Source organism: Poeciliopsis prolifica, unplaced genomic scaffold (genome assembly GCF_027474105.1).
Source record: "Poeciliopsis prolifica strain line A6 unplaced genomic scaffold, Auburn_PproV2 SCAFFOLD077, whole genome shotgun sequence".
Classification (NCBI taxonomy): Eukaryota; Metazoa; Chordata; class Actinopteri; order Cyprinodontiformes; family Poeciliidae; genus Poeciliopsis; species Poeciliopsis prolifica.
The window spans coordinates 1,641,678-1,778,024 of record NW_026562452.1 but is presented as its reverse complement, the minus strand read 5'-3'; the positions used below and the strand labels follow the sequence as shown (position 1 = coordinate 1,778,024).

At 38.3% G+C, this 136,347-nt stretch overlaps 19 protein-coding genes and 1 pseudogene across 22 annotated transcripts in view; 13 read left to right on the top strand and 7 right to left on the bottom strand.

The window, feature by feature from the left end:
• Positions 1–1,263, top strand: part of LOC129352575 (cAMP-specific 3',5'-cyclic phosphodiesterase 4B-like) — a gene marked incomplete at its 5' end in the record, with an annotated part of 4,480 nt that extends 3,217 nt beyond the window's left edge. The window contains 1 exon segment of the mRNA XM_055021636.1: positions 1–1,263. This exon segment is cut by the window's left edge and continues 569 nt beyond it.
• Positions 1,264–4,208: 2,945 nt separating this feature from the next.
• On the top strand, positions 4,209–8,323 carry LOC129352526 (glucosidase 2 subunit beta-like). 2 transcript variants are annotated; one of them, XM_055021562.1, is made up of 17 exons: positions 4,209–4,274; positions 4,578–4,700; positions 4,807–4,923; positions 5,009–5,104; positions 5,183–5,240; positions 5,333–5,450; positions 5,796–5,925; positions 6,082–6,166; positions 6,503–6,581; positions 6,702–6,785; positions 6,866–7,033; positions 7,119–7,212; positions 7,443–7,512; positions 7,662–7,751; positions 7,834–7,908; positions 7,987–8,086; positions 8,177–8,323. In XM_055021562.1, the coding sequence occupies exons 2-17, from the start codon at positions 4,595–4,597 to the stop codon at positions 8,321–8,323; spliced, it is 1,617 nt and encodes a 538-aa protein (XP_054877537.1). In that variant the 5' UTR covers positions 4,209–4,274; positions 4,578–4,594. The 2 variants fall into 2 exon arrangements, with proteins under 2 accessions (XP_054877537.1, XP_054877536.1); XM_055021561.1 differs by having other exon boundaries at positions 4,248–4,365.
• A 6,682-nt stretch (positions 8,324–15,005) lies between these two features.
• Positions 15,006–27,601, bottom strand: LOC129352525 (ELAV-like protein 3). The gene is given in 9 exon segments (XM_055021560.1): positions 15,006–15,819; positions 16,578–16,616; positions 17,561–17,786; positions 17,883–18,005; positions 18,008–18,035; positions 20,464–20,572; positions 20,658–20,706; positions 20,709–20,871; positions 27,057–27,601. Coding segments are annotated over 9 exon segments (1,074 nt in total). The 5' UTR covers positions 27,066–27,601; the 3' UTR covers positions 15,006–15,491.
• Positions 27,602–37,820: 10,219 nt separating this feature from the next.
• On the top strand, positions 37,821–63,990 carry LOC129352524 (dedicator of cytokinesis protein 7-like; annotated as a pseudogene).
• LOC129352533 (uncharacterized) lies at positions 46,918–48,258 on the bottom strand. Its single transcript, XM_055021574.1, has 4 exons — positions 47,849–48,258; positions 47,431–47,580; positions 47,211–47,321; positions 46,918–47,121 (listed from the first exon to the last, which is right to left on the bottom strand). Exons 1-4 carry the CDS (start codon positions 48,158–48,160, stop codon positions 47,077–47,079), a joined length of 618 nt encoding a protein of 205 aa, XP_054877549.1. The 5' UTR covers positions 48,161–48,258; the 3' UTR covers positions 46,918–47,076.
• A 6,773-nt stretch (positions 63,991–70,763) lies between the features above and the next one.
• Positions 70,764–83,910, top strand: LOC129352557 (KN motif and ankyrin repeat domain-containing protein 2-like). Its single transcript, XM_055021606.1, is given in 13 exon segments — positions 70,764–70,801; positions 74,334–74,412; positions 75,468–76,772; positions 77,939–78,109; positions 78,199–78,307; positions 78,470–78,667; positions 78,669–79,022; positions 79,103–79,190; positions 80,481–80,700; positions 81,504–81,646; positions 81,790–81,990; positions 82,067–82,165; positions 82,618–83,910. Coding segments are annotated over 12 exon segments (2,982 nt in total). The 5' UTR covers positions 70,764–70,801; positions 74,334–74,375; the 3' UTR covers positions 82,675–83,910.
• Positions 83,911–85,140: 1,230 nt separating this feature from the next.
• LOC129352571 (hemoglobin embryonic subunit alpha-like) lies at positions 85,141–85,970 on the top strand. Its single transcript, XM_055021632.1, has 3 exons — positions 85,141–85,373; positions 85,458–85,665; positions 85,772–85,970. The coding sequence occupies exons 1-3, from the start codon at positions 85,156–85,158 to the stop codon at positions 85,898–85,900; spliced, it is 555 nt and encodes a 184-aa protein (XP_054877607.1). The 5' UTR covers positions 85,141–85,155; the 3' UTR covers positions 85,901–85,970.
• Positions 85,971–86,938: 968 nt separating this feature from the next.
• LOC129352523 (hemoglobin embryonic subunit alpha-like) lies at positions 86,939–87,756 on the top strand. Its single transcript, XM_055021559.1, has 3 exons — positions 86,939–87,122; positions 87,202–87,409; positions 87,610–87,756. Exons 1-3 carry the CDS (start codon positions 87,025–87,027, stop codon positions 87,754–87,756), a joined length of 453 nt encoding a protein of 150 aa, XP_054877534.1. The 5' UTR covers positions 86,939–87,024.
• Positions 87,757–90,908: 3,152 nt separating this feature from the next.
• LOC129352504 (hemoglobin subunit alpha-like) lies at positions 90,909–91,717 on the bottom strand. The gene is made up of 3 exons (XM_055021530.1): positions 91,533–91,717; positions 91,245–91,452; positions 90,909–91,137 (listed from the first exon to the last, which is right to left on the bottom strand). Exons 1-3 carry the CDS (start codon positions 91,625–91,627, stop codon positions 91,009–91,011), a joined length of 432 nt encoding a protein of 143 aa, XP_054877505.1. The 5' UTR covers positions 91,628–91,717; the 3' UTR covers positions 90,909–91,008.
• Positions 91,718–92,404: 687 nt separating this feature from the next.
• LOC129352501 (hemoglobin subunit beta-A-like) lies at positions 92,405–93,210 on the top strand. Its single transcript, XM_055021527.1, has 3 exons — positions 92,405–92,580; positions 92,671–92,893; positions 92,986–93,210. The coding sequence occupies exons 1-3, from the start codon at positions 92,489–92,491 to the stop codon at positions 93,115–93,117; spliced, it is 447 nt and encodes a 148-aa protein (XP_054877502.1). The 5' UTR covers positions 92,405–92,488; the 3' UTR covers positions 93,118–93,210.
• A 479-nt stretch (positions 93,211–93,689) lies between these two features.
• Positions 93,690–94,942, top strand: LOC129352502 (hemoglobin subunit beta-1-like). The gene is made up of 3 exons (XM_055021528.1): positions 93,690–93,910; positions 94,270–94,492; positions 94,688–94,942. The coding sequence occupies exons 1-3, from the start codon at positions 93,819–93,821 to the stop codon at positions 94,814–94,816; spliced, it is 444 nt and encodes a 147-aa protein (XP_054877503.1). The 5' UTR covers positions 93,690–93,818; the 3' UTR covers positions 94,817–94,942.
• Positions 94,943–97,110: 2,168 nt separating this feature from the next.
• Positions 97,111–98,544, top strand: LOC129352503 (hemoglobin embryonic subunit alpha-like). Its single transcript, XM_055021529.1, has 3 exons — positions 97,111–97,246; positions 97,325–97,532; positions 98,323–98,544. The coding sequence occupies exons 1-3, from the start codon at positions 97,152–97,154 to the stop codon at positions 98,449–98,451; spliced, it is 432 nt and encodes a 143-aa protein (XP_054877504.1). The 5' UTR covers positions 97,111–97,151; the 3' UTR covers positions 98,452–98,544.
• A 2,360-nt stretch (positions 98,545–100,904) lies between these two features.
• Positions 100,905–101,677, bottom strand: LOC129352542 (hemoglobin subunit beta-like). Its single transcript, XM_055021582.1, has 3 exons — positions 101,538–101,677; positions 101,224–101,446; positions 100,905–101,141 (listed from the first exon to the last, which is right to left on the bottom strand). The coding sequence occupies exons 1-3, from the start codon at positions 101,627–101,629 to the stop codon at positions 101,013–101,015; spliced, it is 444 nt and encodes a 147-aa protein (XP_054877557.1). The 5' UTR covers positions 101,630–101,677; the 3' UTR covers positions 100,905–101,012.
• A 2,085-nt stretch (positions 101,678–103,762) lies between these two features.
• Positions 103,763–104,525, top strand: LOC129352543 (hemoglobin embryonic subunit alpha-like). Its single transcript, XM_055021583.1, has 3 exons — positions 103,763–103,914; positions 103,998–104,205; positions 104,304–104,525. Exons 1-3 carry the CDS (start codon positions 103,820–103,822, stop codon positions 104,430–104,432), a joined length of 432 nt encoding a protein of 143 aa, XP_054877558.1. The 5' UTR covers positions 103,763–103,819; the 3' UTR covers positions 104,433–104,525.
• A 1,988-nt stretch (positions 104,526–106,513) lies between these two features.
• On the bottom strand, positions 106,514–107,186 carry LOC129352531 (hemoglobin subunit alpha-2-like). Its single transcript, XM_055021570.1, has 3 exons — positions 107,081–107,186; positions 106,801–107,008; positions 106,514–106,728 (listed from the first exon to the last, which is right to left on the bottom strand). The coding sequence occupies exons 1-3, from the start codon at positions 107,173–107,175 to the stop codon at positions 106,600–106,602; spliced, it is 432 nt and encodes a 143-aa protein (XP_054877545.1). The 5' UTR covers positions 107,176–107,186; the 3' UTR covers positions 106,514–106,599.
• Positions 107,187–108,090: 904 nt separating this feature from the next.
• hbbe1.1 (hemoglobin beta embryonic-1.1) lies at positions 108,091–108,812 on the top strand. Its single transcript, XM_055021569.1, has 3 exons — positions 108,091–108,228; positions 108,322–108,544; positions 108,627–108,812. The coding sequence occupies exons 1-3, from the start codon at positions 108,137–108,139 to the stop codon at positions 108,753–108,755; spliced, it is 444 nt and encodes a 147-aa protein (XP_054877544.1). The 5' UTR covers positions 108,091–108,136; the 3' UTR covers positions 108,756–108,812.
• Positions 108,813–111,259: 2,447 nt separating this feature from the next.
• LOC129352567 (hemoglobin subunit alpha-A) lies at positions 111,260–112,081 on the bottom strand. Its single transcript, XM_055021624.1, has 3 exons — positions 111,921–112,081; positions 111,606–111,813; positions 111,260–111,514 (listed from the first exon to the last, which is right to left on the bottom strand). Exons 1-3 carry the CDS (start codon positions 112,013–112,015, stop codon positions 111,386–111,388), a joined length of 432 nt encoding a protein of 143 aa, XP_054877599.1. The 5' UTR covers positions 112,016–112,081; the 3' UTR covers positions 111,260–111,385.
• Positions 112,082–113,802: 1,721 nt separating this feature from the next.
• On the top strand, positions 113,803–114,719 carry LOC129352529 (hemoglobin subunit beta-A-like). The gene is made up of 3 exons (XM_055021568.1): positions 113,803–113,975; positions 114,128–114,350; positions 114,472–114,719. The coding sequence occupies exons 1-3, from the start codon at positions 113,884–113,886 to the stop codon at positions 114,601–114,603; spliced, it is 447 nt and encodes a 148-aa protein (XP_054877543.1). The 5' UTR covers positions 113,803–113,883; the 3' UTR covers positions 114,604–114,719.
• Positions 114,720–115,740: 1,021 nt separating this feature from the next.
• On the top strand, positions 115,741–125,287 carry nprl3 (NPR3-like, GATOR1 complex subunit). 3 transcript variants are annotated; one of them, XM_055021565.1, is made up of 14 exons: positions 115,741–116,103; positions 116,709–116,778; positions 117,432–117,470; positions 118,098–118,230; positions 119,884–119,958; positions 120,576–120,729; positions 120,848–120,926; positions 121,027–121,164; positions 121,625–121,781; positions 122,187–122,293; positions 122,390–122,519; positions 123,314–123,503; positions 123,600–123,792; positions 124,475–125,287. In XM_055021565.1, the coding sequence occupies exons 1-14, from the start codon at positions 115,917–115,919 to the stop codon at positions 124,638–124,640; spliced, it is 1,818 nt and encodes a 605-aa protein (XP_054877540.1). In that variant the 5' UTR covers positions 115,741–115,916; the 3' UTR covers positions 124,641–125,287. The 3 variants fall into 3 exon arrangements, with proteins under 3 accessions (XP_054877540.1, XP_054877538.1, XP_054877541.1); XM_055021563.1 differs by having other exon boundaries at positions 120,845–120,926; XM_055021566.1 differs by lacking the exon at positions 117,432–117,470 and having other exon boundaries at positions 120,845–120,926.
• Positions 125,288–125,464: 177 nt separating this feature from the next.
• Positions 125,465–127,643, bottom strand: mpg (N-methylpurine DNA glycosylase). The gene is made up of 3 exons (XM_055021567.1): positions 127,256–127,643; positions 126,229–126,433; positions 125,465–125,976 (listed from the first exon to the last, which is right to left on the bottom strand). Exons 1-3 carry the CDS (start codon positions 127,517–127,519, stop codon positions 125,570–125,572), a joined length of 876 nt encoding a protein of 291 aa, XP_054877542.1. The 5' UTR covers positions 127,520–127,643; the 3' UTR covers positions 125,465–125,569.
• Positions 127,644–136,347: the final 8,704 nt, after the last annotated feature.

The window sequence follows — 136,347 nt, the reverse complement described above, 5'->3', positions numbered from 1 at the left end:
CACTCTGGTGACCGGAATGCACATAAATAAACACACATGAAATCACACAAAAATATCCACAAAAACCACAATCAAAAGTAAGTTGTGTAGAGTACAACAATGCAATGTGCATGCATGCATGCAGCAAGCCATGCAGTATCATTGCATTTCATATGTACACCTACTGATTTTTAAAAAGACACATAGACTTACACAGGAACCTACATACACTTGACTGTATGTTTGTATATGTGCATTTACACATGGACATTGATCAGTGATGAATCTCTTTGGAAAAAGCCATTCCTTATTGGTTTATTAACTCGTGTCAAGTCAGTATTAGTAATTTATGTCTGTTAGAATCTCAATAGAAACTGCTCTCTTCAGAGAAGCTTCAGTGACTTTTTTTTTCCATTTCTGTGGGAAATAAAACTTAAAAAATAAGTCCGCAGAGTTGGAGAAAGAGGAGAACGTAACGTGGAAGCAAAGAAAAGGAAGATGCTGCGTTGAAGGGGCCCGAGAAGCCCCGCATCCTTTTTCCCTTTACAAGGAGAGTGCTACTGGTGTGAGATGGCTCTGTGCCTTTGTGAAACATCAGCTTCCTGACTGAGGCTGTGGAGAAGCAATGCATTGTGGAACAGGAGAGTCTGATTTTTGGAATCATTTTTGATTGTCTCTTGTTCAAGGTCTCTCTTTACTGTTCATGGTATTGTGGCGTGTAACTCACACGTACAAGTTTCTGTGGTGACTTGTTTTCAGCTGTAAGTCTTCCTTTAGTTGCTCTTCTGGTGTTATGACAACTCAGAACTTTAGATGCAGAGCAATCACTAACACCACCACTACCACCACTGGACTCTTTCCAGCTTATATATTTATTTCCTATTATGCTGATTTTATTATTATTTTTCTAAACTTTCAGAGAATAAGCCATGTGATGCTTTGAAGCATATACGTTTTTGCCTATTTTATATTTGAAATTTTGCTGAATATGTTATAAAGGGAGAGAAAGTTTCATCAGCAGAACAAAAGTTCATTTGCTGTCTTCATTTTTTTGTATTTTTTTATTTTTTTTTGTCTCCTCATACATAGCGATTCTCACCAAAGTTAAGGAAGACAAACTTCAGTGGGTGAGTGGAATTGAAGGAAATCAGGGAGGCAGAATGTCAGGGAAAAGGTCTGGCAGTCCCAAATCAACCTTTCTATGTTTGATGGTTTTTTTTGCCTTAATGTCAGATGCAGGATACATACCTATAAGTATGTAGATTAAAAGACACAATACAGATATCCTAGTATATTTATCACATCTGTATACTTATTTCTGTGCTGTGAAACAATGTATTTTGCATTTTGGAGGGGAAGTGGGAAACACTGCTGCCAGTTATTTTTGTTGTGGCTGTGCTTGGATCAACTAAAAGAATGTGCTGTTTTTTTATAAAAAAAAAAACAAAGAAAAAAATGAGATTGCATCCTATAGCTTCCTGGAGACATTTGAGATGAGATTACAAGAATAATAGTAAAATACCGCAAGATGTTAAAAGATGTCTTCGCTCATGTTGTCGTCCGCTCATTGGCATCTTCGCATCAAGTGTCCAGGATTTGATCAGAACGCCAAACTGTGCCAGGTTGTTTGAGCGTTTGTTTTCTCACAGGGTAAATCGAACATTAAGTTAAAGGTGAGGGCGAGTTTCTGCAGGTCAGTAACTGAGCTCATGTGAAGTTGCCACAGATTGGTGCAACAGAAGCCTGTGTATTTGGTTGAGCTGTGAGGCCACCAACGCAGGCTTTTCATGTAGTGAAAATGGGAATTCAGGATTACTATCACAGTTACTTAAATATAAAAAAAAATATATCCCATATGCACTGGCCTTTTACTTTTAACATATTCCTTTGTTTTTGTGGCTTCTTGTTATGTCATAAGCTATAAAAACAGTAATATTTAATTGCCATACAAACACGATACTGTAGCAATTGTTTCTTATTAAGGAAATTATTCAATTGATTGATTGCTGCCATTCTTTTTAAATGATGAAAAGAAAACATGGGAAAGTGTTTTCTTTTAACAGCTTGTGTACAGTTTATTTTTATATCATTCAGGTAGATGGTCTGGAAAATGAATCACATGCTGATGATATATAGCTATAATCATTACCACTCTTGTATATAATGTAATAATGTACTGTAAAATAAAATTTTATCCGAATTATAATGATAGACAAATAACCACTGAGACACCACAAGCCACCTCGTCACATTGTCATTCTCGAATACTATATTTCCTCACATGTGGGTAACATTTTGTCATAACTTTTAATAGTGCACACTTATTGTTAAAATCAAATAAATTTGTACCAGCACTTTATTTCATCAGGTTTCAAGGTAAAACAGTCGGGTTCAGGTAATGTGCAGTCTGCATATCCATCTGGGCAAAAATCCCAAACCCACAATATCCAGCGGTTGAGATGCACTGTAAAATAAATTAGACGTCCCCTTAAAAGAGTCTATGAGATTATTATTATTATGTGTTTTTTTTTTTTTTTTTTATTTTTTATTTTTTACTGAAAGTCACAATATGTGTCCTTATTTGACTTGGTCATTTCCAGCACTTACAATCCCTTTGTTTCTTAGTAACTTTAAGCACTATCTAGCCTGATAGCCTAAATGTCCGTCCCATGGTGGCCTATTTATCTGGTTCCCATTGGTGTTGCTGTCAGGTAATGTTATCACAGACTGACTCCCTTTGAGAGAAATCCTCTGGGCTTTAATTCACGTGTTTGTCATTAGTAACAGAGCTTGTCTAAAGGGAGATAGGAAAAAAAAAAATTTAAATGATTGTAATATTTGTAAATGAACTTGCTGTAATGTGTAAAATGTGTCCAAGTTATTTTTTATTATATTATTTTTATGAAAGTTTTTTTCCTCCTGACAGAGCCGAGGTGTCATTTTTGTGAATAAATGCATTTAATAAGCGACATCTATATATATAAAATAGTACAATAGTATATCAGTATATTTTCTTTTATTTCACTGTTCGGTACTGTAAAGTGTGTTAAAATACAAATAAAGCAAAATTTTTATATTGAAACAAAAATAGTACTCACATTCTCCTTTGACGTTAATTAATGTATTGTTTAACTCTTTTACATAGTTACGCATGATGGGCCTGTTACCGGTTTCAAGAAGTACCGGTAACAGGTCAAAGTTGGTTTCGAACCTGCTTAAATATTATTCAAAAAAAAAAAAAAAAAAAAAAGAACAGAACAGATATAAAAGGCCTCCAGAGTTCTGTAGAACCAAATGCAAAACTGTTTATTTCTAGAAGCTATTTTTTGTTGGCCTTAAAAATATGAATATAATCGCAACATTGTGTTGCATTTCACAATGCAATATGCTTTTAGATATGGATCATCTTTCAGACTGACTGCTTTAGATGTTTATATAAAATTTTAAGTATGTACAAGGACAGCACGTTGTTCATTGCAAATCATTAGTTCCTAGAGATGATCTACATCTATTGGGAGAATAGATGTAATACTAAGAGAAGGACAATTTAAAGGAATAAATTAGAATATACTTCTCTGGGGCAAAATTGCTTATTTGTTGAGAAGCTATTCCCATCTGGTGTTAAATATTAGTAAATGTAAATATAATCCTTAGTAATATAACATTTGTGTGACATTATATGTAATTAAATATACCTGAATAGAACATAAATAAAATGAAATAAAAAAACAAGGATGTACATGAAAGCTTAAAACTAAATCTACAAATGAGGTTAGAGGAAACTTAAGCTCAAAACCCTTTAAAAAATGTAGTCAATATTTAAAATTGCTTTAAAGTTTACATTTAAAATTGATATGTGTTGGCTTCTCAGCATTAACTTTCCATGTAAATGTGTTAAAAACAAAAAAAGCTGAGCTGGCATGAGATGGCTGCACTTCTCCTCAAGACTAGTGTGACGTTTCTCCAGCTCTCCACCAATCACAACAGGAAACTGGAGCGTCTACTCCAGTGGCAATGGTATGACAATGATCCCGTGCAACGCACTGACATACTTTTAAAGTCTTAAGAATCTTTGATCAATCGTAAAACTGAGACCCATTGCTGTCGGAGTTTAGAATCTTCGTTACAATGAAATGTCGTCCTCTTGCTGTCCGCCAATCAAAAGAAGAATGTCGTCTTCACGTGTCACGGATTTCCTTCTCTACACCAATCACAAAAGAAGAAGAGAATTTCTTGTCCAATCAGATTGCAAAACGTCGGAACGGGGACAAGAACGGTTGTACCTCTATACGGAAGTAGGTTATTCCACCAGACAATGCTTAGGCATCGGCACCGATAAAAATACATTTTCCTCCTTTCTATTTTGCTACCTTGTTCACACTTCAGGTATTTAAGTTTATATAATTGTCACTGCATAGATTTTATTTTGAATTTGCTGTTTGCCGTTTAGCAAAGCTATTAGCACAATTTGCTAGTTAGCATTGTTTTCACTGCACTAGCTAGTAGCTACGAACCTCTAGCTTCTCCCAAGACATGGTTTTGCTCCCCAGGAGTAAAAGCTGCAAATTTCACTAATGTACAATTGTGTGTTTCTATAGGCACTGTTGGGTCATTAATGCAGAGGTTGACCATGATGATGTTCGGTCAGTTCGTGCTGTTGGTTCTGATCGGCGGAGCCATGTCTGCGGAGGTCCAACGTCCCCGCGGTGTCCCCTTGTCAAGTAAGCGTTCTTAACCTGACTTATGATGAATTAAATAGTAATTCAATTAGATCATTTGAATCTGGGGAGGTCTAAGTCATTTCCTGTCTGTTTTGATGAACAACAGAACGCCAGTTTTATGAAGAGGACAAACCTTTTACATGTCTGGATGGATCCCGAACTATTCCCTTTGACAGAGTAAATGACGACTACTGTGACTGTGTGGATGGTTCTGATGAGCCAGGTGTGTACATCCTCCTTTCTGGAGAATTATTCAGTTGTGGTTTTAAAGTACAATGATTCTAATTCAAGATGTTTATCCCTCCCAGGTACTGCTGCTTGCCCCAATGGCAACTTCCACTGTACTAATGCAGGTTTTAGACCAGCCTTCATCCCTTCCTCCCGCGTCAATGATGGAATATGTGGTATGCATTTTGTCCAGGTTCAAATACACCTTTAGAAAAATATTTGATAGCTTCTTCACACTTACATTTTCCCTTTAGATTGCTGTGACACTACTGATGAGTACAACAGTGGTGTTGACTGTCAAAACACCTGCAGGCATGTATTTTCTATTGTTACAAGAAGTTGCTCAGAAATTACAAAAGGAAATGTCTTGGTGTTATGTTTGACATTACTTGTGTGTTTTTCAGGGAGTTGGGTCGCAAAGAGAAGGAAGAACTGCAGAAGATAGCAGAAATCGCAAAAGAAGGCTTTATGTTTAAAAAACAGCTTATCCAGGAGGCCAAACAGGGACTAGAGGACAAGAAGGTCTGGAGAGAAAAAAAAAAGCTCTGAATCTAGTCCGTGCAGGATTAATATTGTAAATTCTGTTAGATAATTTTATGGCTTGTTTTTATGTAATCCATGCAACATTTGTACAAACAATAGAATACAAGGTTTATATAGAGTTTGGGAAAGTGTGGAAATGTCCTTAGTTTTCATTACTAGTCTTGTTTCTGTTCTGCTCTTAAAGTCATAAACCCAGGCCTATTTCAGAAAGGTTTTCTTAAAATGTAATTTTTTTAGGTAAAGTGAATATTTGAAGCTGTAAAATACAATTCTTGATTCAGATTTTATTTGGACTGAATTGGCTATTTAATTTTGTTCCAACAGAGTAAACTTGGAGATATACAGAACAGTAAGAAAGACCTGGAAGCAAAGGTTGAAGCACTGAGAACAGTTAAGGAGACTGCAGAGCAACCAGAGAAAGAAGCGAAAGAGCGCCATCTGAAGGCTTGGGAAGGTAAATTAAGACTAACGCCACCTGGTGTCTGTAAAGCATAAGACCCCTTTGAAACCTCTGATTTTCTTTCAATGTTCAACCTGTTCTTCCTCAACAATCAAATTGTGGCAAACACAGTCACAGATGAGACAAATGTAAATGTGGCTTTTATTTCAGATCAAAAAGCTGTCATTCGTATGGAGAAAGACATGGCTAGGATGGCCGACGTATTTCTTGAACTGGATGATGATGACGATGGCTTGTGAGTATTGCTTACATTGGAAAATACTCAGCAATTGTAAGAAATTAAAACATTATTTAGAGACTAAGATTACATCCATTTAAGTTTGGAAAAGTACCAAGTCTATTTGCTTGTATTTAGTGTTGCTTTAACTTGTTTTGCAATATTTCTCTTTACTACATATCACTTCATTTTTTTAACCAGCACATCCTTTTGGATATGACATCCAGGTTTTAATAAAATGATTAAATGTCTTACCTGTAGGCCTTGGCAGATTGTTGAATGATTTCTTTTTTTTTTTGTTTTGTAAATTAATGTTCCTTTTTCTGTTTTTTTTTTTTTTTTTTTTTTTTTAAGTGTGTCAGTGGTTGAACTTCAGTCTCATTCTGAGCTTGATCCAGATTCTGATGCATTATTCACAGAAGCAGAAGCTCAGGTACAACTCTGGCTATTACTTCTAGATCAGTGTTGCTAAACCAAACTTAAACTCAAGTATTACAAGAGCTGGTAAATATGTATTGTTTTTTTTTTTTTTGTTTTTTTTATAACTTTTTAGGTTTTGTTAGGTGGTGTGGACAAAGTGGACACAGGAGCATTTGAGACTGTCTGGAATAATATTAAAGAAAAATATGTTTCTGAGGTGAGAAAATTCAAAATTGTGGTTAATAGATATTTGTAAAACATTGTTGCTGCAGCTAAATGTTTATCTGTTGGGATCAGTCCACTGCAGACGTCCCTCCACCCGGGGAAACCACACAAGAGGAAACCCGAGACACATCCTCTGACAATGACTCTGAAAACTACCCTGATGAGGACATCCCAGAGGAAGACGACGATGATGAAGATATGGATGAAGACGATGAAGATATGGATGAAGGAGATTATAAGGTAAACATTTTGATTCTCAGTGAAACTTAAACTTGGCAAATCCCAGGTTTGTGTAATTCATCACTTCAATTTGGTTTGGTTTCAGCCCCCTCCAACGTCGCGAACCGATGACAAGAAGGAGGATGATGAAGAGGGCGCTATGCCACCCTACGACCAAGAAACACAGACTCTCATTGATGGTACGTGTTTGCAACCCAGCAGTCCTGCAATGACTAGTGATTTGTTGTGGTAAAACTTTTCTAATTATGATTTCTGCTTGGTCTTCAAGACCTTAAAACTTGGATCTCAAAAGTTCTGGAGAATTAATGTTTGGAAACTTTTACATGCATCGGTGCTCTCTCCTCACATCTGATTAATAAGACTTTTTATGTGTTGCTAAATTCAGTGTAAACATCTGTTTTAATTTCAGCTGCTCAGAAAGCCAGGGATGAGTTCAATGAGGCAGAAAAGGCTCTGCGGGAGGTGGAAGATCAGATCAGGTACGTTTGAATATGAAAAGGTCTTTTTGGCCAATGTTGTTAATTTTTCTCATCAAAATTCCTCTTCACTCACCCCTTACTGGGGCTTTTGGAGCCCCAGGAATGTGTTGGGAGTTGCAAACTAAAACCTGGAGTTGTTTTGTTTCCAGAAACCTTGAGAAGGAAATCTCTTTTGACTTTGGACCCAGTTCTGAGTTTGCTTACCTCTACAGCCAGTGTTATGAACTGACCACTGGCGAGTAAGTGAATACTTAATCTTTTTAAATGTTTTCCAAATGTAATAAATTAATCTCTGAATGACTACATATCTTTTTCTCACAGGTATGTCTACAGACTTTGTCCCTTTAACAGAGTGTCGCAGAAACCCAAATTTGGTGGATCAGAGACTAATTTAGGGTAAGGATGAAAATTTGTGGTTTGCAGTTGAAGTTGATTTACTTGTTTTATTCAATATGTTCTGTTTCTTTCACATAGAACATGGGGTAAATGGGCAGGTCCTGAGGATAACATCTACTCTGCGATGAAGTACGAACATGGAACTGGGTGTTGGCAAGGCCCCAACAGATCCACCACTGTAAGTCTGAGGCAGCATTTGACAATCTCCGTGTTTATTTATTTTTTTCAATAATCAAAACTAAAAGTAACAGCTTTTGTACAATATTAGGTTAAGTTAACATGTGGAAAGGAAACTGTTGTGACATCGACATCAGAGCCGAGTCGATGTGAATATCTCATGGAGTTCACCAGCCCTGCTATCTGCCAGGACCCCACAAGCTCTGATTCAGGACATCCTGACCATGAGGAGCTCTAGAGCTCTTTAGCTGTAAGTATTTTATATTTCCAGTGGTCGTGGATGCCTTATTGATTGGTATCTATATATAAACTTGCAAGTTGTTATAGTGGTCACATTTTTAAGTCCTAGATTATTTAAATAAGTGGATCTTAGAGCATAAGAAGATAACAATTTTATATATGGCGAGGGATTACATTAAAGCCCAAAGGAATATTATCAATTGTGATATAATGGTTTCTGTGTCCTTTACCAGCAACAATTATCTTTAGTTTTAATATCATATATCAGAGTGTATGTACTTTGACCTGGTAAAGTAATATACTGTAAGGTTGCAAGATAGCATTTACACCACAGACATTTTTTTCTTGTATCTGAATTATTATTTTTTATTTGGTTTGCTTAATTTCAAAGATGCATTCATTTAAACTTTGTTCTTCAAAGTTAAATACCAAAGGATGAAGTTGTACCTAAAAAAGTACAAAAGTTGTTGTCTTCTGTTTTGCAGAACGCTGTGAAGGGACCACAGTCATTGCAGCGAAAATGTTTCCAGTCTGCTTGCTGTTCCGCCTCTCTCTACTTTCTTTGTAATAGTTACGGAAATTCCAAGGAGAAGTGAAATTATTGTAATCGGCACGTCTTATCTTCCACTCCTGCAAGGTGTGCTCACATTAGTTTTTTAAGTCAGATGTATTGCATTCCACTTTGATCAAATAAAGTTGTTTTAGCCATATCTCACCCTGGTTGGAACTCTCTCAACCAGTAAATGTCTTCTGTCATATGATTTTCATAAACTTTACCTACATTTGATCAATTTGCCTGCTAATAAACTTAGTTCAAAATTCATGTACACCTGCTGTTATTTTGTAGCTTTATAATGAATGTGATAATGCAAGAGTGCCAGGTTTCTATGATTGGAAAAAATTAGATCAATAAATGACACCTGTGCTGAACAATTCATCTTAAAACAAATTATTGTTAGTAATGTGGTTAACATATTTGAGTATGTCCTTAAATATCTGCTGCACCTTTTATTAAAGCTTTGTCTTGAGTTCATATGTCATTTACTGAATCTGATTAATCGGAAATTAAATCCAGATATTAATTTAAGTTCTGATATACATAATTAAGGCAAAGTTTGCACATAATCGAAATAGCCTCATCAAGATCAGTGATTTTTTATTTTTATTTGACCTGCTGAATTATTAGAGGTGGTATTACTTTACTAACTTCATTAATTTACTATTGAAAATTAACATGTCACATGTTGATAAAAACAAAACTTCTGAAAGCTGCTAATTTATTGTGCCATAATCAACAATTATTTAATTTCAAAGCATATTGTGCCAATTTTTATTACAAGTAATTTCATTACTTTCAGTTATAAAAATGCTGTATATCACAAACATAACTTAGAAATGTAACATCTTTTTCTCCATGCCACCTTCAGCTTGTCATCACAAAAACGAGCTGGAGGGTACAGCTGTGGATAAATTTACAATTTAGCACTTGTCAAACTCGTGGCATGTGGCTTTTAATATGATCACATAAAGAAAACCTTAAAAAAAAGTTATTGTATCAATCAAATAAAAATAGTGTTTGTATCAAATTACATAAACGTGAAAAGATGTTTAATATTTCATTTTAAGAAGTACTTATTGACTGGAGAGACAGCTATTTATTAGTGTTTTAACAGTTTGTTATTGGGTTTTAATAATAAATTCTGGCACAACCGGCCATTTGAAAACTTTCATTATGTTGAAACGGCTCAACACCTGCTTATTAAGCAGGTGAAGAATTTTGTCTTTACCTGGAGCTAGGTTGGTTTGGACAGTTTTTTCCCCTTTTGATGAATAAAATAAATGGAAAGCTGCATTCTGCCTTCACTCAAGTCATCTGTGTTTGACATTAATATGTGTTTGTCTGAAAAACAAATCTGGAGTCTCTAAGCATACAATTAAGAACGTCACTGAAAGAACATTTGCAATGAAACATGTTTCTTTTAACCTCTTTACAAGGTAGGAGTGAGGTGTGCTGAAAAACACTGATTCAAATCCACATAATTTATTTTATCAATAGTTTGTTCATTCAGTTCTTTAAGCATATAAAATAATAATCTTCCTCTTGGTGTTCTTAGTACAGGCTGGTGTAATGAAATTCTTGCTTTTATTCTGACAATGGAAAAGAAAAACCCCTGCAACACTTTTATTTGTAACTTTCATTTTATTTTTTTTCTGGCATGTAAAGTACAAATAATTAAACAATTCCATGAAAAAGTCTTCAAGCGTCTTCAGCTGAAATCCCAGTAATAAATATCCTAGTCTAAACTGAAAGGTTTATTTTTTTATCTTTGTTTAAATTTGACATTGTTCATTTGGTCATGTTTGGAAGTATGAGATTTAGTAGATTTTTTTTTTTGTAGGTTTTTCTTTTTTTGTTTCTGCTGACCTTGCTGTCGACAGAACTATTTGATCGTTTTTACCTTTTGATTTGTTCTACCATTCCAGGAAAAGGTAAGAAAAACATCACTAAGTTACTGCGTCCCCTCTTCTAAATAAATAGACACAAAATACAGTTGAGAAACAGAAGGACCACTCATCCATTTGCAACTCTAGACCCTCCAAAGAAAACCTTCCTGTAGCTTGTTGGAGCTCTGTGATATATTGAATAGCACAAATTGATAAAAATGGCCTCAGTGATACGTTTATTTGACAGATTCAGAGGCTTTAATAGATTTTGATAAATTCAGCCCATCAGCGAAACAGGAAATCTTTTGAGCAAATCAAACAATCTCTCCCCCTGAAGAGAGCCGAAGCCTCACAAAAGAGGGGCGCCTTCATCTCTCAGGGGCTCAGAGTGGTTGGAAAAAACAAGACTGTGATTAGGTTAAATAATTAAAAGATTTTCATTTAACAAGACAAACAGAACACAGGCAGTAAAGGCATAACATCTAGCACACAGCATGTATGTTTATACACTTCAATTAGTTAAATATAGCAGTGCATTCTTTGACTATGGAGAACGTTTCCAAATCGTACTTCTAAAGCTGTTTTTTCTATTTGTCCCCCTTTTTAAGAAACAAGATGGTGTAACCACAATTTTGGCAAACTTAAAATCTTTTAAACTTGCAAATATAATGAAATAAACCATAAATATACACAAAACATACTTTATACGAGGCAATAATAATAATCATAATAAATAGTTTTTAAGTTAACAATAAGTTAAAACTACAAGCTTAAAGTCGCCCAAATAATACAAGTTTGTTGGCGCTATTTTGAATTTTTTCAGTTTAAATTATTTTTATGTTGCAACAAAAGCTACCACAGACTTTACAAACACAATTGAACACAGTTTGATTGAAATAAAAGAAATCTAACTAAGTCTAAAATCTGCATACACTGTAAAAACTGCAACTAATAAAATGGAAAAAAAATAACAAACTGTACCCAATCGATGCAACCAAAACGTAATCTTCGACCCATGTGTGTTTCTCTATGGCAACATCAACAACACAAATACACTAAGTTAACGTGAGTCCTGATATGTAAATGAAATCAAGAAATCACAGGAAAATGATATTTGAAATTGACGTGGGCTAAAACTGATGTTCTGTTAGACAATATTCCTTTCCAAGTCAGTGAGAAAAGCTCTGCTAAAGTCAGCCAAATATGCCGTTTGAGCTTGCGAGGACAGAGCACAAATTAGGGACTGAGGAAGTGATCGTGGAACAATTTGGAGATCAGAGCTCTCATTCTTTTTCTGATTTGGTAACGAGTCTGTTCGATTTAATCGCTTTCGCCTGAACAGTCGCTCCTCTTGCTATTCCTCAAACCTTTTCAGTGTGACATTTCTTTTTCTTTTTTAAAAAATTATTTTGTTCTCAGTCAATATAAAAACAAAGCACATTGCACTTACTGTTCCATAGGAAAGTTTTTTTGTCTTTTTAAAATGATTATTGTTGTTGCTCAAGCAGTGTAGTACTGTTTCCTGCCATGGTCCTCGGCTCTCTGCCGTACATCAGGTGTAGGTCTCCATGTGGACCGGGTGTGGGAGGTCATATTTGGACTTTTTCATGGCTGCAGTTCAATGTGGCCTGTTTTCTTGCTATAATGTCTGTCGGGCTCACCACATGCTCGAACTGGCTGTGCTATCACTTGCAAGAACCAAATGAGCTAGATTAGACCTTTCTGTGATTAGCTGTGGACGACAGCAATCAGCATTTGCGGGGGAGAAACGGTAAGAGTCAGATCAAAAAAATGTCAGCAAAAAGTATTGGCAATGTATTAAAAGATAAAGATAAAAACGGGTGATTTGAATGTCAGGGGAAATATGTGGATGCATTTTGTTTTTTTGCCTTGTTCACAAGGTGAGTTGAGTCATCCCTTTTTTATATAGCCTATATATGCCTTTTTTATACTGCATGATATGTGTGCAAATGTAGTTGATTTTTGCATTTGGTATGGTGTTTTTCTTTTGTTTACTGAGAAATGGAAATCGATATGCGTAACACAATATATGCTCAAAAGTAATTCTAACTCAAATTGTCGAGGGTCCTTGCTCAACAAATAACATAGATTTTTACAGCAATTATGTAGGGGGTATTATAGTTAGTTTGTCCTTCTTAGTTCTGACTTGCAAAGCAATTCTTTGGCAAAACTCAAATCTATCTCATCGTAAGGATTTTCAGTGTGAATCACCAGCACTTTTTGAATCTTTTTTTATTATCAATCTGCAAGCAGCTTCTTCGGTTTTACAGCTGGGCAGAGAGCCAGTCTCACTGCAGCTCTGTCTGGGATTTTCAGGTCAAAGAACTTCCATTGTTGAAGCAACACTGTACAAATTTCAAGACAAGAGATGCTGAGTGCGTCTGAACACTAAAATACAGATGTGTCTGTCAGGTTATGCCCTTGCTGTTGAAATGTGTCTTTGTTTGGGTTGGATTCGCATTTGCCGGGTTTGTTTTTCTCCAGATGCGGTTAAGTTTGTGTGAGATACGCGGTTCCTTCCCCCTCCCCAAATCCCCACCCGTACACCACGCTGCTTCTTCCCTCTTTCTCTGTGAAGATCAGAGGGTTTCAAACGAAGCCACGCAATGTCCCAATTTTTCCAAGCTTAAGAATCTGTAAAAATTCAGCACAAGGTCTTGTTCCTTTGTATGTATAAAAATAGATTATCTCTAATGTAATCCTTTTCAAAGAGACTGTCCTCTTTGGCTAACACAGCGTCACTTAGAAAAGCAAAAATGACTTGAATATAGCTGACCTTATTTAACGTATCATCATGCGCCTGTGTCTTGATATTAAAAGACACTCGCTCTCCACATGGTACATCAAAAATCTGGGCTGCAACAGACACTTCCACTAGACGGGTTGGGCCTTATTGTTTCATCAAGAGTGCCATAAATAATCCCTATGCTCCTGGGTTGGGGATATTTTAATCACTACTATTTTTGTTGTTGCACAAACTGATCGTGAGAAACTTGCTAAATGCTTTCTTTGTGATTAAAAAGGTAACTATGACACTTATTTGCAAGGTTGATGTTCTGCCACGTTTGAATGTTCAAAGTTACCAGGAAGATTTTTGAAGAAAACAATGGCCTTAAAGAAAAACATATAGCTTTTTCTAGACTAAAAAGGTAAAATAGAGAGTAATCTTTCTGCTTAATGGATATGTGTTCAGATATGACTGCAGTAAAATCTACACAATATTGGACATTGTAGATCCAGTTTAATCTGCAGAAAAGTAGCATTTATCTTTAAGTAACGGAGGAATAATACTAGTGAATTTCACATTTTCGCTTCTTTGCATTCCTGCCTTTACTATTAGAGATGTACTATTTCAAACATGTTCAAGTTTTTCTTCCAACTATGCTCTCTAAGAGCAGAAACATTCAGCTGTGGTGAAAAAACCTGCCTGTCAGTGACTGGTTTTGCCTTTTTTTTCTGACGGCAAAGGGCTGATAGAAAGGCATTGCGGAAATAAAACAACTTTTGATGCAATAAAGCTTCTTTTGCAAGTCAGCCAAAGAGTAAAATCACCAGTATTTTTGACGCAGCTGTGTGATGATGAAACAGTTTTTCCCCTCACACTCATCACTCTCTCGCCCAGCAGAGAATTACTAATGAACGTTGTCACCATGGGAGCGCTGCTGCTGCTCTAAGTTCACAGACGGTCTGCCTGTATTCAATCCATTGCGTGGATGAGATCAAGTGAAAAACAGAAAAGAAAAAAAAAAACAGCTTCAGAGGACTAAATATGTGTAAATCTTCCTATTACTGAACTGTGTTTTTTTGTGATACGTTAACTGTTCTATTGTGATATTTCTCGTGAGTGTGTGGATAGAAGTGATGGCCTTTGAACTGCTCTTTTCATTGACCGTTGAGCTAAATCATGTTGGGTCTGAGCTGACAAGCTCTGATATATAAGAGAAAAATGCCTTGAAGCGAGGCACCACCTAACGCAGGTCAGGAAACAGTAGTCAAAGTTTCTAGAAAATGCTTACATACTCGGCTATTATAACCACCTTAAATATTGAATATATAGTAATATTTTAATAGACGTATATAAGAGAACACTGTTTTTAGTTTCATTTTCTTTGATCTAAAAAATCACTGATTCAAAATGCCCAAGTGTAAAAAAAGTGACTACATCCCCTCCAGCAGGATAATGGGAGAGATGGTGGGGTAAGAGTTTAGGTAAATTGCACATTTTTTTTTTTTTTTTTGATAATTTTGTTCATCAGTTGTCATTATTTGCCTGAATTCAATCAAAGCACTCAGTACACATTCTCTGTCACATTCGTTAGACTGTCTCCTAAATAGAAAGCTCTTCCCCTTACCCCCCTCCCTTTCAGAAAGCCCCCACCGGCTACGCCCCCCTTTCTAATTCAATCCAGGCAAATACAGGGAAAGACTAGCAAGTTGTGTAAAGAGAAAAGAAAGAACTCCACTAGTGTGTTTGTTTGAAACTCTGACTTATCTACGCTTGAGAATGTCTGTATGCTTTGTGTGTGCATGTGTTCTGTGCATCTGCACGTGTGTATGCATGTGTTTATGAGTTTGTGTGCGAGCATGTCAGAGAGAGAAAGACAGAGAGACTCAGTCCAGGCCCATGTAGAGTGATGACGCAGGGAGGCTCAGGTAGGACTCCCTGCAGGTTCAACCAGGTGCCACCGGCGGCGTCTGCTTCAGGCCTTGTGCTGCTTGCTGGTTTTGAAAGAAACCTGCAGCACGCGATCGCCCAGGCGGTAGCCATTTAGACTGGCAATAGCCATGGCGGCTTCGTCGTAGTTGGTCATTGTAACGAAGCCGAAGCCCTTGCATTTGTTGGTGGTGAAGTCACGGATGACTTTGACATTGGTGACGGCACCGAAAGGCCCAAAGAGCTGCCACAGGACGCTCTCGTCCGCCTCGGGCGACAGGTTGTAGACGAAGATGCACCAGCCGGCTCCAGTGGGACCGGTTAGGTTGACACCGGCCAGACTGGTCATGCTGTCAATGGTGATGGGGGAGAATCTAGGAAAGAGAGGAGGAGAACTACCATGGGTGTCATTCTGAAGTTCCACATAGCATTCAGTGCTTTACATTATCTTCTAAAAGCTAGGTATCTGTCGCATTTGAGGATCCCCATCTCCATCCTCTCTCCGCTGTACAGTAAGTGGATAAATATGTGTGGGCACCACAATGGCTCCAAACTGCCTGCTTTTATACATAATGACACTGCGTGCCCTGAGACAAGACACCCACACAATGGGCATTTTTTTTTTTCTCTGCTGACCAGAGCCTCTGGAAGAATTAAAACACATGGATCACGATGGATCACGATGTTCAACTGAAATCACAGCATTGAACAAAACACAGAAACCTAGAGAGGGATGAAAAGCAAACTGGAATCAAATCATACGAAAAACTGGAGCAAACAGAAGAGACGCAAACGGAATCTGGTATGTCCATGCTGGTGAAAAAAAGGGGACATTAAAGCAACTGAAACCAACAATGTTAGTTCAGAAATAAATACATAGAAATTATTCATATTGATTCAAATTAACAAAAGGAACAAAAAGGTTAAACAAAGCCATGCCAGAATACCCCGCTGTTAGAAAGCTACAGATAGTGCTTATTCAGTAGAATGGATAAATGGGCTGTGGGCATTAAGAATTATGGCCATATAAAACTTCTTTTGAGATTAAAGCAGCATGTGGTATTCCGGGCACTTTGTTTGAAGGTTCTATTTTGGCATGAATGCTTTTGAAAGGACACCTTTTGGCATTTACCTCTTGACTCCGTAGCTGGCGTTTAGTAAATTGTCGAGTCTGCAACGCAAGAGGGAGAGTGAAGGGGATGCAGAGGTTAGTTATGAGATCTATAAGGAATGGGAGTGGTGGGCTTTTTATGGTTAATGTGTTGCGTCTTCATCAGCTGGCCTGCAGAGGGCGTCCTTCACTTCAACGCAGTCTCATATCATCTAGCAATAAATCTATGATGTGACAGTCTTGCTGGTATTTATTATTATTTATAAGTTACAAGATCTTTTATTAGCTTTAATGTATAAACATTGGGAAATTTGCATCTAGTGACAAAAGAAGGAAAGATCCCACAATGCTTTTAGTTTGAGCGATTCCTTTTGCCTTTTGTCATTTAGCACAATTAACCACATTAATACAACCTTACCCGATAGTTTTGAATTTTTTTGCAAGGTCTATGACTTATAAGCAGTATGCAAACCATAAAGTATTTAACTTGATTCTATTTGTACTTGGAAAAATCTAGTTTCTTACATTGTGTTTGAGCTGCTATTTGGATCTGGTCCCTTTCCAAGTGAAGGGATCACACTGCAGTTTAAAAGAAAGTCAGAGAAAAAGTGTGAGGAGGAGGAGGAGAGGGAGAAAGAAGAGGGAAAAATACCATGTTTCCAAATAAGAAATAGTTACCCAAAGGAGAAAATTAATTATAGCTTTAATAATCAAAATAATTTAGTTTTCTTTAAACAGTTTACATGTCTTAATTTTTGCATATTTTCACTGACGATTACAACCTCCCGCTTCATCTTAGCCATTTTGTGGTACAGATGATGCATGAAAATAAAGAAACTGTCAAGATCCTCCATCTTTTTCAACTTTACAATGACTCACTTTTAATTGAGCTCAAAAACTTGCTGTTGAAATGAATTTTTTTGAAAGCAACAATAGAACAATAAATGAGGGACTTATTTTGGGGTGGGGTAGAGTTCAGGGCAGGGTTGGTGACGGTTCAGTACCTGAAACGCTGAGTCTGGTGGTGCAGGGGTCCCGTGTAGCGGCGGGCAGCAGTTTGGTACAGCTGAGTCAGTAAGGCCTGGCCTGTTTTCTGGCTTGGGTTGTTGGCAAACTTGACTGTGATTGGCTCAGCGGCACCCAAAGGCTTCTGCCCGTTCAGTCCTTTGATGGCCTCCTCTGCTTCATTTCGCTTGTCAAACCGGATGAAGCCCACTCCCCGTGATATGCCTGCTCCGAAAACAAAATACAGAGGATTGGCGTGACTACCTTGGTGTTGGTGTGTCTGCTTGGCTTGAGGTGATCAGTTTTATTAAAAGGCCTTACCTGTAACTTGGTCCACGAGGATGCGGGACGTGATGATGCGACCATACTGGGAGAACAGCTGCTCCATGTCTTTCTGGCTCATGGTTTTGGGGAGACCGCTCACATAAAGGTTGGCATCACGATGGAGGCTGAACTTGGCCTGGCATATGATACCTAAAACAGATTGAATGATCTGCTGAATCACAGATACAGTTCCTTGTAAAAGTGTTCGCACATCTTGAATACTTTTACAGATACATTGATGTATTTAATTGGAATTTAGACCAACAGGCCGAACACAAAGTATTGAAACAATGTGAAGAGGAAGGAAAAAATACATATTACTCACAAAATCATATTATTTACAATAGACCAAATGGATTATGTAAATAAATGTAGGTTTGAACTTTAATTGAACAATTTTAACATGTGAATATGCTTTGATGTAAATCAGTCAATTGTAGTTCTGGCTGCTCCTGAAGGAAGGTGAACTTGAGTCCATCTAACCCACAGCATCATCCCCACAGTATTATGCTCCCATCACTATGCTTCAATGTTTAGAATGTTAGTTTTCCTCTACAACTACATTGTGCTTGTTGGACAAAAAGTTCAGTTTTACTCTTATCTTACAAACAGAAAATGTTGTCACACATGCTGTTATGCTCAACCTTCCTTTCACTTTCACAAAAATGCTGAACTTAGTGCCGCCATCCCATAGAAAACCTCAAGCATTTGTTGCAATTTGTTTTTATAATATTACAAAGTTCAAGGAGTGCAAATATTCATGTTAAGTACTGTAAATAACCTTTAAATTAAAATGTAAATTGCAGTTTGAAGTAAGAAACCTGCTTATTCTTTCTCTTCTCTACACACCAAGTTGTGTCTTTATTTACCTTAAAACATGACTTTCAGATTCATCACAGACACATTATTTAACAGCTGCATAACCATTACTGCAGCTGAATCCAATCATTGCTTAACAATCACATGGGACTTCTTTGCTTTGCACTGAAAAACATCGGCTTCAGTCAATATAGTTTCCCAAATTCTCCAGTGAGTTAATTAGTACAGCGTTTTGATGCATCTGTTCGTATCCCACATGGCTGTTCTTCTCAGTCTCATTTCAGTAGCCTCTTTTCTGATATGAAAAAATAATATCTTAGTGATTGGTAAGAGGCTGACTGACCTCTTGTCTCTCTTCTTTTTAAAGTTCTGTTTATGGAAACATGAACAGTTGAGTGACAGACAGTCCACTCCGGTGCTTTGTTAGGAGTGGTGTGTTTACATGTGATGGAGAGACAGTGTGAGTGGTTGGAGATAGGCTGAGCCGTTCTCCCTCTGTCCTGCCTCCTTCCTTTGTTGCTATTCTCCAGGGGGAGCGAAACGCTCCAACCGAGCAAACAGTGAGAATGCACCTAAAGGCTGGAAAGAGTTCTCCCAACTTAGAAATATACTATTCACTAAATACATTTACAGACGTCTATGAAAACCATGCAGTCATTTTGCACTCATGTTTTACTATTAAAACTATGCAGTCCCAGCTAATTGGTCAATATGTTATCTTTCAGATGAATACAGGTGCTTTGATTTTATAAATCAGCACAAAGGACCGGCATCTATTGTGTCCACAGAGGGACTGCGCGAGCAGGAGGGTTGTGCTGTGTGGTGATTAGGGTGTTCTGTACGAGGCGCGGGGGGAGCTGCTCTGTTCGGGAGCAGAGGCTGCCCTATAATTAACCCTCTCACTGTCGCTCGCACAGTACAGATGGTGCCTCTGGCCCATATGGCCTCTAATCCCGTCATTGGCATTCTGCTCTCGACCCTCCATCATTTCCCCCCTCCACCCACTTTCCCCCACACCTTGATCTTTTCTTTGAAGCTTTCTGTAAAATCAGGAGAAGATTGGAATACTGACACCAGCTACTGTGTTTTTATGTAAGAGTGGACATTTTCCTTCTTAAAAAATACTTTTATTGTCACTATGATAATAATTGGCTTTTTGCTTAGATATTTCTTTACTGTATGTTTATCTATGACTTGATCTAAAGTTCAGTGTTGAGTCAGAGCACTTGCTCTCCACTGATGTAGATCCTGCAGTTGGTCTCAGCCTTTGGGCCACTTCGATCAAGTTTGAGATTGGATGAAATTAGAGATTAATAATTTGATCCTCCTACTCCCCACCACCTCTCTGTCCGTCATCTGATTTTGCGACAAAGAAGCCCCCTAATTAACCTAGATTGAAGACAGATGGGCTAACCTGCACTGACCCATGTGTGCCACAGTCGGGCTGCCTAATTGCATTTCCATCACAAAAACCCTCCGCATGTTGTCCGCCCCTTGCTTTCTGACCTCCACTCTCACCCTCTCCTTTCACCCTTTTTCATTCTTCTTTTGTTCATGCTACCACTCCCTTCTGTCTCCTCATCCCCCCTTTTGGACCCTTGTATTTGCTCCCCTCCTGCTTTGACATCCGTTGCCACCTCTTTCACAAACCCCCTTGACAAAATCTCCACTTCCTTCCTTTTTTCTTTGTCTGGAATGTTGTCAAAAATCGAAAATTAATTTGAAGTGATTCTTTTCCCAGTGCATGGAATATGCCCACCTTGATTGTTTTAGTCTGCAATTTGAGACCATTTAGTGTGTTGATAGCCTTGTCTGCGTCATTTGGATCCACATAGTTTACAAAACCATATCCCAAACTCTGACCTGCAGGAAAAGACAGAATGACAGGGAATGTTGAGCTTTTTCAAAACCAGCTGGAGTGACTTTTTCAGCTCATGTCAATTTTGTACCTGTTATTTATCTCTGACTAGCTTGCAGGATTCGATCTCTCCAATGCTACCAACAAACTTTTGAATTCTTCCTGGGTCATGTTCTGAGGCAGATAGTTGACGATCAAGTTGGTTTTGCTGTCATCTGTGGAGCCATTTGTGCTAATGACTGGGCCGTTGGGCAGACTGGTTCCGCTTGGACCGTTGGACACCTGCGTTTCCATGGTGCTGATTATCTGCTGAGGAAGAGGGTGGAATTAGATTCATTACTCACAAAGAGACTCGACAAAAATAAACCTTTAAACATGCTTCGAATCCATTATTTAGCTTACAGTGATACGTTTGCTAATATAGGCTGTGCACAGCAGAGCACACAGAGTCGACTCACTCTCTAAGCATCAGAAGTGCAGGTCAAGAATCAGCGTTGCTAAAATGGAGGTGGACAAGGTCAGATTTATCATCCTCCCTTCCCCCTTCTGCTCCATCTTTCCAGCTCTCCTTCTCCCTGCCTCTGGTCCTGCAGATGTCACAGTCCCTTTTCTTTACTCCTCCCATCCCCCCCTACTCTTCCAGGGTCAAACATCATTACATCATTACATAGGGACGGATTGGTCAGAATGGTGGCTACCAGACTGGCACAAAACCAAGGGAGCTGTCAGATGGATTTAGCGCTCCAATAAATAATGCATATCGTGGTTAGCTACTTTTTTAAGCAGTTTTTGTCTTTGGACTCTGTGACCTTTAATTTCCCAGTTTTTAAGTGAGCACAGAGATGGTATATAGTGGAGTATTTTGTGTTGCTTTGATGCATCTAATTAGAGCCATGCAGAATACCAGAAAATGGCAACAAAACAGACTTCTTGCTCTCCAGTTCCTCCCCCTCAGTACCAAGCTCTTTGAGACCAGATCAATATTATAGCATATTATATCATAGCTAGTCACACCAAATGTTTGTGCGTGTGTGTGACTGTGTCTGTTTATTCATACCGAGTTTAATAACACTGAATTGAACTGTACTTTTTTGTTATTGAGGAAAAAGTAGACTTACAAAAAAAATGAAAAAAGGAAAAAATAAGAGAATAACAATAGAAAATGGAGAAGACATTTTTTTTGTTTGATTTTAGCTGCCTAATTTTATTATTTTTAAAAAGTTATTGATCAAGGAGTATTTTTATGACTTTGTTAGTACACCTGTTATGTCATCCAAAGATTTTTAATTTTTTTATTTTCTTGCATTTTTGTACCATTCTTCCTCGCAATTATGCAATCTGAGTAAATACTAATGCTTGTTGGGTCGTTTTGCAAACAGTCACCTCAAACTCTGTATTTGACTTGTTGCAGGTTGTTAATTTCTTATTGTTTGTTTATGGCAAAAGGGACAAATGAGCCCATGGTGAATCTCATGGGAATTAAAATATTCTTCCAAACAATAAAAGGAGTTAATTATCAACTTCCACAAATTATTCCCTAATGTTATTCTCAGAAAGACCAATGTGATGGAGAAATGCTGCCCATGCAATTTAAATGTATTTTTCACAGACGATATTATTCCGACTTATGAGTGCCTATTGACTTCATTAAAGTTATGTTAATATTCTACTCAAGTTTGTCATTTTGTTACTTTTATTGTTTCTGTTTTCACACTCTTTGTATGGAATTAATAAAGTACTAAAATTTAACAAATTTCTGTTTAGTTTTTTGTTAGGTTTGATGGGTTTTTCTAATAAACTTATTTACCTCATCTCAGCATCCATCCGCCTTGTTTTGAGACTCACCTGGACTCAGGTTGCCCTGGCTACAGCCCCTCAAAGACGACAGTGTTTCTAACGGCTGACAGACTTCCTTGCTTAACAGTTTGTTTGTCTGAGCTTGTTAGCAGCAGACATGCAGATTATATGTATGTCGTACAGATACTGATAATGCGTGCCTTTGTAGAAACAAAGAACAGCCTGGTGACAGTTCAGACAGTGTAAAAACTAAAATACATCAAATGCACCTTTATGTACAAAGGTTGAACAGCAACGAGAACAACAGCCTGTCATGTAAAGATTTTGAGATGAAGCTAAAAGATACCTAAAATTATATGGCTCCCTTTAATTATTTATAAAGAAACACACTGTTTTGTTGTTTTCATGCTAGTAGTAGTGCATTACTTTGTGGAGTAGCAGAAGTAGAATAAGCTAAATGTGTCCAAGTGATAGCAAAAGCGGAATAATACAAAGGGGGGCGAAAGACATTTTCAGGGCAAATTTGACTCTCCAACTGGAAAACCTCAGAGAGGCAGAGTAAGCATTTCCAGCAAACAGTGTAAGGTTATATAATTCATAAATCCACAGTGCCTGTCAGAGACACAAACGGCAAATAAATTGAAAAATTAAAAGGAGAATTTAACAACAACGGCTAACTGCAGCATGAACATAAAAATAAATTGAACAAATGTATGCTCTGATTGAAGATGGTACATAATTCTAAGAAAAGCTTTGGAGTAACCTGCTTCAAAGGCAAATTAAAGCACAAATTGCTAAGTTAATGTTAGTATGCATGCAGTACAATCATAAATTCTGAGAGTGAATGAGAAAAGAAACAAGATCACTAACAATTTCTTAGATACATTGCTGCTCACTTTTTATTTCTCTCTGATAAGGACAAAACATAATAAATAATTTCTGATTTTAAATCTCCAACACACCACAGCTGTTATCATCACGTTGGGAGCCCGCTGCCTGTTGTTTTTATTTCTATTTCAGGGGTTCTGTGAGACCTCCCTTAATATTTAATGGAGTGCATCAGCTTCGCCCACACACGGTCCCAGACTTGCACGCAACAAGAGCTCAGACTCCACCACTAAAACACATGAAGCCAGATTTGCACGCAAACAAGAAGCCCAGCCTCCTTTCGCCAAACACACACCACCTACACTGTGCACAATTAAATTACAAAACAAAGAAGCACTGCAAGACTTAATGTAAATGTATGTCTTGTGGTCTCTGTCCTCTGATGCATTGAAATCATTTCTGCTCCAAATGCATTGGAGCACTTGGGGCTGTATAATACAGAGGAATAGCATGTGTCTCGCAAAGTTTGCATGTTGCAGTTTAAATTGGGTGTTACAATGAAATGATGTGATTTTAGTGTTTATTTCCATAGGATCTAGATGCACATTTTCTTGTAGCATTAGCTATCTTAGGGTCATATATAATGACTGACTGAAGTCAAAATACGTATATAATATAGCATTAGGAAATAATTTAGACCAACCATTTTGTTTTATCAAAACATTACCAAAGCAGGAATCTCTTCTTCTCTGTATACAAATTATTTCAGGTGTGCAAGACATAATCTAAAACAGAATGCTAGTGTAAAGTGTAAATGAGCCTTCTAAATAACACAGATTACAGGATTATCCCAAACAAAGGGCATTAGCCACATTTTCTGCAGCTTAAGGGATCATGGTGGCAGATGTAACACAACAGGACGACCTGAGAGTCACAGCTCTTGTCAGCCACGAACAGCGACTCCACACAGTCAGATGACAAAATAAAAGATTTCTCAAAGATCGCAGAGATCCCTGGGTGTTATGGACCGCTTTGACAAGATGACAGCAGACAGCGTCAAAGGCTGCAGGACACAAATCTGTCTCACAAGTCCTTGGATCATGCGGGGCGCTATCCAGCGTGCTGAAAAGGGAGTGGCTTTCGGACAGGCTCTTTTGAAGACACAGATGGCCGTGAAACGAGCAAAAGAAAATCGACTTTGTTCGTACATATTTTGAATTTTGTTATTCATTTCAAACCTCACAGCACCGGCCCGTAAAAAAGATGATTTCCAACCTATTTAAACAATTTAAAGGATCGACTGATTTCTCTGTTTCTGCTGTGCATCGCCTGCTTTAAATCAAGAACTGGTGAGCTCTGCTGGCATTCATAAACCAGAGCGCCTATTTGCTGAATAAACGTATTGAATCGACCAAACAAAAGAGCCACCCGTTCCTCCTCTTCTCCCTCTCGCAGAGGGCTATGGCAGCACTATGAATATTAATGTAAACAGTGGCGCTTTGTGTCGAGGCCAGAGGCTGCAGGACTCTCTGGGAACAATGATCGTTACAGTTGCCATCTCCGAGTCAAAAGCCCAAAGAAATGTCAAATATCCTCAATGGGAAAAGCCTGTTTAGTCTATATAGTATTCAATGTTTGCATCTTTTTTCTTTTTTTTTAATTATTTATTATTATTTTGGAGTCTTCGATTTAATTGTGCTGCAATAAAATAGTTCTCTTCTTGTACAATGCATTAAGATGATAAATAAAAATAGATTCGCTATAGTAAAATAAATGCTGTTTATCAAAGGGTGTAAAACCCTTAAAACGAATATAGAATAAAAAAAATAATAAATGAACAAAGGTCATTCATTTTTATATGTAAATCCATGCTGACCCACAAGAAGCAGATATCTGCTTATATAATCGCATTTATCGCTTCTTTTGATATTTTCACTCTGCATTATTTGCCCTCACCTATAAAACCGAATAAAAAAAGAAAAAAATACAAATAAAAAAAATCGAAAACGGATTCACGTCTTCAGTATTTTACTCCATGTAGGCCCAGTGAATGGGGCAAGAAGTTTTTTTTACCTTATGAGATCAAAGAAACGCTCTACAGTGATGGCCTCGCCTGTCCTTGTCCTTGAATTGTGTAAGTGCTTTGGAAAGGTTGTCTGACTCAACGCTTTTATTTGCTTGGCACTGCGGTACAGGCACGGGGGGCTGCGGACCATGTGGAGGAGAGATGCTGCCACTATATATTTATATAGATACATATATAAATAGGCCTGTAAGTAACAACGGGGATCAAACAAAGAGAAATATAATAATTGTTTAATATAAGGATAATTTATCGAGTAAATACTCGTTTGGGTCTGTGTGTGTTCTGGGTCTTACGCGTGCGTCCTTTATGCTGTGAATTATTTATTTTGTGTACTAAAATTAGTCATCTAATAAACTGTCTAGGCTTTTTATACAGGTTAAATATGACTCATATGGTATTCAATTATTTTGATCCTTTTCTTTCCCCACACGTTTTTTTTTATTCCAGTGCCGACTAGACTAGATCTACTCTTTATCATTATTCTTCTAATTCTATGTAAATGGTTTTAATCTTCAACGGTCTGCATACATAAACCTCGTGCATTGAAGCTCCGGATCATGTCAAGAGGCAAAGCGGAAAAGGTCGTTTAAGGCTTCAAGGCCCTCGTTTGATGCTCGGATACAACAGAGACACGCCCAATCTAGCCAGTCGGCGCACACAGCAAGGCTAATTTATCAGCGCATCTCCTTTCATCCGGCAAGCGCAGCACAGACATGGCCATCTTGTTGTGTGTGCGGCGCTATAGTTCTTGGGGAAATGCGCCTTATATATATATATATATATATATATATATATATATATATATATATATATATATATATATATATATAATATATATATATATATATATATATATATATATATATATATATATATATATATATATATATATATATATATAAAAGAAGAAAAAATGGTGCTGTCCGGGCGCGGCCTTAGTGGTGCCGTCACAGCCTCGGAGGTTTCCAGTCCATTTACTCGGTTGCATCGCTACGAGAACCCTGAGGAATTTTGGACTTTGCCTGATTCAAAGCGAACCAACGGATGCGTAATCTCCTTCTCCTCACCCCACCCCCCCTATCTCAGAGTGACTCGACCCTTTTCCCCTCCCTCCTTCGCCTTGTTGGATGGGCCCTCAGCCTCCGAGGCATCATGTTTTGTCTCACAAACCCGTCTCCAGCATCCTTGTGCAGCACCAGGCAAAGAAAGCCGCCCCCCCACCCTCCTCCTTTTCCTCTGAACTCGCAGCATCCTTGCGTTTCCCCCCCGTCTCCATCACTACTATCACGCACAATGTCGAATGCAAAGCTCACTCTTGACAATAAAGTAACGCATAATGGAGATGCGACGCTTGGGATGTGAGCATGCACTGCAAAAGAAAAAACAAATCTAGCCAGAGCTATCTAAAATGGCAGGATAATGTTTTCCTCCAACGCCGAGGCTGTCTGCTGGCTGGAGCGCGGCCGGTGTGGCGCATCACACAGCGTGAGACTGCCAAATGCCCGTATCGATCGTTAATCTCATCAGAATGATATGGCATGTTGAGGTGGACAGAAACGACAACCCCAAAGCTCCTCCGTGTGTCGGCATGTGGACACGAGTGGCGAGCGCTGCTGAAAACGAGACCGAGTTGTGGAAAATAAACGAGAGAATTCGTGTTGAATTAATTTCTCAATGGCTGCATCACATGTGCGCATCCAAAACAAATACTACACAAAAAGATCCAATGATGCAACATCCCTCCCCCCTTTCTCTGTAATAAGAAAAATAGAGGCATACGTACAGTAACCATTCTTGACGTACAATGAAAGAAATCTAGGTCCTTCTTTTCACAGGTCTTGAAGCGGAAGTCTCTCTCTCTCTGCGCTCTTGGGCCTTTATATTATTATATGGCCTTTATGTACAATTAGGAGCAAAAAGTAAAAGAAAAAAAAAAGAAAAAAAGGAAAAAAAATACAGTCTTCGCCAAAGGATCTCAGCTCTGCAAAATTGTTGGTGTCCTCTACAGGATGAAAATGAGGGGGGAAAAAGGAGTTTTCTTCTGGAGGATGATGATGGAGAAAGCTTCTCTCCGTGGCGTGGGCGATGGTTCAGGGAGAAAAAAAAGAGAAACAGTGATCCTCAGCAGGGTGTGTCCAGGGGAGGGTGTTCTGGTTTCGCTGCTTTTTATGTGTGTGTGTATGTGTGTGTGTAATTCCTTGCTCCTCTCGCAGTCTCCTTCTGTGCCTCTGCTGCAATGTTCTTCTTTTATGCGTCCTCCTGGCTTGCAGAGCGCGCTGCTGATTGGCTAATTGTGCAGGGAGGGTACTACATGGCAGCCATTGCAATGCGCTCCTCTCCCATTATCCCCTTCAGGAGAGATCACCAAGAGTCCTCCCCCTCTCTCCCCTCTTCCATCTCTCCACTCCCTCCTTCTCGCTGCCCTTCCTTTCTTCCTGCCCCCCCTCCGCTCCCCCCCACGCGTACCACCCCTCCTCTCTCTCTTCACACACATGCAGAGCACAGTGAATAGGACTCCACCTGCACTTTCAGAACAGATGGGTGCAGCAAAAGGCAGTGGACTTTCTTCTTTCTTTCTCCTTCAGCACATTTCGCACTTAGTCCTGCGTTGGCACAGCTCCTTCCTTTATGTATCAGTCTTCATTTGGGCCTTTCTGACACGGCAGCAAACATCTCCACCCAAACAGGCAAGATAAAAGCAATTCACAAGTGCTCATTCTTAGCTGATCACTACACAGGCAGCAGTGGAGGAAAAAGAGGCAGAAATATGCAATAATTGGGTTTGAGTGGTGGCCAGAGACAAAGCGCCGCATCCTTACTACATTACTACAACAAGGAGCGGACGATTTCTGGGCCTCTCCCGTGCAACGCAGATGGTTGCCACTGGGTCAGGTGCAGACATGGGAATACCAAATTAGACCCCCTGAATTAATTACTGTCCACACAGCAAAAAAGGTTGAGAAAAGGGCTACATCTCTAGCTTTTATCTGTTAAGCCAAATGATCCGTTATCCTAAGGCTCTTTTCTAACAGAAAGAAATTAGCAGTGATTTTATTATTATTATTATTATTTTACTTCCCTACTTACATTTCTCTCAAAGTGTCCCCTTGTGGAGGAGTTCCCAGCCCTCTCTCTCTCTCTCTCTCTCTCTCTCTGACTCTCTCTCTTCCTGTCTCTGCACATCTCCTGCTGTTCCCTCCCTTGTGCCTGACTGTATGGTAAGTGCTCGCTGAGACATGCTGTTTGGACTCATCTATAATGTATCCCCTGCCCCGGGACATCATGTGTGACAAATGACCTATTTTTTGCGCAGACCCCACAGGGCCTTGACCCGGGGGGTTGCGAGGTGCAAGTGTGCATAAATTACTACAGGTTTGTTTATTTGTGCGTGCACTTACAGCTTCCATTCCTGTGAGGAAGTGAGAGACATTTTCCTTTTTTTTGTTGTTGTTACAGAACTGATTTTGTACTATCTATACATTTTGATGGAGTGAACAGGGCTGCTGAGGTATTCCCTTTCCTCTCCTCTTCTTAGGTGACCTTGAGGAATCCTCAGATGTCTCCGGTTTGAAGAATAATGGAAAAAGAAAATTGTTTGCATTATTGATGCTGGCCACTTGCCCTCGATTGATCCCAGGATCCATATTGGTGTATAAAGAGCGAGAAAACAAGTAACTTGCAGTCCCGGCCTCCAACGGTTTTTCTGTCTGTCCATTTTATTTTACTGTCCTGCAGCTCTTTTCCAGCAAGCTTCTGAACATAGGCTCTGTCTGATATTTTACATAATTGCCTTACATAAGTAGCAAGCTTGGCTCAGAGCTTGGATGATATTAGTGAAGATGAATATTGCATGAGGAAAGCACTCGTTAAGCGTTAATAAGAGGATAGAGATGGAGCCCCACTGTCAGTCTGTCTTAACCCCGCCCCCACCCTTCTCTGACAAGCAGTGACTCAACTCAGCCTTGGATGCGTTGGAGCCCTTGAGTCAGTTTGCTAGTGAGGGAGGACAAGTGTGTTGTCCATGTGTGGAAGCACACACGTATGTGCCCTTGCGTGTGTGTGTGTGTGTGTGTGTGTGTGTAGTTCTTATCAGCATGCTCGGCTGTCGGTGAGGAGATGGAGAGATTCACTCATTAGGTGCTTGTGTTTTTCCCCTTTTTGTGAGCTGAATGAAAGCGGCTCTTGTCACACAAAAGCAACCAGGTCCGTCAACTGACTGCAGTCCCACTTACAGTTCACACTTAATGTGAATACATGGGCTTAATTGTGGCCTCTCATTAAAGCCCCTGTTTGTAGCATGGCAGCTGAATCCTTCATGTGGGTAAGAGGGTATTTAAAGCATCTATTGTATGTCACTGAATCATGGATCAAGCATTAGTTTTGCTTAAAAGCTTTTTTTGTGTGTTATTCTACTGATTATCTTGTAGTTGAGGGTTTCTGTAGTAATGGTGGTCAGGAATCTTGAAGAAGTGGCCCTTTTCTTTTAGCATATTGTGGAATGCACATTAGTGGATCATTTTAAAATGAATAAACTCAAAAATCTTAAAGGTATTTCATTGGGATCATAAGTCATCAACCAACACAAATAAGACGTAATTTTGTCATGGAAGGAAAACAATACATAGGTTCATTTTTTTTCTGAATACAGTAGCATGCATTTGCATTCAGCCCCCTTTAACGTCATACCCCTTTAAAAAATCCAGTGTACAGAATTGATTTTAAGAGACGGTGAATTTGTTAATATATTCCGTTTGCATTTGATCAAGTCTCTTGCTTGATCAAGTCTCTTTAATAAAAATAACAATATAAAATAAATAATAGTTCTTCAGAAGTGACCGCCAGACTGAAACCAATATTCAGCTTCTTCAGGATAGTGACACTGAAACCATCCCCAGAGTTAGAATCAAAGCATCTGGACTTTGATTTAAGTCAAAGTCCAGACTTTAATCCAATTCAGAATCTATGGCAGCTTCTGAAAGCTGATGCTCACAGATGCTCTCCAGCTAATTTGACTGAGAATGAACAAACATGCAGGCTTTGTACATGTGTAAAACCTCACAGAGACATACAACAAAAGGCTTGGAGTAAAAAGTTCTTCCACACGGTATTGGCTTAAGGTGTCCTAATACAAATATGTGTCACATAGCAATTATGCCGTAGTTTGTGTTGGTCTGTCACATAAAATGTAAACAAAGAGAATATGATGTTTGTCACGCAATCTCAAATGTTCTGTAAATAAAGCAAAGAGGAGAAACGATTTATGTCATTACATTTTATATTTTTTAAAATACCAGTTGGTGGAACTCAATATTTTGTATGTGTAGGAAATAAATTCCTGCCAAAGCTCTAAAATATCAGAATTCCTTTCCCGTTCCTCATTATTATTTCATCAAAATGACTGCCTGTTGCCATTGCCCTGCGGTAAGGTGGAGGCTTTGTCCGCGCATGGAGAGAAGGGAGAGGGAGGGAGAGAGACGAGCAGAGTGAGCGAGTGACACTATGACAGCGGATCTGGGGGATGGGAAGGATGATTCAGCCTCTGGTCTGGTTAATTCAAGGGTCTCTCTCGACCAGGCCTGGCTCAAGGCATCTCTGAGTTTTTATTGTGTGGCAGCAGCAGTGTACAAGGAAGGAATCCAAAAATAAATTAGCCTATTTTGTTTAGTTTTTTTTCTTAAAGGGAAATTTGTTGACAGTGGCATCTGGCCTATTTCAACCCTTTTATGTTTTATTTGGCAATATTCTGGTGATCTCCCTCGTGGGTTCACTTGCACTTTTTCCTCTGTCTCTATGCTCTCCTTCTCTCTCTCTGTCTGTCTGGATTCGTTGTCTCTGGGCTATTATTAGAGTAGACAGGCTGGTGGGAGGAAGTCTCTGAAGTAGACGCTCTTGTCATTTTTTTTTATGTATGATATTTTGCTGGATAATTCTCTGCGTAAGCTAGGTGTTTTTGTTTGCATGTATTCACTGTTGAACAAAAAGACGTGCAAACAAATCTGCAATCTTGTCGTTTGATTCCTTTTCTTTGGTATTCTCATTAATTTCTGTATACATAATCCTGTTGTTCTGGGTTTTGATTAACGGAGCAATCATTGAAACAACCTTTTATTGTAAGCCTTTTAAATATAAAGCCATGCTTATTAATCTTTTATCTTGTCCTGTCTGAGTTGGTGTCAAGGGAGAGACCTTTAACACACTTTGGCTCTTTGACATTCTCTTTGTTTTTCCCTTCTCCTTATTTTACTCTCTTCCCCTTTCTATGAAAACATGTGGACGCAAGATTATCAACAAGCACAGGTAATCTTGCTTTGTTAGGTTTGGCCCCAGTCGCTGAGTAACTGCCTCAATTTAATGAAAAGTAAATAAGACGGGACACGTTTTGTGCCTCAGCCTCAATTTTCCTCCTTGTTCTTTCATGTGGAAGTTTATGTATTTATTTGACAGTGTGAAGCAGATTGTTAGAGAGATAAAGCAGACTTGCTGTGTGGAATATTTCAGTGTTTCATAGAAGGGCTGGCTGCTGTAGCTGTTTGTCTCCATTCTCTTTCCTGCTTCTCTGCCCCTTCCTCCTCTCCCTTTTCACTCTCTTGCTTTTAGTCCCTGTGGTCCAGCTTTCTACCGTCATGGCCTTTTCCACCCTCCTCCCCTCTCCAGTAATAGGAGGCCCGAAATCAATAGCACATTAGTCTTCCCGGAAACTCTAGCAGAATTAAATATGAATGACTGAGATTGCAGCTTTACCTGCTGCTCAGAGAGAGAAAAAGAGAAAGAAAGAGGCACCATCGTTCCTGTGAATCTGAGTTTCTTTTTTAAATTTATTTCTGAAAGTAAACAACCTGATCATTTTGTGATTTCTGACTGCTTTCTAGATCACTGAGCTACTTAGTTTGTGGTTATTAAGCAGCGATGTGGACTTTCCCCGAAAGCGTGGCCTGATTGAGCAAATGGGATCACAGACGTCACAAAGCCGCGACAGCTGAGGAGACAAGAAGAATCAGTCAGCCACACCCATCCTCCAAAGAACAGCAGCTATAGCATTTGAATATGAAAGAACATTTTGGTTATTACCAGACTGCATCTTTCTCATTCCCCCCCTTATATTTTCTCCACAGGCGTCATTAGCATTTATTATGCTTTCAGGTTTCCGCTTTAGTACTTTCATTTTGGAAGTTTTTACGTGTAAAATGTTTTTTTGCTCGTCTGCACATCTCCTCAGTTCCATTTTCATTAACTGCCTCACTGTGTAAAGTGGAACAATTTCTTTTAACATGCTGCTTGGCTTAAAAGCGTAATTTGTGAGCTGGATGGAGAGTGCTGGCTGGTGGGAGGAAGGTAATATGATACAAAAAGCTTCTGTGTGTATGCTTTGGGGAATTGGTTAAGACTTGGGCACTGGTAAGCTAATACACATAGATGATATGGAAGAATATATCTCTGGAAGCTATATTTCACTCCATCAGAGATGAAACGGTTTGTGACAGATGGAGTGATATTGTTCCCCTGTACGGCCCATAAGTGAGGCCCCTCCTGCTTCTCCTCCCTGGCAGATGTAGCAGGAGGACCACAGTGCACTCTTTACTTTTTTCTTCTACTTCTTTCTTTCAATTGATTTGGGTGCTCAAACCCTTAGGGATCAGAGGATGACAGTTTGACAGGATTGTGGGGGTCTAGGTAATGTACTGTAGGCAGTTAACTTGTTTCCTGTAGATCAAAAAAGTCTCAATATGGCAAAGAACCCAGAAATGTAGTATGTGCATATGAAGTGCTGGTAAGCTGTATGTATAATAATCTTGGGATATTATTGATGTATTTGAAGCAATCTTTGTCCACAACAGAATAAAGATGTAAGAGTTTTTTTAAAAGCAAAAATTAAGTCCTTAAGTTTGAATTTAATAAAAATGTTGTCTTATCCCCACAGGCTTAAAATATGCCTATGGCCTCAAATACATACACTCACTCAAAATGACACTTTTGTAACCATCAACAGGCAGTTCCAGACAGAATTCCTACTGGAAGTTTGTCCACTTTTCTTCTCAGAAACGGTTCATTTAAATGTGTTGGTTTCCTGGCATGGACCTGATTTTTAAACAGTTGCCACATTTTGAATAGTTTTGGAGTCAGTGTCTTTCTAGGAGTTTCATGTTAGTTTGCTGTATAGATTTCCAAAACTAGTTTTGATTTGTGTTTTGGATCATTGTCCCCGTTGGAATACCCAGTTGTGCCCAAGTTTTAATCCATCTAATTATAGAATTTGGAGGTAGTCTTTAGTATTCCACTTTGGGACTGTATTCAAAGACCAGAACCACTAAACCTGAATCAGGCCTTCAGTGTGATGTTTCACAGTTGGTACAGTGCTCTTGCTTTGTGTGCCTTACATTGAGAAAAACAAATCGGTGGTGAAGTACATTTAACAAAACTGAAGCTGTGAAATTAACATCAACAATTAAACCTTAAATTTTATTGTTCGTATCTTTACACAAGTGTATATATTGAGATAAAAACTATCTTTTAAGTTCATTCACACAACAAAAACAAACTGGGTATCTTTATTGTGTTTCATTTAGTATTTCAAAACACCAAATAAACCATCATTTAGTCGCTGTGGCCAAACAGCTTCATCTTTGTCTTTTCTGAACATAAAGTCTTTTCTATTAAAAGTTTTTTGCTGGTTCTTGCGGGAATATGCACATTTCAAGGTGCTAAATTACCATTTGACAGTTTTGGTCAAATGGTTGAATCTCTGAGACCGTCTGGTGTTTCAACAGGATGATGGATTATAGAAGATTTTAATAATCGGTTTTGAGGGCTTGCATTAGGTATCCCCAAAGCCCTGACCTCAGCCCTATTAAATGTTTACACATTATGAATAAAAACCAGATCAATGTCATGAAGTTAATCAAACAAAATAAGTCACTTCTGCTTAGAAAAATTGGCACATTTTGGATCTTGGACCTGGAACCTGCACCAAGTAACAAGTTTCATTCCAACTCTCTTGGAAACATTCAGCCAAATAACCACAAGGTTAGATAGACAGTATATATTTGAGCTTTTGTGTACAATTTTGAGATTGTGTGTGTAATTAAAATGTATAATGGTTCAAATACATGCGGAAAACTTCAAATTAAGATTAGATTAGGACTGTGTACTCTGTACATGCACATTTTAACAAATGTGATTGTACAAGTAACACTGTATTTTGTGCAATGTATTGTCTAGAGCTGGAGGATCCATTACCATAAATCTTGATCATTGTGTGACAGCATATCTTATATCCATGGATGTAATGGAGACGGAGGAGAAACTGTGGCTGCTCATACTAATCAACGTTCACTCTGGTTTATTTGTGAATACACAAAGAACTACATTAGCCAAATAAATTGTTTGGCTTCTACCAAGAGGGTTGGCTGTCTTCAGGTGTATTTCAAGGAAAGTAGGATGAGTGATTCAGCAATGGTTACTTTAAACTCCCATTCCAACCCCGACTGTTGGATCATCATTAGGAGGCTTAACAGCTGTCTTGTAGCAGATGTGCCCTGTTGCTTAGGCACGTTCCCCGTCCCTGGAGGGGAAAGGTCAAGACACTGGGTGGAGGTTGGAGCAAATATTCTTCTAAAAAAGCTGCATGTTGATGCTTTTAGAGAATTAAACAAATGAGCATCTGCCTTCCCAGTGTCGTAGGACAATAATTTGGAATGGAGATTAGTGTGAGCGTTATTTTTGCGTTTGCAATTTATTCTTTTAATAGATTTTCTTCTCTACAGTTGAAGGCAGATCTTCACGTGAATGGCATAAAATGCACATCACCCTTTTTTTCTTTCTTCTAACTGTTCCGTTAAAAGTCTGAGGCTTACCAAAATCATTTTGATTTACTGAAAGTCAGGTTTGAGAGTGAGACAACGAGAATCTTAAGATGTCTTAAGAGTTTGTTTTGGTGTGAAATATGCACATTGAATATTGAATATGGTCCTATTCACATTGAACCAATGTGAGGAAGAAGCCATTACTTCAAAAGTAATATTAAATGCCATATTGACGTCAAGATGCATGCATTCAGGGCTAAAGACTGACACTGTTGTCCCATGGCCTGAGGAAATAAAAACTGAGTGTTTGACCACAAGGACTATGGTCACACTCAAAGTGTGTGGTTGTTTTGCTGCAGGAGGGACTGGTGCACTTTACAAATTTAGAGGGCATCATTAGGGAGGCAAACTATGTGGAAATATTGAAGCAACATCACACAGACATCCTCCAGAAAGTTAAAGATTGGACACAAATGTGATTTCCAAATGTACAATGGCCCAAAATATACAGCTAAATTATAAAGTGACTATGGAACAACAAAATCATTATTTTGGAATGGCCAATAGAGGAGTTCTATAGAAACATGTGCATATGTGAGACAGTTATACCTTTTCTTTATGGAGGAACTGACTAAGATGAAAGCCAATTCTCAAAAGCCTGTGGAAGAATACCTGAAATATCTGACACCTTCCATGGTTCAAAGGTTAATATGCTAAATACTGAGAATATATATTCTTTATTTTGAAGCAATTTTTAAAAATCTGTGAAATTGGTGAGCCCAGCTGACCTAAAATAGGAACATTTTAATATGATCATTTCAAACTGAAAAAAAACCCCACAATGTATTACTTTTTTATGTATCAACAAAGCGTAAGTTTGCCTGTTAAATTTAGCATCTTCTTGGAAATATTGAAAAAAGTGGTCAATGGATTTTAACAGGCCCCCCTGGTGGGACAGAATAGCGAGGGGACGTGCCCTGGCCACGGGCGCGTGGCGGAGGAGCAGGTGGATGACGGGCAGCTGAGACGTGGGCTCCGAGGGGGAGGAGGGGATCTCCATTTTGGAGGACTCTTGGGGTTGAGAGAAGCCCTGAAAAAAAGGCAACCCCATCTGGAACTGAGGTGGGGGCTCTGGTGTGAAAGAGATCTAGTGGGTGGTGTCTGACACTCACTCTTTTGTTCTTCAGCTACACAGCAGTGATGGTGATGGTGGTGGAGGTGGTGGGCTCTCACTGCCGTGGGGGCTGGGCACTCGAACAATAGTGCCGATCCAGGATTTGAAAGCCTTCGATGAACAGAAAGGCAAGAAAGCAAGCGGGGAAGGTGTGGACAGAGAGAGAAGCAGGCGTTAGCTCTCCCTTGTTTTCAGCATGGCAATGATGCTTCAATCTCATTCAAAAACATAGCATGTCGTTTAAGGGAATTTATTATGAGACCATAGTGTATGACTGTGATTTTCTGGTGTGCATTGTATGTGCTCTACATATAGTATTCTTATTTTGCATAAATCAAGTATAAAAATTGTGCTGTAGATTATAGTTTTGCTGAATGTGAGAAGAAGATGAAGAAAGATGAGTTTAGATATTGTGATGGAAGCGTGCCTATGCTGGGAGGAGATCGAGAGTATGAGCTTCATTTATTTTCATCAGCTGCATCTGCGGGCCAGACTGTTAGCCCTGATGCAGCTCTGAGTGCTATTCCACACATAAACATATATCCCAGAGACGCCTGTCCTTGCTCAGCTCGAGCCAAGCCTCTGTCATGCAAGGTTATCTTTTCTTTTTCTCCCCAACTGCATACCCTCTTGTCATTTTTCACATCTCCCCTACACAATTCCCACCATTCATCAACCAAGTCACAAAGGACAGTTGAGTACCTGCAGCAGCTCTCCAGGGTGCTGAATAGGGCGACTGCGAGGTGCAGGAGTGAGGGGGTGGAAGGTTTGGGCTTCAGCACCGTAAGTGACCACAGGATATTCCTCAGAGGACACATGGGGGTTTGGAGTGATTGCCAGGGAAGATTGAGACCTTCCATTACCATAAACTGACAAGGCCTCTATTAAAGGGAAGAATCACTGACAATATCTTTCCATATTTTCTCAAACAGGACAGAGAGAAAGCCTGTAAATGCACAAGCTGACATGCCTCCTGCACCCTTTACATGTATTTTTATTTTAATATCACTCATGCATTATTGAGCTACCCTGTAGGGTTTCTTGTCACTATGCATAACGGCACTGTATATCAAGTTTCTTTTTCTTTTTCTTGGAAGATGATTTCTGTAACCCATGGAGAATTTTGCAAACTAATTATTTCTACCTATTATTGATGAGACCAATTAATTTCCAATCGTGGTGAATAGCTCCATCTGTTGGCGGGGTCGTGGTATGATCACACTTTTATTAAATGTAAAAAAATAACAACGAGGTGAGAAATGTATGAGAGTTTTTGCATGCTGGTTTTTACAGATTTGATTGCGAATGGAACTAAAAATAAATAAATAAATAAAGCACAAGACTTAGTTAAATTACAGTAACCATCGAACACAGAATGTCGCTTCTCGTTTGATTCAACAATAAGTGAAAGTGCCAAAGTCAGGTTTCCAGTGAGACGGATTGGCTTGGAAACTTTATTTAGTTTACTTCCTATATTTTAAACAGAACTGAAACCAATGAAATCTAAAACTGCGAGGCGTAAGCGACATTGTCTGGTCGCATTAAACCGTCGGGTGAGATTTGGGCGGGTGGGATGGATAAGGTAGCCGAGTACACAGGAAGCCGCTTGATAGTCAAGTTCCGTAAAAACAACAATAAAACCGGATATGAGGAGAAGAAAGTAAGCTCGTCTTGACGACGTCATAAAATATTAAAGAAAAGTAAATAAAAACTTGCACAGTGCCTACAGATGCAGTTTGATCAAATTATTGTCCACCTGTACACTGATTTCCAAAAGAAATGCAAAAATAATTTTTCTCTGAAAAGAGAACTTACATTACAATAATTTTTTTCTTCTTCACATCTTATGAGTACAGATTTAAAACATCTACATTGTCTCTGGTTGAGAAGTGACTCAGCACAAGGAATGAGACAGGTGTATGTTTCTTTCTGATGTATCTTGAAGTGCTGACTCCATTTTGCCTCAAAATCCTTCCAAGTATACAGTCATTCCTGTTTCTTGTGCAACCAAACCATTTTCCTTCCATTCAACTTTCTATTGAAATTCTTCTGCTGAGCACTGACCAACAAGTCTAAGCTAGCTCATTGTTCAGGCCATATTTTTTGTATTTTGTGTATATATATATATATATATATACACAAAATATATATATATATATATATATATATATATATATATATATATATATATATATAATACACAAAATATATATATATATATATATATATATATATATATATATATATATATATATATATATATATATATATACACAAATATATATATATATACACAAAATATATATATATATATATATATATATATATATATATATATATACACAAAATATATATATATATATATATATATATATAATATATATATACACAAAATATATATATATATATATACACAAAATATATATATATATATATATATATATATATATATATATATATATATATATATATATATATATATATATATATATATATATATATATATATATATATATATATATATATATATATATATATTTGACTTATGTAATATTTTCACTTTTCTTAAATGGCGAGTTTTGGGTTCTAATTTCATCACCAAAATGATCAGAAATAAATGTTGCATCTGATCCACTTGCATCTGATTTATACACGAGGTGTATTTTTAAATTAAATAATTTCAATAACTTAAGTAAAAAGATAATATCTTAGATAACGTTTAAACTGCAGTGCTTCGGCGTCTATTCAAGATGTCAGCGTTCATAAACAAAAGTGGTATTTTATTTTGAAGGGAAACCGGATGTGGTATTAGTGTCATGAGTCAGCTTAGTGTCGTGAGTCACGGCCGCCTCGGCTCCCGGCCACTAGGAGAACAAGGAGGGCTCCTTGTCTGGACCTGGTGTGGAGAAGGAAAGAGGTCCGCATCCCAACACAGGACGGGACAAACCCAAGCCGCCGCGGGAGGGGAACACTTTCACTTTGACTTTCGAAGACTTTCTTTACATGGAGGGCAAGAAATGACATCGTCAGCGTGCGAAAGGAGGGCGTTTGCTCATAAAATCAACGGTGAGGCTGAAACAAGTTATTGTTTAACAGCGACAGTGAATATAAAGTGACCTGCTGGATCGAGTGTACACATAGCAACCATGCTAGGACTCGCAGTGTCACATAGTATCATCAGCTGAGCTTAAATATGTAACTTCCCTAATTCAATTTAAAAAAAACAATTTACTGGAGTGGTTGGCGCTCCCTAATACTTTAACAACCTGTTTGACAGGCGTTATGGCAGCGCGGTAGCAGCGTTGTCAAGAGCCACTTCGGTGAAGCAGAGTTACTGTACTGAAAGAGCTCCTCTGCTGCTGTGTGTCAAATTGGGAGTATTATAAAGCTGTAAAACAGAGCAAAGTGCCGTGTTAAGTACAAATCTACCGTTTCTCGCTACACTTATTAACTGATCAGATTCCAGGAGGAAAAAGAGCTTCACAGCCATGTAAATGACAATTCATTTTTGTGTGCAAATGACTTATATTACACTCTCTGACTATGTACTTTAAACCTTATGCTTGTATTTGACCTGGATTCACAAGTATTTGCATTGTCTTAGTACATAAACCAGATAGTCCCTCCACATGTCAGAAAATAAACAAGAACATGGATTCTTATAGTTAAGTTCAGTCACTTCAAACGACTTTAAGCTGCATATGACCGTGAATTATAAAAGTTATCATTGCATTGTTTGGATTGTTTCTCTGTAGTAGGTCTAACACTATTGTTTTGTCCCGGATGCAGGAAAGGGTGGGAAGCCCGTTCTGGCTCTGCCTCTGCAGCCGTAGCTTTCCTTTTTCCTGTTTTTAAATGGATTTGTCAATTGTCCATGGCTTAGAAATGACACAGAGCTGCTAAATAAAGTGTGAAACAAAAAGCCTTACACTTAAAAAAAAACCAAAAAAGGAAAAGTTGAGATCCTGGTGTTAAGGGAGTTTTTTTGTTTAGCTTTTAAATGTGAGAAGCAGACAGTTTGCACATCAAAAGCAGCAGCTGTTTGTTGTCCCTGAGAGTATTGGGCTTTTCTCCTGCTTTGTCTTTAAGCTGGCCATTTGCTGTAAGTTCTTAGCAGCCAGAAAGGAAGATCTGGCCCTGCGCCCGTTCCCGAGATACAACCCGTTGCTGCTCTGTGGGGTTTGAGTCATTATGTGCAACAGCTGCGATCCTTCAATTACAAATAGTTGACAGATGATGTCTCTGAAACCTTTATGCTTAACTATAGAGGAACAGATGAAAGTGTTACTTCTCTAAAAAGAGCTTAGATAAGGCAAGTGATGGAAAATGTCCTGTCAAGCATGCATATGATGACATTGTAATTCAGGCGAAATACAAATATGTATTCCTTGTTCACGTTCGCTAATGAAAGTTAAATTATTTTGCCTCCAGATAAGACAGGGCCAGGAGACAGCAGTATCTGATTTCCATAGTATCATAATAGATAATGCAATAGATAATTTGACTTTGAAACATTGACTTTAACAGAAGTATAGAGTAACAATGTGGAATATTTGATGCGCTTAATGTGCAGAATGTTCTAGATTTTTGCTGTTCTGCTCTGTAAAGAGAACAATCAACTGATAGTTGAACTTGCCAGTTTTGAAACCCCAACTTTTTAAAATCTCGTTGTACCTCCCTATTATTAACTGAACCCTATTATCTCCAGATACCATATTCTTTTTCTTTCTTCCTAAAAAAAAGAGTTGTTTGTTGTTTTTTTTGCAGGACGATCGCAGCGGAGGTCAGAAAACAAGTGACCAGAGATTATGGCTCACCTCAGCTGTCTAAGAAACGAGGAGGAGCTCATCACCCTGTAAGTCAGCCTGTAATTACATGCCAGTTTAACAGGCTGGCATTTTCAAACAACCTGTAAAACTGTTAGATATTTTTGTTTTTGAATTACATTTTACATGTAAATAAAGTAAAGATTGGGTCTGTGGGAAGTTTGTTTTGGGAATTATCTTTTGAATCTCAAGGATGCTTCTTTAGATTTTGTGGATGCATAAGGAAAGTATTGCTTCTTAATTTTTGAAATCTTTACTGCTCAAAGATAGTTATCCTAATATAGCATTAGTTAAAAGGCCAGTAAGATTAATTTAAATGATTTAATTGCACAGACTAAATTCTGTTTACACAGACAGAACCTACACATTTCTGCACAAAAACAAGGCTTTGATCAAATAAAATGTTTTCAGTTTCTGTCTAAAAGTATCCTCAAGCATTTATTCGGAGGAAACGTATCAGACAAACAATGTGTCCAGCTTATATTGCACGCAGGAACTGATTGTCTTTGTCTTTGATGACTTTGTTTTGCTTCTTTGTCAGCTCATTCATACGCTCACACATCAATTTTGTGCTGCTACTGTATGCAAATAGTCCTTGTAGAGAGTCAAAACCTTCCTCTTTTTTAGCATTTTTGGTTATTGAAGTACTCCCAAAATTCTTGGATTATTAAAAATGTTTCTTACAAAGTATTTGTCCTTTTAAAGATTTATCTGCTTTGATTTGAAGTCATTATTAAGTCTTTTAGATCGTCAAAGACGCTCTAATGTCATGTGAATTTATTCAGAGTAACTCCACAATCCTGTTTTTGAATATTTATTATTAAGAAAAAAACTTTCTTGATTAGATATATTTTGAACTCCTAATGATTAAAATCAACATTTGAAAAGGACATTATTGTATTTACTGAGATTGTCTTATTTTAAAATTTCTTGGTCTGAGAGATTTTTGACAAGAAAAAGCATAAAAGGAAGAACTCTATAAGGGGGAAATCCTTTTTTCACTGCAATGTATTTGTTTTTCAAAACTCCGGCTTGAACAAAGTTGGCCAATGACTGGAGTCAATCTCTGCTGACGTAGGCTGTACTGCACAGCACAGCCAGAGGCTTCTCCTCACACACAGAACATCAGCAGAAAAATAGCTGTTAAACATGCATTCATAAATATTATTCAAGAATGGATTAGAATAGTAACCAGTTGAGATTTCTTGTGATGGGTCTAAAAATATATAGGAATGATTTTTCTAGTTTTTTTTACATTTAATTGGGGAACAATATTATTACTAACTTATGTACATTTTAAGTTTAGTCAGAAATGTTCTAAACCTCCCCCCTAACAAGACAAGACAATCAAATGACAATTATTGTTTTGTCTTGATGTTTTGTCTTAGCGATGGTTAAGTAGTCACGGCCTGATGTTCTCTGACAGTTGCCTCTGACGGAGGTGGTTGAACCAGGACTTTGAAGAATATGTGAGCAGTCACGCTCCGGGGGTCGAGGCCGGCCCCCTCAGACAGCTGATGGAGTTTCCCCAGGACGACCTGGAGCTCCTTCCGCTGGACAAAGAGTGCACTACACTGGAGCCGCCTCTGCCTGAGGAGGAGGAGGAGTAAGTCAGAGGGTCTACTTCGACTTCACAGCTCATTATGTTATCTAGAAATCCTCTTGTGATCTGTACATCACTGCACTAGCAGCAGCATTGAGTACACTGTAATGGAAGACAGGCATTACTAGAGAGAAGAACAAAGCCTTTCTCTTTAACACTATGTGAACATAAATAATAAAGGCATGCATTGCTCAATTATTCAAGTGTTTTCTGTGCAGCTCACTAGATCCCAGAGTGAGAGATGCCCTGGCTGTCTACACAGATGACTGGCTTGTCATACATAGAAAGTAAGTGTCAGTTTCATCGACTGCCGTCACGGCGCGCTATCACCGTTTCAAAGTTTTGATTTTCTCCTCCAGATTTCAGCACTACAGCACCATCTACACCCCTCAAAACTCTGAGCGCCAGAGAGAGAGGCAGCGAGGGCTGGTCAAACAGACCTTTGAACTGGACGAGGCTGCTGCGCACGATCGCCAGGACGACCAGGTAGTTGGCTGTGTTGAAAGCATTTACTGTTTTAAACACTCAGATGCAATTTCAGTCAGTTTTAGTGTCATAAAGCGTTGCTGGAAGTTTAAAAGGAAGCTTTACTTCCTCTTACGCTTCCATCATCTCATCCCCTGACAAGGAAATTAACATGATAGTTTGCCATTATAAATGGCTTAGGGCAATGTAAGTTGTTTACATCTCAGCATCCATAATGGATAAGTGGCTCTAGCTGTTCCCTTATCAATTACTCATGCTTCTTAGAAATTCAAATATTTGGGTGACCTAGCAAGTAGAGTCTTTAGCATCACTGAGGAGCTGTTCTGATGAGGGAAGGGGGAACTAATGTCCTCTCATGCCTGTGTGTTTCTCAGGATGACTCGAAGCGGAGGTCTGTTAGCCTCGATGAGACCCCCCGAGGCAGCTGGGCTTCCAGCATATTTGACCTGAAGAACTCCTCCCCGGATGTGTTGCTCCCGTCCGTGCTGGAGCGGACAGCTGCAGAGGATATGGACCGGAACAACACAGAGGCACGGTCTCAGGAGAGCGCCACAGTGACCTGCTGGGCCTCTACCCTCCCCCTGATGAGGTTTGTGTGAAAATAGCTAACATTTAGCTGAAAACTCAAGTATTAATCACCTATACATAAAGTATTGTGTCTTATCAAGTACAAGGTCCATCTTTTTGGGATGTGTTCAACTCAGACAAAATGAATGCTTTTATTTGATGTACAAAATCAATTTGAGATGATAAATATCAGCTAGCAAGCCTTTTTTTCCTCAATATTTGATTGTTTTTTTTTCCTTTTTCTCTCTTGATCCGTGTCTCTTTATGTCTGCGTACAGATCGCTGTTCGTCTGCCATGACATTACCATAACGTCTGTTTAAATGTTATCTTGGTCTGTGGATTTTTGTTTTTGTTCTTTTTGTGGCAGGATGAAGCAGTGGAGAGATGTCCTCTCCCAGAGGTGCCCAAAGAACACTGCGGCCAGAGGATTATGGTCAAGTGTTTGTCGCTAAAGTAAGAAACATAACGCCTCATGTTTATACCTCATTCTTTCTATGAGTGGCCAAATTAGATAAAAACTTCCTTAGTGTGATTTTTATGTGACAGTAAGTGCACGTAAAATTGTAATTTTTCTCTTTTTTCTTTCAGATTTGAGATTGAAATTGAGCCAATATTTGGATCACTTGCTCTTTATGACGTTAAGGAAAAGAAAAAGGTAAATGTTTTTTTTTTGTGAGATTTTCCACAGTCAATACAGCTGAGTAAGGCTACTTAGTAATTCTGAGCTCATGTTTGACTAATTGAGTTTCTCTTCGGTCTAAAAGGGTTAAGTGTGTTTTATTTTGTTAAGATCACTTGGGCAAAACTCAATTAAATTCCTCTGACGTAGATTTCCATTATAATCTCTCCATGCCCCATCCTTCCCTGTTCCCCATTTGTCTTTTCCCCCGACAGATCTCAGAGAATTTTTACTTCGACCTGAACTCGGATCAGATGAAAGGGCTGCTGAAACCTCACACACCTCACATAGTTAATCCACGCTGGCACGTTCCGCAATTTTCTCCATCACATACCCTTCTCCAGATATCTTCTTGGTCATTAAGGTACAGAAAGTTCATTTCAATAAAATTAAAATGTCATAATTAGAGCAGCCCATGTATTTTTTGCACATTTAATAATAATTTTTGACAATCCAAAAATATTTGGATTATACCTCATGTCCACTGTGAAGCATGATGAGTGTCATGTATTAAGGATACTTTGCTGCAGCACAGCTATGGGTCAGATCATTATCATGAAATCCACTACCAGTTTTTCAAAGGATCTAATGATGCTTAAAGAAGCAAATATGTGACATGCAGAAGCAGAAATTTGTCCTGCAACATGACAGTGACCCAAAACCTACCAGGGAATTCACCAAGTAGTGGCTGAAAACTAAGAAATGAAGTAAATGACCAATATAAAGGTCAGAAATGTTTATGCGATCAGGTGAAACTTCCCTCAGATCAATGTAAAAGACTAGTAGGTGGCAACAAGAATCATCTCACTGAAGTTATTTAAACTACAGGGCTACATACTGGCTATTAGAGATAAGGGCATTCTAAGCTTTTTTCTTAGACTCTACATTTTTTATATCAGTTGTTTAATTAGCAGAGCAAAGTAATTTTTTGTTGTATAAATACAGTAAATTACTGTGCTTTGACATGTGTAAATATCCAAATAATACATTTTTAGAGAGGTGTCTTAAATTTTGTGGAAATGTGAAAAATAATAGTTCTTTTGTTAACAATCCTGCATATAAAATTTGTTTCAGCTTGAAAAAGTTCTTCAGCAGGGAGACATTGGTGAATGCTGTGAACCCTACATGGTCATGAAAGAGTCGGACTCCTCAAAGGTAACGGAGTCAAAGTGTGTCGCTGTTGCAATGTTTCGCATTAGATGTTATGAAAGTTGAGCCACAAATATTACTCAATTCCATCTGATTGATTTTGCAGTGTCCACTGTCATATTTAGTTTGCTAAATCTTTGGCTGTTGCAGAAAGGTCTTGACAGTTCAGTGTCCTTTGAGCTGATTTTGATCTCTTGTTGCTCCACCGCAGCACAAGGAGAAGCTGGAGAAGCTCCGCCTCCAGGCAGAGCAGGCGTGCTCTCGTCTTGGACGTTTCCGCATGCCTTTTGCCTGGACAGCCATTCACCTCCTCAACATCGTCAGCAGCGTTGGCGGTCTCGATCGGTCTGACCCAGACTCTGACTCTGGTACTGAGTGCCCCTTCACCCCCAGTTCCACCTCTAATTCCCGCATGTGCACAATCTTTAGCATTCTACAAATATTTTAGGTATTTACATGTTTTGTAAATTACTTTTGGCAGAACGAAAGAGCCATGGGACCTGGAATGAGAGAAAGAAGAAGGGATTTGAGAGGATGAGTGTTGGGGAGGAGATGTGTAACTTTGCCACTTTCCGCCCAGCAACGCTCACCGTCACCAACTTCTTTAAACAGGTCAGAGTCAATGCAACTGGTAAAAACATACAGGCTGGCATTTAAATACACCACACATGAGCCCCAAATTAGTCACACCCATGGCAGATTTAAATTAATAATTATTTCCATTTTTTCTCTCTGTATGCTTACCAAGGAGGGGGATAGACTGAGTGATGAGGACCTCTACAAGTTTTTGGCAGACATGCGCCGGCCGTCCTCTGTTCTGCGACGGCTGAGGCCTGTCACTGGTAACTGATGTACTCTAATGTGCCAGTTTGCATGAAAAGATTTAAGAGAGTTTTTATTATTATTATGGTTATTGTTATTATTATTATTATTATTAATTTGATGTCTTGTTGTGCTTCGTGTGTTCCTCAGCTCAGTTGAAAATTGACATCTCTCCAGCACCAGACTCGCCACATTACTGCCTCTCACCAGAACTCCTTCACGTGAAACCTTATCCGGACCTGCGCGTCCGGCCCACCAAAGAGGTGCTGGAGTTCCCTGCTCGTAATGTGTACACGCCGCACACCACGTACAGGTGGGCGTTTACTATTAAAGTCGTGTGCAAGAGGTGGCTTGAACTCTTGTATTGAACAGGCACAAGTTCAGCCACTCATTGCACTGAGTGATTATTGATTGATTTGACTTTTTCATTTTTTTGGATGATTTTCTTTCTTTCTTCTTTCTTTCTTTCTTTTTAAAGCCAAAAGTTTCACCCTATAAACTTAGAAAACTTAGAAAAATTCACAAAAGAAGAACCAGGATTTTTTAGGGTTTTAATATTTATTTACAAATGACAAAAAAATGTGTATAATTTAACTTTATTTTTAACTTAATTTTTATTTAAAAAGTTATTATAATATTCATATATAGGAATGATGGAGTGTAATAACAATGAGGAGTTGATGAATTTTTTCTTATTCAATGAACTGATGAGTCTTGAATGAGGTATGGTATAGTTTCACTCTGAAAAAAACACAGAAACAAACATTTTTAATTGAAATAAACAAATAAAATAAGTTCTGCATATGTAATGTGCTGAACCAGCAAGTTACCATCTTTTGCAGTTTGGAAAGCTGCTCATCCTGAGACTCAATATCCTTTTTCTGGATCTTGTTCCAGGTCTGTAAACCTTTCAAGATTTGGAGATGCGCCTCTGCTTTATTCTAAAGAAATGAAAAAAAAAAACAATACAGATGTTTAAATGTGATGAAAATAAGGAAATTAAATTTAATTTACAGTTTGGCAGTGAATGAGTTGAGTTTTCAGATTTACCTGCAGCTCCTTGAGGGTGTTTGGTGCAGTGTTGTTGATGTACATCTCCAGTTGGTGAACTTTTGCAATCAGTTCTTCCTCGTCCTTCTCTATGCTGTTCAGCCAGTCTTTTGTTAAATGGGTCTGAGCCTGTTGTTTTGCCATTTGTTCCTGTGAAAATAGGAATTTCGTCTTATTATTCTCTTTAACAGCAGTTTCTATATAAACTATTTTCACCTTACTAAGAGTCTAAATTAAATTTTTCTATAAGTCACTGGATAAAAAAGTTGCTTTACATTATTGAACTTTGCTTTAACTGTCTAACTCTTTTAGTCTTCCCTAGCTTCTGTATTCTATATCTACATAATCTGAACTGTAATCGTGCAACTATTCAACTTCACACATGGAATCCAGTGTTTACATTTTTCCCTGGTCCTACCTGCAGTAGCTGGACGACTACTTTTATCTGTTGCTCCACTTCTGCAGCCTGTTCAGTCTGCTGCCCCAGCCGTTGGAGGGTTTCTTCATGACTCTTCAGAGTCTTGCTGATTCTCTCGATCTTTGCCTCAGTTGTTTCAAAGACGTAGTTGAGCGACTCGCTCAGCTGTATGACTCCAAACATGAGCACATTGACTTCCTCCTGAGGCGCAGCCTTGCCCTCCATGCTGCCCGTCTTCCTGATGGGGCTGGCAAGAACCTCTCTTAAACCCCCAACTAAACACACGAGACACAGGCTCCAGATCATTTTCATAGGGGCTTTGTTTTTTCTAAAACCCACTTCCTCCAAAATATTAACATGCACGTTAAATGACAAAACTGTAAGAGGAGGATATGTATCTCCCTTTCATCCAGAATTTAATCATCTACAGCTGAATTTTCAGGCCTGCTGCTGCACCTTTTATAGGAACTGGTCACGCAGCACTGTAGTGAAACATTAGCTCATCTGTGGTTCGATCCCAAGTTTAGTTTCACGGCCTTGATCTCGGTGACCTCTCAAAGTTTAACCACGGAGAGTCTAATTTTGTCATTTAGGTCATGCACTATTGCACCACATATAATGTATGGAAGAGATGTACTTGAAGCTACAAATGCAAATATTTGTAGCATTAAAATAAGTGCAGCGGCATTCCTTTTCTACTGTGGTTATCTTTCTCCTAATGCAATTTACATCAGATGTTTCAAAATATGAACAGTAGTAACCTGTGTGTGTTTAACTTGGACAGAACTTGGTGACATAAGTGAGTGTACGGTCATGGGTCAAACGTCTCTCACGTACACACAGGACTCTCATTCTCTAAGAAAATCATACTTTCTGAATCTTGTAAAGACCTTGCAGGTTGTAAAATGCCTTGTAGATATTTATGTTTGATGTCACATTGAAATCACAATATTTAATGTGTTTTATCAGAAGTTTAGAGTTAGGCTGAATGGGCTTGACAACATTATATTCACAGATGTTCCCAACCAAAGGACTGAGCTGATCTGGACTTAATCCCAAGACTTAAAGATGGAATTGTTGCAAAAGGTCCTGGTGCCAATGGTGTATTGACTCCAGTGGCATAAATACAAACAAAATGTACACCATTCTTTTAAGTTCTAAAACATAGAAAAATTATAAATCTTTTTACTTTCACTTCACAGTCATTCACTAATTTGTGTTGGTTTGTCACAGAATCCCAATATGACAACCCGACGTTTATGATTGTAACATGACAAAATGTAAAACAAAAGTTCATTAGGTATGAATACCTTTTTAAGACACTCCATATGCTTTTCCTATTAAGAACATAACAAAAGAAAATAACTTTATTTCACTTTTACCTTCATAGATTTGTTTCTGTATTAAATTGTTCTAGTGTCGTCTCCCTCTGCTTGTCCCTCCCGTCTCAGGAACCTGCTCTATGTGTACCCGCAAAGTCTGAACTTCAGCAGCCGCCAGGGCTCAGTCAGGAACATTGCCGTGAAAGTTCAGTTCATGGCAGGAGAAGATCCCAGCCAAGCTTTACCGGTGAGGCCCTTCAAAGACGAACATAATTGTTGCATCCTAAAAAAATATATATTTGAAAAAAATTGCTCAAGGCAGAGATATCCAAAAACTAGTTTTTAGTTGGATGTCTAATTTATTGCCAACAAGAATATTGAATTATAATATAGAGTTTATTCTAGGTTCACTTGCTTGTTCTTTAAGTGGATCTTTGACATGAGTGCAGCAGATTAAATAGCTTCTTTTATAAACCTGCATGCAACAATAGAGCAGGTTATTTAAAACGAGTGCTCTGTGTTAGAGGTTGAAAATGACCTTCACACTGGGCCTTTTTGACCAGGTCATCTTCGGAAAGTCAAGTTGTGCCGAGTTCATGAAAGAAGCATACACTCCCATCATCTATCATAACAAGTAAGGCTCTTTCGCTCTTTTACCTTCTCTCTGTTCAGCTATCTTGAACATTAACTCTTGCTCATAAGGTCCCCTGAGTTCTATGAGGAGATGAAGATGAAGATTCCTGCCAATTTGACAGACAACCATCATCTGCTGTTCACCTTCTACCACATCAGCTGCCAACCCAAGCAGAACACTCCTCTGGAGACCCCGTGGGCTACACTGTGAGTGTGCTCTTGGCTCAGGTTTAACACTTTCACCACATGTTAACTTGTTTGGCAGCTCTTTTTGTACTCTCGCCGTTTGGGAGAGATCACATGTCTTTCCGCCCGCAGTGGATACCTTTGATGCAGCACGGCCGACTGCGCACCGGCTTCTTCAATCTCCCTGTGTCTGTGGAAAAGCCTCCACCCAGCTACTCGGTGCTCACACCCGATGTGAGTGATGTACACGAGACTGTGTGGATATCAGTTCGTCTGCCAACAGCAATTCCTTTGTGATGTCACGGTGCGCTTTTAAATTAGTTGAATTTCAATGTGTGACAGGTTCAGCTTCCAGGCATGAAGTGGGTGGATAATCACAAAGGAGTTTTCAATGTCGAGGTGACAGCAACCTCCTCTGTTCACACTCAGGTACATAAAATGTTTATTTAACTGAGGGTTAAGCTTACCAGTTTGCTTTTCTCCCAGACTCATAAAATCTTTAATGTAGGGCTGAAATGATTAATCACCATGTATCAAATATTGAAATAATTGTCAGCTTGTTAATCAGTTGACTGAAGTATACAGACTCAAAAAAAACTGCTATTTGGTGAAAAACATATTCAGAGCAGTAACTAAGTTAAAACTAGAAAATATAAGTACATTTTCCACTTAAGATAAAGAAATAAACTTTTTCTGAAATATGTTCTACCCAGACCTGCTAGTAGCCTAATTTTAGCGTTCTGTGGTTCAAATTTGAAGAAAAAAAAAAATAAACCTCTAAGAATCTTTTGCTAACCAATTATTAATTGGGTAAACCAAAAAATGCAAAAATTCTTCAGGAAAGTGTGTTTAGGGCTACGAACGCCTGCAATTTGATTCTTCAGGAAAGTGTGTTATATGGATTTAAAAAGACAAAATGTTGCCTTAACAGTCTGCTTGATTTCTGTGTTTGTTCTAACAAACATAAATCTGTGTTTGATTGGTTCTCCATTTCAGGACCCATACTTGGACAAGTTCTTTACTCTGGTGTATGTTCTCGAGGAGTACTCCTTCCCGTTCCGACTGAAGGATGTGATTATTACCGAAGCAAACATGGAAGGCGAGCTGAAGGCCAGCATCTCAGCGCTGAGAGGGTCTCAGCTGGATACTTGTGTGAGATTTTTGCATCAGCTGCTCAACAAGCTCATTCAGCTAATCGTGTACCCGCCAGTCATTGCAGGCCAAATTGGTGAGTGTTTTTTTTTTAATGAGTTCTTATTCAGGAGAGCTGATGTAATATTTGTTAAAAGGGTAAACTTGTGGATTATGTGTCATTTAATTCTGCTTGCTTCCTAGAACCATTGTTCTGTGCTCTGTAGTGTTTTAAATTGGTGTTAGTCAATAGTATCGATCTTTAAAACAGATCTTCCTTTTTTGAAGATTTTAAAAGTTTTTCTTAAAACTTTAAACAGTTTTTTCACTTTTTTAATGTCCAGTCACTATACTCACCACGACAGCAAGACAAACTCTCACTTAAAATCAGTATATTTGGCTGTCATTTGCTATGTTAATGTTTGCTACATTTAAAACCTCTTTTATAAATCAACCTCTGTTTTTGTTAAAAATAGAGTTCAACATTTTCAACTTTTATTATATATTAAATTTTCACAGGAAATTTAGGGGACAGACAGACAGTAAAATTTTATTGTTATTACTTACTGAATTGTATGTTATGTTTTAACAAATAAACTGGTTGATCTATTGAGTTTAAGAACATTTGATGACTGTATGATTTGTGTTTCAGCGTTATGTGTCTCAGACTCAAAAAAGAACATATTTTTCCTTAAAGAATAATAAAAATCTTTTAAATCAAAGTCCTGGTTCTTGTTGTCATTTATACCTGTGTTTTAATTAGCTTTTCTTTTCTTTTTTGATCTGTAGTGAACCTCGGCCGGACTGCTTTTGAAGCTATGGCACTGTTGGTTAACCAGATCCACAAAAACCTGGAGGGAAACCAAGACCAGCACGGTCGCAACTGCTGGCGTCCTACGTCCATTACGTTTTCCGCCTGCCGACCGCTGAACCTGTCATGCCTCCAGCAGGTGAAAGACCAGTCAGAACTGACTGTTTATAAGACTTTGCAAAAGCCCTTTCAGCCATTTCTATGTTTCATTTCTTTGTGCGTTTAATTTTCCTCCTAAAAAGCAGGCGCCCATCCTATGAGATGCCGGTGCAGTATGCTACCTTATCCAGGGCGACAGGCCGCCCAAGCAGCCTGCATCTGTCCCGCTCAAAGAGCATCAGCAACTCCAACCCTCTGGCTAGCACACCAATTTCCCCAGATGAGGAAGTCCAAAGGATCATAGGAAGCAAGGTGAGTTAAATTCTCTATGTTGTGCTGAGAGTCTTTATTTTATGTTTTATTGAACCACTGTGCTGCTCTTTACCTTTTCTATGTTGATTTAATTATAGTGTTTTGACTTTTACAGCAGCTTCATTAAACTCAAGTCGACTGAGAACTGTTCCAGTAATTAATTAATGCTTAATCATTACAATTGTGCTTCTTACTTTTGTCTTTTGTTTCTGTTGGCTCCTCCAGTTTTTCTTCCCTCCCTGCTTTTCCCCTTTATTCCCCCTTTGAGCTTAATTTTGTTTCTTCCTGATTTTCAACCTGAAATAAAATCCTGTGTGATAATTAGCCTCCCTTTGCTCACTGTGTCCTTGCCTCTTGCCACTCTGTGTGTTTGTGTGTGTGTTTCTTCGGGTGCTTATGGCAGGGCATTGACCGCTCGCACTCCTGGGTAAACTCTGCTTATGCCCCTGGGGGCTCCAGATCTGTGCTACGCCGGAACCCCAACTCCAGCTGCGAGCTCAAGCAGGTGCCAAATCCTTCCTTCCTCCTCCTCATCTCCACCTTCATCGCTCACAGCCTCCGATCAGCTGCTCGTTTTTTTTCTTATCCAATTTCTCAGAGGTTCCTTTGTCGCTGCATGGACTCATTTTCTGCAAATCTCATCCTACCTCTTTTTTTTAAAAACTACATTTCCTCAATCATTTCAAAAACATTTCTCCTCGCTGTCCTAACAAGCGCCTAATTGACAGAAGCTCATTGCGGAGCTTGTTAGATTTCCTTTCAGCCTCATCAGAGTTCTAAAAAGAACTCCCTCCACCCGCCCGTTCTCATTCTCCCATTTTCATGTCGCTGTCCTCATGTCTGTGTTCACCTCACCACCACCTGTCAGGCAAGCGACCACAGCTGCAATCGCATGTCTGCCTTTCTGGACAGTGTGGCCTTGTTAACTGTTCCCACCAGACCGATTACAAAGAAGGTAAAACAAAAGTGGCATCTAATGTAAACAGAACATTCACATTCTTCCCTAATCCATACCACATTTTTTGTATTTTTAAAATTTTATGATTTTTAGAGCGCACATTCTTTGCTTTTCTTCTTGTTATTTGTGTTTTAGATGTAGTGACATTTACAAAATATTAATATCTGACAAAAAAGTGAAAGCGACATCTCATTGTTTCCTCCTTTGAGCTAAAATATCAATATCTGCTGTGTTGGTTCACGTCTAGTTGCTCCATGAGGAGCTGGCGCTGCAGTGGGTGGTCAGCACCAGCGCAGTGAGGGATGCAACACTGCAGCAGGCTTGGTTTTTCTTCCAATTGATGGTCAGTCTTTCTGTGAATTTTCATTGGGCCATATAATTCTCGTGCATCCAAAGCAAATACAGTCAAATCACAACTTTTAAATCAGAAAAAAGCTGTTTTTGTTCTAAGAGTTCATTTCCTGTCCTTTCTTCAGACCAAGAGCATGGCTCATCACTTATTCCTGACCTCTAAACTGGATTCTCCCAGGCGACAGCGCTACCCAGACCGCTTTGTTGACGACATTGCAGCACTGGTGTGTGCCATCAGTGCAGACATTGCAGGCAGACATCACAAGGTAAATGTGTGCAATAAAGACATAACGATCTGCTGTCTGGGTTTTTAGTAACAGGAATTTTAGGAATGGCTTTGGGAGCTTTGGGTTTTCTTTTATATAGTCTATGGGCACCACATTCGTCTGACAGAACATTTTACATCATTTCATGCTTCCATTGTTTTCCTTAGTAAGGTCAAAAATAAGATCACACCAAACTTTAACACCTGTCGCTATTCCTTACTGTTGCAGTAATTCAGTGTATAAACTGTACATTAGGCTTAAAATTCTATGATAAAATTTTTATTGGTCCAATATAACATATTTACATTTTCTGAAAGGGAATTTTGAATATTTTTGAGGGTATTTTTTTGTTGCTTTAAGCCATATTCATCCAAAGTAAGCATCAAATGACTCACTCCATTTTTAATCTAAATGATTATTTCCAGCTTTTCAATTGAATTAGTGAAATAATGAAAATGTTTTTGAAACTCACATTTATTGAAATGCGCCTGAAAACTCTCTTCTTGTAATTGATCCTCCTTCTCCCCGTGAAATCCCTCCCACCTTCTCAGGATGTGGAGGTTGTGGAGAGGCTGAACAAACAGTCTGGCCTTCTTCCTTAATGATCTGCTGTCTCTGATGGACCGGGGTTTTGTCTTCAACCTCATTCGTTCCTACTACAAACAGGTTTCTATTGATCTCTTCATCATTTTCCCGTAGCTTCAGACGACCCAGTTCTGCTCTCGTTTTTCAACTTCTTGCGCTCAATTAATCTGTGTTTAACAGATCGCTAACAAGCTCCACACGACACAGAATCCCAGCTCTCTGAATGCCTTAAGGATGGACTTTATGCGTATTGTCTGCAGCCATGAGCATTATGTCACCCTCAACTTGCCCTGCTCAACTCTGAGCCCTCCAGCATCCCCCTCCCCTTCTACCTCATCCACCACTTCACAGGTACTCAAGTAGACTCCAAAGTGTAGATCTTTTTATACTTTTACATTTATGAATCTCAGTTTTAAACATTTCTATTTTCTATTTACAAAATTGTATTCACAGAGTTTATATGATCTTATTAATATCTGTTTTGTTTGGCAGAGCTCAGCATTTTCAAGCATGGTGCAAGACCAGGGTGTGGCCACCATGTTTGAGCTGTCGGTCCCTTTCCGCCAGCAGCACTTCCTGTCTGGCCTGCTGCTCACTGAACTCGCTCTTATTCTTGATCCTGATGGTGAAGGGTAGGTTCTTCATATTTTCTATCTATAGTGCCTTTCAAAAGTATTAATCCTCATAAGCATGTTCACATTTGTCACGTTACAACCTTGTACTTTTTTTGAGATATGTATTTTTATTCAGTCGCAGTGGCGCCACATTCAGTAAGGACTGAAACAAAGGTGGTTCATGAAGTCTTGTTGCCTGCAGGGTTTCTTCCTTCATAAAAAGGCCATCAGTGCCGTTCACTCGCTGCTGTGCAGCCATGATGCGGACCCTCGTTACCAGGACCCTCAGGTTAGGGCGCATGTTGCTCAGCTCTACCTGCCCCTGCTGCCCATTGTCATGGAGGCGCTGCATCAGCTCCACGATTTCTGTGGTCAGTGGAATGTTTTGTACGCCATTTTAAAAAAAAAAGAAAGAAAGAAAAAATATTTTATTTCTGAAACACGACATACCTAAGAGTCCTTTTCATCTTTTAGATTCCTCGCTTTCTCGCGCTCGCCTTTCCTCTGCCTACTTTGAAGACACCGACCCAGACAGTGGCAACATTATCAACCAGTCTGTTGCCATGGCGATCGCTGGCTCCCCTTTACCGCATGCCAAAGCCAACCCATTTACTCTCCCCTCTGTGGTAAGTGACAATGGCAAGGGTCAGCCTGCTCTCCTGGGCTGTACAGACTGACGGGTCGCAGGTCGACTGCTGCGTAGAAAGTCAGCTCCTTCACGCTCTATTTTTGTCCTTTTTCTTCCTTTCTGAAGCAGATCCCAAGATTTGCTCTTGAGTTTCTGTTTTTGTCTGTTCTCCACCAGGCCGGGCGCCAGACCAGCTCTCTGTCTGCCGAGTGCAGCCGGACTCTGCTGGTGTGCTTCCTGTGGGTACTGAAGAACGCAGACGCTTCCCTCCTGGAGCGCTGGGTGTCGGACTTATCTGTCCTGCAGATCAACCGCTTGTTGGATCTACTTCATCTGTGTGTGTCCTGTTTTGAATACAAGGTAAAGTAATGAGGATAGATAACCTACTGCTGTGTGTAAGCATTTCATTGCTATTCATTTAACACACGGAAATTGAAATCTAATATATTTCTGCACCAGTTATCTGAGCCCTCATTGTCATAAATCCCTACATCCAATTTAAATACTTTTGAATAAGATGCTAGTGTTTATTCATTGGGCTATATTATTAATTGTAGGATTAAAACCATGGTATATAGCATCCTTTTTATTTATAAAACTGTAGCTTACCATTTGCTCTCACCGTTTGAAAAACAATATTAGAGCAGAGCTTAGAGGAACAACATGGGCAACTTCAACTTCCTTATGATAGCCAGAAAGTTTGGAATCAAAATTCAGAAACTCTATTCTTGTTGACACATTCAGATTGGTGTGTGAGACTATAACGTGGTGTGTTTTGAGTGTACATTAACATAATCGTGATTCTGATTTATCCAAAAAGAACAAATTGTAAATGTGTAATTTTTATTAGGCTTATCTTACATTTTTTTCAAATATTTATTAGATTGTTATTTTTGCCAGTTTTATGTACTCTCTAAATATATTTAGTTTTATGACCTTCTACTGTGCTGCTGACATTTTCTGACAAATTTTTCCTGCAGGGGAGGAAAGCGCTGGAAAGAATAAACAGCCTGACATTTAAAAAGTCTCAGGACATGAAAAGCCCGACTGGAGGAAGCCATTCTGGGAACTATAGGGGCTCGTCAAGAGATGGTCCGCCGCTGCAGAGGTGGAGCGTGAGAATACGATGGTTCATGATTTGTCTACAGCTGTTAAAATCTCACACATTCATCTTTTTTTTGTTACCATAACAGAAAGGAGTCCTTATGGTAGCCAGGAAAATGTCAGGTGGAAAAAGAATGTCACCCACTGGAGACAAAATACAGACAGAGTTGACAAGTATGTTAATTACAATGTTGAAATTGGTATTGAGTTCTTCTCTGATGCTTTCCTATGTGAAAAACTAATGAATGCTGAATAAACTTACAGGAGTAAGGCTGAGATGGAGCAGGAGTCTGTGGTGGATGGAAACTTAGCTACTGAGGTGTCCCTCATAGTACTGGACACACTGGAAATTATAGTCAAGGTAACACTAAATGTTTTCTTTTTTTGTCATATTAAGGTGTTTTGATGTTTTTTAAGTTTCAGCATGTCGTGTCTCTGTCCTCCTTCAGACTGTGGTTGCTTCTGAAACTGAAGGAGAGCGTTCTTGGTGGAGTCCTGCGAGTGATTCTTCACAGCATGGCAGGCAACCAGAGCGCCCTCTTTCTGCAGCATTGCTTTACTACACAGAGAGCACTGGTTTTCAAGGTGAGAAACTAGTGCCGTTCTTTTTAGGAATTAAACAACTTCAATAGAACACAAATGCATTCCTGCTTTTTTTTTTTATTTAGTCATTTATTTTAAGCGCATTAGATAATTTTCAATGCTTCAGCTTAGACCTCAGAGTTAGTAGTAAATTCAGTTAACTGAAATTGTATTTTTGAGTAGTTTCCAGAGATGCTGTTTGAAGAGGACACTGAGCTTTGCGCAGACCTTTGTTTGCGTCTCCTCCGTCACTGCAGCAGCAGCGTCGGCTCCGTCAGGAGCCAGGCCTCCGCCTCTCTTTATCTCCTCATGAGGCAGAACTTTGAGATCGGAAATGTAAGTTTAGCACTGTTTTAATTTATTCCCTTTCATTGTTCCTGTACCAACATCTCAGTTAAACGGAAATAGATATGCATTGCATGTGAAATATAATGTTATTTACAACTTACCTCTTTCTCTCCGGCGTTGCATCAGAACTTGCGCGAGTGAAGATGCAGGTCACCATGTCTCTGTCCTCTTTGGTGGGAACATCACAGAACTTCAACGAAGAGCATCTTCGTCGGTCATTAAAGACGATTTGACATATGCTGAGGAGGACCTAGAGCTGCGTGAAACGCCTTTCCCAGAGCAGGTAGTTTACACGTAACCCTCTTTTTAAATCAGTCTTCAAACTGAAAGGGTGTGATGATGAATGTTGGTGGGTGTTTTTCTTTTTTCAAAACTACAGGTCAGGATCTGGTGTTCAACCTCCACATGATTCTTACCGACACTGTGAAAATGAAAGAGCATCAGGAGGATCCTGAAATGCTCATTGACCTGATGTACAGGTATTGGGGGGGGGGAAAAGAATGAGTTAAAAATGGTGAAGAAAAACAGAAGAAAAATCCTTCCTTGTTTTCTGTTTTAGGATCGCCAAAGGCTACCAGAACTCGCCTGACCTGCGCCTCACATGGCTGCAGAATATGGCAGGAAAACACTCTGAGAGAGGGAACCACGCCGAGGCGGCCCACTGCCTCGTTCACAGCGCAGCGCTGGTGGCAGAGTATCTCAACATGCTGGAGGACTGCCGCTACCTGCCCATCGGTTGTGTAACATTTCAGGTGATCAGTTATGCTCTATAATGTACAGACAATGATTCAAGTTTTTAGATCTCTGGGTGTTTGTTGTATTTCAACCGCAAAATGTAATATGTCTTATTGGGATTTAATTTATCAGACCAATACAAAACACATAATTATAAAGTTGAAGGCAAATGATCATGGATTTCAACATTTCCTAAAGATAAAAATCTGAGGTGTGGTGCATGTTTGGACTAGTTTATACTTGGTTGAACCAACTTCTGCTATATTTGCTCTTTGAAGTGTTTTGGCGTGTTTCCTTACCAGATTTATATACCTTTAGATTTGTCTTTTGTTGTTTGCAGAAGAGCACAAACTCATTTTGGTTGGAGAGCATCTGTAAAACATATATTTTCAAGCATCGTATCAGATTCTAACCTGGACTTCGGTCTAGATTTTGATTGGGCCATTCTAACACATTTATAGGCTTATTTCTAAGGTTACCCTTCTATTTGTTACTGTATGTTTAAGTTTCTCTCAACTGCTCAAGTCTTTAGGAGCTTCTAACAGGTTTTATTCCAGGACTGCCGTGTATTTAGTTCTTTTTATCCTCTGCTCATCTCTGACAGACTGTAAAACAAAAGTGTCCCATTTGTTTCTGTAGGGATTATTTGTAAAGGCTAATGTACAATAATAGTCATAATTTATCCTAAGATTTAATCAAACACAAACTCTACTTACTAGTGACTTCTAAAGGCAGCTGGATTTCTGATGTGACTCTTCAAAATTTTCTCACAGAATATCTCATCCAACGTGTTGGAGGAGTCAGCAGTTTCAGATGACGTTCTGTCCCCTGAGGAGGAAGGCATTTGTGCTGGGAAGTATTTCAGTGAGGCCGGCCTGGTGGGCCTCCTGGAGCAAGCAGCTGCCTCTTTTAACATGGTACGACTCACATTCTCTGGCTCCATGTCGACAGACTGCATGGGGTCAGACAGCTCGAGGTCACAGCACTGTATATTGAAATAGGCGTAGTTGATTAAGCCGTATTAGTAGATGCCGTGATGCGTTATGTTCTAACCACAGGCTGCCATGTATGAAGCTATAAACGAAGTGTACAAGATTCTGTTACCCATCCACGAAGCCAACAGAGACTTCAAAAAGTTGGCAACTGTCCACGGGAAGCTGCAGGAGGCCTTCAACAAAGTCTACAACCCAGTTAGTTGACTTTCAGATTTTAAAAAAATCCTCCAAACAATAAAAACACACTTGATCCTTGTATCTTATGTTGTTTCTTTTTCACTTCTCAATGTTTCTAGAGTTCAGGATGGGAGGTAACAAATTAATTTCAGTAACTAAATACAGTAATTTAAACATTGAACACGTAATTTTAAGTTTTTACTCTAACAGTCTTTTCCTTCTTCTTTATAACTTGGTTTTGTGCTCCTGTGTGGACGCCACATTACTGGTGAGTGTGAGAATACTTTCATTATTTAACTTAGTGGAACTCTGGCTTTATCAGCTTTCAGATTGCATTCCTTTGTGCTTCATGGCCCTATCTCAAATGTCACGTCACTGCCTCTTCACTTTCATTTTGTTACTTTGCTTCTCCGTTTCAAAATGAATTGAATTATCCTAATGTTTTTGGGTTTTTTTGTATCCTGTCTGCAGTCTATAGAGAATGTTTGGGACCTATTTCCGAGTTGGTTTCTATGGCTGCCACTTTGGAGATTTGGATGAGCAGGAGTTTGTCTACAAAGAGCCTTCAATCACCAAATTAGCTGAAATCTCCTACAGGCTTGAGGCAAGCTGATTTATCACTATCCTAATAAAAGTGTCACTAGAGATTTATGAGAAACTTCAAAATGAAACTTGTTGTTATGTAGGAGTTCTACTCAGAAAGATTTGAGGATGACGTGGTTGAAATTATCAAGGATTCTAGTCCAGTCGACAAAAGCAAACTGGATCCCAACAAGGTAGCCTAATATGTTTGTTTGTTATAAATAAAAAAGTTGATGTTTTTGAAATAAATGGCCTAATTCTTAGTTTTGCTTTTCCAGGCTTACCTCCAGATCACCTACGTCGAGCCTTACTTTGACACATACGAGTTGAAGGAAAGAATCACCTATTTTGACAAGAACTACAACCTACGAACCTTCATGTACTGCACTCCCTTCACTCTGGACGGCCGGGCACACGGCGACCTGCATGAGCAGTACAAGCGCAAAACGATCCTGACAACGTCTCATGCCTTCCCTTACATAAAGACACGCGTCAACGTCATCCACAAGGAGGAGGTGGATATCTGCAGGATAACCGAGAAGATGCTGCATTTTGCTACAACTGCTTCTATTAAGTTTTTTATTATTTCTCCAGATTATCCTTGTTCCAATAGAGGTGGCGATTGAAGACATGCAAAAGAAGACGCAGGAGCTCGCCTTTGCTACAAATCAAGACCCGGCGGACGCTAAGATGCTTCAAATGGTGCTGCAAGGGTGTGTGGGAACCACTGTCAACCAGGTGCCTGACTTTAAAAAAAGATTTCTAACTGTATTATGTTTAAAATGTCACAAAGCCAACTTCCTCTGAAGTAGTAAGCTGCTTTAAATCTGGCCTAAAGTCTGGTTCAGTCTTTAGACATTCCTCTGCCGATATGTAACGGTTTCTCCCCCTCACAGGGTCCCCTTGAGGTGGCGCAGGTCTTTCTCTCTGACATTCCAGAGGACCCAAAGCTGTTTCGCCATCACAACAAACTGCGGCTTTGCTTTAAAGACTTCACCAAGAGGTGACGACACGCTCCACACCTCAGACTCCAGACCACTGTGTAACCAAGAAAAATAAATCCGCCCGTCGGCCTCTCCTCTGCTATTTGTGATGCAGGTGTGAGGACGCCCTGAGGAAGAATAAGAGCCTGATTGGGCCAGACCAGAGAGAGTATCACCGAGAGCTGGAGAGGAAACCACAAACTAAAAGAAGCTCTGGGTCCTCTCATCACCCGCAAAATCCTCCAGCTGTACAGACCCCTGCCCGTGCAGACTGTGCAAACACAACGGTAATTTGAGAGTTTAACAGATGCGCGGGGGTTCACAGAATGAGCTCATGCTGCTTCTTAAACTGCAACAATGGAGCAACATGAAACCACATTTCATCACAATTGCAATGGCTTTGATTTCCTCACATTATTTTGTGCTACATTCACAAACGTTTGTGTATATTATTAGGATTTTATGTGTTAGATTAATACAAAGCAATGGAAGCAATGTTGTGAAGTAAAGAAACATATATTTCTAAAGAATATTGTGTCAAAAGCAGCATTGAGATCTAACAAAACCAGAATAGATACCAGTCCATTATCTGAGGTCAAGAAAATATCATTTGTAACTTTCTCTGGGGCTATTTCAGTCTGCCGTTGAACTCTGAAATCAGACTGAAACTCCTTAAATAGATCTTTACGCACTTGATTAGCAGCGTTTTCTCAAGAAATTTAGATATGAAAGATTAGGTGCAGATCTGTAGCTTAAATCATTCTGAATGAGAAAAAAAAAACATTTAATGCAGTTTTAGTGCAGCAATTTTAAAGGCCTGTAGTATGCATCTGTTTACTAAGGGTTGATTTTTTTTTAAATAATTTGGTTGGGATTGTATCCAACACTCAAGTTAAAAGTTTAGAAGAATCTAATGCTTTTCTTAACTCAAAATGCTGAAATAAATCAAAACACTCCAAATGGAAATCAAGCTCTACATTTATCTCCAATGCTACCTCACTTTCAGAGGAAGAAGTAATTACATTTGGGAAGATGCCAATGATTTAATTGATTAAAAAAATCAGTTTAATTTTTTTTATTTATTCTGTTAATGATGAAAAAATGCTGTTCTATCTTTGCAAAGCGTATTTTCATACAAGCTAAATGAAATTGAAACTGGTGGTTGTAACATGAAGCATTCAAGAGGTGTAAGTATTGTTGCAAGAATTCAAAGATTTTTATGAAGGTGGCACAAATGTAATTTTTTTTTTAAAGAGAAAAGGATACATTAAAGCCCAAACTGAGTCAGTTTTCTTGGATGTGAAATAAAAATAAAAGTAGGCAGTTGAAAACATTTATGCAACATTACCTTTGTTTAAATTGTTTAAATGAGACCAAAATTACTTGAAGACTGTTAAATAAAAGTTTGCCTCCATTTAGCCTAATTTCATTACTTCCTTGTCTGTGTTTCAGGAATTCCTATGGCAGATCGAGTTTTCGCAAAATTGACTGATGAGGCGCAGAAAACTGGACAGCAACTCAAAGCAACAAGTTGTAGAAACGAGCACCATCTTCTCCCATCTGTCCTTCCCTCCCTCCCCCACCCTGTTGTGCGCCAACTATCACCATACACACGCAATCATTGCTCATCTTGGTTGTTATTTTATCCCCATCCATATGCTCGTTCCTTAACCCCCTTCTCCCAGTATAACACCACTTCTGCTACCATCCACACACTGAAAGATGTCACCTCTTTTTCCCTTCTGTACCATCCTCCCCCTCCGCCATCACTACAGGCTCACACCACTGTAGGAAAAAATCTCGTGTGTTTATACTTGAAGGTTATCTGCTTAGTAAACATTGTCATTTGGTGTGAGGTTCTTTAAGAGGTCTGCGTTTAAAGAAAGCTGTCTAAAGTAATCTCCCAGACCCAAAGTAATCTGTCTGAGCTGATCTGGCTCTAGTGGTTCTACCAAACATTATGTTTCTGAGTTGCTTAAGGTTTCTCGGTTTTGCTTTAGAGAGACTGTCAATGGGCTGCCTTTTGTCAGGCCTTTTTTTAAAATTTGCTAGGTTATTCTAATCCAGCTCTGTTAGTAGTCACTGCCAAAGTTTTAAACAAAAAAAAAAAAAGTCACCTCACTGTGAGTTTTCTTGTTGTATGTGGACCACATGATTTACATTCCTTCGTCCTCAAGTTGTCACTTATATCAGCTCATCTCGCTCTAAGAATTTAGTATAGAGACCTGCTGGGCTTGTTCCATGCAAGCTCAGGCCCCACTTCTAGTAAAAAAAAAAAAAAAAGTCCAAATGTGATTTTTTTTTTTCTTTTAACTGTGAATTCCTCTGTACGGAAGTCATATGCGATGTTTTATCACAGAAGCTCTGCCTCTAGTTGAATCATCTCCTTATCTACACAAATATGTTCAGACTGTTGCATCTACTGTCAAACTGCAGTGTGATAACTGAATAAGCTTTACCTGTGTGGGCAAGCCCCCTTTAGACTTTGGGATCTGCTGTTAGAAAGTGCTCTGTGCTCTTATGCGTTCATCATTACTTACTAAATATGTTTTTTTGTTAATTATTATTATTTTGTAGACATTTATTACTACTGTATCTTTAAAATTGCACTATTGTAAACAACCTGGGGCACATAAACTGTTATAACCAAACAAGCTTTGCTTTTATTTACAACTGCTTTTTTACCGGGTAGTTTTGTATTTATTTAGTCTGTATTCTATTAAATATTTCTTTCTTCAAACCGCTTAGCATTTCTTTTTGGGGTTGGGGAGGTGGGTTGAACAATTTGGGGCTCATAAATATTTTTGATGGATTAAATATTTACCATTCAGTCCAACTTTTTCACTATGTGTCCTGTCCTAGCAGCTCAGAAACAGTGTGGTAGGTCAGGTTCCTATACAGTGTCAGTGAGACACTGCTAAAGGGGAGGAAGTATTTTTATTATTTTTTTTATTTTTCCCCATGTTGTTTAATTATCAAGTTCTGGTGGCAAACTGGAAAGGCTATGGAAAAGGATATGGAGAGAGAAAGAAAAAAATAGTGGGATAAACACTGGGAATTACACCAACAATGACAAAAATAAGAAGCCAAAAAGACGGTAAAAAAGGCTTCTACTATTTTAAAACAGCCTTGAAAATGTAATTGTACTAAGTGTAATTTAAAAATATATATAATGCGGTATGAAGAGAGCCGCTTTGCAAGTCCACTTTTTTGGACTTGTTCTGAAAAGTTTCCCTATGGTCTCTGGCACCTATGTGAGACAAGATATGGGCTTATTCTTTTTTATTTTATTCATTTATTTATCGTTGCTTTGCAATAGTTATAACAGGTGTATGACTTGTAATATTATAAATTGTTTTTTCTACCTCAATGTTTATTTTTGTTTTAAATCAATTTAAAAGGAGCAGTATTGTGCATTTTCCAGGCATATGGATTGGAGTAATTGTTACCGTCAGTCTTTATGAAAAAAGCCATATATCTCAAAAATGACTTAAAAGAAATATAATGTATATAATAATATATAATGTAATGCTTTGAAATTAGACCTCTGTCTCTTTAAACCCTTTTTGAAACACCACCTTCATTTAACAATGTTTTTTTTTTTCAGCATTGCACTGAGAAATAGCTGGTCTAATGAGCTCAGCAGTTGCCAGTTCCGTCAGGTGTTTGCTAATTGTTGTTGGCTAGTCTGAAGGAGCTGAGAGGGGGAGTCTTGGGGAAGGGCTGCCCTGTGAGGGCATGTTGGAAGCTGCTGCTCTGAGAGGGAGCCTCAAAGGTGGCGCTTGGTCCCCCAAGGCGTTTTACAACAGCTGAATGGCTGCCACCAATTAAATTCTCAAACTAACAAGAAAACCAACATTGCAGGTTTGTTTTTGATTAGGAGATAACAATATAGAATATTTTAACGCTCAAAATAGTCGATTTTACATCATTTGAAGCGGTTGAATGTGTTTGTATTGTTTTATTTTTCATATTTCCAACCTGTCAGGTCGTCTTACAGTTAATGACCAAAGCCTGCGCCTGTCCTGGGGGCTGCTGGCCCTTTAAGAGGAGCAGCAGCAGGGAGGGGAGGGGAGGAGGAGGGTCGGAGCATCTCGGCTGCAGTGTTTTTGTCTCACTGAGCGCTCCTGGGCCGAGAAGACTGAAAGGATTTCCAGAGAGGGGCCAGGTAAGCGCTGTGAATAAGTTTCATTTCCCCCGTTTGAATCATTGCTTCGCGTCTCTTTTCCGAAACGTTTTGAGGCACTTCAGACAACGCGCCTTTTGGAGACTTTCTTTGTGAAGCGTCGCCTCTGCCCATTCCGCGGGGGGCTTTTCTGTGAAGTAACGGGCTATAAATGTACTGAAACACGCGCAAATGCAACGCTACGTTTGAATTAATTAGCAGAATTGAGACCAGGTGGGTTTTTCTCGTTTTGCATCTTCGTTTCTGTTTTACATTCAGAGGATTTGAGACGGAGCCTCGGAGTCGTTTGCCCCGTTTTTGTTTGTTTGGAGTATTATCTGACGCGCCGCAAAATCTAACCCAAAAATATGTTTAATAATCCCTACTTCACCGAAAAATCAAATTCCCTTAGGGATGCGTCTGTCATTTTAAAGGGAGAATGATTTATTTCATTTGGTTGAATTTTACTGCGTTTTTCTCCAGCAGCCCAAATTTATGGTCTGTTTGGATATTTTGGATGAAGGCTCATTTTGCAAGGACTTTTCCTCACAGCCCAAACCTCCGCTTAAACGACTGAAGCTGTTTCAAACGTTGTGAAAACTAAATAAACGAAGAAATTTGACGCCTCTATATTTGACAATATTTTATCTCTCCGGCCAGTTTTTGTTGTTGTTTGTTTTCCACAGTAGAGAAAATGTAGAAACCATCGGGATTGCACAACTTTTCTCTTGCCAAAAGCCAGTGAAGGGTTTCAAAATTTTAAATTCATTAGGAGATTAAAGCCAGTCAATTGTCTGGAGTACTCTGGGGAGAGGGTGGGTCCAGGCATCCCTGACTTCATGACTTCCAGATGTGTTTCCCCCCTTCCTTACTTTTTGCTCTCAGATTTGCTGGTCGGCAGACTCTGCCACTAGGATGAGGTTTTATGGATGAAGCAGAACAGGTGGAGTGTAAAATACCCCAACTTGACTGCATTTATATGAATATAGTTCTGAATTTTCTCATGAAGCACTCTGGTGACTCCACTTATCAATTAACTCCCATCAGCTTGACAGATATAATCAACGATTTCCTAGGGAAATCCTCAAATAGTAAATGATTGTATTATTTCCAAAGCTGTTGACTTCCTGGCCCTTACATGACTTGACACTCCAGAGTGGGAGATGTGTGGCATTTTTTTTTCAGATTCGTCAGAAAACACATCAGATGTTGTTATTGTGGAGGACATGAAGGTCTTGGCAGGATGTGGGGGAGTAGTCATTGGCCTGTTACACTTCATCACAGTACTCCACTGTTCCGCTGTTGTATAATGACTTACTGACTGTATGTAATCATATAACAGGGAATAGCTTGTGGCAGCTGCATGGCATTTAGACTTGGGCTCTGACTTCACTTTTGGCTTGTCACATGGAAAGAGAAGTTGTGTACGTCTTACTAGTGAACCCCATTAAGCCGATTTCATTTTGCTTCGCAGTGAAGGCTGAAAGTTCTGCGGGTCTTGAAAGCTGGAGAAACGTTTTCTATCTCTGACTTGTTAAAGTCACAATCTGAGAATGTTTTGGTCAGGTCCGGAGTTTCCCCTCACCAGGTTTAGGAATGTGGCTGTCTCATTAAAGCGTTCGGGCCCAGGGGTGCTGCGGTGGAATGCAGCGCTGTAAACCCCATTTGCACACCAGGCCACACGCCGGGCATTTAAATGCTTTGCTGAGACTAATGAAATTACAACTCCAGGGTGGGTTTGTCACTGTCTTGTGGCTTTATTACAGATTAACTTCTCCAAGTTTTATGGAATGCCCTGCTTTTTAATGTTTTGTTTCAGTCCAAAATAAATAGATAAAAACAATTTTAAAAATTTGGCCAAACTTTACTGGAAAACTTCAAACGTTTCTCTAAATTAAGTTGAAGCTCAGTTGACGATGTTGATTTCAGCCACTCTAATGACTTTCTTTCTTACTTGAAGCTCAAAATACAAAAGTGTACATTTATATGTTGTATTCATATAATGTGCTTTTTTTTCAACAGGAGCTTTTCTTTCTAAGTTTTAAGGACTGGATTGTTTATAAACTAAGGGAAACTCATGCGACTCTGTAAAGCCGGCTGCAGAAACGTCTGCAAAGATGATACCCCAGCACAACATAGATAATTAACGATACCAGTGGAGAGATGCTCATTGTGAACATATGGTCTAAATCTTGGTTTCAGGTCCTGGAAAAAGTAACTTATCTTCTCGAATAATCTGACTGATCTCACCTAATACCCTGATGACTCAGAAAAGCCAGTTGACTCCTCTGTCCACTAAATGGCTTAAATATGTTGGTATAATTGGCATGGAGGATGTTTTGCTGTCCTTATTCTTGCAGAGCATTTCTTTTGGAACCAGGAGGTAATTGATAAGATTCATGAGGGGAAACAACTTAACCAAACCACAGTAACATTGCGTCTTATTTTGCTACAACACACACCGACATGATCTTTTAACCCTAACTTTGCTCTGACCACCTCGTCTCATTTCCGTCTGGAGTTTGTCGTTCTCCACCTCCAAAAGACCTCTGCAACCTTCTTCACTGCCCCCCCTCCCCACTTCTGCAACTTTCTCAGGAATCTTCTCCAAAAGATTTTTTTTCTTTTCTTTTCTTTTAGTGTGTATTTTTTCCGGTGCTGCTCCTTGCCGCTCGGCCCCACCCTTGCGCAGTTTCCTGTTGGAGGTCAGCACAATGACCAATAAGCTAGACCGGCGGGTATTTATTCTGCTCCTGTTCCAGGAGTAATGTGAGCTGGACAGCCCCTCCTTTTGGCTTTGCTCTGCAGCCGCCACCAGAAGACTTCAGCCCCAGTTACTGTCTGCTCCTCCACATCACTGTTTAATGTGAAAAACAGGCCTTTAAGGTTTTTTTGTTCTTTTCTTTTTTCTTAAATGGACATCCCTTTAGGTTAGGATTTCACTGTCCCAAATTTCAAGGCTGCAGTAGAGAGCATGTCCCTCCAAAAGGAGTGGAACACACTGTATTACCACCATAATATGAGGTCATCTGGCTTCAGTGCAGTTTGGCAAAGCCGATTTGTGTCAGGCAGTGACATACTCTTTTTAGCCACGTTTGTATGCGGTGACAGAGATTTGTTGCAATTTGTTTCAGTTTTTTTTTTCTTTCTTTAGACTCACGGGACAAATCTCTTCAGCTTTTAGTTTTATCTCTAGAGTAGAGCCTTTTTTATTGGCCTTTGTGTAACTTTTTGTGAATATCTGAGATGGGTGTCTTCTTTCTGGGTTTTTTAGTCTGCGGAAATGCAGTTTTGTTGTTGTTTGTTTTTAGTCTGCATTGTGTTGCATGTTGGGTTGCTCTCAGTCTATTTTGGGTGGGCAGAACATGTAAATGATGGTATTCTTCTAGGCGTAACCTTAAAAACAATGAGAAGTTTGTTTATGCTTTGTGAGGAACCATTTTAGTCCTTTTTTGATCTTTCCGATGTTTTTTTTTCTAAATTAAAAGCAGCAGAAGTTCAGCTGGGATTCATTCTGGAGGAGAACTCCCATTTTCCTCTGACTTAAGAAGCTTTCTTCCTTTACATTCCCACTTTTTTCTCCCCTCACATGCTGCTCTGCTCTAAGCAAATTTCTCCCTCTCTTGCTCTCTGTTTTTTTTTGTTTTTTTTTTTTCGTTTTGCTCTCCTTGTTACTCTTTCTCCTGGGCTGGGAGGAAGTGACTGGGTTGTTTTTGTGTCCTTGGGGAATACAAAGATGAAAATCCCCTTCCTGTAACCCGTTTCTTCATCAGATCTCAACCCATTATCTCTATTTTGCAACATAAATTAGCTTGCTAAGATGAGACCAGGACATAAAGTGATAAGAGGCTTTTTTGTTTTTTACTTAGCTGACCTAATGAATGAAAAATGTGCCCTTCTCAGCAGCCTGTTGATGATGTTTTCTCAGTGAATTAAAACCAACTAAATCATTTGTTTTTTTTAAATAAAATTAATGCTCCTTCCCTGAATAAATCAACTCAATAGCTACAGCTGTGTTGGTTGATATGTGGGAGTTTCGGGCCTCAGACAGCGCTGACGTGTTGGCGGATCTGTGTGTCTTCATGGGAGGCGTGGGAGTTTTGTCAGTCTCTTCTGTAACAGTTTGCATTTATTGTTGTTCCAAAGCTGGCTTTCTAACAAAATCATCTGCACACAGTAGTCTGTTGTTGATTTTGTAGTGGAAAAAATGTAAAAATGCTTTTGGGACATTACCAAATCAGCTCTGGACGTCTGTCCCCTCGGTGCCCGTTTTGTTTCTTTTATTTCCACTTACTTTCAGCGTGTGGCTTTTGTAGCAGCAGTTCGTCAACTGTTTGTTTGTTTTGAGGCAAATTTCCTTGCCGCATGCTCATGCACATACAGTCTCTCTCAGCCTCTCTGTCTCTGAGATGCCCCTCCTTGCTTTCTATTAAAACCAGCTGTGGAACTAGCAGACGAATGAATGGCTCTTTGTGATTTGGCCGCCGTTCCGGGTCTGAAACGATCTGTTTCTCCCACTACCTTCCCACCCACCCTTGCCTCCAACCCTCACTGGTACTGGCATGACAACACAATTAAACAATGGACTGAACAACCAGGGGCTCTGTTATGATATTATGCAAAGGTCACCCTTTGGTAATTCTGAGGCCCTGCAGACAAAATGTCCGGCCTTAATCATAGCTGAGAATCTGCAGGCACTATCATGGAGCTTATCTGCTGAACACTCATGCACTGGTTAAGTCTACATTATGAGGAATGCAGTAAAAGTCTCATGAAATCAGTTTGGTTTGCATAGGTGATGGCTGTTCCCACCAAACTTGGAGGGTGTGTGTCTGTGCCATGGGATTTAGGAGTGTTAGTCACAAGAAAACAGCACATTGCCTAATCACATGGGAAGGCAACTCCCGCATGTAGCCTTGAATTGATTAGTGTGCCCAGAGTAGAAGTGTGGAACAGGGTGGGGAAAGAGGAGCACTTAAACACGGATCACAAGGTCTGAGCAGCTCATCTTATAGGGGTGTATTCTTTGCATCAGAGTTGTAGGTCAAAACACTGGAATGTTTACGGATGCTTAATTTTTCCCAACCTGTTTCAAGTGTTGCGTTGTGTTGATGCTGTTTTGTAACCTGATGTAAGTCTGTTTTTGTCTGCATGCCATTAAGTGGTGTGGGGCCAAAAGCTTATGTTTCCTGATGACCAAGTCATGATATTGCCCTTATTTTTGGTTTTCAGTCTTCAGACTGCTACAGTAGAGCATAGTCAGATAAAGTTCAGGTTTCCTTTGTTCATATTTCCCACAGGTGTTGACTGTTGAGGGAAACAGAAGGGAGGAAGAGCGAGGATCCTGGGGGGAGGAGACGTCCCATCCTCACAGCGCAAGCAGCTGGTATGGAGCACAAGAAATACTTTAGATTTTTCTTAAGTCAAAGCCTATTTCCAAACCTTCAGCAAAATAGACATTATCATTAAACTCAAGAGTTGTAATGCAATAAAAAAAATCCATAATTTTTAGTCCAGATGTAATTCTTTTTAATCTTTTGCAATAGCAGTAATATTAATCAAATGACTCAATTAGTCTGTTAAACTTAGTCGAGCTGACTTCAAAATGTTGCCTGGTATGTTAAATGAGAGACAAGAATGTTTATGCATGCTGTAAATCAAAGCCAGTCATCAAATTCCCAAATGGGATGCAAGAGTTTAGTTTAAAAAATAAATCTCAAGCACAAACCAGTTTGTACAGGAGGATGATGAAGTCGCATTGCGATGCGGTTAGTCTCGTGACATCTTACAGGACATACCACAGACATGTAATTTGTGCTGGATGACCTGCATCTTATCCCCTGAGGCCAAGCTTAATCTTAATGGCAGAGAATGGAGGGAGTCGACTGGGCAATGAGAGCTTCCTTTGGTATGGATTTAATCGGGGGAAGAGTCAGGATGATCTGAAGAATGGTAGAATCTTGAGAGCTGAAGATGGTAACCAGGTCAGTAGTGCTACGACACTTATGGGAATACATACACACACACGGAGATGCTGCAGAATCACCCCATTCACCACTGATGTAAAAACAGATGTGGAGGCCTAGTGGTGTGGGCATTTGGGGAGGATGATGTGGGAGGAAGAGCTTCCAGAGAAGGAGTGAAGGGAAACTTTGAAGCAGAGAGTAGCTTGAAGGGAAGAGGGGGAGAAAAAGGGTTTTGGAATCGGGACAAATTTAGCGGACGTCGGCCTTTGTGTCTGGATGGGATGTTTGGTGGCTAAACTGCCGGCTCTAATTATATCTCATCAACTTTCCCCTTTCTGTCCTCCGCCCTCCTGCCCACAAACTCTCACACTCTGTCACAGTCACTGTGTCGCTTTCTCACAGATTTGGCCGTACTGACACCACACTACAAGTGCAGCACATAATCAGTTTCACACTTATGCTGGAGATAAACAGACCTAAAATAAATCCTCAAGGAGGCAGCTCAAATTCTTCTTCTTTTTCCATCAATATACAATTTAAGATTCCCAAGCCATCTTTTTCTCCATAGACTCAGACGGTATGAGGAATGTTTACATAAGGCTAAGTAACAACTTGTATCAAGCATTAAGAATCGGCTGTCAAGAGCTTTTCAAGGGTTTAAATGTTTTGAAAAGCAGGGCAATGCTGCTGTAATGTGTTCTTCTTATCTGGTGACCTTTAACTCCCTGTCTAAAGGTATAGCCATGAATGAATAGCTGAGACAGTAAACTGTTTCTAAGAGCTACTAACAGCTTTTGAGCATTCTCTGGCATATTTTAAAACCCTCACTAATACTGAAATACTCAACTTTCCCTCTTCTTTCCTAACAAGATACTACTAATGAGATACTTTTGTATCTCATTAGGATGTAGCAGTATCCTGATGAGAGTGTTGACTGGTTCTCCTTTAGTTTCCAATTAAGCCTCTAAACCAGGGGTGCCAAAAGTCAGTCCTGGAGGCCCAGCATCCTGCATGTTTTATCCTCCCTGCTTTAATGCACCTGGATCCAATGATGTGTCGTTAAAAGGCCCAAGAAGAACATTGACAGGCTGAAGAGGTTGTTGGTACTACCAGGGAGAGAACTAAAACGTGCAGGATGCCGGCCCTTTGCTCTAAACATAGCAAATTATGTTGTATTATAAATTGCCCCAGCAACTATTGAGATAAATGATGCTGATTTGAGACCCTTTACAAGTAATGAATTGGTAATGGTGTTACAATGCCATTTTCACCCCCTCCAATACCAATAAACTTTAATTTTGTAAAGAACATTCCACTGTGGAACTGGAAGATATTTTAATATCCAAAATGAAACACAACCAAAAATAAGAACTAAAACAGAAATAAAAACCACTTGCAACCAAAACCATAAATAAAATGCATTATGATGTCTCTTTAAACAAAATTGCCCTTCGTATTTAAGTATTTATCGTCAAACTGGAAATCAAGCTCATTTTAATTTAACAAGCAATTTACTGATTAAATATTTTTTGCGACACTTTTATTTTGAAGTCATGCATATTTTGACCAGTTATATTTCCAAATATAGCCTGGTTGTTTTTCTTGAAGTATGGGGGAGGTGTGCAAGTGATGAAGCATCACCACTCTATACAGGCGGAGAAAACTCATGTCTAGCTCTTCTAGAAACTTATCAGAAAAACTCTTTGAATTGTAGGGCCAGTATTTTAAATTTGAACGGTTTTTAAACCATAGCTTCTAAAACCTTGATAACCAGCCCATGTCCATCTGGGGCATTTAATAATTTTACTGTTCTTGATGCACCTTCCAGTTTATTCATCCTTACAGCAGTCTGATGAGGAGGGCTTTCAAATATCACATTTCTAGTGTGTGCATAAATGCATACCATACTGTCAGATATCCATTGTATGTGGCCATTTCAGAATGTATGTGATGAAGGAGCACAGATGAGGAGAATTACACAGAGGAAACTTAAGTGAACACAGCATTTCAAAAATACCAAGTCTGCTCAGTCAGTGTTTCCAAATGTCCTACTTTTCACAAACGAGCAAGCACCAGTTATGGTCACAAGACAGACAAAGGGAGGGAAGAGGAGAAGAGAAACAACCCAGTGCTGAATCAAATTGACTGCCTTTAGAAATAAAGCAGAGTTTGTTTTGTTTTCACTAAAATGTTTGATCTTAACTTCTTAGAGCTACGGTATTAAAATTAAGTTGAACTTTTCTGTGGATGACTCAATCGTACCCGTTCCCACAAAGTGATCTAGAAAGTTAATCTTTTCCAAGAAGATACAAACTTTAAATGACTGGCATGAGGGGGATTTAGTGCTGCCTCTGCCAGCGTGATAAAGGCAAAAAGGAAATCTTTTGTTTTTTCAGAAATCAAATACATCACCTCTGAAATAACAGGACATTCAAGTAGATTCGAGGAAAAGTGGAGAAAAACAAAAAAGTGAGCAACCCCAAATACCCCTGATCATCAGCTGACGCCAAGCAAGAGAGACAGAAAAGAACTGATGTGGAAGATTAAAGGGGAAAAAGAAGTAAGAGTGAGAAGGAGCAGAGACTGGGAGGCAAACCTTAAATTGAGAGACAAAGTTGGTGTGCGCAGATGATTCCTAATAAGGCTGTAACTGGCAAATCTCTGTGCTGGATTCAGCTGCCAGGAAACTTTCACCCTGTAACTCTTCTCAGGCTGCTAAGAACAGAAGCAAATACGCAATCAGCTGTATTTCAGAGACTGAACGAGTAAAATTAGAGGCTGAGAAAGCTGTGCAATGCAAGAAAAAAAAAAAGAAAACTACACGGTGTGTGCTGTGCAGCTCATTCATTGTAAACAGATAATTTAAATAATTACTTCAGCTCTGTATTATTGTTGGTGCAGGAAACATCCAGTCTGTTCATTATTAATTGAAAGCTGTCTGTCTTCTAACAGGTGAGAGTTTGTGTGTGACTGAAAAGCAGCTGCTGGTTCGTCATGGCTCAGGTGATGCACATGGACCCTGGCTTTCCAGGTTGGTTTTAAATTTACTAATAATAACAATAATGACTGAATACATGCTACAACATTAAATCTTCGTCTTAAAAAAATCCAGAAAAACTACATCCATGTAAGAGTTTATATTTCTGTTTAAAACATAATCATTTTTTTAAAGTATTCTTCAAAACGATGGTTTTATCATTTCATCTTTCCTGGTGCCACATAGATCACCAAATGATAGTTGCTGATAAGAGTTTCGTTTTGTCTAAATTAGACCAACAACAATGCTATAAATGGGTTTTGGCAGGCACTATAGCTGATTTAACTCCTTACTGACTTGCCTGATTTAGTTAAAGAACTATACCCAACTATCTGGAGCGACATGTAAGATTTAAAAAAATATAGTTATAGTTTGTTTTTTTTTAACTAGCATATTTGTATTTACTTAGAGGATTTATTGCGTTACCGTAGAGTTCATTTCATACGTATTTTAGCATTTCAGATCATAGACTAGTAATCATCCCACCAAATGCTCTGAAAAAAGTTTTTAAAATGTTGTAGTTTATTTGTGTTATCATGTCTGTTTGTTTGATTTACCATTTTATTTTTAATCTTTTTTTTATTAAGATTAATAAAAAAATCTTAATAAAAATCTCAATAAAAGAGAACCTACAGTAGTGGAGGTGGGCATGCTGCTTATTTAGGCCCTTATTTTTACAGGCACATAATTGCTAACTGAATATTTTCTGTGTTGTTTACTATTTTGTTTTCCTAAAATTATTTAATAATGTTAAATTAATTGTTTGAGTTAAATTGTCTAAAACTTTGTATTTGCTGGTTCAATGATTACTCCATTGACTTATTTATTCATCTTTTATTTTTTTTGTCAGATACTTTGGACCATATGTGCATTTTGTCTTAAAGTGAGATTAGATTTAACAACAATCCCTTTGGTGTCTAATTAGTGGAATTTTACAAAGTGCATGCTCTATTACACAGGACTCCAGAGATTATTCCAGTTTTTAAAGTCTGAGCCCAAGATTAGACAAAGATTTCCGTTTGTTTAACGTTGATTTCCTTCCCCTACAGGGAAACTCAACTCGCCTGCTCCTCCGACGCTGCACACCAAAGAACAGGAGGCGCCCTACTCAGTGGAGACCCCCTATGGCTACCGTCTGGACCTGGACTTCCTCAAATATGTTAACGACATAGAAAAGGGTAACACTATTAAAAAGGTGCCTATACAGCGCCGGCCACGCTATGGCTCCCTGCCTCGGGGGTACGGCTACACCGGCTCCTGGTGGACCTCCACGGAGTCTCTGTGCTCCAACGCGAGCGTGGAGAGCAGGCATTCCTCTTATTCCTACTGTGCCCCAGGCTACCACACATTACAGAGACCCAGCTTTAGCACAGCTCGGGTGGAGAAGACCCTTTTAGATGCTCGCAGGAAGCTGGAGGAGGAGAAAGAAGGGAGGAGATTCTCCAACCTCGGCAGCATGAACAACAGTATGGCAGGGTCTAACACCTCCCTTAGCAGTGCGCACAGCTTCAACCGGGCACAGGGTGGAGGGACTTTCACTCCTTTGAGCTCAGGCCTGTCCACACCAGTGACGCCGACCCCTGCACATTTGCAACATGTCAGAGAGCAGATGGCCGCGGCCTTGAGGAAGATAAAGGAGCTGGAGGAGCAGGTGAAGACCATCCCTGTGCTGCAAGTTAAAATCTCTGTGTTGCAAGAAGAGAAAAGGCAGCTCAGCGTTCAGCTCAAAAGTCAAAAGTTTCTTGGACACACTCTGGGTTTTAGCCGAGGTCGAAACCGTGGAGAGTTGTACATCGACATTCCTGAGGAGGAGGTAGGCACGGGAGCTAAAAGCACCAACAAGACAACAGAGTCATTGTCTCCGACTGAAGTCTCTAAGCAGGATTCAGGGTGTGAAATCGAGGACACAGTGATTGTGGGTGGAGCCCGACCAGATGCTAAGAGAGAAGTTCGCACCATTGGAGTTGGACCAGAGGAGTCTAGGGGCAGACGTGATGTGGGGGTCTGGGTTCGAGAGAAGGATCTGGGTCTTCTCGCAGAGGCTGAGGTGCTCAAAGACCAAGTTGGGCAGCTTGAGGGGAAGCTAAAGAGGACTCTGCAAGAACTGCAGGCTGCACAGCTGCAAAAGGCTCCACAGGCAGAGCATCCGGTAATGGCAACCAGCATTGGGTGGCAGGAACCACAAGGCAGCACTCTGCATACTCTGGTCAGCTTCACACAGCAGCCACAGCAGAGGGAGCAGAGAACTGTGGGGATCCAAGTGTACACGCTGGAGAAACCTACAGTAGTGGAGGTGGGAACGCTGCTCCGAGCAGAGACCTGCAGCCCTCCCTCACGTCAGCCAGCAGGGTGTAGTTACAGAACGTCACCACAAAGAACAAACTGAAGGTTTGTGTTAAACTGATGATGTCGGGAGAGAAACTGAGGGGCTTTCCACCAAAGTAGTTCCACTTCTGAGACGGTGCTCTGTTAATACCATTAATAAACTTAAAACTATCAGCTCCAGCCCTGGCGCTAACTTAACATTTACCATTTGCTTTTGTAGGTTGAGTTCTTTTGGAAAAACTTCACAACAGCCCAGTTTAGTTTGTGCTTTAATTGAACTCTAGTTGCTTTACTTTGAAATTCTGGCTCACTTAGGGAGATGTGAATGTGCAACCAAACACTAATGTGGACCAAACGCTGGTTCACCTAAAAGTTTTGGTTCGGTTGAAGTGAATTCTGGTGTGGTTTGAAATATAGAGACCTTCAAAGTTAAAGCTGCCTAATTCATGAAAACATTACCTTTTCATTTTCCTGCAATTTCATATAAATTCTACCGCTGCCGCACATTTCTGCATACAGTCATCATTTTTCAACTGAACATATAAGCACATTTTATGACTATTTTTTTTAATTAATATTGAGTCTTTTTTTATTGCCATCTGGCATTTATCAATCTGCTCAACTATGAATTGTAAGGATTCCTTTCACTGAACGTTCATGAGTACTGCTAAGAAGTCGAATATGCTGGTTTGCATTGTGAATAATCTCAGCAAACAGAGTGTTTGACTTAGTCATAATTGATCCACCTTCTTACAGGAATAAAAAGACAAACCTTGTCACATGTGTAGCTGATTCACTGCAGACCTTTGAAGATTGATTGAAAACATCACTGGGAGGAGGAAGCAAGAGAGTTGAAGTTCAAAGTGACAAAATAATATGATTCTCCAGAAAAATGAAGCCAATTTTTAGCTTAGAACCTTTTAATGACTTTCTTTTGAAGAAACAAAAAAACTACTTAGGTCCAATTAGGGCTTAAGTTTCTGATCTTTAAACAAGCATTTGATACAAAACATTTTCTGAAAGTTGTAAGCATTTTTCACACAAAAACTGGATATTAAAACTAGAACAGATTGGGCAGAATCAAATCTGATTGGGATGGATGTTCAGTACTGTACTGTTTTTTTTGTTTTGTTTTTGTTTTTGTTTGTTTTCTTGTAATAATTTACTTATTGACATTCCTTCCATGTCTCAAAAGATCCCGTTGAGTTGCCAATTGCAGTCAGCTCCAAGCAGGTTCGTGACGTCCTGAAAAGTGGGCTATCCACCTCCGTACCTGTCAGTAATCCTGCCATCGTTGTAGCATCTGGTGATCAGATTGGCTTGGTGCAAACCATAGAAGAGTCTCCCGAGACCTTTTCTAAATCAGGTCTGTGGATTGAGTTAAGTAAAGTGCGCTTACTTTGTTCTCCAAGTATCAGGTTTTTATTTTAACTTTGATTGATGGTTTTGTTTTAGCCTCATCTCCCCAGTCCTCGCTGAGATCAATTATGAAGCGGAAAGCAGAAGGTGAACCAGGCTCCCCCTCTACAAAGAAAAACCTGCAGTTCATTGGAGTCAATGGAGGGTAAGTGGCTATTACAACAAAGCAGCACTGAGCCATTTTTATCCACTTAGCAGTGAGATCATTAGAGCCAAAGCGATGCTGTAAATGGAAATAAAGCAGACATTACTTTTCATGAACTTGGTAATAATATTTCAGAGGACTAAGAGATGCATTGTCTCCCAGGTACGAGTCCACTTCTTCAGATGATAGCAGCAGTGAGAGTTCAGACGATGGGAGCGACTCCAGTGAATATCATGAAGCAAGAGAAAAACTTCCAGAGTCCACCAATCAGCTCCAGCGTATAACTCTTAATAAAACTTCCCAACCCCAAGAAGAAAGCACCAGTGCACCTCAACAAACTGACATAAAAATACCAGCTATAACCCATTTACAGGACACAAAAACTGCCAGAAAATGCTCATCATTCACCAGCAACTGACTCTGTTGAGCGAAAATGTGCCTCCCACACATCTACCACAGACTCCACCTCAACACCTCCAGCCAAGGATTCTGCCTCCTCTGTGGACCAAATAGCATATAATCACACTGTTGCCCAGGAGACCACTTCCACATCACCTAACACTGAATCTGCACCAATCGCCATTAAGTGTTCTTCAACATGCATCACTAAATCTGCAGAAGTAAATGCTCTGTCACAAACGTCTACCACCTCCTGTCAACCAGAGTCCAAAGCAGCACCTGAGAGCGTTAAACAGGAGTCCTCTAAACCAGTCAGGTAAATGTAAACACACTTTACGGAGAATCTGTCAGGGAGGTTTCTCTCTCATTTGTCTGCTTTGCCTATTGTCTGTGCAGGCTGGAGCTGAGTGAAAGCCTGATGTCAGCTCTCTGTACTCTGCAGAAAGCCCTGGGGGAGCCCAATGCTTTCAGCCAACAAGCAGCAGTATGTCTCCACACTACTTCACTCATTAACTACATCTTGGAAATCCAAGAAACTAATGGTAGTTTCTCGTTCTTGAAACAATAGGATATGCTTTGTGAAATTTGATCTGCAGAGTTTTGCAAAAGCATCCATGCCACTTGAGATTTTTTCTTAACATCTTGCATTATGACCACACATTTTAATGTATTTTAGGACTGTTTATAATGATGGAACACAAAGTAGAACTGTAGAGTAAAAGGAAAATGATGCTTTTTTCACTAATAAAAGTTTAAAAAAAACAATTACCACTGGTTTCTAGTGGTATTAATTTTCAGAAAATTTGTATTTGTAGACCAGACTATTCTCAGTCATACTGGACTGATATGTCAAATGAACATAACTTTTTGAGTCTTGTCAAAGATTTTCAATTGGATTTAGGGCTGCCAGTTCGTATACATGAATATGTTAAGACATTAATCATTGTATTTGGTTTTGGCTTTAAAAGGGAGAGAGGTTTGTTAGATTTTTCAAGGAGGAATGTCCTCCTGCAGCCTTTAAGAGATTTTTACAGGATTGCGTTGTACTTATCTTGATGCATCATCCCTTAATCAGTGAAAGATTTCTGCCAGACTGATCTTTACATTTAGGCCAACATGTTAGGATTGGTTAATCTGACTGAAGCAGCTTTTCTACATGCTTGCTGAAGATTGACCTTGTAAACATTTCCGTAAAAGGTTTTCCTTTTTCTACTCATCTAAAAGAGCCAAATTGGGATTGGTGTCATTCATGGTTATTAGTTGTCCTCAACATCTTGCCCCACCTGAGTGGTGGATCTCTGCAGCTCCTCCAAAGTTAATTTGAACCTCTTGGATGTTAAGATGGCTTGAACAAATCTCTTGGAGTTATTGGCTTATTTATTTATTTATTTTTCTTATTGAACCTGACTCCACTTTAAGCTGTTTTACAGCTTTACTTCTAACAGCAAATTGTTACACTTCATTGCATTTAGGGGTATTGGTGAAAAGGGGTTCTACAACAAATGGATATTAATGGATTATGTCAATTTAAAACATCAGAATTTGTGACTGTATTGTGACAAAATATAACAAAGCTCAAGAATGAATCATTTTGCAAAGTGCTCTGTATTTAGCTAAATAAATACAATAAATATATTTATTGCTTTCTGCAACTAAAATCTCAAACAATGCCTTTTGCTTTCACTGTTGAGTTCATTATCCAGTCATGTCTTCATACTCAGCAGTCTGTTAAATGGTTTTCTGCCTTAAGCATCCTCATTGTGTCTGCTCACAGAGGACAGCCTACACCATCGTCCTACAGGAGTGGCTGCGTGTGTCCTGTCACAAGGCGGCCAACACAGCGGTCGTCAAGGCCTACATGGACACCTTCGCCTCCATCTCCCCTCAGCTGCTGGAATTTGTGATCAACATGGCAGATGGCAATGGGAACACGGCGCTGCACTACACTGTCTCACACTCCAACTTCCCTGTGGTCAAACTTCTGCTGGACACTGGTGAGAGTCGAGATATAATGCAACCACAGACCTTGACTCTTCATATATATATCAGTGTGTGTGGAATGGGGTAATGTGACTTTGTGTATGTGAAAGTGTTTCAGGTATTACTGTGGAATTGTTTCATACTGGCGTGACGGCTCTGTAGCATGAGAGCTGGCAGGAAAGTGTTGAACAGTTTTCAATTTGCTTTAAGTATTTTTCAGGTCTGGAAAAGTAATGTATAAAAAACGTTTAAGGGCAAATATCTGCATTTCCAGGCTTTATCGTCTCCTTTACCTCCTAGTTTCCTTCCTTATTCCATTCTTCTATGACTTTACTTTGTTTCCTTCCATGGTACCTAGTATTCTTCATTCTTTCCATCTTTGTTTCATCTCTTCACACTCTTTCCATCTCTTGTGTTCTTCCTTCACTGTTTTTATTTTTCCTTCCGCCTTTCCTTGTGTTATTCCTTTCTCATTTTCTATCTTGTTTTTACACTTTCTTCCTTCCCACCTTGAGCCCTTGCAAAAAGTATTTGCTCAAAATCCTGTTGAGATTTTTGCATTTAAATGTTAAATTGATTAAATGAAAGAATATAAGACTGGACAAATACTCAATAAGTAAGCAAAAATGTGTTTAAACCAAATAACGGGCACAATAATAGTAGAAAATTCCATATTAAGGTATTAATCTGCTCTAATGACTAAGAGATGACGTGTCTTGTATCTCAATGATTAGCCTGTCTTTAGCATGTTATATGATGGGTTTTCCCTGCTGCTGCTCTGCCTTCTGCCACACTGATTGCCCTGTCTACCTGACAGGCCTGTGCAATGCTGACAAGCAGAACAAGGCCGGCTACACAGCCATCATGTTGACGGCTCTGGCTGCCTTTCACTCTGACAGCGACCTCCAAACTGTCCTGCAGCTGCTGCGCACCGGGGACGTCAACGCTAGAGCCAGCCAGGTGCGCCCTCTGCTGCTGCTTACATTTTACTGCACCTTGACGCCTGCAAAAATGCCAATCCAAGTCAAATATTCTTTATGAATATACTTTCAGTAGTTTGACTGTCACAGTCTTAGTGTTCGGATGCACATGTGTGTTTCCAGGCTGGTCAGACAGCGCTGATGCTCGCCGTGAGTCACGGACGTGGGGATATGGTCCGGGCGCTGTTGTCCTGTGGAGCTCAGGTCAACATCCGTGATGATGATGGCTCCACTGCCCTGATGTGTGCCTGTGAGCATGGTCATGTGGACATTGTTCGTCAGCTACTCTCTGTCCCAGGCTGTGATGCAACACTCACCGATAACGTAAGCAAACCTGGTCCACCTCTCACTGTTCCCAGTGTTTGCTGCTATGTAGTTTTCATCTCATTGTGTTATGCAGGACGGCAGCACTGCTCTGTCCATCGCTCTGGAGGCCAGCCAAAACGACATTGCTGTACTTCTGTATGCCCACCTGAACTTTGCCAAGCCTCCTTCACCTGTGAGTACTAAGTTAGGCTGGTAAAATACTATTATCTAGCTATTTTTCAATGGTTCCAAATGAAGGTCAATGTCAAAGTACAAAATGTTTTAAATTGTTAGCCTTGGAAATTCTCTTGCGGGGAGGAATGTGCCAGGCTCAGGTAAATTACAAGGTCACTGTCAACTCACTGACTGCTGAATGCCTGGGTCTTGAACTAGAAATGCAATAAAATAAGAAAGATGAACCCCATTGTATTAATTCTGTTTATTTACAGGTCTTTTATCATTAGCTTAAATCTGGATATTCACATTTATTTGTACTAGAAGCTGCATACAATTTATTACTTCAGATGTTGCATATCGTAATGTATGTTCTAAGGACACTTGGCTTCTTGCATGCACTCAGAAAATATAAAAGTTCTCTACTTCTGTTTATGTATTGACTGATTTTTGTTTATTTGCTCTTTCTAGGTGTCACCTAAGTCTCCTCTCTTGGGTTCCTCTCCTCCATCTGGTGAACCAAAATAAAACTCGTCTTCTGCAGCTCGCAGCAGCTTCCACTCGTGTTTCTCCCTCCATGTAATTTAGAAAAAAACAGCATGTCTGTTCATGTGTTTGTTTCACTCTGAAAGTTTTCGGTACATCACATTGTGCATATAATAATAACATGACAGCTTAAAACATTGTCATATGTTAGTTTTGTTCCATCTTTGTCATCCAGTCTCATCAGTCTAACATTGTAACGTTCAGTTCTTTACACTGTTATTTTGGTGGCACTTAAGTCAAAACTGTTAACAAATTTCATTATCCTGATTATGTTGAGTCATTTTTCATTTTATTCATCATCTGTCTCATTTGAGATTCTATTAGGGAACAAATCTGTTAGGCTTATTATCATTATGTGAGATCATTACTGCCATTTGGAATAACAAAAGCCAGCCCTCTCATAAGTGTCCTTGCATCAACTAGCTCATTGGTGCTACTAAATAATAAAACAAAAGACACCACCTCCACATTCTGTTGATATTTATACACAGGATTTATTTACAGAGTATTTTTCTATCTTTTTTTAATTATTATTCTTTTTCAGAACCTCTGATTCTAATCTCGTTTCCTACGCAGCGGTAAATGTCTAACCAGATGATGACTAAACATTTTATGTATTGGCAAATTATACCAAAAGATTTGTCTCTTCCCTCAACTTTAAGACTGTGTGTAATATATAGTCTTTTTTTAATTTATAGTCAGGAAGGTATCTTCAGCAGTGGTAAGAAGAGATTAGATTGTATCTGCTTATGCAACGTGTTTTTGTAAGATTAACTGGGTTGAACAGTGACTGAAGATGCTAGAGAAGCTTGTAGGTCTTGTCAGGGAAACGGCAAGTGAGTGTGCTGAGTTTTAAGTGTGTCTTGTGTAAGATATGAATACTGAAATAATATATGTCAATGCAAACTCAGAATGGTTATGCCTAAAGTCTAACTTGATTGAAGTGTGTAGGCTGTTGATGTCAAAATATCTTTTACTTTTTAAAGTTTTTTTTTCCCACTTTTTTCATATCCACTTTTTAGTGAAGAATTTTTGATAAACTTTGGAGTTTTTAATTTAAGTGTCTATCCTTTTTATACATACCGAGTTTTTAACCTCACTCCAATTGTATGTAATGGCACAATTCAGTTTTTTTCTCTGCTGGTTTCTGTAAATTATAGACTCTGTCCTCTGTAATATGTGCGTTTTGAAAAACTACTTAATAAATGTGGAACACGTGCTTGTCTCTTGTTCATTCAAGATTCAGGGTGTTTGTGCATCCTTCAATTTGTACATCTGAAAACTGAGGCCTTAAAATGTTTGAAATTTATTGAAGAACTAGTTTCCTGGAAGCCTGACATTGCAACACACAAAAAAACTATGCTTGATATATCTCTCTGAATAGTCTGTTTTAAAATAGCTTTAATAAAATAGACGGCTCTGGCTGCCTTTCACTCTGACAGCGAAAGGTTTTAGACAGATCCCCACCAAAATAACATATACTTTAGTCTTATACATTTGACCCCTTTTCTCAAACAACAATGAAGTCATCTTTGATAAACTTACGAGTTGTAATCTTTGAGAAAAACACTGTGGCAGCAGCAGCTGTCGGCTCTAGACAGCTGCTTGTTATTGGGAGGAGCTGATAAGACTACTGGATCCATAGCAAGTGAGTTTACATCTTTACAGCTGAAGTTTGAAACAAAAAGACTAAAAGTCAAAAAAATGAAGTGAGATAATATTTGTATTAATCCTGTCTTGTTAAAAGCACATTTACTGCCCATCCTTATTTTTATTTTTTTTTTTTTATTTTTTTGCTTCTTCAGAGCTTTACTCCTCTTCTACAAGAAGAACATAGACTAGAAGTATAACAGGGAGGTCAAAGCACAACCCTATCAGCTAAACTAGAAATGAGACTTATCTCTCCACTAAGTGTGGATCCAGCCCTGCAGGTGCAGTGCAGTTGATTAGATTAAGCTCGAGCATATATTTTGGCTGCAGGGGCCAGAAAGTAACTAAATTCAACATCTTGGAATGTTTCCAGACAAATCTAATAATATTTCCCCGACTGCAGAGCCTGGATTTCAAAATTTGCCTGGATCTTCTCTGTGTGTGTTCTTGAATTGTTCTTTAAGAGGCTGATCTCTGTCTATAAAGCTATGATAATAAGTGACTAACTAAACTATATGCATTATGACATAAACTGTTTGCTATTTTTATTGTAAAAACTGAAAATGTAATCATTTTCTTAGTCCTAAAATCTGATCTAGGGTTGGAATTTGATTTTTTGAGAAAACCTAAATCCATTTTATCCAAATCATATAAACAATTTCAACAAAAGGTTATTTAATGTCAAATAAATGTTTTATCCAGGGGAAGATCATTTTAAATGGTATAGCTTGCCATTATCTTTTTATTGTAACATACCAGTTCGTGGAGTTGAAAATCCTTTTAAGAAGGACAATTCTGTTTATATTACCCTGAATGAAGCGCTGCTATTGGACGGCCTCTCTTAGGGAAGGTCCTGTGAAAGAGGTGTCCTCCCTCTTTCACGGTCTTAAAAGCCCAGGATCTCGATTCAGCAGGGTACTCAAAACTGCTAAAATGACTACCCTTACTGCCAAGGACAAGGACACCGTCAAGGCCTTCTGGGGAAAGATTTCTCCCAAAGCAGCAGACATTGGAGCAGATGCTCTTGGCAGGTAAATGTGACAAAAATCTTCCAATTCCAGCCTCTCACTGTTTTAAATTTTCCCACCCACTTTTCTTGTTTTCTGACCTTTTAGGATGCTGGTGGTTTACCCACAAACCAAGACCTACTTTGCCCACTGGAAGGACTTGAACCCCGGATCTGCTCCTGTGGCAAAGCATGGAGCAACGGTGATGGGTGGAGTTGCTGAAGCTGTGGCCAAAATCGACAATCTGACCGCAGGTCTGCTCAACCTGAGCGAGCTGCATGCCTTCACTCTGAGAGTGGATCCTGCTAACTTCAAGGTGAAGACTCTGAGCTTTGAATATATCCTTATTGTCTCCTTCTATCACATCTGACAGGGGTTGTAGTTGCTAAGACAGATTATAACTTGTTATGTTTACCTTGCAGGTTCTTGCCCACAACATCCTTGTGGTTTTGGCCATCAGCTTCCCCAACGACTTCACCCCTGAGGTCCATGTAGCCATGGATAAGTTCCTGGCTGCCGTGGCTCTGGCTCTGTCCGAGAAGTACAGATGAACACCTGGAGAGGAAGAGAATCTACATCAGTTCATTCTTGATGTGATGAATAAATGCATAAAAACAAAAACCCTAAAAAAAATGATTATCTGGTTCTTTTTGCTCTGTGTGCAAAATCCTTCATGTGGTTTGAAAATTCTGTCACATTCATAGTCATATCAGATGAAATGCATCATTAATACTTGGTTTAATCAGCCTTCAGATCTGGAAATTGGGATACAGACATTATATTTGCATTTGAAATGTTTTGCCTTTTATTTTACAATTATGCCTATGAACTGTTTGTGTCAATGGTGCAGTGAAGGTGTTTGTGTCGTATATAATAAATTAAAACATTATAAAATGTCCCAGTATATTTTGATTAGTCAATTGGTTCAATTAATTATCCTCCTCAGTGCAATCTTGATAACAATAGTTCATCATAATCAGAGCCGCAATTTTTGAAAATACTTTGTAATTGAGGCCATTTATGTAAACAAAACAGGTAAATCTCAGTCAGTATAAAATCTAATTTAAAATCTATTTAATTTTAGTATTTCACTCACACACAACAGAAAAGCTTCATATTAAATAAATTCATTACAAACATGTTGGACATGTGAAAAGCATTCACATGGTTTAAACGCTTTCCCAAATTTGATGTAGTAACCAAAGCTGCGATGTATTTAAATGGAATTTCATACTATTGACCACATTCTAAGCTTAAACTGCAAATCTGAATGATTCTTTCTGTTATGCACTGAAGCCGGTTTTCCAAGCTGCAAGTGTAAAATCATATTCCTTTAAACAAGATGCAAATGAGAGAAAATTAGAAAATGAAAACCTTTAATTCTAACAGTCAATTTCCCATTTTCTAACTATCCTGACCATCCACACCATTATTTTTTACTATTTTTGAATATTTTGTCATATAGAACTGAGTAAGTTTGAATAATATTTTGTAAGTCAAAGAAATTTCAGAGACAGTGAAAGATTTTATCTCAGAAACCGTTGCTCAGGATTACTCAGACCGCCTCTTGTGGACCGTTTCAGGGGAGGTGCTGCTGGGTGTTTCCTCTGCTGCCTCTCAGACAAGTAGCCCTCGCGCTTAGCTGGTTAGTTAGTTGGTTACTGAAACAGCCAAAATGACTACCCTTACTGCCAAGGACAAGGACACCGTCAAGGCCTTCTGGGGAAAGATATCTTCCAAGGCAGCAGCCATTGGAGCAGATGCTCTTGGCAGGTAAATGACACCTGAAACCTTTGAATTTCAACAACTTTTTGTTGAAAAAGTTACCCACCCATTCTACTCTTCCACTCAGGATGCTGGTGGTTTACCCACAAACCAAGACCTACTTCGCTCACTGGAAGGACATGAGTCCCGGCTCTGCTCCAGTCAAGAAGCATGGAGCTACAGTGATGGCTGGAGTTGCTGACGCTGTGGCTAAAATCGACGATCTGACTGCAGGTCTGCTCACCCTGAGCGAGCTGCATGCCTTCAAGCTGAGAGTGGACCCCGCCAACTTTAAGGTGAACATTCAGAGCTAAGACTGTGCTTTAAGCTGTGTATTGGTCCTTTTTTTTTCTCATCTTCTAACAGTATGTAGTCCTTATTTTTCTTGTTCAAGCACTTTGAATTGTCTTTGGCTGAAAGGTGCTATATAAATAAAGTTGCCTTGCCTTCTTTTTCTGCTCGTATGAAGCCTTTTCTCATCACTTGTTTTTCACAGATTCTTGCCCACAATCTTCTTGTGGTTTTGGCCATCAGCTTCCCCAACGACTTCACCCCTGAGGTCCATGTGGCCATGGATAAGTTCCTGGCTGCCGTGGCGCTGGCTCTGTACAGATACAGATGGAGAGGAGATCCAGACACATGAATTCACCTGGTGTGATCAATAAAGGCATGGTTGAAAAAACGCAAAATGTTGACTTCTGGTTCTTTAGTGAAAATTTGTGTCCTGTTTTCACAGAAAAGTTTTTTTTTAAGAAGAGAAAGGTTGCAATATCTAGGAAATTACTCTTGATCTTAAATGATAATTTACTCTTATTAATTATGTTTCTTAACTAGGCTAAAAGATTTCAAAAAGGAAGAAATAAAATATCAACCTCCAACATCTATCAGTTTGGAGAGGCCTTATTAATAAACAGAAACAAAGGAGCAGAGGGGACAATTTCCAAGACCGCAACATATTGGGAACTTCAATGTTTTTGGGAAAATATTTCTTAAATAGGAACAATTCTCTGGTGAGTTCTGGGTTGAAACAAGCTTGTTCTTCATTCAGTGAACTTCCTCTCTGTCGATGGAGCATCCAGCGATTTTACTCAAGTAAAAATAACGTTACTTCATAATTATATTACTCAAGAAAAAGTAAACAGCGCTCCAAAACTGCTCCTAAAAGTAGCCTCCTTTTTTTTTCAATATTATTAAAGTAAATGTGACACGAAGATAACAACTGCCGTCATGGACTCCTCTTTTTCTGGCTTTTGATGCGCTAACTCTATAGCTTTTTCACAGGATTTTCTACTTATTTGAGATGCAAATTCAAAGAATTGCATACTTTGTTTACATAGTGAAAAAGCCAAACAGTAGCTGCAATCAGAAGTTTTGCTTTTCTTCTTGAATCCCCATTGTATTGTAGAATTGAAGCCTCCCCCCAGGCGCACCTTGGCGCTCTCCAAGGTGCTGCTCCTCCTGTCGTTTGTTTACTGAATTTCATCCAGCAACCAGAATAGCTCCAGAGAGCACGGTGTTAATTCAACTGGCTCATGTGTGTCTCGATTTTCTTGTCACTGCCATGAGAAAAGATTAAATGTATCTTTACAATTTTTAATCCTACTTATCAGAAAATGTTTGTTTGAATCAGAGGACAGAAAGCCTGCAAAATCTCTTTATAATCCGTGTAAAATTTTATTATTATTATTATTATTATTATTATTATTATTATTATTATTATTATTATTATTATTATTATTATTATTATTATTATTACTGCATGGCACTCAGGAGCAAGTTTTAGACGTGGATCCCGTCAACTAATTCATGTGTCGTATTGAGTCCAGCCTGGCGTCGTTTTAATATTTCCAGCAGAGGGCGCCCAAGCATCATTCAACTAACTAATAGGATTCTTGTTTTAACCTCTGCGAAGGATTTCCAACCTGCAGGGTCCCTTCTCTCGCCCAATGGCTCCTGGAAATAAGCATCAGCAAGGAAACGTAGATTTAGGAAACGAATGGAATGAATCAAATCAAAATCAGCTAAGAGTAAGAAAAGGGTTAAAAGAAAAGCCTCAGTTAGACACAATTTCAGTACTTGTTAAGTATTTAATAAGTTGAGAATGTGAGACAGATTGTACTTGTTTCTTTCTTGTTTTTAAATGCAATCCCTTTACCTTTGCTCCTTTACTTCTCTGTGAAGCACTTTCAATAACCCTTGCTACAAATGGACACTGTTGTACTAATGTCCTGTATTTGAGTGATTGCAAAACCACATAACTTTAATTATTGAGTCAAAAAAATGTCATCAACAAAGCAGAAAAGTTAAGCAGTTTTGAAGAGTGAATAGAGGATTATATGATAGTATTTTTGTCTAAAACACACACTTACTGGCACCATAAAGAAGGTCCTCACTTAGTTTAATTCAAAAACCGAAAAAATAATGAATGACCTGAAATTTTTATATTAGTCTACTCTATATTTTTACACACAAATTATGTATCAATTTTTAAGCTGTAAATGACAGAAAAACAACATTTATTTGGATGTTTAGGACCTATTGTGTAACTGACTGGAATAACCTGTTTGCTTGTTTGTCCATTTGAGGATTCCTATTAGTCTTTATCTTAGTCGAGACTCTTCTAGCCTGCAGCCAAACCAAATTAACTGAATACAATTAAGAGGACAGAGCAAACATCATCAACAAGAAGAATGGAATATTAAACATTAGATTTTAACTTATTTAATAAGTTTGTCTGTGCCACATGACGTAAACCTATGCAGTAATTGCACATTAGTTAAATAATAATAAACAAAGATGCCAGCTTGAAGGTGGGGATGCTTTTCTCTTGCAGGAGCTTAGAAATGGAAATAGATAGACATAGATTGGTTCTTTTGTTTTTGTCCTGTAGGTTTTCTATGCTTATTTAAATTTGAGCAATTAAAGATCCAGGTTCACTTCTAAAACTGATTCTTCTTGCTGAGAAGCTATTTGTTTGTGTCAGTGGTGTCCAGATTTTTACCATGAGGGTAGAAATATTATGTTGAAAATTTTCAGGAGCCACAAAATTGTAATTCTAATTCGCTTTTAAAAATTGAAGAAGATATTTAAATCTATGCTGAACATAATTAGAGTTAATAGGGGGGAAATATAAAAACAGGTTATGGCTCATACAGCTCATGAGCTTGGCAAATTGGCACACCCAGTTTGCTCTGTAGTAAAAGTCTCTGGGTGTTTGTAGTCAAAAGCATAAGCATCACTGATTAGAGAGCAATGCTTCATGTTGTGTCTGACATCTTCAAAAATATTTACATTTTTCTATATCCTTTTCTTAAAGGCTTCACATCGATGAAAATGGCACTCTAACATATGTTGCTTCAATGTGTATCTGCATCAACCGCCTTCCTGGCAAACAAATAAATGTTTGTTCAAAGCTTAAATTATTAAATTATTGAAGTCTGAAAACTCTTCATGCTGCTTGAGTATTTATTTATTTATTTATTTATTATTTATTTATTTATTTATTTATTTATTTATTTATTATTCTAATATTATTTTAAATTAAATGAAATTATTTCAAAATGTCTGCCTTTCTTAATTACTAAAGTCATTGAACAATAATGCGCTTTTCCCCATGTGCATTTCGGTGCAGTTTCGGTGCAGGCACTTTGCCTTTTCCAAGAAAGTTTCTACAAATACCTTGACCTCTGCAGTTGCAGACCCAATCAATTTTACAATGACAAAAAAAAAAAAAAAAAATACACAAATCGGAAAGAACAGCAGAAAACAAAAACTGAGAATGAACATCCTCGGATGTCTGTTTTTTTTATTTTTTATTGAATGTGTCTCCACATGTCTGGTAGAGTGTTGAGGATGTGGGATGGTGAAACTCCTGTTTCACACAATCAGTGCGACTTTAGCGGTACTTCTCAGACAGAGCAAAGGCCACGTTCTGCAGGAACTTTTCCACGGAAAGGTGAACCTCAGGAGTGAAGTCAGCAGGGAAGTACATGGCCAAGACCAAAACGATGTTGTGGCCCAGGATCTGAAGATTACAAACACACACACAAAGATTGAATATCATGGAGCAGAAACTAAACGCACACATGATCATGATTACGCGAGTAAATTCAGAAGAGATTTGAAGTATGCCTTGAAATTTGCAGGATCCACCCGGAGTTTGAAGGCATGAAGCTCGCTGAGGGAGGCCAGAGTGCCAGTGAGATCGTCGATGCCCTTGACAGCTTTTCCCAAGGCTGCCATGATGGTGGCACCATGCTTCTTCACTTTGGCGGACTGGGGGCTCAGATCTCCCCAGTGCGAGAAGTAGGTTTTAGTTTGTGGGTAGGAAACAAGCATCCTGTAAGTAACACGGAAGAAAGATTAACACAAACAGCAACGGCACATTTTTGGAAGAGTTTTGAATAACTTGATGTTTACCTGCCCAATGCTTCACCTCCCAGTTCGCTGGATTTCCCTTCGGCTTTGGCCCAGAGAGCCTTCACCCTGGCCTTGTCTGTGCTGGAAAGACTCATTGCTGCCTTTAGTTTCTCAGCGACAAAATATGAAGATCAAAAGTGCTGCTTTGATGAATTTGTCACTGCGTCTTTATATCAAGCCTAAACGCACCACGCCTCAGAATCAATCCATGCCAAAACTGTGATAACGAAACTGCCACGCAACCCCCCCCCCCCCCCCCTGCCAATTTGGCTCGATAAAAGCTACCACTCCTCAAATTTCACGTAATCCCTACGTAAATGCTGGCTGGTTACAGGAATTACACCAAGGCGCTGCTCTGGATAACGCATCTGTTTTTTTTTTCTACTTATATCTAACTGACTTCTTGAGTTAAATACACAAAATTCACTTAACAAATGTTGAAATCGTTGTAGGCCTACTTGGGGTTTTTCTTATTCAGCAACATGCATTTTTTGCAAGTAGACCTTTTGGCGAAAAAATAAAAAACAAGTTAATAAAAATTTAACCGATATTAAATATTACGCACTCCCGATTTTAAGTGTATTGAACTTGATTCTCCAAAGAAATCATGTTAACTCAACAATCGGTAACAGTCTGTGTTAACGTTTCAGTCTGAAACGCGTTAACAAAAAAGAGAATTGACAACAAAGTAAGAAAATTCACGTTGTCTACAGTTTCAGAATTTTTTTTTTTCCAGATTGATGACGCAACATTTTTTCATTAATTGGTGCCAAAAATGACGGACGTCATTTTATTGGCAAGTGCGCCTCGTCCAATCAGAGCCCGTCTTGTTTGGGGGACGGATCAGTGGGCTGTGAATAAATGCGGGGCTCGTAAACATATTTAGACAGTCTTACACCTTTGATCACCAAACTCGTTTTTTTTTGCGAAAAGTCAGAGGCTTTCACACCGTCATCATGGTCGAATGGACAGACGCCGAGCGCACCGCCATCTCCACCCTGTGGTCAAACCTTGATGTGGGTGAAATTGGTCCCCAAGCCCTGTCCAGGTAACCCCGTGAGCAAATTTTATTCCACGACACAATGACCTCTTGCATCCTGAGGATCGAGATTTTTCACTGTCACTTTTGTGCTTCCAGGCTTCTGGTCGTGTTCCCATGGACCCAGAGGTACTTTCCTACCTTCGGGGACCTTTCCACCCCCGCAGCCATCGCCGCAAATCCCAAAGTGGCTCAGCACGGAAGAACTGTGATGGGCGGCCTTGAAACCGCTGTGAAGAACATGGACAACATCAAGAACGCCTACGCCAAACTGAGCGTCATGCACTCCGAGAAGCTCCATGTGGATCCCGACAACTTCAGGGTGCGTCATCCCTCACACCAAGACGCAATCGCTTGTTTTTAAATTCGTGTCAGTCTGTTCATGCTTGTCGTATTCTGGGCTCATGATTGCAGGTCCTTGCCGAGTGCATCACTGTGGTCGTGGCCGCCAAGTTTGGACCCAGCGTCTTCACCCCTGGTTTCCAAGAGGCCTGGCAGAAGTTCCTGGCCGTGGTGGTCTCCGCCCTGGGCAGACAGTACCACTAAGTGGCCGACCACTGAAGAGCTGCAGCGAAACATCAGTTTCTGAGCAATTAAACGCTGCCAAAAAAAATATATCAATAAAAAACTCAAATCATATGCAAGTGTCCTCTGTAATTATTAATTGTTCACTCCGTTTATAAATAAGATATCAAATAAATATATATCTTTGGTTTCCATTACAGTGAAATAAATAATGGCCAGTGGGGGCAAAAAAGTTGAATAAAGTGAATTTGAATGTTGCGTCTGAAAATGACTCGAAACACCAGCGGGAGAATTAAAACAACAAAACCATAACAGTAATACAAATAAAAAAACACAACAATATTCATGTTCAGATTTTAACTTCACACTGATCTTTCTTCTCTTTAACTTGAACAAAAATAATTTGCTCATCGTCATATTTTTTAAAATGCAATTTAAAAATGAGATCTGACCAGTTATGACTGGACATATTAACCAAGCATATAAACTCCCCTTAATAACATTGGCATCATGTTTTTATTTGGGCGTGGCTGGCCTGATTATTAAGATAATTAACGTTTACGGTTTAATCTCCCGCGAGCAGATGCTGAAAACCTGCTGCGACCAGCAGAGGCGGACAGAAGAGAGAGTTTATGCTCGAAAACAACTTAGTGCTGGTGTCAGGTCATCCATAATGTCACCAGATCTTTTGCCAAACTGACAGTTTTTTATTGCATGACATCATGGTGAAATGGACAGAAGAGGAGCGCCGCATCGTCAGAGGAGTTTGGGAAAAAGTTGATATTGATGAGATCGGTGGAGAGCTTTGGGGAAGGTAGAGTTAGATTTTAGTTCAAACTGAGGCTTTTCAAGTCTTGTTTTAAAACTATGATGATGTGAAATCTCCCTGGAATAGAAGAGGTTATTTCTTTTGATTGAGAGACATTACAGAAACTGAGATGACCTTTTTTGCATGTTGGTTCAGCTGCATGATATTTCAGCACCAGTCGCTGTCCGACTGTTTCTGTTGACTCTTGTTTTTGAAAATTCCTTCCAAGTTGAGGATATTCTTCGAAATGACATGTCAAAAAATAGTTTTCAGCTTTCGATGTGACGGTTTACCGTCTGTAGGCTATATATCGACTATGGTGTGCAATAATCTCATAATCGGCATCGGGTTTCTCACATCGACAGAGCTTTGATTGTTTACCCCTGGATCGAGCGGTATTTCGGCTCTTTTGGCGACATCTTCACCACTACGGCAATTTTAAACAACCCCAAATTGGCCGCCCTGGGAAAGGTCGTGCTATCGGCTCTGGACACAGCCGTGATGAACATGGACAACTTCAAAGCCATGTTCGAGTCTCTGAGCAGGCGGCACTACGAGAAAATCCAAGTGGATCCGGATAACTTCAGAGTAAGCTGCTATCCTGACGAATATTTCATGGGAAAGCCGTCTAAATTTATTGGGTATAAAAATAAATAAATAAATTCAGCCAGTGACAAGTGACACCAAACGTACAAGAAAGGGTGTTTGCTCTAGTGACTCAACACGTTTTACAAATGCATGGGATATTGTTCCCCAAATTTATGATATTGTTCTCTTCCCCAGCTTTTGGCCGAATGCATTACAATTACCATCGCCTGCAGACTCAGAGCCGAGCTGAACCCTCAGGTCCAGGCCACCTGGCAGAAGTTTCTGTCTGCTGTGGTGGAAGCTATGAGCAGTCAGTACAAATGAAAAAGCAGACCCAATCAATTTACTACTGAATAAAACTCACGTTTTCAAAAGCGCTTATGTGCTTGTCAACATGTGGGAAAAGAGCGCAAGTGCTTGAAGATTTGCAGAAGCGCACATGGTGGTGGCCTGTGTGTAAGTTGAATTTTTACGACCCCTGGCGGCAATAAAGTATATAACAGACCACTGTGAAATCAGTGTTGATCTTTTATGTTCACTGTATCTTCTTCAGCTCCAAACGGGGTCAGCAGATAGAATAACAAAGCTTGTATAGAAACAGGAGTTCTCACTTCAATATAAATATGTATCTGTGTCTCATAAGGTTTTGATTAAAACAATTATTCTTCATTTCATAATGATTTGCAGAAGTCACTCAAGTAGACCTGAAAAGTACAGTAAAATTACTCCTGAAAGTAATGTTGCATCCTTAAAACATTACTCAGGTAAATGTAACAACACCTCTGGATATTAAAATGAATAGAAAATGTCCTGAAAGGCTATAATCCCAGCAAGAACCATATAAAATGTTAAGGCTTTAACCAAGAAATTTAGGTTTGACATTTAATGTCACACTGAATGTCTTTTTCTTTTCTCTCTTTGACCAGCCGAGGCTTAAAAAGCTGTTAAACATTTTTTAAGTCTTAGTTTTCCTTAGTCAGAGTGAACAAGAAAAAAGAAGGTTTTTTTTTTGTGTGAAAATAGAGCAGTCGGCTAGTGACAGCAATAGATTATATACAGTAAAATAAATAAATAAATAAATAAATGTTTTTATGTCCATTGGTTTTGCCACAAGAGGGCGCTAAAACGCCGTTGCAAAAATTTTAACAATGTCTCAGAGACTGGGTTTTGCATACATTTTTGCTCCAAAACTGTATGCAAAATGTCTGTTGCCATGACGTTTTTAAAAATGTCATGTTAATATTTTTTAATAAATATTTTCTACTTATTTTATGCTGGCTATCAACTGCAATTCCTACAAATAAAAAAAGTACAGAATCAATAATCTAGTCAATTTAACTTTATTTAATTTAACTTTATTCAAATGTTGACATATATGGATAACTATTAAAGAAGGTGGGAAAATAACATTTGACCTCCAAATATTATATCATTATCTATCTTGATATCAACTGTTTATCGTCATTTTATTATATTACATAATTGTAATAATAGTAATAATAATTACTATTACGGCTAATACTACTAGTAATAAATCTAATTATAAAAATAACTTTTGTTTTTACAATTACTACTATTGGTAGTAGCATTAGTAGTAGTATTTCTAAATGAAGTTCCAAATAAGACAAACTGGGGACTAAGTGGCTGTAGACGTTAGACATTGTGAATACTATCAACAAACAAAAAAATCTCCCTTCACAAAAAGTCATTAAAACTCTACATGTATGTTTTAGACAGGCTGAGATTGATTAAAAAAAAAACAAAACAAACTTAATGTAATTAAATGAAACAGGCAGGAAGTGAAATGTTTAACTGAAGCTTGAGCAGCAGACAGTGAGGCCTCAACACGCCTATCTGCCCCCCTCCTGCGGCAGGAGGGGGCAGGAGGGGTCAGATAGGCATAGAAGCATAGTTGATGGTGGCAACTTTTACCGCATCAGAAAATATATTGCAACCCACTGATAACCAGGAATGAATTAAAAAAAATGGTCAAGATTTTAAATCAGTACCATGGGACTGTCCTTGATAAGAGACCATAGATTTATCATCTATCGATTATGAACCAAATCCCTTTCATACGTCCAGGCTCTCTGGTTTTGTGTGTTTGGGTTTTCTGTTGTCATTAGTTTATTTTGACCTTTGTAAAAATGTATTTGTGACTCTTCAATCCCTTATTTGAAGGGTAAACATCAAATAAGTTTGAAGTTTACTAGTTTACATAGCTATGATTTTCTTTAGTGGTATGTGTTTTCCAAAGTACTAAAACCATGCATATTTAATGTCAACAAAATGGATAAAATACACACTTAACTAAATAATGATACAACTTTAAAACAATCATTTAACTTGTTTAAATTTTGAACTTGATCACATTGCTTTTATAGAAAAAAGTTCTCTTTCACATTTAATGAGAAGTTCAAAGTGAAGCTGCTGTATTTTGTAGAGGTTACTGTGAGCTGCTCCTCAGAGCCTCAGAGCCCGACTCTCGATTTTGTTTACAGCTTATCTCATCTAAGCTGCAACACTTTGCTTGGAAGGCGTCCAATCAGAGATATCTCGGAGGTGTCCCTGCCATGCCCAAGCCCCGTTTGTTTCCTATAAAAACCCCCACCACTTGCCGCTGATCGTGGCATTCAACCCAAAACAATCAACCAAGAAGATGAGTCTCACTGCCAAGGACAAAGAAATAGTCAAAGCCTTCTGGGGTAAAGTGGCTTCCAAGGCTGAAGACATTGGCCAGGATGCTCTGTCCAGGTAACAAAGACCTCTTTGTCACTGATGTTACCTGAACTCTATTTTTCTGGGTTTATTTACACACTCACATTCTGTTAGGATGCTGGTGGTTTACCCACAGACCAAGACCTACTTCTCCCACTGGAAGGACATAAGTCCTGGTTCTGCTCCAGTGAAGAAGCACGGAGCTACGGTGATGGGTGGAGTAGCTGATGCTGTGGCCAAAATCGATGATCTGACCGCAGGTCTCTTGAACCTGAGCGAGCTGCATGCTTTCACTCTCAGAGTGGACCCTGCCAACTTCAAGGTACAATAGTGATCAACAGTTGGGACTGTAATGACACCCTGCAAGTCAAGTCGATGGATTTAACACAGCAACTTTGAAATAAAAAGATTAAGTTCCTGATATATTAAATTCTAGATTTATTTATTTATTTTTAAAGTGACCGCAGAGGTGTTATAGGACTCCACTGATACTTCCATTTGTGGGTCCAGTAAAATATTTAAATAATTTACATTAACAGAAATCAATTGAATTTTAGCAGGAACTATTGCATTTTCATGCAAAAGTTTCAATTATTAATGGCAGTTTTCTCATATTTTTCTTTTTCATGATGCTCTATAATGATTATTATTGAACATTTAGTTTATTTTTAAATGAATAAATATGTGCAACATCTTTATGCACTATTATTTGCATTTTATTTCACTTTTTTTATTTTGATATTTGTTTATTTTAAAATGAAAACCAGAATAGTTCCTAATTTTTTTATTGAACTTATTTCAATATAGACTACATAGCTGTTATCTCTCTCTTATTTTTTTCTTTTAATATTGATATTATAAATAATTTAATTTAATTTAATTTATCCTTTTTAAGATTTATTTTTAGTTTTTTATGGCATTCATGCAATCCATATATAGGAATGTAGACTATTCCATCTCTCCTCCGTCCCTTATTTGTGGCTTTCTTTCCTTCTTTCTCTGTTTCTTTATTTTTCATGTTCTTTGTTTCTTTCTCTTTTTCTTTCTATTTTTTTTTTTTTTTTTTTTGCAAAACAAAATTGCAATTATTTTAAACAATCAATTTTTCACAGATTCTGGCACACAACATCCTTGTGGTCTTTGCCATCAAGTTTCCCTCTGACTTCACCCCTGAGGTCCATGTGGCTGTGGACAAGTTCTTGGCTGCTCTGGCCCGTGCCCTCTCTGAGAAGTACAGATAAACTGGACACCTGGAGAAGATAAAAGACATGATAGTACAGCTTCCAACAGTCTGAATATGAATAAAAGACCAAAAGCATGGAAAGTGTAATTTATTTCTGGGTTTTGTGTGAGTTTGTGTGTCTCAGTATATCTCTAGTTTTTTTTTTTTGCTGGAGGTTAAGTTCTTTTAGTACATCCTCTTTTTGTTTTTTTTAATCAAACAGATGATACACATGGGATGTTCCCAAATCTTTCTGCTTCCAATCTAAACAAAAATAATTGTAATGGCGTTTATATTTTGATGTAGAGTGAAAAACTGATGGCGCCAGTACGATTCTAAAACTTTTGCTGCAGTTCTGAATCAAGTTTACATGCATTTCAGGAAAGATTTCAGGCCGTTGCTTCTTTACTGGAAGACTCTTTGAGTTTCTTTTTTTTTGTACTGAAACTTATAAATGTGCTTTCACACTCATTTGATAATTCTTTCATTTTCCAGTAATTGCTCACATGATTCAGAGCTGACAATTAGCAGTCAGACTGACCTAAATTCAGGAAAGGGCCTGATTGTGAAACTTTCCACTGCTATGTTTTGCTGTCTGTCTTACCAAGTCGGTCACCTTCTAATGCCACTAGTGACTTGTGAGCATAGCTTGTTCAGAGTTCTTCTGGTAGCAAACTTACAAGTAATCCCATTTGTCATTTTCATATTTAATCATTTTATGTTTTAAAAGCACACTGAAATTTTGATCAAAAATCCACTAACTTGGTCTGAAGTCAAATTTTTTAGTCAAGATCAGTGTTATTGTCTCAAATTTAGTGCCTCATATCCTACTCTCTCTTTTTGGTAACCCCACAATTTATTATTATTTTATTATTATTTCTTATTAAAAAAAATGTATACTAAAAACATTCAGCTTTGTTTAGAACAAAGCAGATGGGATTTGACTGACAATACAGCGCAGGTCAACTACCATTTATTTTCTTTTTTTATTTGTTTTTCAGTTCCTAAAAGAAACTAAACATTTATGTTTTTGTTTATTGAGGAATTATTTCCAGCTTCTTCTTTTTTGTGTGTGTAATTTTACTAATCAACATAATCTGTTTTCATCAACTTAAATAAGTCTAACTGATTGGGCTTTATCCACTTAGACCAAATCAGACAAGTCTATATTTTAATGAGTGAAGAGAGCAGTCTTTCCATTTTGAGGAAAATTAGCTGAGTTAAATATAAATTACCCAATTATATATTGATTATCAGTTGAATAAGGAAGCAATTTATTAAATATCAAAATATTAGTGAAGGATTTTTCAGTATTTCTTCATGACTTGACATCTGATTCAGATTTCATTTACGTACGAAATAAGAAAGTTATAAACATGTAGGCCTGTCACAATAACAAATTTTGCCCGGCGATTAATTGTCTCAAAAATTATTGCGATAAATGATAATATTGTTTCAAGACCTTTTTACACTGATTTAATGGAAATGACAGATAAATACACTTTATTTTCAAAAGAACCTTTAACACTGGAATTGATAAATAAAACAAACAAAACAATCTAAAACAAAAATAAAATGGATTATGAGTCTCCATTGACAAAAAAAATTACTTTTATGAAAACTAAACAACATAAAGCCAAAGTGGAAATAAATAGAACCAAAAGGATGCAGATTCTGAAGTCTGTCCTTCAGTAATCATTAGATTTAAATAGAGAAAATCAGGCAGCTCCGACTGCCTGATCTTCCCACTGTTAACCCGCCTGTGACAGGAAGCCAATCAGAAAGCGCGGATTCTCCTCGCGCTTTCTGAGGGGAAACACGGAGGGGAATCCCAAACAGCTGACATCGGAGACGATTTGTGGAAACAACTTCAATGTTTATTCAGCATTTCGTGCAAAGAATATAGAAATGACAAAGGAAGGAGTTGAAGCGAAACCTGCAACCTGGTAACCTTTCAGCTGTTCTTCGTTAACTTGACATAAATAGGTTATAATGATTTTCATTCAGTCAGGACTTTACGCTAACGCTAGCTACATACATTGCAAGTAGATTGTAGTAAAACGTTGATTAATGCCTGGTTTTAAAATGAGTTAACTGGAGTTGTAGCTATTATTTTGTGCACATTGTTGGACACCACACGACGCGAACCCGAGCGAACAGTTGCACTTAGGATTTCTGCCAGCTCATGTGTCTCTCAGGTTTTGATGATGGACCGACAATCCGCGACATAAGGTCGTATAGTGAGTGCTGGGAATTACACTAAGGAAATGAGGAAGGGAGGGTCAGTGGAGAGCACCGGAGTTGAGCCTTTTAAATTTTTTTCCATCAGAAAAAGGCTGGAAGAAGCGATATAGCCGATAATTAAAATGAGGTCGATATATTTAATTTATTGTGCGATTAATTGATTTATTGTTTATCGTGGCAGGCCTATAAACATGATAATGAGGAATAAAGACAGAGACAACAAAATAATTCATTAAATGTGCTCATTTATTTATCTAATCATTCATAGCCTCCTCCTCCTGAAAATGAGAAGTGCATCCAGATCCAGATCTCTGAGAGCATCCTGGATGAGGCTCTCTAGTGGTACTGCTTCCTCAGAGAGGCCACCACTACAGCCAGGAACTTCTGAAGAGCTCCCTGGACTTCAGGGGTGAAGGCTGTCCCCAACTGACCAGCTACAACAATGGTCAGGCAGTCTGCCAGGAGCTGCAACAGAACACAACATGGGTCAGAAAGCAGCAGCAGCATTAATACCCGTGGTGTAACGACAAGAAGAAAACAGCTTTACGTTGAAGTTGTCGGGGTCCACTTGCAGTTTCTCAGAGTGCAGCACGCTCAGGTCTTTGTATGTGGTCTTAACGTCGTCCATGTTCTTCACAGCTTTCTCCAGACCTGCCATGATGACCTTTCCGTGAGCCGCCACTTTGGGGTTTGATGTTATGGCCGCAGCATTGTAGAGGTTTCCAAAGCCGCCAAAGTACCTCTGAGTCCAGGGGTAGACAATCAGAACCCTGAAGAGACAAAAAGATCATAAAAGTGAATAAAACCACAAATTAATACATTTTTGGGTAAGGAAAATAGATTTTTAAAACTTTTTTTCACCTGGAGAGAGCTGCACGGCCAACAACATCATAATCGATCTTGGAGAAGATGTCCTGGATGGTGGCACGCTCGAAGTCTGACCATTTGACCATTTTGGAGTTTTTGTTTGGCTGTTTTCTTTGTCAAGTGTGAGTCTTCAGGCCCAAGAGATCCAACTTATAGACAGCCAGTTTCTGCTCCTCCCAAAATTATCAGATGGGTGGAGCTAAGCAGAGAGCTGATGGAATATTGATTTATTGATTTTCTAAAATAGGAGATTAAATAAACTGTGGTGTAAATTCTGCTTGATGCCTGAGAAAAACTCACTGGACTGACGGAATGCTGTTGGCTGGTGCTTAAAAACAAAAACCCGGGGAAATAACATCATACTGGAGTCTTGAAATGTAGATAATGTTTAAAATTACACTTCAGTTTGTATTCGAAATAGCAATTTTTATTAATTTTATTTAACTTAATTCAATTCATTTGAAACCGTTCTATTTTTAAGCACTGTGAAGTTAACTAAAAGAACCAAAATTAAATTGATATTTAACTTTAGCTTTCTGTTATTTGTAAAAGCCTGATTGTTTCTGAGAGTGAAGCTCTGCAACATTTTAACAATGTAAAATAAACAAAATGAACTAAGCTGGTAATGAGGGTAATGTGCAGATTCAACCCTATAATCTACTGAGAATGTTGCAAATTAACTTCAGAGTAAAGCTTTTTTTATTTTCGTGAACATGATAGATTAAGCTCCATTATGGGTTACTTACTTTTAAAGAATACATTTTTCTGATTTCTTTAAGCTTGACTAGAATAATAGGACTTATTTTCATTCAGATTTGTGAAGGATTTCATTATTTAATTCTTTTAAATTAAAACCAGAGAGCTGCATGTATCTCTGGGCGTTTTCAGCATTGAGACTGAAACGTTTTTTCTGTCCTGCTGTTCGAATCTGATAAAGACATCAGGTGGGGGGAAAAGGTAACAGACAGTTTGGGTTTGTCCAACGTTTTCCGGATCATAAAAAGAAAGACGGGGAGACTGGACCAAATTCAAGAGTTTCCTTCCACACAGCAAAAGAAATGCAATTAATTAAAGACCTGCAACTGCTTTTAATAAATGAAAATTCTAATTTTATGGAAATAATTATGAGAGCTGCTTTTATTTCCCTGTGAATTAAATAATTAGAACATTTGTGGTTTCTAAACTTTTTTGTCAACATCATCACCAAAATAAATCTATATGTTTTTACAAACTAAAATTACAAAATGTATATTGGGTATTTCATTTATTTGTTCAGCAATAAATGAATCAATAAAGTATACCAGCTTTTTATAAGAAGGAGGTGCAGAAATCCTGATAGTCAAAGTTTAAAAAGGGTTTTGAACATTTATCTTGGTAAAACAACGGCGTCCCGTTTGCAAATTCTTTAAGGCTCAATGGAAAATAAATAAGCAAATTAATATAACATATTCTTTACAAAAAATGTAAAATAAAAATTTTTACATTTTTTATTTTACAAGATGCAATTTTATATTTTGTAGATTTGTTCTAAAGAAGTATGTTTTTTAGAACCACTGTTTCTTTAAAAACAAAATTTGAGTCCCCAAAAGTCCGCTGAAAGTCATTACATAGATGAGGCCCTTTATACTATGAAATTATTGAGATGGCAAAAAGTGTTGTTATTAAAAGATGAATTTTAGAAGATCCAGTTTGTTTAATTTTGGACACACAAGGCAGCATAAGGGCCACAAATTGCCCTGAGCCACACTTTGTTCCCCGTACTGCTACTTGATAGTTTCTAATTCTTTTTCCCCAACTTGACATTCTAATACATAAATTTAACCCTTCAATTTCATTTCCTTCAATCCAATAACAGTAACAATGATGCTAGCAACACACTTATAACATACATTTGACACGAGTTGTACATTTTATTTTGGAGATTTATATTTACAGCCTTTCAAATGACAATGAGACATGGTGAACATCTCTACGCTATTTAAGTAAGCTAAATAGCACATACTTTTATTTATTTCTATTCACACATATTCTAATTAAAAAGCTGCAATAAACTGTTAAGATTTGTTATCACTCCCTTGTCACTGTTACGTCAATGTGCTCTCCAGCGCCTGCGTGACAAAACTGATTTTTGTCTTTATCTAGTTTGGGAGACGTCAAACACAGATATCTCCTAGGTGTGTCCATGTCCATGTGTCAACTATAAAACCCCTCACAGTCCTGCAGAACGTTCAGACTGGAAAAAAAAAAAAAAAACAAGCAAAACATTTACTACAAAGATGAGCCTCACAGCTAAGGACAAGGACACAGTCAAGACTTTCTGGGCCAAAATATCAGCCAATTCTGCAGAAATCGGCACAGATGCTCTTTCCAGGTAAACACCCCAAAAACATAGATTTTAAAGTTTTGTCTAAAGATTAAAAGTTCTTTTTCAGTTTTTTTTTTTTTTTTTTTTAGGATGCTGGTGGTTTACCCACAAACCAAGACCTACTTCTCCCACTGGACGGACCTGAGCCCGGGCTCTGCTCCGGTGAAGAAACATGGGGCCACAGTGATGGCTGGAGTTGGTGACGCTGTGGCTAAAATTGATGATCTGAGAGCAGGTCTGCTTAGCCTCAGTGAACTGCATGCCTTCACTCTGAGAGTGGACCCAGCAAACTTCAAGGTACAGCATGCCCTCCTCCAGCAGAGCTCTTGAAACATTTTTGATCAGCTATATTCATGTACGTTGCAGCCGGACTTATACTTATCTGCTCTTTCCAGGTGCTCTCCCACAACCTTCTTGTGGTTTTGGCCATCATGTTCCCCAACGACTTCACCCCTGAGGTCCATGTGGCCATGGATAAGTTCCTGGCTGCCGTGGCGCTGGCTCTGTCCGAGAAGTACAGATGAACTTCACCTTGGAGCGAAATGGCTGAACAGAAGATATGCTGCCTTTATCTTTTTTGGCCTTCAGTTTGAATAAAGTAATTAGTACAATTTTAAGTGGTTGTTTTAATTAATCTGTCTTTTCTCAATCACTCACATATGAGTTTCACTTTAGCCTCATGTCAACTTAGAAGTTAACATATCTGTCTGCACCAATCAGAAACTCAACAAAAACACAACAAAAACTTTTTTAAAAAATCTTTCATTTATTACTTGAGTAAAATGATTTGTGTAATTACTCTTAGAATAAGTGACTGTGAAATTACAATACTCTGAAAACAGTTTCTATTGTTTTCTTTTTTTCAATGTCTAAAATATGATTACATGACCTGATAAGAGTTTTACTCTGAAAATATTCTTTATTCCCCTTAAAAGTATTTTTTAGGAATTAAAAGAAAATTTCAAAACCCCGTGAGCACATGCTTAATGAAATATGATTTTCAGTTAACTTCATATTTTGGCTTTAAGATATTTTCCCCAGATTTCCTCATTCAAACTTGTCATCTTTGTGACTTTTTTAGTAGATTTTTAAACAGCCTTCCCGTTACAATGTTTTATTCAGCTGAAATTTTACCATCATGAATGATTTCATTTGCCAAATCGATGTTTTTGTTTTAATGTTCGCATCTTACCTTATGTCATATTTAATAAAAATGTGCAATGTCTTACATGATTTCTTTTCACCACATTTGTTTTGCATTTTATGTATTTTATTTGAGCACAGAAGCAATAACAATAGATTAAACTTTGTCTAATAATTCTAAAAAGTGCTTGACTTTCAGTGTTTTCTCTGTTAACATTCTATTGTCTGATAATAGCTCAGACAATAGAATGAATAAAATTCACACAATAAGTATACACATTTTGATGTATGATTTTACTTAGTTTGTCACTGGCTAGTCAAGCCCATTTTTGACATTTTGTTCAGGATCCAGAAATTAGTTCAAATTAAGGTAATATTTTGAAGAACTGACTGGTTCTCACCAGAAGCTGTAAATGAATACATTTATGGAGTCATCTTTGGTGACCAAAACTGTTGCTTTTTTCCACAACTGTTGGAACCCTTTTTCAGGGATTTGGAAAAGGGTTATAAATATAAAAAGTAAAGCTTCCTAAATCCTCAGCTCTCAGTTTCATTTGCACACACAGTGAGCACAGGTCATGTGAAATGGCAAAAATAATATCTCACTACTTTGTATTTTCCATATTGGTGCAGTAATCTGGATATGCTTCGTTTCTACCACTTTGATTTTTTTTCTCTCTCTGTGCCCAGAGATCAGAGGGTGCAGCTGTTAAAGTGTGCTTTCAAAGTCTCCCTGATTTACTGAAATGAGAAGATAACTTGAAACTTGTCATTCTGAGCTCATCTCAGCTTTGCTTTTGACAATAAGGATTTTCTTGTTTATTCATTGGGCATTTTGCCTTACTCTCACTAAGCCTGAAAACAGATATTCTGGATTTTTATGCTCCGATTCTCAAGTGCCAAAATTAACTGGCAGATTCATTAGTGCCAGTAAAGCTTGACTTGCCAATTCAGTCATGTAATTTCTCAAATCATGACCAAAGATTTTCCAAGAGCATTTTATGACTTTAATACAGTTGACCACAGTGGATAGTACATTTGCCAAACTGTATCCACTGAAAGTTTTTGCATGTGAACCTAAATAGATGGTGAGCTTCTGTCCTTAATGTCTTTAGACTTTTACCTTTTTTTTTTCACTATGGACTTGACATGTAATATCCAAGTATGGCCATATTATTTTAACAAATGTAACTGAAGATGAAGATCGGTGTGTATTAAAATAAGTAAAGAAACATAAACAAATAAAAAATATATAATAGGTTCATTAGAATGCATTATTTCTCCAATCACTTATTGTATGAAGATGCTGCACAGCACAGCATGGAAACATATGGCTACATACTATGTTAAACTTTCTATCACGTAAACCATGTTTTTGTAAAATGTTTTTCCTATTGGAAATAACTGACTGTGCAAAACAAACGTCACCACACAAACAACAACTGACAATTTAACTCAGATTTTTACTTATTTATTTCTTTTATTAAGGTTGAAAACAGACAAAACAAGGGGTCCATGTTGTCCGTCGCTTCCTGCTTTGTTTGCTGTTCATCTGTACTTCTCGGACAGCGCACGAGCCACAGCAGCCAGGAACTTGTCCATGGCCACATGGACCTCAGGAGTGAAGTCGGTGGGGAACATGATGGCCAAAACCACAAGGATATTGTGGGAGAGAATCTGAGGAGAAAAACCAAATGTAAAAATCTTGCTTTTGTGTAAAGTTTGAAGATCAGTAAAAAACCTTCCTACCTTGAAGTTGGAAGGATCCACTCTCAGAGTGAAAGCATGCAGTTCACTGAGGCTAAGGAGACCTGATGTCAGATCGTCAATTTTGGCTACAGCTTCACCAACTCCAGCCATCACCGTGGCCCCGTGCTTCATTACTGGGGCCGAGCCAGGGCTCAGGTCTTTCCAGTGCGAGAAGTAGGTCTTGGTCTGTGGGTAAACCACCAGCATCCTGTACAAAGCAAACACTTTAAACACATGCAATAGATATAGCTGCTGTTTCTTCCTTCAGAGCCATGTTTACCTGGACAGAGCATCTGTGCCAATGGCCTCGCCACTGGAAGAGATCTTGGCCCAGAAGGTTTTCACTGTTGCCTTGTCCTTCGCAGAAAGACTCATCTTGTCTGACGATTAAGTTTGAATGTGGAGTTTCACCATGAGAATAGGAGGTTTTATAGACGGAAGAGGACAGGGACACACCCTGGTCACCTCTGAGATTATCTGCACTCAGAGTTGTTCCTGCTGAGATACGAGATATGGATAAAACCAAACAGTAACGGTCACTCTGAGGGCCCATTCAAGAATCAAACACCACAAGTTATAAATGGGTGACTACATAAATAAAAAGAAAATTGGCCTGCAGATAATAGAAGTTAAATTTATCAACATAAAGCAATAATGTAGTTTTAAATAACTTTTATTTTTGTGAGTTGTTCACAAAGAGTATCAGCAAAACAAAATACAAATACTTAAGATATTCAAGAATATGTCTACATTTATACTTTATACATTTCCTCTGGTAGATTATTTATTTTATTGATTATTCCTCCATAAATGAAAAGAGTGTAATGTCTCTAAACAAGACAATGAAATGTGGGCAATAAAATCTGAAAATTATGAATATTTGCAGATTTTAGACATAGATCTGGGCTTCCAGACCTTTCGGATCAGATTCTTTGCTACATTTTTTAAAATCTACTCAAACCCAGTTGCATATCCCTTGGTTCGACATTCCTGTTTCTATTTATTAAGTTAGACTCATACCCTGAAACAATGACTGATCTGATGTCTTCAGTCCCAGGCATTGTTTCATTGATAAAACAGTGATGCTTCAGCCATAAAATAATTGTCATGCTCAAAGACCTTTTGTTGATCATCATGCATTATTGGCCTCATACTCATTCGGTGTTATCCCATCAGTTCGTAAAATCGGTGTATCAAGAAGCGAAGATGTGAGCTCCCCTTCAACTCCACCCATCTGATAACTATGGGAGGAGCACAGCTGGATGCTTATAAAGTGGATGTCCTGGGCCTGCTGACCCACACCAGACAAAGGAAACAGCCAAACAAAAACTCCAAAATGGTCAAATGGTCAGACTTCGAGCGTGCCACAATCCAGGACATCTTCTCCAAGATCGATTATGATGTTGTTGGCCGTGCAGCTCTCTCCAGGTAAAAATAAATAAATAAAAAATATTTTTTCTTCACCCAAAAATGTATTAATTTGTGGTTTTATTCACTGTTATGATCTTTTTGTCTCTTCAGGGTTCTGATTGTCTACCCCTGGACTCAGAGGTACTTTGGCGGCTTTGGAAACCTCTACAATGCTGCGGCCATAACATCAAACCCCAAAGTGGCGGCTCACGGAAAGGTCATCATGGCAGGTCTGGAGAAAGCTGTGAAGAACATGGACGACGTTAAGACCACATACAAAGACCTGAGCGTGCTGCACTCTGAGAAACTGCAAGTGGACCCCGACAACTTCAACGTAAAGCTGTTTTCTTCTTGTCGTTACACCACGGGTATTAATGCTGTTGCTGCTTTCTGACCCATGTTGTGTTCTGTTGCAGCTCCTGGCAGACTGCCTGACCATTGTTGTAGCTGGTCAGTTGGGGACAGCCTTCACCCCTGAAGTCCAGGGAGCTCTTCAGAAGTTCCTGGCTGTAGTGGTGGCCTCTCTGAGGAAGCAGTACCACTAGAGACTTGTGTCTTACAAAACTGAATGAATAAATAAAAGAATCATTTTCAAGAACAAAACAAAACACATCTGTCTCTTAATTTCTTTTTCATGACACAAAAATGCAAAAGTCTTTCTGTCATTTTTGACTGACATTCGTAGTAAAATAAACTTTGTCCTTATTTAAGTTATTCGAATATGTTTATGAACAACCTAATGGTCTTAAAGAATTTCCTCATACAAATGAAAGTATCTAAAGAGAATCCATCCAAGTAAAGTAGTGTGACCTGTCCCTGTTCCCATGTGTAGGACAGAAATTCAAATTGCCAACATTTCTTTCTGTAAATGTAGCGCTGGTCTGCTAATGCAGGCTGTGCCTGTCTGTACACAATTCTTGGGAATATTAAGTAAAAGGCAAATATTGCTTAAACTTCAGGATCAATGGTGATGGTGTTTTCACACATTCAAATTTGCCTTTCCATCTTGAATAACAACTGTTTTTGTCTACAATGTAAACTTACAAAAGCTCTGAATATATTTAAAAAGAAAAGTTGTGCATTTTACACTGATTAACTTTCACATGTAATGCCACACTTCTTAAAAATCTCATCATCCAATCTATCTGGATGACAAGTGCATATGAATATATGAAACTAAGTTTTTATTTGCTTATTTATTTTAAACATAATCCAGACTGTGTAACAAAAATATTTTAAGTTCAATTTTGCCTGTTCTCAAGACCAGACTCTTTTTTTTTATCACCTACAAAAAACTCCCTATAACATCCATAATTATCCTCAGTCTTCACATTGCACACTGCAAGAGCACCATATAATTGACTTTCAGGAAGAGTTTAGTTATTTAGTTCTATCTATTAAGTTGTTTTGAAGAATTAACTGGTATTTAAATTTGCCCCTTTTCCCCAATGTGTCTCCACTCCTCCCATATTTATCAGACAAGTGGAATTTGACAGGGTGTCAAATAAAAGTTGATTTATGGATTAGCAAACCCTGAGGTTGGGGCAAGAAGTGCACATTTTAAGTTATCTCTACAACTTGAACCTTATCTATCTGTGCTGCTGTGGACACTTGATGCTTGTGGAAAATATAGTTGAAAGCTTTAGGTTATTGTCTTTGTCTAACAGCACAGTTTCTGGATTTTCTATCTTGTTGCATTTTTTAATTTTAAAGCTATGACCACATTGTACTTAATCAAACCAATGTATTAGTTGTCTACTTATTAGAATCTTATTTTTTCAGTGGCTTTGCATCAGAAATGAAATTCATAATCATTTTAGTCAATTTTAACATTTAATTTAAAATATCTTTTATAGGTTGGAGACTGAATGCAAGACATGTTTGTTCATTAGATATAGATGTATGCATCATGTCTATACAAAACATGTACATTCATAACACAAAGAGAAGAAGAAAAGAGTCAAAGAAAACCAAGTGTTTAAAAGACAAACTAACTTAAACAACGTTAGTGCAACATCTGGTAGTGTTTCTGTAGTTCCTCACAGACTTTCCAGTTGTGAATGTTGTTGCTGTCTTAATGTTTTAGCAGAAAAATGCACAATATTTTAAAATAAGACATGCACAACTAGGTTTTAGCTCTAGCGCTTTGCATGTTTTTTTTTTTTTAATTATTTGACATGCAGTTGTAATTACACGACATCCAAAGAATGTTTTTTTTATATGTATGTATTTGATTTTCAGGCTGCAAATCAGCTATCTGACGTTATTTACTTTTGTCAACCACCAATTCTTTTGTCATGAAAATAAAACAATTTAAAATACTGACTTAATATGACATGTTTATTGTAAAATGATAATAAGCGCTGAAGCGGGTGCTTCTGCTAAGACCATTGCAGATAGGGTTCACTAAACAGCTTGCATTGCTGTTGGCAGTTAGCTGTCATTCAGCAAGCTGCATGGTAAAACTGTACAAAAACATTAGTGTGGTTCAGGATTAGGACATGTAAGTACACACTACACAGTCTTTCTTTTCTTTTCTTGATATTGATGTTGAGACCATCTTTACAGTAACTTTAACACAAACCGGACAGGTGCTGGTTTCCACATGCAGTTGCTACTTCTGTAACACTTTCCTTTTCAAGGTGCCTTGTGCAGCTTATCTGTTTATTAAGCACCACAGAGTCAGTCAGTGAAACTATGGGGCTGTCCAAGTTCTCACAAACATCAACAGATATAATTATCTACCTATATATGTTTCTAATTTTATATTTATTTTATTTTATATTTATTTAAATATTTATTATATATATATATATATATATATATATATATATATTTATATATATTATATATATGTGTGTGTGTAAATTTTTAAATATTAATTTATATATATATTTTATAAAGTTAATATATATATAAAGTCTCATTAGCTCTTGACTTTATTAAATTTGCAGTGTTTAATTTCTCCAACTTGAAATAATTACTATTTTACTCTCTTGTGTACTTTTAGAAGTGAGGTGCAAAAGACAAAAAAAAAAAGACACAGCTCTTATGGACAATTATTATATCTTTAATTTATTCAGCCAACCTTTTGAATTCAAAGGTGTTGTTGAATTTTTCTTTTGGACGACATGCATTTTTTTGTGTGCAGTCGATCCCCCTGAAAGCCTGGGTCTTAGCGGTACTTCTCAGCCAGACCCAAGGCCAGGTTCTGCAGGAACTTGTCAACGGAGACATGGACCTCAGGGGTGAAGTCAGCAGGGAAGTACATGGCCAGCACCAGGATGATGTTATGAGCAAGGATCTGAGAAACAAAGTGAACATATTATGACTGTCTGTGAAGCTTTTAAAATGTTGATGTTGCTTTAACTTTTAACTCAACAACTTCTACCCACCCTGAAGTTAGCGGGGTCCACTCGGAGCTTGAAGGCATGCAACTCGCTGAGCTTGGACAAGGCACCAGTCAGGTCATCAATTTTTCCGATGGCATCTCCAATAGCTAACATGATGGTGGCACCATGCTTCTTCACCTGTGCAGACTCTGGGCTCAGATCAGACCAGTGTGAAAAGTAGGTCTTGGTTTGAGGGTATGAAGTTAGCATCCTAGAAAATACACACAAGATGAAGTTAATCTAGATTAAAGAATAAATCATTTAACAATTCATGATTGAAAACCAAAAACAAAAATGACAATAAGAGAGAAAGCCCACCTGCCGAGAGCCTCACCCCCCATCTCAGCAGCTTTGGGGGACACTTTGTCCCAGAAAGCCTTCACCACGGTCTTGTCCTTTCCAGAGAGACTCATTTCTGCCTTTTTTTTTTCCTAGTTGAAAGAAAAGAAACTCTGCTACAAAATTGCTGGTAATGAAGACTTATAACTGTCTTTGTTTTATATCAAGCCAAAATACACCACGCCCTCTATCAAATGTAGACCCCTCCTATCTGGCAGAAATTACCAGAAATTTCTATAATTTTTGAGATAAAAGATAACCACTCCCTGTCTTTGACTAAATGTCTGTCAATATTTTATTTCAGTTCAAAAAGAGTTTTTAATTTTATTTTTTCAAATTTATAACCAAGGAAAAATACAAGTCCACATAGACGAAATGTTGTATCGTGAGGACTGTTCCAATAGACTACTCTGTTGTACACTCATATAATTTGGAGGTATTCTCAAGATATTTAGAGAAGCAATTGAAGAAAAGTAAGACAGGCGTAAGTGCATTTAATGAATCGATTTCATTCATTAGAGAAAAAAAAGAAACAAACACATTTGCCATTCATTCATTCATGTTAAATGTGTTTGATCAACACCAAGAAATAACATTATCCACTCTTGATAAATCATGTATTTTGTATACTGCACAAACAGCAGGTGAAGGTTTTACTTATTTTTATAGTGACTGGTGAAGTGTTCAACTTTTTTAACAACCAATATCAGTATGAAATAACAATTTTGTCATCTATTCTAGAAACTTTGCAATTTTGAATCTTGATTTCAGGTACCAGCATTTCTTTCCAGCTGCTCTTCTTTTATCTACGCAGAGTAAAGAAAACACACACACACACACACACACACACACACACACACACACACACACCACACACACACACACACAACACACACACACACACACACACACACACACCCACACACACACACACACACACCCCTATATATATATATATATATAAAACAACCTGTCTACTTGTCTTTTGCCAAGTTTAGTAGAAACACAATTCAGTTAAATTCCAAGATGAGCTGACAAAGAAATGCAAGAAAGTATATGGTCCATATCAATTATTTCTGTCCAATAATAGAAATAACTCATATGTATTTGTATAAAAAGAAGGTTCATACATTAAGGATTATACAGTTCATTGGGAAGTGATAAGTTATTTAGTCAGTTACATCCCTACAAGTGTTAGAAACACTATTGCTGATTAATATGGCTTCTCTAAAAGTGCATGGTTTGATATAAATGGGTGCGGTCATCTGAATTTAATGATAACCAACCCATCAAAACTACTGAACCATGTTTTTGCTTTCATTGGAACAAGTTGTTTCACTGATAAACTTTTGATGTCTCATTCTTTCTGTTCTGTACATAGATGATGAAGAAAACGTGCTATTTGTTATTGGCATTTCTTTTTCATGTAGCCACTGATATAATTCCCAAAATATTTTGGAGTTAGAATTACACAGACCCTTTTCTCATATAACTGCACTTAGGGTTTTGAAATAATCAGAACATATACAAGCTTCTTAAGCTAAAATATTGTTCTGTACAGTTCTAAAACAAACAAACCAAGAAGCAGTAATGGAATCTATACTCCTCCATTAAATGTTATTAATTTTTTTGTTTGGATGTCATTAAAAGAGCTGCAAAAAATAATGTTGTATAAAATGTCACCCTTGATTATATAAAACATTTATGTTTATTTTCTTCTTATCAATCTTTTCCAGAAAGCCCCCCAGTGATCATATCGACATTGTTAATGGTGACTCTTCCAACATGGCACTGACTTTTGTCCAATCAGATGGCTCCTAAACAAAGAGGAGTGGCACTGGGAAATTAATAAAAAGCTCTAAGACTATCATCCTCAAAAGGGTTGTGTCCTGAGGCATTTAAATTATTTTCTGTGGCGTAAAGACAAATTTAGTTCATCACCATGGTCGAGTGGACAGATGCTGAGCGCAAGGCCATCACAACTCTGTGGGGACAAATTGATGTGGGTGAGATTGGACCCCAAGCTCTGACCAGGTGACTCTTCATAAAATTTTCATTCATTTATTCATTTCCTTCTTCAGGTTTAACACATTCTTGAAATCAGTTGGTAGCATGCCCAGGCCCCTGCATTCAGTTTCACATGTTTTAATTTAGTATTAACTGTTAACATGTGTCCCTTGAATCAGGCTTCTGGTTGTGTATCCCTGGACTCAGAGACATTTTGGAGCCTTTGGAAACCTGTCCACCTACGCTGCCATTGTTGGGAATGCCAAAGTGGCTCAGCATGGAAAAACTGTGATGAGTGGACTGGAAACTGCAGTGAAGAACATGGACAACATCAAAAATGCCTATGCCAAGCTGAGCGTCATGCACTCTGAGAAGCTGCATGTGGATCCTGATAACTTCAGGGTACATTGTTGTAAACTCACTCATTACTGAGTTTTTCATCAAAGCTCCCTTGGTGAAAACTGAGTTTCAATGTTTTTATTTAATCAGTAGTAACATTCTTGCACTACTTTTGTCATTTCAGACTCTTGCTGAATGCATCTCAGTGGTTGTGGCCGCCAAATTTGGCCCCACTGTCTTCACAGCTGGTTTCCAGGAGGCCTGGCAGAAGTTCCTGGCTGTGGTGGTCTCTGCCCTGGGAAGACAATACCATTAAGCAAAAATAAAGCACACAACAGTCTTTCACATGAAACAGTTTTTGTAAAGTTTCTAAAATGCACCATTTGCTAGTTGGAAGCTGTTGCAAACCCCAAATAAAAACTGAAAATCATAGTCTATGGTTCTGTTCAATATTGCTTGTTTAAAGTAGCTTTCAGTTGTACTTATTTGCTTTGCAGTCTGTTGACTTAATATTTTTTTCAGTTAAAGTATATATGCAGATTCAATAGAAAAGAATTATCTTTGGAAGTCCACTCCAATTAATTGACCACACATTTTATGAAAGAAATATTAAGGAATATGCTGGTGCCACTGAAGTTACTTGCTAAAACACATATCAGCCTGAAAGTGCAATGGGTTAAATATATTTAGATAACTACTTCACATGATCAAGGAAATATATTTCACTCAATGATAATTGAACATTATTTTAGTAAACTGGGCTATGAAAACGTCAGATCACAGACTCTGTATTTTGCTGTAAAGGGTGTGGCAAACTAAAATTAATGATAATCTTCCAAAAATACTACAGGTCAACCTGACTGCTAATTAACCACAAAGCAAAGCCATAAAAAATATCAAAATGTCAAAGTGCATTTTCAAAATATTATATGGCTCTTGACCTATTTCGCAGATACAGTATAGGCTAATTCATTTTTCTGTTGGAGTAATCTTTTTCTAGTTAGTCTTTCTTTACTCTGACAATTTCTGCAAGTTGGAAAAGTTAAAGACAAACGATATCTGGGAAAAGCGCCATCTAGAGGAAACACTGATCCCGCCATTACGTGCCTGTAGTTCAATCCAGATAAAAGTGAATGAATTGGAATTTTATTGAAAATGTTATTGTTTAAACTAACTAAATTAAAAAGGTGAACAGTTACCTCTATACCAATGAAGGTGGTTTGCTCTTCATGTAAAAGGTTCCAACTGTCAAGTCAGCAGTATTTGCTATATTGTACCGCTCAAAACATGATACCTCTGTATTAAAATTCTTCTTCTTTTTTTGTATTGGGTATTATTTTTATATTCTTTTAAAGAATTTTGTCAGCAGACATAACTATTTGCAATCTCTTGCTCTCAGAAGCAGGTTGGGTTGGAACTTAAAACCGAGTTAATGTTTCCTGCCGGGCATTTCTCAAGGCAACACACAACAATGTCAACAACAGCTTTCGAAGATACTTCCGCAATTTTATATAGGCTTCTAAGTTGATTGTAAAGTGATAATTGTTACCTTTATCTCTTCATTGGACACATTAACGGTAATAGGACCTATCGCTAAATCAAGCTAGCGGACACTTTGAGAATGCTAACATGATGCTAAGCCCGTCGCCAGAGAACAGAAACTCCCTATACAGTCAGTCTCAAAACAACAGACAGAGAAGCGGGGATAAGACGAGTCCTATAAGCGTCATCCTGGTCAGTTCTGGGAGTAGAGGGAACAAACTTCTATTTCGGTATCCTTTTCAAAGAACAGCTGATTGTCCGTCTTCTCTCACAGGTAGGTTGCTGCATTTGACATGAACTCAAACAATGACTGTCATGTTTATCGATTTACAGCTGTACACTTGGTAGTAGTGTATACATGTTGTAGTTGAACCCACGACTCTTCTGCTGGGGAGCAACAGTGCTTCAAAGTGCACCATTGTGTAGTCTAGCTTGTCAAATGTTTAATTCAATTCAGGTGTCTTTGATTCAACCATCACTCCTTTGTATGTGGTTCAGTCCAGATGTGAGTCAATCTGACAGCTTCACTCACAGGACAATAATCTCAAATACAAAAAGAAACCTGAACCTGAATGTTGTGATTGTCCAGACCTGGAAGAGAGTGAATTGTTGTGGTGTCTTAATGACATAAGACTGGTGCAGAATGAAACATCTCCACAAACTATAATAAACTGAAACAATGCAAAGAATAGAACATCAAATCACATTGATGGCCACTGGGATGTCTGGGATTTGGTAAAATATTTGTAAAACTTATTTGACAGATTTCTAGGTTGTTAATTCTACATTTGTTAATTCACTACTCTGCAATTATCTTTTAGTTTATAAAAAGGGGGAACATTTGTTTTTTTTAACTTTTATACTTTAATCTGTCTTCAGCAAAACAGCGTAATCCATATGCACTGAACACAACTGGGGATGTTCTGGAAGATCCAGATGGTGATTCAAGGTAATTTTTTTTTATTTTTTCATCATCATCTTCTTCAAAAAAATATTAAAAGACTAGTAAGTGTACGTTCTGTGCATGTTTATCTGAAAATGTAATTTCATCACTTCAAGAGTCTAAATGTTACATTTTCAGCTGTTGTTTAACTGTGCCTGCTAATCACAAGACCCAACCCATGAGTCTTGATAGTGTCTGTTTCATTCATTTTTATTGTGCTATCATCTTACAGACGGTGATATCAGCTTGTCATTTTTGTTGGTTTGAACACCTTAATAAATATCGAACAGCTCAGTCTGTGGAGATATAGTCATAGAGTACAGGCATGGCCGTCCACATAACTTATTTTTTTAGTAGGTAACTAATATCTGTACTTTAGAGTCTTTCAATAGATAGTAGATGATTAGATAAGAGACTCCTGAATGACCAGGAAGATGAATATCTTCAGTTTTGTCCACTACTGGCATACCTATTTCTATGTATGTGAGATCTACTTGATTCAACATGCAGAGCAGCATGTTTACATCACTGTGTCACATGTTTTTGGGGTTGTTTTAATGTCCATTTTCTGCATTTAGCCCAACTGTGTGCTGCATCTTTCTTTTTGTTTGCTTTTTTTTTGTTGTTCTTCTTTTTTTGGGGCCCAAATCCCATTTCAGGGAGCAATGTCCGCTAACTGACGAACAGTTGGTAGCAGGGTAAGACCGAAACATTCTGAACCACCTCTCCTTCCCCTAGATCACCCCCCTGTCCTTTTATTTCACCCCATCTTTCCTGTTTTTGTGCCCTGTATCAATCTCCAATCCCGATCTCTGTGCCGTTCCTTTTTAATGATGTACAGAAGATAAATCATGCTTGCACTAAAATCATCAGTTTAAATGTACGCTGATAATTCAGAGCATGTAGACTTCGCAAAAAGGATGAAATTCAAATCAGTTGCAGCAGTTTGAATAATACATTTTATTGCTTTTTAAAATGATGGTGGTGGAAAAGGTCCATATTGTACTTAATTTTTTTCTAGACGTTAACACCTTAATTTGTATCCCCTTTGACTGCAGCATGAGTTATATCAGTCAAACCAGCATGAGTTTGTCACATTTCTCATTCATGTATCATTCACTATTTTCTGCTGGGAAACCTCTTCTTTCCCTTACCTCACAGTAGCCAAATTAGATTTTCTTATTATTATTGAATTATTTTAAGTCAAATCCATCCTATAAACAGGACTAAGAGGATTATAGCCAGATAATCTGAACTTTTTTCACTCGTCTCAGCTGCTCCCAGTTTGCGAGGTTTTTCACTGTGTTTGTGCTTCCTTCCTCGAGGTTTTCTGATAGCATCCTGGCCACCATCCTGGCCACCAAGAACGATATGTGTGGAAAGAAGTTTGAACTCAAGATAGATAATGTTCGATTTGTGGGTCACCCGACTCTTCTGCAACATTCTCCCCTCATCCAGGTAGGAAAAAATAGTCAGTGAAGCAAAAAATTAAGGTTTTCTCACTTAAATTGACAAAACTGAATTAGGGTTTTCTCAATTAAAGAAATTCTTGCCTGAGAAAACATAAGTTTTCTTAGTTTTACCAATCTTCATTACCACTGTGAACATTTAATTTATGTGCTAATTTCAAGGTCTGTATTTCACAGAGCTTTTGTCAAAACATCCCCTTTCTGCCTTAGCTGCATCTCTAATAAGCCATTCTAATATGCCAAAATCATGCTCTAAGTATGATTTTGGAATTTTCAGGACATGTTTGTGTTGAATATTTTTTCTGACATTTGATATTCATGATTTGACACTTATAATATTTCAGGAGTTACATTTTTTTTAGTTCCAAGTCTGTTTATATCTAAAGTACAATCAATAAACACAACTCTCTGCCACTGCAGTTTAAAACAGTTTATTAGTTAAAAACTGTTTATTTTGCATTCAAAATTTTACCAGAAAATGTATGTTTCTGTGATACACTGACATTAAAGTGAAGGAGGTTAGCTTTCAAGTATGTCAATATATGTACAAAATGCTGAATATAAATGGTCACGCAGGCCTACTAATAAAATCTGAATGCATTTGGATAAATCTACAACTTCTGCTCTCACTAATACATCCTTTGAGCCACCAGTGCTTATAATTGCTGTAATTATTGTTGTTTTAAGTACACTCTTCCTAAATTAAATCCACTGTAATTTTCCTTCATTATTTAGTAGCTCCATGCTTTTTAGGGCAAATTTAATGACTTCACATGGTGCAACATGTCCATAAGAAATACTAATAAACAAAACAAAACTGAAGAAGCTGTAATTCAGTTTTTTTCATAGTTCTTCCTGTCATATCTGCAAAATTGCTTCCTTTGCTTTCTCCAGTGCTTGACCATCAGACATTTGTTAATGTCTTGTTGAAGACATTTGTTAGTTGAAGCAGAGTTGAACATTCTGTTTCAACTCTCATACCACAGAGTGGTTTATTTTCTAGTACCCAGAGATCAGCTCCCCCTACCCAACTTTTTTGAACAGCCTGTGTTGTTGACATCTTTACAGTTTTACCCGCAATGATGTTGAGGCAAAAGCAAACTGAGCAGCACAAAGCACTGGAAATAACTGGAAGAGCTTTTTATGCACTTTAATGTGATAAAATAATCCCCTCAATTAAACTAGGGCTTTAGTTCACATTTTTGTAACATCGGAGGCAAGCTTTTTTTCAGTTATGTTTTGATAACAGAAAGAAAATGTTTTCACTATTGTAAAAATCTGGCAATTATTTTTTTTTTACAAATGTTTCTTTTTGTCTATATCCGTCTTTGGATATTTGAAAACTGGATTTCTGCTTATGCTTCTTTGTTTGAAAATAAAAAATAATATTTGATATTATAGGGTTTTTATTGCATCTTTCTTTTATTTTATATCATTTTTTTCTTTCTTAAGACAAGTTATTTAATAAACGTAAATTTGGTTAAAGAAAGTGTTATTTATTCATAATAATGCAATATTTAAAAGTTGCTCTTGTTTGCTTAGTTAAAAATTGTTGTTAAATTTTAACTGAAAATAGATGTACTTTTTTGGAAAAAGCTGAGTTTTATGGACTTTATAGAGACATGGCTTTTTGTCATTTCAGATTTCCAAAACAGATCCTTCGCCTAAGAGAGAAATGCCTACAATGATCTTGTTTAATGTGGTTTTTGCACTAAGGGTAAGAAAATCTTTAATAAAATATTTAGATTTTAAATATATTGCGTTGAAAATTGCAAATAATAATATGGCTTTTCATGTACTTCATTTTTATTTTTATTTTTATTTTTTTACCAAGTCTTTTTAAAATATTTTAGCTGACTGTGGGTGGGACGTTTAAAGTTAGTTTTCTGTTAAGCGGTATTTCTTGAACGAGAGGGGTGTGTGTGTTTGATAACACACACTCAGTTATCAGTGACAGCATGAGAACTTTGGGAGGAGAGGATGGTTTATTCTGCTTAATCATGCTGCTCAGCCAGGCTCAGCCCGGTTCCAGCCCATGCTGAGTCATGATTCTCTGCTCAGAGAACGTGAAAAGTTGCTCTGTCATGCTTTGTCGATAATATCTGCTCTGCAGTTTAATTCACTGTGCTGTAAACACACTTAAAAAAGAAGCAGAAGTACTTTATAATTCTAGAAATCTTTTTTTTTTATGTGCATTGTTTTTCTACTTTCAGTGGCCTTTCAGTCTGAAAATGTTTTCTCGTCAGATAAGCAACACAAAAGAGAAATTGGATGTAATTAGTTAAAACTTCAAACATAAAAATAACATATTTGCTTGTCCATTTGCATCTCCAGGCAAACGCCGATCCGTCAGTGATCAGCTGCATGCACAACCTGTCTCGGCGCATCGCCATAGCCCTTCAGCATGAGGAGCGCCGCTGCCAGTACCTGACCAGAGAAGCCAAGCTGATGCTTTCCATGCAAGACGAAAGCACCACTATGACTGAGAGTGAGACATTCTCTCACCTTCTCTGAAGCTCTGTCTCAGTCAAACTTTCCAATTTTGAATGTATTTTATTCCATGTCTCATTGTTATAACTGTGCTTCCTCTCTGCTGATGTTAGCAGATGGAACCCCGCAGTCTCCATTTAGACAAATTCTTCCAAAATGTAAGCTAGCCAGGGACTTAAAGGAGGCCTACGACAGGTGGGAGGCTGAATAAATTCATCTGCTTTTTTACCATTCTCAAAGTTTTGAACAAATCCACGTTTTCATTAAGTTAATTGTAATATTCATGATTTTTCAGCCTCTGTACAACAGGTGTGGTACGATTACATATCAACAACTGGCTGGAGGTCAGCTTCTGCTTGCCTCATAAGATCCATAGGGTTGGTGGGAACTACATCCCCCCAGAGGCTCTAGAGCGCAGTCTGAAGGCCATAAGGTAAATTCAATTTGTTATACACTCTGTTCTGTATTAGAAACGGTATTTAATATTACTATCAGTGTACACAAACAAATTTTATTTGTTATAAATTATAGAGGAAATCTGCTCTGTGTCAAAAAAAGCAGAAAATTATTTTGGTGCTTTAATTACTACACACTTCAAAATATTTTTGAAACTTTTATGAGAAGTTAATGTTTTTCAAGTATAGTCAACTTTTGTGGCCTGTCTGTTAAGCTCTATCAATTCATTGAAATATATTTTGTGGGCCACACTGCCACCCATAGGTAGCATTGAAAATTGCTGTTTTGAATTGCTGTTTTGAATTCTATTTTAGCTTTTTAAAAGCTAAAATAGAATCTTCACTATTTTAGCTTTTTAAAAGCTAAAATAGAAGTAAAGTACAAAGTGAAGATTTTGTAAACAGTTTTGAAAAAGTATTTTGGTTTTGACCATGTAGGCCCTATCATGCCCTGCTGCTGCTAGAAAGTGAGAAGGCGCTACTGGATCAACTTCCTCTGGACTGCTCACCTGCGATGGTGCGCCTGATAAAGACCTGCTCGGCAGTGAAAAACCTGCAGCAGCTCGCCCAGGACGCTGACCTGGCCTTACTTCAGGTGCACAGCATCACTTTGATATTATGCTTTTTCAAGGCTTGACTTTAATTTAAAAGCAATTTAGGGATGACAATTTTTTTGCATTTCTCATAATGTGCAATCAGTTGCACACATAGCATGTATATAATAGAATTAAAAAAAAGAAAACAAGTCACAACTGAAACTTAAAGAAATACTTTGGATTTAGAAGCTTCTTCACGTGTTTAGTGTGAGTTACCACTAAAATTAATTTAATGAAAAATTCACCCACTGTGTCTTGTATATTTAGCTACTTACTGTCATCTAGTGGTGAATATATGGAATGCATATATATTCATGCACATTTTTTCTCTCTTTTCATACCACTTTTTTAGTGTTCAGGGTCTCTTATCAGACCTTGTAGTTTATCTTTTTTTTCTCACTCAGATCTTCCAAATTGCTGCTCACTTGGTTTACTGGGGCAAGGCGATCATCATCTTTCCTCTTTGTGAGAATAACGTCTACATGCTGTCTCCTCATGCCAACATCTCTCTGTAAGTGTGTGAAATCTTCTCTTAAGATTTGATCGAACATATTAAAGCCTGACCGGGTCTGTTAAGTAGCAGTGTTTGTTCTTCCTCCCTGACCAGATACTCTGCTCTGGCCAAGCAATTTGCTCAGCGGTTTTCTGGCCACGATCTGCCCTCCATGTTGGCCAAGTTCTCTCTACCGGTCTCATTGGCCGAATTCAGAAATCCACTGGAAGCCCCTGCACAGGAGGTAAGAAAATCCCTGAAATTCCTAAAATATTGTTCATTTTATGTGGAAATTTAAATATATGACATAGATGCAAACAAAGAGGTGCTTAAAGTATCAACGATTTAAAATTTGTTGTCAATATTTTTGATTATTTAGGGGGAAGAAAGGCAAGGCATGATCTCTGACCTAAACTAAGCACCCTTTCCCTGAAGGCAGGCTAATAAAACTAATAAATAGACATAACTTTAGTGACATGGACTACTTGTTTGTTAGCTCATAATATTTGTGTTCTTTTTTGACACTCTTCTGCTTGTTTTAGACTTGTTCCTTCCTGCTTCAACACGCTTGATTGAAACTGATGAGTCATTTCATATTTGAACCTGTACTGTAACGATTTCCGCCCTCTGCTGGTCATTATGTAGATTGCAGGTTCAAAACTCGGTATTGATCGCTTGAGATATGTGCAGATGGACAGCTGATACAAAAATATTTTACTGTTGGGATAATTAGTTTTCTACATAAAAATAAATAAACACTTGAGAAATACATATCAATATATTTGCAGAAATATTCTCCCACTGGAAGCAGTTTTATATTTGTATGCAAATTTGAAGGCAAATGGTAAGTTGAATCAGAGGTCTTTTGTATTTTACTGTAAGTTCAGACTCTGGATTGTAATCACTAGAATACTTTCTCATTGGCTGTTGAGGATCTGTTATCATTTTCTGAAGCAAATTATCTGTGATCCACTGCACCATTTATTCTAATTTCCTCAATAACTTTGTGCCTTGTTTTGCTCTCTTGTGTCTCTACAGGCCCAGCTCATCCAGATGGTGGTGTGGATGCTCCAGTGCCGCCTACTCATCCAGTTGCACACTTATGTTTGCCTTTTAATACCTCCCATTGAAGATGACCCGAGACCCAAGGATGAAGAACTTCCACTGGCTGCGCGGGTTGGAGGCCGCAGTCTCAGCACCCCGAGTGCTCTCAGTTTCGGTTCTCCAAGTAAGATGCAACAATCAACATTACCGCTCCCTTCTCTGCTCTCACGAATAAACAAGAGGTCAAACAGATCATTGACCACTTCCTTCACATTTGCAGCCAGCAGTGACGACATGACCCTAACCAGTCCCAGTATGGAGAATTCCAGCGCTGAGCTGCTACCCGGTGGAGACTCTCCTTTAAATAAAAGGATGACAGAAACACTCCTGGCAAGCCTATCGGAGCATGAGAGGCAGGTTATACTGAACATCCCGGCTGCGCAAAATCCAGAAGACCTGCGGATGTTTGCCAGGTAATTAGGCTTTGAAAAAAAGTGGGGTTTTTTGTTTTTAATTTATAAGAATTTTATTTTTTAGCAGCACAGCAAAAACACAAGTTCTTACCAAGTATATTTGGTCTAGGTTCTAGTGCAAATATCCTAACTTACAAGAATTTTTTTCTGTAAGAAATATGAGCTTATTTTAGGTCAATAATTCCTTAATGTTGACTACTTCTACTGGCAGACTATTTCACTTCACTTAAGTGCCAGTACTAGTACTTTTTCAAATTAATGTTCACAAATTATTTACTTAAAACCAGCTCTTGTATTTTGCTAAAAAGTTACTTGTTAATTTTATCTTGAAGTAGAAACTAGACCAAAAATACTAGATTAGATTGTGTTTTTGCAGTGAGAACAGTCTTTTACATTGTTTTGTTTGCATATTAGTATACTCACTGAAAAAGCTTACTTTGCCTTAGTGCGTAATGTAAAGATTGTATCTATTCTGCTCTTGCACAAGAAATGTGGACATGAGAGTTGTTGTCATGTAGTTGATAAAGATTCACTGCTGGGATAACCTCAACTGAGAATTTAAATTGTCATGATCAAAGTTAGTACTTTGTATCTTTTTGCAAGAGTCTAACAAACTCCAGCTGACTGAGGAAAAAGTTTCTGCTATTAAAATAATTTCATCGCGTGTTAAACTGCTTTTTAGGCTGCTGCACTATTTTCGGGGACATCACCACCTGGAGGAAATCATGTACAACGAGAACATGAGGCGATCGCAGCTCAAGACGCTGTTCGACAAGTTCCGCAGCGTCCTCATCGTAACGAACCACGAAGATCCTATTATTTCTATCTTTCAGTCTCCCATGGCGTAGACAGCCTGACTGCCCACCCACTGGTTCATCTGCAACGAGCTCAGGACCAAGGAGGCTCTGCGGCTGACTGACATGACGGCATTAGTGTGTGAAGAGTTACAAAATGTAGAGTATTTTTTTATCTATGAGCCAAACCTTTGTTTACAGTATTAAATTATTTTATACATGCCAGACATGCCTTATGGGTTCACTGTGAAAAGTGGAAGCACTGGCGCTCTGGGAGACTGACACAATCGCCCATGCCGGCTTCAGAAGTGCACACCAAGCACTGATCGTTCCAGGCCTCCAGCTACCTCTCTTTAGGCGTCCCAAAGGTGGAGATGGAAACACTGCTGAGCAAAAAAAAAAAAAAAAACTGAAGAGTCTTAACAGCAAACAGCTTGTTTTTGCACAGGCTCAGGTTGGATGGAAAGGGGCTTTCAAAACATCTGTAAAAATCACTGAGGAACATTTCCCCTGAGTGAACGCTTATTGAAAAACAGATGGAATTATATGAGACAGACTACTGTATGTTTAATTTTCTTTTTTTAAATAAACTCAGTGAGGTCTTGTCCTTTATCTTACTGTACAACTTTGCTTCACTAAACTGCATTTCAAAATAAACCTACAAAGTGGGAAATAAAGTTTTTTTTATTGAAAAATGGAATGTTGTTAAATTAGTTTTGATTGTCCCAGAACTGCTAATGTTTTAAAGATGAGGATCAGAAAAATATTGTAATAAGTATGTGGGGAAAAAAAGTATTACCAGACTTTATTCACTTTCCCATTCTCTTATAGTTTAATTTTTTCTCCTTCTGATGTATTATGTACCATACCTCCACAAGTCAAAATGGACAAGACTTTATTATTTCCAAGTTTAAAAAGGGAACGCATAGAAAAGCAACTTAAAACACTCAAGTCTTTTTTTTTTCAGGTTGATTTTGGGCATTTCATGGATCTACACTGTCTGTTACATTTCCAGACAGAGACTGTCTCTCTGCCTCTTTATTCACCACACTAACACAGGGATGCCCCCGCAGATAAAAGCGCCACGGTTTCTTGGCCCACACCCCATGGGACTCGATACCGACGCGCGGAGCTGAAACTATATCCTGGGGTTTTGGGGGACTTGTGTTTTGATCATCCTCGAGCCACACCTCGGGGTCAGAAGCCAAGTCTCTCCGGTCAAAACAGCGAGGTATATTTAGAGCCTGGCACAGCTTCGAGGGCCCGTTGCAGAGCTCTTTGTCCTTCAGTTGCCGGGCTCCCTCTTTGCGTCGAGCCGCTCTCAGCTCCCTCATCATAGGCTGGCCCTGCAGGGGCTCGAGAGAGCGCAGCAGCACGGCAGCACCCTCCCCTGAACAAACACAGCACACAATCTGCATCAGTCAGCAAGGCTCTGCTTTGTTTCCTTCCTTTGCTCTCCACTGACCAGCAACGAAGAGCAAAAACCGCTGACTTGCTTTAGTGTTGGATAAATACTGAGTCGACCTAAACACAATGAAACAGAAAAAGGCTCTCTGAAACCTTTTTAACATCATATTTGCATATGCAGATATTGTGAAATGTGGATAGGGCACATTGCGCCATTGATGGGTAGTGAACATACCTTCACTGGACACATTCATGCAGAGGTAGATCCCGTAGATCGGATACACGTAGATTGTGCCGGGCTTCATGAACATGGCCGTGTTCCTCTCGGTGCGTTTGCCCCCTGCTGAGTGAGAGGCTTTGTCCTCCCCTCCAAGATATGCTTCAGTTTCCACTATTCTCCCTCGAAGCTCAGAGCCATCGGCACGCCTGCGGACCAGCACCTGCACAGAAAAGTCTAATTTTATAATAGCAACTAAAATTTTTGCTTTTAAAGCTAAAGAGTTAATAAAAAACACTGAACTGATCTGGTCACAGGACAAGATATATTCTAGCAAATGTCATAGATAACACTCGTTATGATAAAAATGCAGGTGTAAAAGGAAGTGTTGTTTAGGAGGCTGTGTAAAAGTAAGTTGAAATATGTATTTTAAAATATTTCGAGCTTGCTTTATACAACTTCCATTAAGTGGGGCTCTTTTCCAAGTAATGTTCCCCTTGATGCACAAACTGCATAAAGTATTTCTCAACCCCTTATGTTTTATGTAAACCTTCTAGGTGCCACGCTTACATGCTTTCAGGTTCTGCCTTGGGCCCACCTTACAATTAGGTCATAAATTAATACCAAGATAACAGAGTTTTGATATTTGGTCTATGATCCATGCTTATCATTTTTGTGTATTTGTAATAATCAGGTCTGTTATATTTGTTGCCTGAACCAGATGTTCTACATCTTAGCTTTACTTTAATATAATACTCTTTTCTCCCTCTTTAATAGAGAAAATCTGTCCGCACACTGTAAGGCAACCCAACCCACCATGCTGTTTCGCTGTAAGGTCAGTTGAGTCTAGTGATGTTGTAGGTGAAGACTCGGACAGTTAAAAGGTTTATTTTTATTTGAAAGTAATGAAATTTGTCTCTTTTTTTCCTATTTAGTCGAACACTGCGGTTTCTAAAAATTGCTGAGCTACTCTAGAAGGGTTGATGTAACAACACCCCTTAAATAAATAAGTCAATTTAAATTTAAAGACAGATTTCAAGGGTACCTTGCCGAGGAATGCTTTGGCCAAAGTGATGCAGGGCTGACTGAAAAAGTCCAGTCCCAGTCTGTGCTGAGGCTCGTTGTAGTTGAAATAATGGCTTCGCTCCGGCTCGACACTTTGAACAGATTCACACAGAACTGATTGGCTCGTCAGCTCAACGCTACAGTTCTGTTCAGTCTGGTTTCTACGGAACAGCAAGCCCGACTCTGTATGTGTAGCAGCAGCCATAGCCAAGTCTTGAACCTTTCTTTTTCTCCCTGCCATCATCTTTGCTCATGTTACAGAGAGCTTTGAGTTTAAATATCTCCACGACACGTTTTTTTATTTACTCAATATCTTTCCGTATTTCAAAACATTCATGTTACCACCGGTTGTTATGAAGGCTGCGTTTGCTGTGACGTTCAGGAAGTAAATATGTGTTTCTTAAAGGGACCGCTCCCGAATTTAGGTCAACATCTGATGCGAATTTGCAGCATTTTATTTTATTTTATTTTTTTTTATTTTTTTTGTGGGATCTGAATCATTTGGTTGGGTTTGGGTTAAAACACAACTAATAGATTAAAAGCTATTGTATTAGCTTAAAAAACGGTCGGAAAAGATATCATTAAGTATTTGCATACAGTTTTACTGTTAATCAAAGCATGTATTTTCATACTTCACTGCATACTACAAAATATGTATTAAAAAGGCTAAGTATAAAGAACAAAAAGGCTAAGTACAGGTCTGTGCAGTCCTCTTATAAATTTCTGTTGATCTTTGCTATGCTTTTCAGCTGATTGGTATGAGCCTATTTTAACATCGTTTACAAAACAAAACCAATTTAGAGAACTGACTCCTATCATATGTAATATTTCCAGCACATCATGTCAGTTTAATTGCTACCTAAAATAGAATTGTTTCCATTAGTTCAAATTTCTGACAGACACAAAAAGAAAGTACATATATTTCGGAAAGCACTTCAATTTCTTCTTGCTGAGCAGTCTTTTTTTCGATCTTCATTTAACTAATGACGAGATAGACATCGTGTTCTGTGCTGCCTGTGCCTCGGAAATGGATGGTGCCTATTTGGCCCCAAGCAGTGTGGATGCATGTGGCTCTGAGGAACACTAATTGTGTGTGACATGGCTGTGCCACAGAGTGCAGTTTCACTTGCAAAATGGTGGCAGTAGAGCCTAAGAGGGCATAAATAAGCAAGAAATGAAAAAAAAAACTATATATATATATATATATATATATATTTATATATAAAAGTTTCTTTTAGATAGATACTGAATTCCACACATCACTGAAATTTAATTGGGGTTAAATAAGGAAACAAATCTCATTATCCTATATATTATAAACACATCCATAACTCTTTGATTAAGTTTTCTTTGAGCTGCACAAGATTGGTGAAGCATTTCACAGCAGCAAAATGATTATAGAAGCTTCTCAAACCCTGTGTAAACTGCCAGTTTGAATTTGAGAAATATTTTTTTATTTATACCACCTCTTTTGGAGTCTACAGCAGAAGCTTTGCACCACAGAAACATTCTTCCAGCCTCCCTGTGGTTCTGATATTCCTCTGCCTGCTGTGCTAAATGTGGGCAGCGCCCTGCTGCAGATCCTTCTGCACAGTATTAGTTCATATTCCCAAGTCTTTTCATGATCTCTTGAGCTCAAAAATAGTGATACACATTCAGCTTGTATCTGTTTTCTAATATGTCGTAACAGTTCCAAATATTTTGCTGGGAATTATTTTTTTACCAAGCATATACCTTTGCTTGGTAAAAAGCATATTGTCATCTGTAATAATGTACATTGTAAGTTGAAATTAATGATGGATTTGAACTGCTCACAAAATTCTATTCAAAAATGACAAATAATACTATTAAACAAATTACCAGACAAAGCACTTCAGATGAATGAAGCTTAATGACATGCACTGAGTTTTTAAGGATACCTCCCAAAAAGAAAAACGCTGAGCGTGTCATGTCCAAGACTTTTCACATGGATTGTTGACTTTGTTCAGGCTGGTAGACGAGGGAAGGCTGTTGTCTGGGAAGCTGCCACTGATAATCTTAGCAGAAACATTTTGGCAATGCTTTAGGCATTCTGGTTCGCTTTCATCTCCTGCAGGCTCCTCATTGGCTGTGACGCCAAGCAGAAACTCCAGAAACTCGTCTGTTTGTGCAGATGGAAGAGCAGAATGCTGCCTGACTAAAATTATCTCACTAAAACATGAGTCAGAGATATGAATCACAAATAAGGTCTTATGTAGAAAGTTTTGGGTATTTTTAAATATATATGTTTTCACATTCGTCAGTCTTTCTTTAGTTTTAAAGAAATTAAATATTTCTTGCTTCAGCTAAGATTATTAATAAAATTATGATATTAACCTTATCTTATACATTATAGATTACATATTTGACATTATAACATAAAATATCTGTCTATCTTAAAGAATTTTACTTGTAAAAGCCAGCATTTTAACATTGTTGAACATATATATATAAATTCATATAAAAATATATAAAATTTATATATATATGTGTATATAATTATTATATCATCACTGTCATATTTTGGAAAAATATAATATGCTTAATTTTGAAAACTTTATTTTAAAATATCTACAAAGTTCTTCATGGACTCGCTCCACCTCCACTTGCTATATATTTTAAGCAAAGAGCCAAGCGAGGTCTTGGCACCAGGGCGTCTTCCAGAGGAGACCAGGAGACCCCTTACAGAAAAACATTTGTTATACGGTTCTGTCAGTCAGAGGGAGTCACTTCTGGAACAGTGTGCCGGCTAGGATCAGAGAGTGTTCCACCTATAGCATTTTTTAAAAATACCTGAAACTGTTTCTTAAAACTTCCCAGACATGTCTTCATTTTAACAAACTTTTTACTGTGTTTTTTGTGAATGTTTGTTAATGTTTGTTAATTCTTGATTGTATGTTTATAATGTCTTTTGTTGTTTGGGTCTCCTTGTCTAGGACTACAGATGGAAATTAGCAATTATACTATAATCTGGCTCATTTACAGTCCAGTACTGTTGATTGTTCATTAATGTGCACTATCCTTAATAAAGATAAACAAAGATTAACAAATTATGAGATTATGTGGTTATGTATTTCATGGAGAGATTAAGTCAATGGCTGTATACATACATGCTCCGACTCACAACATGTATTGATCTTCACAGAAGTCATGTTTCAAATATAAAATTAAAACTTATTGCTAACTGTATGTTTTGCTATTTTATTTTGTGGTTTTACAAGTGCACTTGATGAAGCTCTGGATTATATTAAGGAGTTGGAGGCCAGACTTCAAAAAGTGGATTTGTCTGCCACACTTTTTAGCCGTTACTGTGCCTCTGATGACCAGATCCGGTTCTACACCAAATTTCCATCTGAATGTGTGTTCCGGATATTCTGGGAGTCCATTGCACTCTCTGCATCACGCCTGGTGTTCTGGAGCACAGAAACTTGGAGAGGAAGCATGTGCTGAAGCCAGCCCTGCCTGCTGCATGCCTCTGATTGATGAGTTCCTGATGTTCTCATTCAGGGTAGCAGTGGGCATGAAGGAGCAGCTCATTGCTGACATGTTTCAAGTCAGCATAGCTACTGTCAGTCGAGTGACCATCACCTGGGCCAACTACCTCTTCATTGTGTTCTCTTCCATCAACCTGTGGATTAGTCGTGAGCAGGTAAAAGCCAGTATGCCTCAGAAATCTCTGAAGTTCTCTCCAAATGTCCGTGTCACCTTGGACTGCACAGAAGTTGCTCTGGAAACGCCATTATCCCTCACCTTACAGTCTGAAACGTTCTCTGCCTACAAGAACCACACCACCAGTGAAAAAGGTCTATACCAAGCGACTGCAACATCAGGAAAAAGTAGCACGAGAAACTGGAGAAATACCAGGGCCTCAGGCAGGAACTGGCGAGGGCCTGGAAGGTGAAGACCACAGTGGTGCCTGTGGTCATCGGGGCCCTCGGGGCAGTAACCCCCAAACTGGAGCAGTGGCTACAACAGATCCCAGGAACAACATCAGACATCTCAGTCTAGAAATGTGCAGTCCTTGGCACAGCCAAGATACTGCAGAACCCTCAAGCTCCCAGGCCTCTGGTGGAGGACCCGAGCTCAGAGGATAAGAACCACCCGCGGTGGGTGAAAAGGGAATTTTTATCTATATATTTATATTTTAAATAATGTTTTAAAGCAATATTTTTTGTAGTTTGCATAGTTATTTCTGAGCCTTTACTGCAGACTTCTCTAAATAAAGAACTAATAAAGTAAGCTAACAAATAAAATAATCAAGAATTTTCTGTACACCTGTTATGTATTGGATGTTTTCATGTGTTGTCTTCAAGTGGCTGGCTGTATTGAATTCTTTGCTACAAACAGCATGTTAGAGCCCAGAAGCCAATTATATGCAATGAGATTAATAATTGATGATAATTAATGATTCAAGACTCCCCTTCGTTGTTTACTGCAGCCATTTGGTGAGTGCTGCACAACTGGTTGAAGTCTCTCTGGGAGATGGAAATATGACTTCATTTGTAATCCAATTCACACACCTACTTAACAAAGACATGCCTATAAGAAAACAGGCTTGTCTTTGTCCACATCTTGAAAGATGTATCCAAAACCTTTAATTCCACCACATAATTTGGACCATATGTAGACTGTTAATCTGGAATGCATACATAAATTACATACAATTATAGATTTATTTATTTAGCTTGAGAGTCTGGACGTTTGGGGTTTTTTTTCAGTTAGAGGGACATTTCTGCAGAATTATGTTTATTGTAAGCTTCCACAGTGCAATAATAAAGATTTCATGTGGAATACTTTTCAAAGTGAAAGGCCTTTTGCGGCTGCTTTAGTAGATCATTTAGTAAAAAAAAAAACCCTTTGAGCAGTTTGTTTTATTGATTTAACCTGCTCCAGTCCAGTAACCCATCAACCATCGCTGATAACAGTTTCATGTCTCAAGTCACACCTGTGGTTTTCATAAATAACTGCTGAGCCAGGTTGAGGTTTCTCTGCTCTTATCAATGAAACAAGGGGGAATAAATCTGCACAACCATGAACTTTATTTAACCTCTTTATTCTTTTGCTATCAGAATAAATTTGCCACTTTTTCCAAAATATATAATGTTTTGTTCTTCATGTCACATGGATGTTATGATCTATGCTAACAACTTAGAGTTGTGTCTCTTTTAGGTATTTCACACTGATCAACGAGGTCATCGATACATGTTGTCAACACAATTTAACCTCTGTATGTCACTCTTACATGAGCAGAAAAAAAACCTCTTCTTATTCCAGAAAGGCTTGTGTTTCTTGTGTCTCTTTCTGCAAAAGGAAGCAGTTTATGGACCGTCTGACATGGCTCTTTTGGTTAAACATTATCCTTTCACTCAGCTCTTTTATCTGTGACTGACTGATGGGCCTTCAGGGGCACATGGGAGCTCTGACAGGTCCGTCACAGCTTCCGTAATGCTGCCTTTGACCCAGCTTTAACCCTCTGCAGTCTCATGGGAAACTTCGCCATTAATTACGCACTTCATGGTTTATCAATCAGGGATTCCCTGTCGGCCACTAAGTATTCCTTACACAGATGAGCACATGTAGCACAGTTTAAAAAAATCTGTCATATTCATTTATGATATTATTTTTGCTTAGCATAAACTCGCTATCCAAACAGTTAGCAGTAAAAAAAAAAGCTTCTTGTACCAGATTGTTCTTCTGGGAAAAGAGCTGTGGAGCAAAAGTTACAAAATCTGAACCACACAGTTAATTCCTGTAAAAGGAATGTACTGTCCCAGAAAGAATGATAATATCCTACATGATAGTGTTACCTCTTAGATTTAGTATAATTGAAAACAAACAAATGTAATCTGTCATTGTTCGACTCCAGTGAAGAAAGTCCTTCTAACTATGTTTTAACACATCTTTCACTCAAAAGTGTCTTTCTGTTGACAGAATAAAATAATATACATTGATATATATAAACGTTAGAAAATTACAAAAGAAAGAAAGTCCTATTTAAATCACTTCCATTCAAACTGTGCAAAAAGGTATGGATCAATATCTACAATCTGTGGTTGATCTGAGAAAAAACTTTTTAATCTCTTCTTCCTAGGCTGCTGCCCTACTCTCTCCACTCCCTTTTGCCTGGATTGTAATTTAGATGGTTAAACTGTCTCATATGAAAATTGCGATCTCCTTTAAAAAGCTAGCACATGATCAGTTCTTGCCAAACGCTACGATGTAAACACATGATGCCGGCATGCATCACATAAAAGGTTAACAATCATGCAGCACGTTACATTTTATTATTAAGAAACAGCAAAAATGTAATCTTAAATGTACTAAAGTAATAAAAAATATCAAGTTCTAATGTGAAATGTATCCTATTTTTTTATGTATTGCCCAAATACCAACAATAATATATATTGTAGTTTACAGACTTTCTGCAGATTATTCCAAATATATTAATTTATTAACTACACGTATGTGTTACACCAGATAGTTCCTCTAAATACAGTGAATAACATAACAGTGGTGTTTTTTTCCAATTTAATGCTTGTGAAAACTAAATAAAAATGAATAGCAAGTAAAACTGAATCAATCAAACATCACATTATAAATGTTGCTGTGATGTAATATGATTTGAATTGAGAAATGCTGTATCTTTGTTACTCCTATTGAGATTGATGATAATTTTCAGTCGTACTGAATGAAATGTATAGGAGAACTTGGTTAAGCTTGTTTAATGGGTTATATTTACATTTATGAGTGTATTTCTATTTACTTGAAATCCATGTCTTTCTACTCCCCTTGCTCTACAGGGTGGTCTGGGGAAACACTTATCCCATAAAAACTTTGAATTAGGGGCTGACATTGTTCCATTTGAAGGGCAAATGGAACAAATAGCATTTGTGAAACAGTTTCCTGATGAATAATTTGTCCTCTAAATTTCTCAACAATTGCCACGGTCATGTCATTCTTTATAAACAACAAAAAAAAGGAATATGCTGTCTAGCTTGACAGATTGAATTTGCATCAGTGTAACAAAAAAAATCTCCAGAATATTGTTACAATTTGTGTGAAATGAAGATAAAATGTATTCTTAATGCTGCAAAATAGGAATAACATACCAAAATAACTGTAATCTAAAGTTTTCTTTCATTCTAATTAGTCTAATCATATGAGAAAGAGTTTAACTAATGTGACCAAATTCTATGTAAATTGTCACATTAAGAGCCCCTCGTCAACACCTCAAGGCTCTCTGCTTCTTAGCATCCATCCGCCTCCTTCCTGCAGACTATTCCCAGGTGAATCTGAGCTTTCACTGATGGAATGTACTCAAATGGGCTTTTTATTAAATGGAGCAGCAGGGTGTGTTACTGGTGCTACAAAGGAATCTTGTTCTCCTGAGTCAAATATCTGCTTAAATTCAGCACACAGTTACAACTGGCTTTTTGCTCCTACAACAGAGCATTGAGATCAAATTGCGCTCAAGTCCAGTTTTGCACGTTAGCAACCACTGCATCAACAAATACTCAAGGGTCATGTGGTATTGCGGTAATGAGCAGAATGTGAACTCCATTGTTGGTTTTCTTACTGGATTCTGTGAAATTCTACTGTGTAATCTTTGCTAAAATGCAGCATTGAGCAAAATCCATGGGCATGTGATGTTATGCTCATCATCACTTAGTCATGTGGACAGATTCCATTTAGAGGCCTGAACCATGAAAATGTTTTTGGTAATAAATCTCTCATAGAGTTTTAAGTTGTTTGAATTAGTAACAAACAATAATTCATATTAGACCCAGATACTAAATTGCATATCTGCCGAAATATAGTTTTAAGAGGCATTTGAGAGCATATGTGATTTGTGCCCTTAAGCTATTTTGCATACATTTTGCATTAATTATTTAGAGTCTCCTCTAAATAATTAAAATGAAACTGAAACAATGAGGATGGTGAAGATCTAGCCAGGTCTAAGAGCTATACTCTAAACTTAATACTATTATTTAATAAGGAGATAAACCGTTTTATGTTTTTCCAGTTTGAAGTCAATATAAAGTATTTATGCATCTTCCATTCATGTCTTGAAGATATTAAGATTCAAACATTAAAGCAATTTATTGCAGTCACACAGAAATTGGTGGAAAACTTTTTAAAGTGACATAGTGTGGAAAAACTATGCCGCACTTATACTTGCTCAAACAAACATGACATTTGAATCTACCTTTTAGTGAATTAACTTGAGTTAATTTAAGGAGCCAGTAATGAGCAAATTTCTACACTGAAGTTACAAACGTTATATAATTTGATGTGATATATGGAGGTTAAAATAGAAAGAATTATCCATACATGCACCACCGCTTGATCTCAAGTGCGAGAGGCGTTTGCATGGGAAATATTGCTGTAGTCAGCTTCACTGGGCAGCCTGGTTTCAAACATCAAACCCCACAAAAAAGAGGATATGAAGAAATGATTTCACCATGAAACAAAAGATTGTTTGGGTGCAGCAGCCCTGTGAGGAGCAGGACAAAGTGAGACATGGAGTGAATATACTCCTCCTCCCCCACCTTGCATTATTTGCTCTGCAGAATGTTGTTTTGATCATGGGAAAAGGCAGCTGCTCTGTACAAGTCAAACTATGTCACTGATATTGCCATTCTGCCTGGGAAACATGTCAAATTAAGATAATACATATTCTTTCAGACAATATTAACAGAATAAATTTTTTGTTCAAGCCAGCAGCCTAAACATAAATAATTTTAACAAATGATTTATGCATATTCTTTAAGCTTTTACTATTCTAATTCTTATCCCTGTAACCTGCAGGTGTTGCTAAAGTGTTTATTATTTCACATAAACAAAATACTTTTGATGTTTCATTAGAATGTTATGGAGTTAAAGACTTGTGACAATTATTTTGTGGTATGTCTCAAACAGTTCTGCCCATTCTCTTTTTTCTAATAGTTCTGGCATTGTCACTGATTCAGGAATGCTTTACCTCAGTAAGTACAGCAGTATAGGTCATGTCCTGAAAACAGTGGTGTGATCCTTAATTGACTCAAGCTACAATTC

What these genes read in the sequence shown, in the direction of transcription:
- LOC129352526 (XM_055021562.1), top strand. Translation starts at nt 4,595, where the DNA reads ATGCAGAGGTTGACCATGATGATGTTCGGTCAGTTCGTGCTGTTGGTT. An exon ending in GGATGGTTCTGATGAGCCAG is followed by an intron (nt 4,924 to 5,008) that starts GTGTGTACATCC and finishes TATCCCTCCCAG; the next exon opens with GTACTGCTGCTTGCCCCAAT. An exon ending in GCCCCAACAGATCCACCACT is followed by an intron (nt 8,087 to 8,176) that starts GTAAGTCTGAGG and finishes GTACAATATTAG; the next exon opens with GTTAAGTTAACATGTGGAAA.
- LOC129352533 (XM_055021574.1), bottom strand. Translation starts at nt 48,160, where the DNA reads ATGAAAATGATCTGGAGCCTGTGTCTCGTGTGTTTAGTTGGGGGTTTA. An exon ending in TAGTCGTCCAGCTACTGCAG is followed by an intron (nt 47,581 to 47,848) that starts GTAGGACCAGGG and finishes CTATTTTCACAG; the next exon opens with GAACAAATGGCAAAACAACA. An exon ending in ACACCCTCAAGGAGCTGCAG is followed by an intron (nt 47,322 to 47,430) that starts GTAAATCTGAAA and finishes TCATTTCTTTAG; the next exon opens with AATAAAGCAGAGGCGCATCT.
- LOC129352571 (XM_055021632.1), top strand. Translation starts at nt 85,156, where the DNA reads ATGAAGCGCTGCTATTGGACGGCCTCTCTTAGGGAAGGTCCTGTGAAA. An exon ending in GGAGCAGATGCTCTTGGCAG is followed by an intron (nt 85,374 to 85,457) that starts GTAAATGTGACA and finishes CTGACCTTTTAG; the next exon opens with GATGCTGGTGGTTTACCCAC. An exon ending in TGGATCCTGCTAACTTCAAG is followed by an intron (nt 85,666 to 85,771) that starts GTGAAGACTCTG and finishes TTTACCTTGCAG; the next exon opens with GTTCTTGCCCACAACATCCT.
- LOC129352523 (XM_055021559.1), top strand. Translation starts at nt 87,025, where the DNA reads ATGACTACCCTTACTGCCAAGGACAAGGACACCGTCAAGGCCTTCTGG. An exon ending in GGAGCAGATGCTCTTGGCAG is followed by an intron (nt 87,123 to 87,201) that starts GTAAATGACACC and finishes TCTTCCACTCAG; the next exon opens with GATGCTGGTGGTTTACCCAC. An exon ending in TGGACCCCGCCAACTTTAAG is followed by an intron (nt 87,410 to 87,609) that starts GTGAACATTCAG and finishes TGTTTTTCACAG; the next exon opens with ATTCTTGCCCACAATCTTCT.
- LOC129352504 (XM_055021530.1), bottom strand. Translation starts at nt 91,627, where the DNA reads ATGAGTCTTTCCAGCACAGACAAGGCCAGGGTGAAGGCTCTCTGGGCC. An exon ending in GGAGGTGAAGCATTGGGCAG is followed by an intron (nt 91,453 to 91,532) that starts GTAAACATCAAG and finishes TGTTACTTACAG; the next exon opens with GATGCTTGTTTCCTACCCAC. An exon ending in TGGATCCTGCAAATTTCAAG is followed by an intron (nt 91,138 to 91,244) that starts GCATACTTCAAA and finishes TGTAATCTTCAG; the next exon opens with ATCCTGGGCCACAACATCGT.
- LOC129352501 (XM_055021527.1), top strand. Translation starts at nt 92,489, where the DNA reads ATGGTCGAATGGACAGACGCCGAGCGCACCGCCATCTCCACCCTGTGG. An exon ending in GGTCCCCAAGCCCTGTCCAG is followed by an intron (nt 92,581 to 92,670) that starts GTAACCCCGTGA and finishes TTGTGCTTCCAG; the next exon opens with GCTTCTGGTCGTGTTCCCAT. An exon ending in TGGATCCCGACAACTTCAGG is followed by an intron (nt 92,894 to 92,985) that starts GTGCGTCATCCC and finishes TCATGATTGCAG; the next exon opens with GTCCTTGCCGAGTGCATCAC.
- LOC129352502 (XM_055021528.1), top strand. Translation starts at nt 93,819, where the DNA reads ATGGTGAAATGGACAGAAGAGGAGCGCCGCATCGTCAGAGGAGTTTGG. An exon ending in GGTGGAGAGCTTTGGGGAAG is followed by an intron (nt 93,911 to 94,269) that starts GTAGAGTTAGAT and finishes TCACATCGACAG; the next exon opens with AGCTTTGATTGTTTACCCCT. An exon ending in TGGATCCGGATAACTTCAGA is followed by an intron (nt 94,493 to 94,687) that starts GTAAGCTGCTAT and finishes TCTCTTCCCCAG; the next exon opens with CTTTTGGCCGAATGCATTAC.
- LOC129352503 (XM_055021529.1), top strand. Translation starts at nt 97,152, where the DNA reads ATGAGTCTCACTGCCAAGGACAAAGAAATAGTCAAAGCCTTCTGGGGT. An exon ending in GGCCAGGATGCTCTGTCCAG is followed by an intron (nt 97,247 to 97,324) that starts GTAACAAAGACC and finishes ACATTCTGTTAG; the next exon opens with GATGCTGGTGGTTTACCCAC. An exon ending in TGGACCCTGCCAACTTCAAG is followed by an intron (nt 97,533 to 98,322) that starts GTACAATAGTGA and finishes AATTTTTCACAG; the next exon opens with ATTCTGGCACACAACATCCT.
- LOC129352542 (XM_055021582.1), bottom strand. Translation starts at nt 101,629, where the DNA reads ATGGTCAAATGGTCAGACTTCGAGCGTGCCACCATCCAGGACATCTTC. An exon ending in GGCCGTGCAGCTCTCTCCAG is followed by an intron (nt 101,447 to 101,537) that starts GTGAAAAAAAGT and finishes TTGTCTCTTCAG; the next exon opens with GGTTCTGATTGTCTACCCCT. An exon ending in TGGACCCCGACAACTTCAAC is followed by an intron (nt 101,142 to 101,223) that starts GTAAAGCTGTTT and finishes GTTCTGTTGCAG; the next exon opens with CTCCTGGCAGACTGCCTGAC.
- LOC129352543 (XM_055021583.1), top strand. Translation starts at nt 103,820, where the DNA reads ATGAGCCTCACAGCTAAGGACAAGGACACAGTCAAGACTTTCTGGGCC. An exon ending in GGCACAGATGCTCTTTCCAG is followed by an intron (nt 103,915 to 103,997) that starts GTAAACACCCCA and finishes TTTTTTTTTTAG; the next exon opens with GATGCTGGTGGTTTACCCAC. An exon ending in TGGACCCAGCAAACTTCAAG is followed by an intron (nt 104,206 to 104,303) that starts GTACAGCATGCC and finishes TGCTCTTTCCAG; the next exon opens with GTGCTCTCCCACAACCTTCT.
- LOC129352531 (XM_055021570.1), bottom strand. Translation starts at nt 107,175, where the DNA reads ATGAGTCTTTCTGCGAAGGACAAGGCAACAGTGAAAACCTTCTGGGCC. An exon ending in GGCACAGATGCTCTGTCCAG is followed by an intron (nt 107,009 to 107,080) that starts GTAAACATGGCT and finishes TGCTTTGTACAG; the next exon opens with GATGCTGGTGGTTTACCCAC. An exon ending in TGGATCCTTCCAACTTCAAG is followed by an intron (nt 106,729 to 106,800) that starts GTAGGAAGGTTT and finishes TTTTCTCCTCAG; the next exon opens with ATTCTCTCCCACAATATCCT.
- hbbe1.1 (XM_055021569.1), top strand. Translation starts at nt 108,137, where the DNA reads ATGGTCAAATGGTCAGACTTCGAGCGTGCCACAATCCAGGACATCTTC. An exon ending in GGCCGTGCAGCTCTCTCCAG is followed by an intron (nt 108,229 to 108,321) that starts GTAAAAATAAAT and finishes TTGTCTCTTCAG; the next exon opens with GGTTCTGATTGTCTACCCCT. An exon ending in TGGACCCCGACAACTTCAAC is followed by an intron (nt 108,545 to 108,626) that starts GTAAAGCTGTTT and finishes GTTCTGTTGCAG; the next exon opens with CTCCTGGCAGACTGCCTGAC.
- LOC129352567 (XM_055021624.1), bottom strand. Translation starts at nt 112,015, where the DNA reads ATGAGTCTCTCTGGAAAGGACAAGACCGTGGTGAAGGCTTTCTGGGAC. An exon ending in GGGGGTGAGGCTCTCGGCAG is followed by an intron (nt 111,814 to 111,920) that starts GTGGGCTTTCTC and finishes TGTATTTTCTAG; the next exon opens with GATGCTAACTTCATACCCTC. An exon ending in TGGACCCCGCTAACTTCAGG is followed by an intron (nt 111,515 to 111,605) that starts GTGGGTAGAAGT and finishes TTTGTTTCTCAG; the next exon opens with ATCCTTGCTCATAACATCAT.
- LOC129352529 (XM_055021568.1), top strand. Translation starts at nt 113,884, where the DNA reads ATGGTCGAGTGGACAGATGCTGAGCGCAAGGCCATCACAACTCTGTGG. An exon ending in GGACCCCAAGCTCTGACCAG is followed by an intron (nt 113,976 to 114,127) that starts GTGACTCTTCAT and finishes CCCTTGAATCAG; the next exon opens with GCTTCTGGTTGTGTATCCCT. An exon ending in TGGATCCTGATAACTTCAGG is followed by an intron (nt 114,351 to 114,471) that starts GTACATTGTTGT and finishes TTGTCATTTCAG; the next exon opens with ACTCTTGCTGAATGCATCTC.
- nprl3 (XM_055021563.1), top strand. Translation starts at nt 115,917, where the DNA reads ATGATGCTAAGCCCGTCGCCAGAGAACAGAAACTCCCTATACAGTCAG. An exon ending in TTGTCCGTCTTCTCTCACAG is followed by an intron (nt 116,104 to 116,708) that starts GTAGGTTGCTGC and finishes ATCTGTCTTCAG; the next exon opens with CAAAACAGCGTAATCCATAT. An exon ending in CGCAGTCTGAAGGCCATAAG is followed by an intron (nt 121,165 to 121,624) that starts GTAAATTCAATT and finishes TTGACCATGTAG; the next exon opens with GCCCTATCATGCCCTGCTGC.
- mpg (XM_055021567.1), bottom strand. Translation starts at nt 127,519, where the DNA reads ATGATGGCAGGGAGAAAAAGAAAGGTTCAAGACTTGGCTATGGCTGCT. An exon ending in CCAAAGCATTCCTCGGCAAG is followed by an intron (nt 126,434 to 127,255) that starts GTACCCTTGAAA and finishes TTTTCTGTGCAG; the next exon opens with GTGCTGGTCCGCAGGCGTGC. An exon ending in CATGAATGTGTCCAGTGAAG is followed by an intron (nt 125,977 to 126,228) that starts GTATGTTCACTA and finishes GTGTTTGTTCAG; the next exon opens with GGGAGGGTGCTGCCGTGCTG.